Genomic DNA, 144,179 nt, shown 5'->3' with positions numbered 1-144,179 from the left:
ACTATAAATGCTTCCCGGCGATAAACCATACCGGTAGAAAATGCGAAGGCGCCGTTCCACAACGGCGCCTCTGTTACTCATACGAGAGTTTATTGCTGAGGAATTTGCTCTATGGTTCTGATATGCAGAATAGGAAATAAATGCTAATAATAACTTGGCCGGTGTGGTCAACGCACAAGGTTGGACAAAGGTACATTGTCCCACATATAAACACATTTCGAAGGTTATTAACATGTGCTTGTCGAAGAAAATAAGCTGCTTGGTGATATTATCGTCGAAAATATGTAGTGCGCGATCGAGCTTTGGTCAATTAAAAAAAACGAACATAGCGTAGACACATACACAAGGCAGTCAGTATCCGAATAAACAACATTTTGCCGCCGAAATACCAACCGGTGAAGAAGAGAAGGTTCACTGCTATAAATAACTGCACGTCACAAACCATGCAAGAAAAAAATACCTGAGCACCTCCACAGCGGCGCCCCTCTAAATAACAGAAAGGTACATGGCAGAGAGAATGCCGTACTACGCGGTTCCGACAACTAGAAACGAAACACAATGGTAATATTACCGCATCTTGTGTAGTTAAGCACATAGAAGCAGATGAATATGGTATTTATAACTATATTAAGTCATTTAAAAGGGCCACGACACAAAACACAAGGTTTTTTCATGAAAAAAATTGCCTCGTTAGAATCATACTGACAGAATTTTTACCCCAAACGTCGCTCAAATAAGTTGTAAAATTAGGCAAAAAGGTAATGGCCATGCGAGCCAGTAGATCATTTCCCGTAACAGAAACTCTGATACCACAGCAGCCAGCTCTGCAATTTGCGGAGGCCAGCAAAGCAAACGCAACTTAGTCAGAGCTTATAAGATTGCCGAACCAGCTGTTTGCGCGTAAATTTCTGGCACATTCTTTTTAAAGTAGTAACAATGGTGTGACCAAGAATGCAAGTTACAAAAGCACACGTAAACAGAGAAGTATTGATGCGTACTGCTGGAGGTACTGCGCGCACTATGCTTGGTTTTGCTGCACATCACTACGGGGGACACTGCCCGATTGGCACAAGCAACTGTGTTTTACGTGACCCTATTTGTCGAGGAAGCACTATGCTTCTAGAAACAATTATTTTCTCCCAGAACAAAAACAGGTCAGGTTTAAATACGGCCAAAAACAAACCGAACTCAGAAAATAGTTTGCCAATGTTGGGTGGCGCCATCTAGGTTCAGTAACGTTAAAAAAGCCTTCGCATTTGGCTGCAGAGCGGCCGGTCCCTGCGATGTCTATGCAGACCACGAAAACACACGATTTAGCGGGGAAATCACAATTTTAACCTAGATTGATTTTTTTCTCAGTGAATAAAGCATCGTTTGCATCCGGACAACCGCTGGGAGCACTACAGAACACGAAATCTTTCGAATCAAACAAACTTGCTTCTCATGGCTCCTTTAAAGGAGTACTGACACGAAATTTTGGTGTTACGTTTTAAGTGCGATGCACTTTATAAGCGACCCTGAATCCGCCGTCTGCATTGCTCCTCCTCCTCTCCCCTAGCAACGGCGCGAGGAGCGGAGAGGAGCGTATGTAGCAACGGCGCAGCGACGTCACACCCCACGTGACCCGCGCGCGCTCCGCCTCCCGCGCCGTGGCTGCGCGCGCCCGCGCCGGCTCCCGCACCGCTCCTCGCGCCGTGACGTCACACTCCCACGTGACCGCGCGCTGGCGCCTTTGCGTCTGCTCCCCCTCTCCTCGCGCCGTGACGTCACATGCTCTGCAGCTGGCGCGCCTCTCCCCCCGTTAGGTTTGCACTCACCCTCGGCGCGCGCCTCTCCCCTCGCCTGACAGCTCCCCCTTACCGGTACTGCGCCTCTCAAGGCGATGGCAGAATTACTACGCCATGTACTCTCGGCGCAAGAAATGCATTCGCACTTCCTCACGATTCCCTTCGGGGAGGTGGGGGCAATTTTTTTTTCGCTGCTATGCCTGCCTGCCAGCCTAATAATCATAGAATGACAGATAGGACGCTCTAGCGCAGCGTAAACATCCATTTACAGAGTTATTTATTTGTGTCAGTTTCGGTTTCGACAAAACGCACGCCGAGCGGCCGCCATGACAGGAGGTATCACGTGACGTCACCATTCTTGCCGTATCGCTGCCTCTCTGGAAGCTTGCGCGAGCTAGCGCACGCGCGCGCCCAGGCCGGCCGAGGTCTTCGCCGTCCCCACAGGCCCGGGAAGCATGACGTCAGTCAGAAAACCATGACGTGAACACACGTCCGAAGAGCGCGCGCAAACCACCGCCAGCGCGTCGGCTTCGACACGGGGTCCCCGACGTCGCCAATTTGGGGCAAGTATAGATGATGTAATGTCGGTCCGATCTGGGCTTTCTCGTGCGGGCGAAGATTGAAATGGGTTTTACATATGTTTCGCTGAAGGGAGGCTGTTGAAACTTGCTGGGAGATATCTTCTGATAAAAAGGAAGCGTTTAGCATAGTTATCTCAGCTTTGAAATTTCGTGTCAGTACTCCTTTAAACACATTTTTTAGATTACGACAGGGTGGTTGTCTATGCAAGCATGCTCGTTTTTTGGTATCGTAAAAATATGTGGCTTGCGAGTGTGCCTCTGTGTATTAAAAGAATGGCCGCCTATCCGGTCGTTTTACTGGAAAGGGCGAAATAAGATAGTCTCCTTGCGCCCGTGCCACGTGGATGCCTCTCTTCTCTTTTCCGCCACGACTCACGCCCTTCATGTTCCCATTGGTCGTCTTCAAGGATATTCTCTGTAGAGGTTTTCTGACGTGAATTCAATCTTGCCGCTTCGCACTCCTCGCGTCATCTACTGAACCTCTTCATAATGTTGAACTTTCTAACACGATCACAAAGGAAAGCAGCGAGTGCTTTAGTATTTCAATGTGAAAATCTATTTTTCAAGGCGTAATTTTATTTAAGGCAGCCGTATGCTTTCTTATCCACCAAAAAAAAAAAGCTAATGTCCAAGGTTGTACTGGTGCCTCACCTCAAATATGCCGAATGTTTTCTTTATTCTTATCAATTAGCACAAGTATGAGAGTGGCCCCAAATTTTTGTAGTGTAGCAATGATTTACCTATAGATATCTCGTTTTCGAAGTGACTAGCCGCAGTACAGATGATCTTCTTCTTGATTGTGGGGTTTAACGCACCGACGCAACGCAGGCGATGAGGCACGCCGTAGTTGAGGGCTCCGGAGTAATTTTGACCACCTCGGGATTTTTATCGAGCGTTCAAATCTCGTACACACGGCCGTTTTTGCTTTTCGCCTCCATCAGAAAAGCGGCCGGGAATCGAAAAGCGCGACCGCATGCTCAGCAGCGCAGCGCCTTAGCCACTGAGCCACCGCGGCGGGTCGCAGTATCGCTAAATCGAGAGACATAAAGACAGACGTCCCTAGCAACATTTCGCTTCTAGCGTCTTTGAAAACGGAAATTCACACGCTCACTCCTACACACCCAATTTTCTGTGAGCTCCACAATGGCATCCCTGTTACTCGTAAAAGAGTTTATTTCTGTACGTTACGTGTGCGCGCTTCCACTACGCTGAATCGACGCTCTATGTTGAATTTAAATGTCGTGTGTGGTCACAGAACGTAAAATAAATCCTTGTCCAAACCCTACCTAGTTGCAATATATACCGGCGATACGTTGCTTGTCGAAATAACCATGCCTAATGTTGATATCATTAGCTAAATACTACCTCCACCAGGCTTCCCACTATTTAAAAGGGAGAAACTAAAGCAAGCACACATACCTTTGGATCATCATTCAAATAAACAACGTACCACCGCCAAGATATCATCCTTAGAAAAGATGCCCAGTGCTTTTAATTCTATACTGCTATAGACAATCGAAGAACAAAACGCCCCGCCGTCGCTCCCGCACGGCGGCCGTGTAATTCATAGAACAGTTTATGGCTCAAAGTCAGCTATTGGGGGTGAGATTTTTGAGTGGCGCCCCCTGGCTCTGACGTCGGCTTAGGGACTACCGCCGCTGTCGTCTGCTACACTCCGCTTGTGAGAGGCAGCAGTGCCTGCGCTAGAAAAATCCCCCGCTTTGATGCTTTAGTGCATTGGAAAGCGTATTTCTAGCAATACACCTTATGCGAAATTGCTTGGTGATCTAGCGACACTGATGTAAACGAGACCGTAGGCCATATTGGTACGGGCGCCGATCGGGAAGTGTCGTATTGTTTACTGTGGAATAGTAGGTGACGGTAACGCGGTATGGCTCAAACTGGACGGCGTTTTCTGGCTCCAGACCGCAGATTGTGGACGAAGGACTTGTCTGCGCTGCCGACTGACTGTGTCTGAAGACTCATACTAATCGGGGTGCCGCGCCAAAGACCCATCCGAGCGGCAGCGGAGCAGGGCATGCCGCCTAGCCCCCGAGGCGCATTGCTCGCATTCATCGGTGCGGACAAACACGCGCGACTCGCAGTAAGTAAAACCTTGTTTGTTTTTACGTGACGCGAGTTAACCGGTATGAGCATTTGTATAGCACTTTGTTCACCGTTGTTTACCGTGCAAATGCGTACTGGCGACCCTGTGGCAGTAACCCTAAAGGAGGAAAGCGACAATCGCCAGACCGTACCGCTAGTGGGTGGATTCGGTATTTTCAAATGTTCTACATCGAATTTGCGGGATTATTTTTGGCGAAGATGTTTACGGAAAGGTTGCGGCCGTTTTCCGTGACGGTCGTCCGCCCGCGCGTTTGTCGCAAAGCAATCGCGCTTAGCGGCGAAGTCAACTACAAAAGCGCACATACGCCTTGAATTTTCTTTTTTGTGTGTTTTCATTATTTATTGCGCACGTTCTGCCACAAAAATCTATTTGTGTGTCTTTCGTCTCCTTTTTTGGCGGTGGGGTGGCTCTGTTTGTTTCTAAAGCGCATGTTTTTGATGTGCACGAATTGATAATACAGTAAAACCACGTTAGCTCGAACTCACTGAACTAGAAGATTTTTTATTTCGATGGGTCATCGATATAGCCCGAATGTTTACCTATTTATTTCAAAAGGTTCTGGAAGTGAGTTCCAGATAATCATATTATTGCTTGCTTAAGTTATGACGAACACGATTATGCGGGTACTGGTATCATTACCCACGGTGAGGTTTATAAATGTTGAACTTCCTTCTCTTGAAAGTGCATTAACAAAGCATGCAGAGATACTTGCACGCTCGAACTTGACGAACAATTTTGACATCATTCCTGTTTGAGGTGTAGATTATTGCCCTTGCAACAGTGTTAAGCAAGAGACAAAATCTGGTCATTTTGAGTCTGTTCCTTGCAACCGCTGTTTTCTGCTCGGTCCCTTTACCATAAACTGTAGCGGACTAGTCCTGTTCTTCCCTGAGTGCTATTTACTGTTACTCTCTCTGTTCTTGCAGGCTGGGCCTCATCCATGTGCTCAGCAGCTGCTTTCGCCCCCAGAAGAAAAGTGGCCGGCCCTATGTTGTGTGCCTCACGTTTGAGATGGACAGTGGGGCGATGTTGAGGCAGCGTGTGATTGCCCGGCGGGTTGCAGTGGAGCATGGAGTCACATCCTGACTGCTGTGCACCTACTCACCCTCTTGCAAGCCGAAGGTTTTAAGAGGTGCCACCGGAGCTTGCGTGCACTGAGCTGCCACAACAGTGGCGACGTCCGAGACAGCAGGGCATCAAGCCAGCGAGTGTCCAAGACATTGACAGGAGAAGCCCGTGAGAAAATGGCCCCTCCCTTCCCTTGCCAATGCGTCTGTTCGATGCACGTCGAGTACAGGTGCAATGCGAGCAGCAACAAAGTGCCATGCAGGCGGTTGGGAGAAAACTTGGTCGCCTTGGGAATGGGTTTTTTGCCCCAGTTGTGCTGGCCTCACCCCCCACAGTGGCAGAAACAAGGACTGGCATGTCACCTGAAGGGTCATCTATGAGCTACCAGCAAGCATTCATGCCACATTTCGCCGTGGTCATTTCGCGAGCACGCAGAGGCTGGGCAAAGTCGTGTTTACTAGACCGCGCCATGCAGGGGTGCGCGAATACTTCCCTTTGTTCCATTTATATCCACAGTTTGCTATACTGCACGCGCTATAAATCAGCGAAGTAGTTTAATTTACTGGGATTTTCACTGTGGATACAAAAAATGCAATAGCACCCAACTGATGCGTGGCGGCCTGATGCAACTCTAGCCGGTTTTTTTTTTAATAAAACTGATCCTGATTCATATCCTGATTTCTTTTCATCGCAACGACCATCTTTCCCCGACGGGACCATTCCTTAAAAGTGACACGTGTGAAATGCCACACTTCCAAATATTCCCAATCGTTCATACCTCGCACAATTGGGGATTGGAATGCCCTACCATCTCACATTGTAAATTTTACAGATACGACCAAATTACAAGAACTTTTACACCCTTACTTCATGTGCTAACTTTACTAAATTGTGCTTTTATAGGTTCTTGAGTTCTTTCAAGATTTTTTTGTTTGTTTTCCGTCTTTCTTGCAGTCTTTTTTTTCCCTCACACCCACTTGTATTTATTTGTGTGCCTATTAACGTGCTGCTTGTACTCTTTTTTTTTCGTTCTCAATGTATCCTGCCCCCTATGTAATACCCTCCTAGTGAGGGCCTTTAGGGGTATTTTTGAATAAATATAGAAAAAATAAATAAAAACTTGGAAATTGTCTCAGCTACCTACATCAATGGCCCCTATCATTACGTCGGAGGTATGCATGCAGCATGTGACAAACTAGAGGAGTGAGTGTGTATTTTAGTCGCAAAATATTCGACAGTAAATCCATCGTGGCTGAAATGACAATAGGCACCAAGTTAACTAGACGTAACAACAAACCTTTCAGCCCGGCAAATCGGGAACCAAGTGCAAAAGCACGAATGCTCCACCGTTAGATCATCATAAAACAGCGTACGCCACTTCTCCAACGACACGCGGCTAAATGCAACGTAAAAGAAAACCAACAACACATTCCCGTACCGTGCGCACCCGCCATAGAGGAAATTTTCAACCGCGCTGTGACGGCGTAGTGCGGCAAGAAAAGTTTGCTTACAGCCCTAGGTAAGGTAAAGGCTCGTGTAGGGGCTAAGCGGTATCATTTAACAATGAAATGAAGCGGCCGCAGAGCCACAGGAACGAGCAAAGAAACAGCCTAATTTCGGCAACGTGTGGTACTATTTTCCCGGTCGAGCGGCGCTGTCAGTCGCATGAATAGGTGGCGCACGCTCAGGCTTCATTTAGAATACAAAGGCTGGACCACAGAACTCCAACGCAGCTGTATTTTTCATCCGGACAGCAACTACGGAATCCCGCGCTTAGCGAACCAACGACAAATTTTCGCTCCCAGCGCACCGCGCCCACCGTGTCACAAGTTCGCGTCAGAAAGTTCGTTCAAAAGCGTGGAAATTCAAGTACATTTCCTCCATTTGGACCGGTATTTCCGCATTGCGTGCACTGCGGCACGAAGCAATGCTCCGGCATTGTAGCCCATCACCAAGAGCGGTCAATGCCCACCTTCTATGTTTTGCCAATTCGTTTCGGTTAAAAACGACCGTACCAAAATGACGGACCTAGTTACCGGAGTCGACGTGAGATGGCGGGGCGCATTTTCCATGGGGTCTATTAAGTAATTTTTGCCGGCTTCTGACACATCTGAATAATTTCAAGCTGTATCCCCCGCAAGTTTGCAACACACGAAGAGAGAGACAACAACTTTCTTCAGAGCATCGGTCAGAAGACGGTGTGTAACTCGTCCTTTCTAGCTTATTCGTGAAATTCAGCGCTCAGAGCTCCTCGATAAGTATTCAAAATGCGTAGGCTTCCCAACAGTATTTTTGAGATGCTCTTATGAAGAATCAACAGTCCACTGCTATGCGTACCAAACAGCGCGCCCCTACACGCGCATCGCACAGCAGGAAATAAGGCGGCTGGCTTCTATTTCTTTCGTTGTTGTTGACTTGTATAAGATGAATGTGTTTGTTTTTTTTTTGTGCCCAGCGCACTAATTTTTCTGAACCATCACAAACGTCTTGTTAGTAGGTTTGGGAATGTTTGGGACGCTCGCAAAGGTTTGGTGAATACTTTGTTCAGTCTATACGGCATACATTCCCTAATTCACAAATTGGCTTTAGTTATGGCTGCGTGCGAAAAGGTGAATATCCGCAGCGTGCATTGTTTATTCTTATGCAAATACAATGAGAAGACTTGTGCTACGCCGCCACGATCGCGCCTCAGACAGCGTTGTCCAGAGTAGCCGAAGGCGGCTTTTTTGTTCCGAATCTATCGTAACCATCGTTATCATATCGAATCGACTCTCTACCTCAGCAGTTAAGACATAGTTACGGTGTTGAAGGCTTGATATAGTCGCTAACGGATGCAATAAACAGTATACGTGCATATATAACAAAACATTTCAAGCCGCTCTTTATTGTTTTCCAACTTTTATTTCCAGGCGTAAAGAACAAGATTACTCTTACTCTCTTGTCCTAGACTGAAGACCCGGCCCACTAATCATCTCAATTTTACGGTTAAATAAAGTTTCCTCCTCCTCCTCCTATTGATTGCAGCTTTCCTGTAACGCATATCTGAATGTTGAGAAAATATGGCTGTGGAAAATGTAACCAAAAATCCCTCTAGCTCTGAACAAACATAATGTTTCTGTATTTTTACCGTAGACGTGGCTCGTTTTGCTCAATAAACCTCCATACTGGTTATAAGCCTGTATAAAACCAGCCCGCGCCTATTCACACAGTGGGTTTTTTGGAACTCTACCTACAGTTCTTGCGGACCATAGTGCATGTCAGCACACTTTCATGCCATGACAACGTAAACTGATTTGATACAATACTTTCGAGCGTCCGTCAAGGTTGCAAAAACTGATTTACCTTACATACGATTACCGGGACTCGAAATGTCTTCTGCCAAAGCCGACAGCCTCGAAGGCCTGTAATTTGTTTTGGTCTTGTAAATTCCCCGTTCTCGCCTACTAGCAGCCGGCTGTTCGCTTTATTCGAAATATTCCTTAACGGAATCCGACGCCTAGCTCCGACTTTTTGCGCTGCGCACAAGACCGGCTTCGCAAAGAATGGGGCGACGCCGGCAATGTTTCTTCCGCAGCGGTGTCGAAAACTATACGTTAAATCACGCCTTGAGCTAGTGTGGGTGCTTTTAGTCTATTCTTATGACAAAAAGTTAAGCACACACAAAATGTGGGTCGGACAAGCCTCAGACGTCAACCGAGCGCAAAGAAACAGCAGGGAGAGCGAGCTCGAGTGAAGCAGACGACAAATGCGAGAATCCCTAAACCGACGTCACGGAGGCGCGCTCCGCAGCACCGCCCGTGGTCGCGCTCACCGCCAATACGCCTCGAGCGCGGCCTGCAGGGGTGCCACTGAAATCCGCCTAGCGGCCTGTTTCGAAAGCAGCCGCGGGAATCTCCGTCCCGCTCCCCATTGTCGCCGCTGCTTTTGCAGCACGTTCCCGACTGAGATTTACCGTATGCGGGCGTGGGAAAACCACGTTTATGTGGAGCAGTCACTCTGTTCGCACAATGAAGTGTATTTACGACAGTGTAAATGTTTCTGACACGATCTTAGTGTGGTAAATTCGGTGTGTGTAAGCGCCAGGTGTGTCACAGACCAGCGTCGCGGAACCGGTGCATGCACGGAGCTGATGGTAGTTACAATGTCCTGAAATTTACTAGCAGTGTCTCCGTAACCCGCGTTTCCTCAGATGTTCATTCTACGGCAATACACACGATGTAAATCGGTTTTGTGCGCTTACATAATAAGCGGAGCACTCATACCTGATAACGCCAGCTACTCAGATATTGATCACCACCATTTACAAGCCAGTATGTGCTAATTTCGGGAATATTAAACGAAAGTACGGTGGATAATGCAGAATTGTACTCGGGTATCCGCACACGACAAAGAGTTGTCTTGTCGTGAGGTGAGCTCCCGCAAACATTCACCTGCTCCATATTTACTCTGCGAGCAGCGCGCAGACGGGATTGGAATATAATCCACGTCCGTGACTGAACGCTTCTTCGAAATATCGTCATAAGGCACAGGGAGCCTGCACAATAAAGCAGAAACTGAAATCAGAGGGCCTTGTCACATACGGCACTCTTCCAACGACACCTTTCATCGCCTGTGAACTGCGTACCCTTTACACTTCCAAAAATGCGTCCACCGGACGATTAGCTGTTCGTTGAAGTTCAAAAACAAACGGAAAGTGAACGCGAGCTTTGTGTGTGTGATTACTACAAAGTTCATTGCTTGATTTCGTTCCGCGTATGTACCCGGCATCCCCTATCTTCTCCCTACCCTTCCGCTTATGTCTCGCAAAATAGCGGTGCATTTCGCGTACATGGTTGAAGTTTCGACGAATGTCTTTAGCATGTCCGAAGCTGCACGGGGTTTTTTTCATTTCCGTTAAAGCTATTCTATTTCTTCCGGACTTTCACAGCATTTATTCTTCCGTGTTTCATTACCTACACTTGATAGGCGTGTGTGGGCACACAATTAACGACGCACAGCCTTCGAATATACTTAACATTTTCCAATGATTTATATTCTCATACAGGCATGAGTAATTGTCCGAGATTGGGTAATCACATACTCAAAAAAAAGTTTTGCGACGTATATTTTCGAAACGAAGCCGCATTCGTTGTCCACGCACAAAACCAAGCCAACCACGCACTGTGCCAGTGTCAGGTCTAAACGAGGCTACAGTAGAATTCATTTGTTCCTGGCGTATTTGGCGGTGACACGGGTGGTATACTGCTACAGTAACGACGCCCGGTAGAGCGGCGACGAAGCCCGCAGAACCACGTCCCCGGGTAGCACTTGCAGGTGATCGCGTACTCTACGAAGACGCAGCTGCTTTTTAAGTGACCAAAACGTACTCTTTGATTATACACGTCACCATAACAAGTTTTTTTAGAGCGCGGAAAGGCGAAAAGAAGCGAAACAGACCCAAAGCACAGCACGAGCCCCTATCAGCCACACAGCGCACATACCGTCAACGCCGCGGAGATGCGGCGGCAGGCGGCGCAGCGATCGCGAAGCTCGAGGCGGATACTTCTTTCATGCACAGAATCAGAAATTGAAGGTACGTTAACATTTCACGTGTAGACAAAACACATCTGCGCCAAATAAATTGACACAGTAGCCCAAGTTTTGCACAATTTTATATTTTCCCCGGTTGCTTGAAGAAGCAAACATGCTTCATGTTTATATTGTTACGTGGCCGCATCGTAAAACCATTAAACGCCCGAGAGTATCTCGGTCAATTTATATAAAGCGGAAACAAACTTCCATCCCTCAGAATCACCTTCCTGATCAACAACGTTCTGGCATCCAAATATTAACCTCAGAAAAATTCGAGGCTCACGGCTATAAATTCTTGCAAGCCATAGACCATACGAGAACCACACACCCGGCCCCCCTCCGCTACGGATCCCCTGTGGCTGATCAAGAATATTTTTGTAGCGCTTATCTATACTTTTACAATATGTAGTATCCAAACCTAATGTAAATTACTTATCATGTAAGGTCAAAATATATCGGTGGAGAAAAAATCGCTATTCCGCCGTTAATAGAGAGTTTAGCAGTTGGTCCGTTCCGTTCGTTACGTTGTTTCCGAGTAGCCGGGACCGGTCTGCGCCTGCGCGCGCGGAAGGGCGAGGAGGAAGGGCGAGGACGCGCGGACATGGCGAAGGCAGGCCGGCGGAACTAATCCCCCTACCGTGACGAATGCCCAAGTGCCCAGACGGGTCCGGGTCAACACGCTAGCAACGTACGCGACCGAACGGATGGACTGCTAAAACTCTCTAATGTTTCATATTTATGTAATGGTTACGTCACTTGTCAAGCTTATTAGCGTCGGGTTGATATTAGAATCAAAATGTCTGCCGGGCTAAGGTACCTCTGTAAATTTACAAGCGCAAAAATACAGCAAACACATGTAGTACAGGATAACTATAGGTATAGGTATAAACAACTACCCGCAACCTAGGTATCAACCAGTCAAATAAAAGCGGAGTACTGTTACAAATTTTTGGCCATCATAAACCATACGAGTAAAACGCACGGGCGCCGCTTCAGCACAGTGCCACTGTAGCTCATAAAAGAGTTTATGGCTTTGGGATAGAAATAGGCGGTATTCAATGAAAATTTTAGCGGGCCATTTCTCCGCCTGGCAACACTGACAACCGCCATGTCGGTAACCACCCTGCCAGCGCATGCGCTTTGCGCCCGCATCTAAAAGAAAAAAAAAATACCAGCGTAAATCGTCTGCTGCGTTCCAGCCCGATTATCGGTAGTGGCGTAAACAGATATAATATTATCTGTTTACGCCACCACTTAATATAACAGAATAAGTGGTGGCGCTCTATACCTACCCTCGAGCACTTAGAATCCACGGAGGATGAAACCGCGGCTGCGAACGGCGTGTATAGGCAGCATACGTCCGACGCTGCAGTTGGCTGCCGCCGCGGATGTCGACGCAAGTGCACCCGCACCGCACACACGACTTTAGGTCTGGTAAATGCCCCCTAATATGTACGTGGTTGAGTACAAAAACCGAATAATGTCTTTGGAGAAATGGTTCACGCGTACACCGATTTAGCGCCAGCTTTCTCGCGGGTTAAATGTTTCACACTCAGCAAAACAACTCACATCTGACGTTAGAGCGCGGCGGCTGGCAATCAGCTGATCTGCGGCGGCTACTTCACACACGTCTGACGATAGGTAGATCGTACTGTGCGGCACTCAACAGCACTTGGCGCCGAGGTATTACTTTGCGTTCAGTGGGCAACAATTTGCAAATGATGCAGGTCCTGCAGTCAAACGGACCAAAGCGCTCACGTTCAAACCTTTGTGCCACGACAGACCCGCAGTCTCTCGTAGGTGTTCCCGGAGGCTGTGGTTGAATTGCAGACAAGGTTGTCACACTCATGAACGGAATCATGACTTTTCGCGTAACCAACGCTATCACGGTACAACTGACTATCAAATCAATAGCACACGCCTTGCACGGAAACACGAGGTCACGTTGCTCCCCGCGGCACGAGGTCACGTCGCTCCCCGCGGCCTGCCTGGCCGCCATGAAGGCATGGAGGAGAAGAGGGGTGCCTAATCTGGGGGCCGTGCGCACAACGTCGCCTTGGCAACAGACGCTTGGCCACAAATATGGCGGCGCACTCGCATGGTTGCCTGCATGCATTCAACGCTATCGAATACCGGCTATACTCTTCCGATAGGCAGGATCAAAACACACTGATAAATTCGCGGGACACATGTGGAGAACATTCATCAACAGAAACAAAATCGGTATATGAACCTTAATTTGCGGCTCCTGTATGATTGTAACCAGCTGCTTGTCGAAGCAGACATACATCATGTTGACAATATTATCGAAGTATCTGTCACGCGAGAGTACAAATGTGAATTTTAAAAAGCGGTAATATTGGAAGCACCTATGTACCAAACATTCATATACGTATAAATACCGACCTGCCACGCATATATCAACAGGGTAAAAAGTATAGGACCGTTGCTGTAAGTTCTTACCTACCATAAACCATACCAGAAAAAAATGCCCGGTGCAAAGCCAGAGCGGCGCCCCTCGAACACATACAACTCTTTACTGCGGTGGGGTAGCTACACAATTCCGCTACAAAGTATCAAAGCTGGATGTTAAAATAACTAATCAAGTGTGGTTAAAGGAGCGGGATAGACAAGAAATTAAGTTACTGTCCTTTGGTTCAGCACGTGTATATAAATATAATATGGTGCTTGCCGAGAGCACCATAGTCCTTGCAGATATCCTCATCAAAATATCTTGCTCACCGGCCCCCCTTTTTCAGTTCCCAAAAGCGAAAATAAAGCAAGAACATATGCCTCGCAATGAACGGTGGGATAAATATTTTGTGACCAAGTTGTCAAGAAGAAAAAAGAGGAGGCTCAGCCACACGAGCTGAAGGATAGCCATAGACCATACGAGAAAAAAAGCCCTGGAACGCTCCACGAAGCGTTCCTCTATCTCATGCTAGAGTTTTGCTGGGGAAGAAATATACAGCTGCGATACGCCTAATAGAAACTCGATTGTAAGTTAACTTACAGGTGTGATCAAAAGCAGGGGTGGACAAGACATCGCTATCGTAACCAATCTTTCAGCATATTTCTATGATTAAGGTGGTGTACAAAATGTGGATCTTGTTGATTTCGTAACGGAAATTCTAGCTCCAGAGCCTGCCTCTTTCAACTTACGAAAGCCAAAATAACACAAGTATATATACCCTGCAACGAGCTTTTAAATAAACAACCGTCGGCTGCGCAGGTATGAAGAGGGAAAAATATGCAAATTGACCGTCTCAAATTTGGTGGTTATAAACAACACGCAAAGAAATCTACCATCGCAGCACCTATAAGGTGCCCATTATCTTTATAACAGTATTTTTTCTGGGTGTTAAATGTGCCCGTCGGTACGTATAGCAAAAAGAAATCGGGGCCAATGTATGCAATTCATTGAGGTAAAATATATTGAGCAGCAATATTTCCCACGACACGTATCTACATAACACCCGACACCCACCAAGAAACACATATTATTCAAAGCAAACATTGCTAGTTCGGCCGACAGAAACCTTAACCCTTATGCCCGAAATTTTGTTTCAAGGTGTCTGAAAAATTATTTCACAGCCAGGGTATACATTACTCACTTACAATGTGTGTTTTCTTGAATAGCTTACACTCTTTTCTTATGTTTCTTTTCTAACTGTGTACACTTCCACGGGCATATAATGAGCATTCTTTCTGTGGTTTTTTATTACGTTGCTTTTTGAAGAGATATGCGGCAATTCGTTTTAATTGTAAATTAGCGATGCTGCTTATGCCTTGTATTTTTAGATGCGACGCATCTCTTGCTATGGGGAATGTACCTCCTGCGTCGTCGGCGTCCGCACACCACCTGCGCATGTGCAACTCTCCCCCGTTCTTCTCTCCGACAGCTGGCGCAACACTCTCACTCCGTCTCATTATCGTAAACAACAACAGCTGCGCGCGCGCGCTTCGCTCCGCTCGCGTCGGCTCCGGCGCGCAAGTGCGCGCATGGGCGACTCTCCTCCGCTGTCTCCTCTCCTTCAGGCGCTGTGAATATAAAGAGTATGAGAACACCCGCATGTGATGGAATGCATCATACGCGTTCACAACACGTTTCAGCCGATTTAGAGAATCAACCCAATGGAAACGCCAATTCAACCCCCCGATGCGTCGCATCACATCAGGGTTTCCTCGCGGGAAGATGGGCGTAATTTTTCATACTTTCATACTTTTTACGGGCTTAGTACTTGCAAGCGGTTCTTTGAGTCTAAAAATATCTGTGCACAAGTGTTTGTACGTGTGTGCACATGTATATGTATAATTATATTAAAATAGATATTCATTTTTATTCTTGTTTTTATTAATGACTCTCAGCTCTTTAAATGCTGTTGTTTTAATCATTTGCATTTTGGTAACCTCATTTCTTACACTCTGTTTCTTGCTACAGTCGCACTTTTACCTATTTCTCAGATTATTGCAGCAATCGCTCTGCTGAATCGTATAAATAGACAGGTCTACTGTGACATAAATTAACTGAAATATTTTCTGCCATTACAGTGCTGCTGTAATAGTGTACAGGGTGCTGATTATGTCTCTCCGACCGTATGTACCTTATTCCCAGTATTCCTCCGCTTAGACGAGAAATAACGAATGTGCAACTACTTTTCAGATTTCAGCCCGTTTTTATGATAAAGACAGGGTTCCTGTCGTGGAAAAGGCGATTCGTGTTCATATTATAGTAGCGCGCGGGTGGGCCTCTGTCAACATAGAAAAGCCAAAAGTGGGAATACACGCCTCCCAAGGAGCAATAAAATAAAATACGTTGGCTGTCCATGTATCAAGTGGATGAAAACAGGATGCTCACTGCTATAAATTGTTGCCGGCCACGAACCATACAAGAAAACAATGCCCTGCGTGGCACTAATATGGCGCCATTTTAGGTCATAAAAGATCTTATTGCTGGCGGTTAGCTACGCGCTTCCAATACGTATAATGAAAACTCGATTGGGAATTAACTGAGGTGTGGTCAGAGCACATGGCTGGACAAGGTATCGGAAACTCATCACAAATTTCAGCACATTCGAGTAACTATGAAGGGGTTCTTGTCCGGCGAAATATGCTTCTTCTTCTCATAACCAAAAATTCTAGCGTGCGGTCGCGCCGCTGTATGATGAAAAAGCCACAAAAAACAAGCACATATACATCTCAATCAACAACGAAAAAACCGCGTTTGGGAACCAGCTATCAACAGGACCAACACAGGAGACTCTAGAAGAGAGTACATATACATCGAAACCAGTATACAAATAAACAAATATAGAGGCCCAAACTGGAGCTCCTCAGTGGCACCCATGTATTTACACGAACGTTTATTACTGCGGTTTAGCTATGCGCTTCCGAAATGTATAATCAAAACTTTGACCGTGTGGTCAAAGGCAAGGCTTCACATGAAATTGATATTGTAGTGCTAATTTTACCCCATTTGCATGACTTTCGCGGTATGCATGCAGTTTATTATTTATTTATTGACCTCAGCCGTGACGTGGCCTTCATATAGGAAATCATTATTTAAAATGATGATGACGCCAAGAATTCTGTACACTGCTTTGTTCATGGCTATTGGTGTCTGCAGACCGGAATGCAAAGTCATTATGGCGGTGCGAATACTCTTATTACGAAAACACAATCCTTTAATATTGTCACCTGTGAGAGGGCGTGGGAGGAAAATTTCCACTCGTTCACGGTGTCATTGGCGGGGAGATCAAACCTTATAAAAAGCCAGAACTCGGAAAGCCTTTTTGTGCTCCTAAAAACGCCCGGTACGGAGCGCACCCCGAAATCTAATTGATGGGATGTTGTTACGGCGTGCAAGGGGCCAGTGACTTGGCACGCGAAGTGGAAAGAAGGACTCTTGGACTCTCGTTCTGGCCATGGTTTTAACGCAAAACCAGCGTGGTAGATGTGACGAGGAATCCCTACTTGGCGCACATGGTGGCGCGGCGAGTCCCAGGCATGGTTGACTCGCTAGTTTGTCAACAGCGAGTTTTTAAAGCTGGTATTCAGGACCTTAATTCCTGTAAACATTTCCTACAACGGGCTGGTGTCCTGCTCTATTACCATTAATCAAAAGTGTCCAAAAAAAATTACGACTAGCTAGTTAACGATTTCTCACCGCATCCCAAATCCCGATTCGACAAAGGGTGAGGGAGGCCCTTGATAGCCAGGAGGTCAGCAGTGTCGACGAGGATACGTAGCAAAACTTGAAAAGAAACATTAGGGCTGCCCCGGACTGGGTCTGCTCCGTACTTCCTTTTGTTTGGCTTGTATTTGCGAAAAATGTATTCCCCTTCAGTAGACAACGGATATTTCTAAGTGAAGCAGTCTAAGTACTCGTCTTATATTACCATTTTTCGTTTCTTACGCCTTACGTTCATAGCGGCTGTCTCTACGTTACTGTTCATTTATTCTATGAGGGTAAAGATTTGTTATTACTGGAATTCATAAACGGACTAATTTCTTCAGACGGTAAAAACCCACTTGAGAAGCTGTGTATTTGTCTTAACAGGTACGAATTACAGACGTACGTTTTTTGGATATTTGCAAGTACAAACTTTCTGCGGGAAGAAAATACTTCATGGGCGTGCTGATAATAATGTATTACAGAAAGGTTGTGGCGTTTTTTCGTTACTGGAACCTCAGTGCGTACACAGCTGCCATGCTGAGAGGCAGTAAAATTCGCTCACCGGAAACCTCAAGTGTATGCCGCTTGTTTTCAGGACCCTGGTTCTGATGTTGATCAACTCAGTAGGCATCGGCGTGCTGGGTTTGAAGGTCGACATCCTTGTTTAAAGATGAAATGGGCGAATTTCAAGCTGTAAAAGCTCGTATATCACCGCTGTTGACTGGATTGGAGACAACGGCTTGTTCGCGATCCGGCCAAAAGCTGGTGATGTCGACGATCAACGCCTGTACACTGACGCTTGCTTTCTATAGCCGTGAAGAAACAATCCTCCACTCAATTCTCGCAGCTAACAATATCAATATTTGTTACGGCGTTAACAATAAACGACGTAGGCCACCCATACAGAATCCCAAAAGAAATCGACGTTGACTACTATAAATCCTGGCTGCGTATAAGCCGTACGTAAACAAAGGGAAATGAATAAAGGGCTCATTCAAGGCACCCACGCATACAAGCTGCAGAGGAGCGCCCATATCCCCATGCAGAGAAGAAATAAGATTTCCCTTGCAGTGGATCTAAATTGAATGTTAATATAATAGCATCTCTTGTCCCACCGCATGGGAAGGAGGTACTGACATCGTAGTCCAGAATTTTAGCGAAATTCTAGCACATGCAACATTTTTAAACTATAACATCCTTTTGGTTATTTTCCACATTGAAATATTTGTTGCGCCCGCGTAGTTCTTTGCAATTAGAAAATGGAATATAAAGCAAGATGTATACAATGGAATCACAATCCGTAAAAACAATGTTTCACTGACCAGGTATCACGCTGGAAAATATAGGACGCCCACCACTATAAATCCTTGCAGACGATAAACCATAATAGAACAAAGTGACCAGGCGCTGCTCTACACCGGCGCCTCTGTTACTCATACGAGAGTTTATTGCTGGGATTGGCTGTATTGTTCTACTAAGCAGTACAAAAAATATATGCTAAAATATATCAGCAGGTGGGGTTTCAGCACATGGTTTGACAGAAAATTGGTACCTTATCCCACACATAAACACATTTCGATGGTTATGAAGATGTGCTTGTCGAATCAAATGAGGTGCTCGATGATATTATCATCAAAAATATGTAGTTGCGATCGTGCTTTGGCCATTTAACAAAAGCTAGCATAGCGCAGACACATACACAAGGAAGTCAGCATGCGAATAAACAACATTTTGCCGCCGAGTTATCAACCGGTGAAGAAGAGAAGGCTAACTGGTATAAATAACTACACGTCACAAATGATGCGAGAACCGTATACCTGTGCATCTCCACAGTGCCGCCTCAGTAACTAACTGAAGGGTTTATGGCAGAAGGAATGCTGTACTGCACGGTTCCGACAACTATAAATGAAGCACAATGCTAATATTAACGCATCTTGTGTGGTTAAAGCACATAGGAGGAGATGAATATTGTATTGATACCTTTATATAGGCATTCAGAGGGCCATGGAGAGAAAACACAAGTTTGGTTCATTCAACAAATTGCCTCGTAGGAGTCATACTGACAGAATTTTTAACAGCAACTTCACTCAAATAAGATATATAATTAGGGAAAAGGGTAATGGCCATGCGATCCATTAACTTATTTCCCGAAACAGAACCTATGATGTCATATCAGCCAGCTCTGCAATTAGCGGGGGCCGGGAAAGCAAACGCAAATTAGGCAGAGCTTATAAGATTCCCGAACGAGCTGTTTGCGCGTAAATTTATGGGGCATTCTTTTAAAAGTAGTAAGAATGGTTGGACCAAGAGTGGAAGTTACAAAAGCACACGTAAACATAGAAGTACTGATGCGTACTGCTGTTGGTACTGCGCGCACTATGCTTGGTTTAGCTGCACAGCACTACGGGGCTTTCGGGTTTTCTCAGAAGACGCTGGCCGATTGGCTCAAGCAACCGTGTTTCACGTGACCATATTTGTCAAGAGAGCACTATGTTTCATGAAACGAATATTTTCTCCCGAAACAAAAACAGGCCAGGTTTAAATACAGCCAACAACAAACCAAAGGCACAAAATAGCTTGGCACTGTTGGGTGGCGCCATCTAGGTTCACTAACAGTAAAAAGGGTGTCGCATTTGGCGGCAGAGCGGCCGGTCCCTGTGATGGACCGGCCGCTCAGACGACGAAAACACATCATTTAGCGGGAAAATCAAAATTTTAACCTAAGTTTGATTATTTTCTCAGTGAATAAAGCATCATTTGCATCCGGACAACCACTCCGACCACTACACAACACGAAATCTTTTGAATAAAACAAACTTGTTGTTGGTCTTCCTGGCTCCTTTAGGCATATTTTTGTGATTACGACAGATTGCTTGTCTATGCAAGCATGCTCCTTTGTTGGTATCGTAAAAATATGTGGTGTGCGAGCGAGCCTCTGCATATTAAAATAATGGCCGCCTATTCGGTCGTTAGACTGGAAAGGGCGAAATACGATAGTCTTCTTGCGCCCGTACCACGTAGATGCCTCTCTTGTCTTTCCCCCCACGACTCACGCCCTTCATGTTCCCATTGGTCGTCTTCAAGGATATTCTCTGTAGAGGTTTTCTGGCGTGAATTCAATTTTGCCGCTTCGCACTCCTCGAGCCATCTACTGAACCTCTTCATAATATTCAACTTTCTAACACGATCACAAAGGAAAGCAGCGAGCGCTTCAGTATTTCAATGTGAAAATCTGTTTTTAAAGGCGTACTTTTTATTTAAGGCAGCCGTATGCTTTCTTATCCACCAAAAAAAAAAAGCTAATGTCCAAGGTTGTACTGGTGCCTCACCTCAAATATGCCGAATGTTTTCTTTATTCTTATCAATTAGCACAAGTATGAGAGTGGCCCCCAATTTTTGTAGTTCAGCAATGATTTACCTATATAGATATCTCGTTTTCGAAGTGACTAGCCGCAGTACAGATGATCTTCTTCTTGATTGTAGGGTTTAACGCACCGACGCAACGCAGGCGATGATGAGGCACGCCGTAGTTAAGGGCTCCGGAGTAATTTTGACCACCTCGGGATTTTTATCGAGCGTTGAAATCTCGTACACACGGCCGTTTTTGCTTTTCGCCTCCATCAGAAAAGCGGCCGGGAATCGAAAAGCGCGACCGCATGCTCAGCAGCGCAACGCCTTAGCCACTGAGCCACCGCGGCGGGCCGCAGTATCGCTGAATCGAGAGACATAAAGACAGACGGCCCTAGCAACATTTCGCTTCTAGCGTCTTTAAAAACGGAAGTTTACTACTATAAATTGACACGCTCACTCCTACAAACCCAATTTCCTGTGAGCTCCACAATGGCATCCCTGTTACTCGTAAAATAGTTTATTTCTGTACGTTACGTGTGCGCGCTTCCACTACGCTGAATCGACACTCTATGTTGAATTTAAATGTCGTGTGTGGTCACAGAACGTAAGATAAATCCTTGTCCAAACCCTACCTAGTTGCAATATAGGCCGGCGATACGTTGCTTGTCGAAATAACCATGCCTAATGTTGATATCATTAGCTAAATACTACCTCCAGCGGGCTTCCCACTAGTTAAAAGGGAGAAACTAAAGCAAGCACATATACCTTTGGATCATCATTCAAATAAACAACGTACCACCGCCAAGATATCATCCTCAGAAAAGATGCCCAGTGCTTTAAACTCTATACTGCTATAGACAATCGAAGAACAAAACGCCCGGCCGTCGCTCCCGCACGGCGGCCGTGTCATTCATAGAACAGTTTATGGCTCAAAGTCATCTATTGGCGGTGAGATGTTTGAGTGGCGCCCCTTGGCTCGGACGTCGGCTTAGGGACTCCCGCCGCTGTCGTCTGCTACACTCCGCTTGTGAGAGGCAGCAGTGCCTGCGCTAGAAATCCTCCGCTTTGATGCTTTAGTGCATTGGAAAGCGTATTTCTAGCAATAGACCTTATGCGAAATTGCTTGGTGATCTAGCAACACTGATGTAAACGAGACCGTCGGCCATATTGGTACGGGCGCCGATCGGGAAGTCTCGTATTGTTTACTGTGGAATAGTAGGTGACGGTAACGCGGTATGGCTCAAACTGGACGGCGTTTTCTGGCTCCCGACCGTGGATTGTGAACGAAGGACTTGTCTGCGCTGCCGACTGACTGTGTCTGAAGACTCATACTACTCGGGGTGCCGCGCCAAAGACTCATCCGAGCGGCAGCGGAGCAGGGCATGCCGCCTAGCCCCCGAGGCGCATTGCTCGCCTTCATCGGTGCGGACAAACACGCGTGACTCGCAGTACGTAAAACCTTGTTTTAGTTTTTACGTGACGCGAGTTAACCGGTATTAGCATTTGTATAGCACTTTGTTCACCGTTGTTTACCGTGCAAATGCGTACTGGCGACCCTGTGGCAGTAACCCTGAAGGAGGAAAGCGACAATCGCCAGACCGCACCGCTAGTGGGTGGATCAGGTATTTTCAAATGTTGTACATCGAATTTGCGGGATTATTTTTGGCGAAGATGTTTACGGAAAGGTTGCGGCCGTTTTCCGTGACGGTCGTCCGCCCGCGCATTTGTCGCAAAGCAATCGCGCTTTGCGGCGAAGTCAACTACAAAAGCGCACATACGCCTTGAATTTTCTTTTTTGTGTGTTTTCATTATTTATTGCGCACGTTCTGCCACAAAAATCTATTTGTGTGTCTTTATTCTCCTTTTTTGGCGGTGGGGTGGTTGTGTTTGTTTCTAAAGCGCATGTTTTTGAGGTGCACGAATTGATAATACGGTAAAACCACGTTAGCTGGAACTCACTGAACTAGAAGATTTTTTTTAATTCGATGGGTCATCGATATAGCCAGAATGTTTACCTATTTATCTCAAAAGGTTCTGGAAGTGAGTTCCAGATAATCATATTATTGCTTGCTTAAGTTATGACGAACACGATTATGCGGGTACTGGTATCATTACCCACGGTGAGGTTTATAAATGTTAAACTTCCTTCTCTTGAAAATGCATTAACAAAGCATGCAGAGATACTTGCATGCTCGAACTTGACGAACAATTTTGACATCATTGCAGTTTGAGGTGTAGATTATTGCCCTTGCAACAATGTTAAGCAAGACACAAAATCTGCAGAAGAACGGAAAGTTGGGCTAGTTGGTATGTGTTCATCGTGGTGGAATACAGAAGCGCTCAAAAAAACAAGGACGAAGGAAGAAGTAAGAAGCGCCGTGTTGTCTACTTCTTCCTTCGTCCTTGTTTTTTTGAGCGCTTCTGTATTCCACCACGATGAACACAAAATCTGGTCATTTTGAGTCTGTTCCTTGCAACCCGTGTTTTCTGCTCGGTTCCTTTACCATAAACTGTAGCGGACTAGTCCTGCTCTTCCCTGAGTGCTATTTACTGTTACTCTCTCTGTTCTTGCAGGCTGGGCCTCATCCATGTGCTCAGCAGCTGCTTTCGCCCCCAGAAGAAAAGTGGCCGGCCCTATGTTGTGTGCCTCACGTTTGAGATGGACAGTGGGGCGATGTTGAGGCAGCGTGCGATTGCCCGGCGGGTTGCAGTGCAGCATGGAGTCATATCCTGACTGCTGTGCACCTACTCGCCCTCTTGCAAGCCGAAGGTTTTAAGAGGTGCCACCGGAGCTTGCGTGCACTGAGCTGCCACAGCAGTGGCGACATCCGAGGCAGCAGGGCATCAAGCCAGCGAGTGTCCAAGACATTGACTGGAGAAGCCCGTGAGAAAATGGCCCCTCCCTTCCTTTGCCAATGCGTCTGTTCGATGCACGTCGAGTACAGGAGCAATGCGAGCAGCAACAAAGTGCCATGCAGGCGCTTGGGAGAAAACTTGGTCGCCTTGGGAATGGGTTTTTTGCCCCAGTTGTGCTGGCCTCGACCCCCACAGTGACAGAAACAAGGACTGGCATGTCACCTGAAGGGTCACCTATGAGCTACCAGCAAGCATTCATGCCACATTTCGCCGTGGTCATCTCGCGAGCACGCAGAGGCTGGGCAAAGTCGTGTTTACTAGACCGCGCCATGCAGGGGTGCGCGAATGCTTCCCTTTGTTCCATTTATATCCACAGTTTGCTATACTGCACGCGCTATAAATCAGCGAAGTAGTTTAATTTACTGGGATTTTCACTGTGGATACAAAAAATGCAAAAGCACCCAACTGATGCGTGGCGGCCTGATGCAACTCTGGCCGTTTTTTTTTTTTTGAATAAAACTGATCCTGATTCATATCCTGATTTCTTTTCATCGACACCGACCATCTTTCCCCCACGGCACCATGCCTTAAAAGTGACACGTGTGAAATGCCACACTTCCAAATATTCACAATCGTTCATACCTCGCACAATTGTGGATTGGAATGCCCTACCATCTCACATTGTAAATTTTACAGATACGACCAAATTACAAGAACATTTACACACTTACTTCATGTGTTAACTTTACTAAATTGTGCTTTTATAGGTTCTTGAGTTCTTTCAAGATTTTTTTGTTGTTTTCCGTCTTTCTTGCTTTTTTTTTCACTCACACCCACTTGCATTTATTTGTTTGCCTAATAACCTGCTGCTAGTACTCTTTTTTTTTCGTTCTCAATGTATCCTGCCCCCTATGTAATACCCTCCTAGTGAGGGCCGTTAGGGGTATTTTTGAATAAATAAATAAAAAATAAATAAAAACTTGAAAATTGTCTCAGCTACCCACATCAATGGCCACTATCATTACGTCGGAGGTATGTGTTGTGGCCGTCTGCCAGCGCCCCCTACCCTGTGTTAAGTGGACGTTCAGGGACAGCCCTAGGGGGTCGGTGCCCGCCCACCATGGAGCCGGCTGTCACATGTATCCTGTACCCTACTCTCATGTCTTAATTATTAAAGGTTATCACCTACCGAAACGTGAACATGGTGTCAGAAGTTGAGGACTAGTATCCGCACGCAAACTTCGCCAGGCCAGCCGCTGGAAACCCGGACTCATCAGAAGTTCGGCGTCTTCGTCAAGCGTCGTCGCTAGGCCTACGCCGCCCGCGCATCGAAACAATGGACGGGGCTTCCCCAGCTACTCGCCCAGTGCCGCCAACGCCGTCGCCGTACCAGATTTCACCGCCGGAGCCTTTCACGTTCCTACCGGAGCATTGGACGACATGGAAGAGGCGTTGGGAACGGTTCCGCACCGCATCGGGACTGAACGGCAAGCCGGAAGATGCGCAAGTAAACTCTCTCGTCTACTTAATGGGTCCAAAGGCTGAGGAAATTTTCCCCACTCTCCCCATCCCGGCCGACAAGCAAGAGTCCTACGCCGACGTGTTGGCTGCGTTCGAGGCGTTTTTCATCGTAAAAAGAAACGTCGTTTACGAGCGCGCTGTATTCAACAGACGCTCACAGCGTGAGGGAGAATCGGCGGCGGAATTCATAACTGCGCTGTACGCGCTAGTTGAAACCTGTGACTATGGGAACCTCAAAGAAGAGCTGCTCAGGGATCGGATCGTAGTCGGGGTCCGGGACAAGAAGCTGTCTACGAAACTCCAGATGGAAGGTGATCTCACGCTCGAGAGGGCAGTATTGTTGACCAAGCAAACAGAAACCGTCGGTCGGCAGCAAGAGAACCTGAAGCAGCCGGTCGACCCTTCATCTGCCGAAGCGGCCTACGTGGATAGCCTGAAAGTGAAGTCACACAAGGGAAGAAAACCCAAGCAGGGAGGTCCGCCAAAACAGGGGACTGAGCCAGCGCTGAAACAACCCTGCTACTGGTGTGGCAACGCAGTACAGCATCCCAGGCAACAGTGCCCTGCTTCGAAAGCCCAGTGTCACAAGTGCGGCAAGCAGGGTCATTTTGCATCGGTCTGCAAAGCCAAGCGACTACGACAGATCATCCAGCAACGTGAGAGCACGCAAACAAATGATGAACAGTTCTTTGCCGGAACAGTCAACGCTACAATGAAAAAGAAACCGTGGAAAGTTTCAGTTGCCGTCAACGGCCACAGTGTTGACTTTCGTCTGGATACAGGGGCAGACGTCACGGTTGTGCCAACAGGTCTGCTATCAAGGCTGGAAAAGCAGATCACTCTTCTCAAACCCGACAAGCTCATTCTTGGACCAGCAAAGCAGCGTCTAGACATCGTTGGAGTCCTGAATGCGACAGTCTCATACAAGGGAACGAGTGTCACAGCAGACCTGCACGTCACAAGGGGCCTGGACGAACCACTCCTTGGGCTAGACCTGATAGAGAGCTTTGGCATCTTGCAACGAGTAAACGGAGCCTGTTCTACGCAGTGTCTAGACCCAGTCAGCGAGTACCCAGAACTATTTCAGGGCTTGGGGAAAGCGCCTTGCGCGTACAAAATCAAGCTGAAGCCAGAGGCAGAGCCCGTGGCAGTTGCATCCCCAAGACGCGTAGCAGTTCCCCTGCTAAAGCCAGTTGAGTGCCAACTCCAGAAGATGGAAAAGGAAGGAGTCATCACCAGAGTGAGTGAGCCAACAGACTGGTGCTCGCCAATTGTGGTCGTGCCAAAGAAGAACGGTGAATTGCGCATATGTGTAGACTACACAGCGCTGAACAAGAGCATACAACGAGAGTATCACCCAATCCCTAGCGTAGAGCCGATTTTGGCTACCTTGGGACAAGCCAAGTACTTCTCTCGTCTCGATGCATACTCGGGGTTCTACCAAGTGGAACTGCATCCCGAATCAACGCTGCTCACAACATTCATCACTCCATTTGGTCGGTTCAAGTTCAACCGCCTTCCCTTTGGCATTTCTTCGGCTGCTGAACATTTTCAGAGAATGGTTCATCAGCTTTTAGAAGGCCAGGAGGGAGTGGCGTGCCTCATCGACGACATTCTCGTGTGGGGCAGGACGAAAACCGAGCATGACAGTCGTCTCCTTGAAGTCCTGGACAGACTAAAACAGAAGGGACTTACACTGAACCGTGACAAGTGTGTGTTCGCTCAGGAAACCGTCCAGTTCTTGGGCCATGTGATCAACAAAGATGGCGTGACTCCAGACTCAGACAAGATTGCGACCATCGTTAACATGCCTCCTCCAACAGACGTGACCGAACTAAAGAGATTCTTGGGCATGGTGAACTTTGTCGCACGGTTCATACCAAATCTAGCTGTCAAGGCAGCTCCTCTGAGAGACCTACTGCACAAGGACGTCCCATTCAGCTGGGACAGCGCTCAGCAACGTGCATTCGAAGATCTTAAAGCTTCTCTCACATCGCAACCACTGCTTGCTCTCTACCACCCTACAAAGGAGACGGTCTTGTCTGCAGACGCGTCCAGCTACGGGATGGGTGCTGTTCTTCTGCAGCGTCAGGAAGACAAGAGCCTGCGAGCCGTTGCCTACGCTTCAAAATCGTTGACAGAGGCAGAGAAGGGCTACTCCCAGATCGAAAAGGAGGCCCTCGCCATCACATGGGCATCGGACAAGTTCAAGGACTATCTTCTTGGTTTGAAGTTTCATATTGAAACTGATCACAAGCCTCTCATCCCTCTGTTCACTCGGAAGCCAGTGGATGACCTCACACCAAGACTGCAACGCCTGCGTCTTAGGATGATGCGATACGACTATACGATGCAGCACGTACCAGGCAAGGACCTGGTTGTTGCTGATGCATTATCCCGGCAGCCACTTGCAGCACATGGAAGCACAGACCTTGCTGACGAGGTTAGAGAGTTCGAGCAAGCCCTCATCTGTCATGTGCACGTCCCCGACGTGAGCTTACAGACTCTTGCAAAGGCACAAGGTGGAGACCTCGTTTCCAAAGCCATCGTGGACTACCTTCAAACAGCCTGGCCGAAGGTGAAGTCCCAAGTGCGGCAGGAGTGTTTGCCATACTGGCAGTTCAAGGATGAACTTACACTACATGACGGAATCATCATGAGAGGCCAGCGCTACTTCATACCTGCAGCCCTAAGAGCTTCTGTGCTCGGTTCTCTCCACGACGGGCATGAAGGCATCACGAAGTGCAAAAGGCGAGCCAAACTGTCCTGCTGGTGGCCAGGTATAGCGAGAGACATTGCTGACACCGTGGAGAAGTGTGTCAGCTGCATGGAGCAAAGACTAACTCCAGTCCAGCCGCTCATGACCACCCCCTTCCCAGACAGACCGTGGCAAAGGTTAGCCATGGACTTGTTCTATGCCAACGGGAAGTGGTACCTGCGTGTGACGGACTATTACTCGCGCTACATTGAGATAGCACTACTGGAAAACCAGAGACCCGAAACTGTCATCCAGAAGACAAAGTCTATCTTTGCAAGGCATGGCATTCCTGAGGAAGTGGTCACGGACAACGGGCCGCAGTTCCGTTCGGAGTTTCTGGCTTTTGCCAAAGACTGGGGCTTTCGACACATCACTTCAAGCCCTAAGTATGCACAAAGCAATGGCTGTGCTGAAGCTGCGGTCAAGATCGCCAAAAAGAAAATAACGAAGGCATCGGATCCGTACAGGGCTCTCTTGGCGTATCGAGCAACACCACTGGACAACGGGTACAGCCCGGCCGAGCTGTTGTTCAGCCGTCGGCTGCGAACGCACATCCCTTTGGCACCAGAACTGACGAAGCCTTCAGTTGCAGACGCAGCAGCCCTCAAGGCTTCAGAGCACAAAGCCAGAAGTCGTCAAGAGTTAAACTACAACAGAAGGCATGCTGCCAGAGAGCGACCGGAGTTTCAACCTGCCCAGAAGGTTTGGATCAAGGACCTGAAACGCACTGGAACAGTGCTTGCGAAGGCGGATGCGCCCCGCTCCTACATCATTGGCACGGACCAGGGCACCGTTCGCCGAAACGCTAAGTTCTTGGTTGTCGATCGTCGTGAGAGTGCCGAGGAAGATCAAGTCTCCGTTGACAGCTTGCCTCCCCCGCGTGACACACTCACCGACACAACCAGCAACGCGGCTCCCTTGGCACCACCATCTCCGCAAGCAGCTGGACCTGGGACAAGGTCGCGATCTGGGAGACTGATCCGTCCACCGCGCCGTTATGGCCATAGGTCGGCAAAACAGAAAGAACTCACTCAAACTCAATCACATTTTTTTTTATTTACGCTGTACTCAATCAAACTCAGACTCAAAAAGTTCGTCTGTTCACAAAATCACTCGTACTCACTCATCAAATAATCATTTGTAATAGTACTCACTTGTACTCAAACTCATTTGTCCTCACGAGTATTCGTACTCAATCTGTACTCATGAGTACTGAATCTGTACTCATGAGTACTCACTCTGTACTCATGAGTACTCAATGAGTACTACTGCTCATGAGTACTACTCATGAGTACTACTCATTCTGCACTCGCGAGTACTACTCATTCTGCACTCACGAGTACTACTCATTCTGCACTCATGAGCACTACTCATTCTGCACTCATGAGTACTCAATCAGTACTCATGAGTACTCAATTTGCATTACTCACGAATAATCAACTTATCTGCACTGTTAGCTAGGTCGTAGCTCGAATGAAAGACTAAGTAGAAAAAATAAATTGTTTAATTGATTAGAAAAACACAGGTTGCATATAAATCAGGACAGAGGAAGAAAACGTCTGACGCGGTGCACTGTCGTTGGGAGACTTACTGTGCGAAGGCAAGTACACTGTACATGTGAGAAAGCGAAACGGAACGTAAGCACTCGCGTTGCGCCTGGCGTCTCGTCTTGTTCTCAGGCCGGGTCGGGCTCAGGGGAGCTCGGGGCTTGTCGGTGCGGCCGTGGCCGTAAACTGCGTTTTTCTGCGTGTCTTCGGGTGGCAGCTTTTGTCGCCCTTTTTCGTTTCCGGGCGCATTGATACGTATCCTAATCGTGCTCTGAATCCGAAATGCGCCTGCACCCAGGCACAATGAAGCGTTCGCGTAGATTGACGTCCGTTCGTATCCAGATCACTGTCCGCTTGTTCACAGATGCTCAATGCTGGCGTTTGTTTTTGTTGTTCCAGATACTAGAAACTTCGTTAAGAGGGTGTTCGTCTCGTTGAGTTTCGGTGAATTTCAAATCTGCTTGATTTTATTGTGTGTGAGCCGTGGGATTCACTTCGTCAGACCTGAACTTGACAGTGTTTACGGCGTTGCATTGGTTGCGCCGCTTCCGTCGGCGATTGTGTTCGTGTAGCTCGTCGCGTGCTTGATGCATGTGGGGGCGTAGTCGTCTGGTTTGTCCGGTGGCGATCGCTGCGCTGTGTAGGGATGGCATAGTTTGGCACGTTGAGGACGTTGCTTGAATTGACGCGTGCGTTGCGTATGGTGCGGGAGCCGTTTGGCTTTTCGTTTAGTGTGCGGTAGCGGGGCGTTTTCGTAGGGTGGCATGGCTGATCGGTCAAAGTCGTTGCGGCTCCGTGCTCGCAGTCGCCGTGGTTGTTTCGGAAGGGAAACCGTTGTGGTGGGGAAGCGGGCGTAGTTCGTGCCGTCCGTTCGGTCCCACATTCCTCGGCGTCGCAAGCGTGACTTCATCGTCAGGGCATTCGATGCTTCGTCTGGATCAGGTTCATTCGTTGCCGTTCTTGCCGTGTCCGTGTCGTCGCTCAAGACCTCGTCTTTTGCCCGTTATTTCGAGAATGCTATAATCGCTATCTCTCCCATACAAGTAGGATCCGTTTATCGCGAGTCCGCTTGCTCGCGGTTGCGTCCTCTCTTACGAAATGGTGTTTGTCTTGTGAGTCTCGATCGCAGCGCGGGTGCCGGTGATCTTGTTAATTCTGGCTCGGACATGCCGCGTGCGCTGGCCGTGTCACATCCACACGCGCACTTTCTGAAACACAACACAACAAACAACACAACCCCAGCTCACAAACGTACTACATCCGAAAAACCACAAGCGCTTGCAAGCAGGACACCGACACCGCACAAATGCTAGTAGTGCACTTCATGTATATATACTCGCCAGCCGCGGGATGCCGATGCCGCGGTGAGTTGCGCCTCTCATTGCATGTTTACCAAACTACGCGTTATTATTTCCAAAATATAATACCGTGAAACACTGGAACGTAAGCAATTGCACATATCTTCATGTTTACTTTACTGTTGCAAGCTGTAACTAAACAAAACGGAAATCTGGAATGGGTTGCGCGCCGCGTTTCGGCTGCCTCCGGTGATTGACGCGTTTCTCCCGGAGGTACGCAAAGAGGGAGGGGCGCCGCTGGCGGTTGGCCGAGAGCGACCAAAACATCTGCGCCGGCCGTATTAGGTGGGCATAGCAGGCGATTTTAGATTATCGCCGTTGTTGGAGACACGTCCAGTAGTCTGTCGCGAAATATTTACTGGCATAATTCGTTCCTTTCAACCATGCATGGCACTTAGCTTGCGCAAATCAAAACACAGTGACGAGCGGTTGCGCGCGGTTGATGCCGCTGGCTGGCGCTTGTTCGGAACCGCTGAATAGTCATGTTGATCACCGTGAAGAGTGAAAGCGAGCGGGTCGTGAAGTACCAACCCGTGCGGCTGAGGGACGAACTGGTTGTTCCGAGGGAGAAACTGCGCGGTTCGAGGTACGAACAGTGAAAGTTGCTCCTTTTTGCTACTTTTTTTTTTCTGGGGCTGCACAAGTGTGAAGATACATGCAGAGAGAGAGAGGGAGAGAGAAAGATACGTGTGTGTGTGTGTGTGTGTGAGATAGAGAGAGTATGTGTGTCTGTGTGCGTACGTGCGTGCGTGCGTGCAGGCGCTCGGGCGCGCGTGTGTTTGTGTATGTGTGTGTGTGTGTGTTTAAAACCTGATTCAAACAAAGTAACGTAATTTGGTTAAAGTCAAGTAAATAGTTTGTCCCCAAATATTGTGAACCTGTCCTGGTATTTAGCAAAAACCAATATGAATTAATTGAAATCGGACTCCAGGACGAAGGAAAAAGATGTTTGCGTTAAATTCAACTTGAGACAAAGCGTGTCAAAACACTTTTAGTGGTCATCCTTCAGAAGCTCGTCAACAGACAAATGTCAACAAAAATGAGGTAGACTTTCTATATACAACCGTCAACAGACAAATGTCAACGTGAATTAAGTAGACTTTCTACATACAACAGTCAACAGACGGGTGTCAACATACATTCAGTAGACGTTTTACAGACGACTGTCAATAGAATGTAAGAGTATGTAGGATAGCAATAAAGTTGGTAGGATGTCAACAGAACGTCTACAGAATGTAAAAAAGCATTTTTGTAAGGGCATGGCTAAATTCTGTTAATTGCGTTGTGCAGGAAAAACCTGCCCGAAAGCAGTGTTGGCAGTTCGTAAAATATCTATTAGATTCCAGGTGTTTTATTATGGCGCTATATATTATATGCTCTAGGATTTTACTACAGGCACTTGTGAGGGATATGGGCCTATAGTTTTCAGGATTGCTTTTCGGGCCACTTTTGTGAATGGGCGCAACGTTAGCGATTTTTCAATCCTCAGGCAGGTCACCAAAAGTGATCGACTTGGAAAACAGCAACGAGAAAGTGGGCAATAGTCTCACGGCAGGCATTGGGTATGCCGTCAGTTCCGCCTGAAGAATTAACTTTAACATTCTGGAGTAGTTTGAGTACATCATTATAGGTCACAATGACGGGATCCATTTGTTCATTTATTTGTTCTGAGACACTCGGAGTGTTTTCACAATACGTTGGAGAGAAAACAGACTGAAAGTAATGATTGAAACAATTCGCCTTTTCATGGTCCTCAGAAACAGTTGTGGCGTTTACGTGAAGACAGGGTATTCCTGTATGTTCCTTGCCCAGGGATTTCAAAAATTTCCACATTTCTTTGGAATTTTTTTTAACTTAGTTCCCAAGCAGCAGAGATATTTGTCTTTAGCAATTTTGTTCCGGATTTTTATGTCTTTGCCGAGGAGCCTTACGGCATCCAATACGCTCTGGTCTTTCTTTTTTCTATACGTTTGCAAAAGACGGCGCTTTTTGTTGATAAGTAGACGTACGTCACGGGACACCCACGGCTTGTCGGCACGCCTTTTGCGGGATATTAGTTTGCTAGGAACACATTTTGCTATTAATTGCTGTAGTTTGTCCTTGAAAGCTTCCCATAGAGTGTTGCAGTTAGAGCATCGGCTCATTTCGTTAAACTTTGGTAAAAAGGATGCAAGTTCCCTGGATAAGGAGACAAAATCTCCTTTATTATAAAAGAAACCTTTACGTGGATTATAGTGCACAGTTTTGAATCTGATTGGTGGTAAACAGGCAAGGACGCAGTCATGATCACTAATTCCAGGGACGACTACAGTATTTCGGACAAGTGAGGGCCTATTTGCGAAGAGCAAATCTAAAACGGAAGCGCGTCTTTTCCTTTCCTGGTAGGTTCGGTTACAAATTGGAAAAGATCGTTTGCTTGTATCAACTCGTAGAAACCTGCAGACAGCGCACACGAGTCGGTGGGAATGCATTTTTGATCCAACCCCTGAACTTGCGGCATGTTAAAATCACCTCCAAGTATGTAATCGTGGTTCAATGTTGACAGAAAGTCTGATAAAGACCTGAAGGCTTCCGGATCAGCGCATGCTGGTGAACGATAATATGACCCGATAGTGATGACTCGTCCGCTGTTTAAGTGAACGTTACACCATACCGATTCTGCGCAACTCAACAATACGGTTAGTGAAGTAGATTGTAAGCTGGCATCGACAAGCAGAAAAACACCTCCCCCTTGGGTATTTCTGTCACTACGATATACGACAAAGCCATGCGGAAAAACTTCAGCGTCCCGGACCGAACTATGAAGCCAAGACTCTGTGCCAATGATAATGTGGGGCTTGGCTGTTGAAGTGAGCGTAGCAAATTCATCAACTTTGTTTTTTATGCTACGGCAGTTTACTACGAGGATAGCAAACTCTGGAATTTGTAATGCTGTCTGAACAGAGTTACGACCGCATGCACCATGTTGCGGAGACAACTGCGTCCCGCTTAGCTAACTTTTTGTTTCGACTATACTTGGTCGAGCCCAGAATCGTAGACGAATGTTTTTTGTTGATAACTAGCTTGTCATGCCTCGGTTTGTACGGTAAATGTAACGTACGGGCGTTTTGTAGAAGTTTCGAATATGCTAATCTTACATCAGTGGTAAGATCATTGCGCATTGCAAAATCAGTCTCTTTTAGCTTAGGCCCACAGGAAAGGATGCGCTCCTTATCTTTGTAGCTAGAAAACATCAAATAATCGGACGGTTCTTACTCTCGCAGAATTGCCCAATTCGATGCGCACGCTCAATACTGTCGGGACTGACGCATTCGCCTAATTGCGTTTGAAAGAAAGAGCGTCCTTTTTCTTCCGAATCAGCCCAGTTTTCATTTGCAGTATCAGTTATTTCATGTATGATTAAATTATTTCTGCGAGTTCTGTTATTGGCGACTTCTAGTTGTCCTTTTAGCTGGGCGATGTCTCGGGTTAGGGAACTAGCAAGATTGTTTTCCGATGATGCGCTAGGCGTAATTTGTTTCAACGAGTTAACGTCGCTCTCAACCACGGTTACCCTGGCCAGCAAACCTTCTATAGAGGTGTGCATTGCAACTTGTTGGTCTTTCACTTCTTTTAGTTCGCGAAAAAACTGTACTTGCCCTGATTCCAACCGCTTTAAAATTTCAAAAATGCCATCAATGCTGGCCTGAGAGGATTGGCTGTCATGAGGGCCGGAAGGGGTGTCACCGTTAGGGCCAGGGTTGCTTTCAACATCTCCCGACACCATTAACAGCATACGGGCAAGACACATAAGCATACGTTCAACACCAGAAAAACACCGTCTCTTGATAGAAGCGGCACACTCAAATACAGTATCAGGGCACGACACCGCCATAACCTATCTATTCGAGGTACGGTAACATGAAGCAGAGCGTAAGTAACCAACCTGTACAAAAAAGGGGTGTGAGCCCATGTTGATAGCGATGTCGTGCCCCGCGCGTCCAACGGAGTAGTGGCGGTTAAGTACTCGTGTCAGACGAAGGATGTCGCTCGCTGTACCAGGTTGCCAGGTAGAAAACGCCGTCGACGCCAAACCTGGCGATGTGCGACAGGTATCCGGGAAGGGATGAAAGGGCAGTACCGCTTCCTTGAAACCCGTAAACTCGATGCGGTGGCTTGCAGGAAATGGCGGTGGAAACTGGTTATCCGTAGCGCTGTACATCGGACGTGCGATTGCAGTCAGGCATTCCAGGACCTGTACAAAAAAGGGTTGTGAGCCCATGTCGATAGCGATGTCGTGCCCCCATCCCATCCAATCCAATTCTAATGCTCCTCGCGTTTGCACAGCACGGCCCTTCAAGCTCCACGCGAAACTGCTGAACAACGGCTAGTGTAGCTTAAGCTACTTTGCCTTTTGTATCATTACCCCTCTCTCACGCTGTTGCCCTCCTGTCTCGGTTCATTCATTGGAGGTTTGCGGAGTTCAATTTTCCCGCTTCCATACTACTGCTTTTGGGACTGTTTGGACTTCGTGCTGCAGCCACGAGCGCGAGGTACCAGCGAGAGCCTTGTCTGTATTTCGTGGTTCCAACTGGTTTTTCAAAGCGTATTTTTTTTTAAATTTGCTATCACAAAATCTATCAAGACATTTAGTTTATTAAAATAGCACTGCAAACACCAGTTATGCATTGACGTTCTCCAACAAATATGGAGCAACTGTTTAGAGTTAATGCATTGAAGACGTTCGGCCAATATAAAACTGTCATTCAAGAATTATTTTAAATAATGAACGGGATGCTGAATCTGGGGACTGTTACGAATGAGCCCGCCGCCGGGCTTTGTTTCAATACTCCTCGGCTGTGCGGCGAAGCCTCCACTACGTGCGCCTTTCAAGCAGGCCCCATTTGTCGGTGACTCACGCTTGCAGCAAGCTCCGACGTGTCTGGATCTCTGGCGCCTATCTATCGGCGTGATTCAAACCGACGTTGGCAGACGGGGCACGCTTCAACTTGCCTCAAAGACGCAGAAGCCACGCGTCCGCTGCGGAGACCTCCTCTCTCCCCTCTCTCGGACTCAGCGTGCGCCGCTAGTACCGACTGCTCACGAACTCTGGAAAGAGTATTGTGTGTGTCTGTGCCGTTCGCATCGTGTGCACAATCTAGAGGGAACGCTGTTTTGATCGTTGGCGCTTTGCGTATACATAAGACCCCTCCAAGCGCTGTACTTCATTCCTGTTTCAGCAGCGAATCAATGATGTCACTCTGCTCGAGTCCTGTACCGTAACCTCGCCCGTCGGGGCATTGGTCTTTGACTTCGGCTCATATATCGCTATGAAGTAAACAGTGACGTTTTGTCTACGGCTTCTGGACTTATTTACGGCTGCACCATTGGCTGGAGGTTCGCACGCTACCACACGTATGTTGGAGGCGACAGAGCTCGGCTCGGGTTGGCCTTCCAGGAACCAACAACTGGTGGCAGCGGTCGGAGGGCAACTTCGTAAACCCTGAGGCAGCGGTGCGAGATCCAACACCAAGGACGTCGAGGCGGCTTAGGACTTTGCAGAATTCACGGCGGTCAATAGTGAGGGCGGCACTTTTCTTCACTGAGTTTTACCAGGTTTCTGAGGATAGCTGGTAGGGGGTGCGTTTTTGTCGCGTGGGTTAGGAGAAGATATCGGTCTTTTTTTGGTCAACTTCGAGCGTACGTGCGAGAGGCTCCAGTTTAGCCGATACTCATGGCCGCAAAAGCTGCTTACGCTTTTGCTAGGTGAGGCATCCGACGTGATGGCCCGCTTGCCAAAGGAGGGGGTGGAGGACTACGAGAAAGTCAGTCACGCCTCCTGCGTAAGTACAAGCTGTCGGCAGAAAAGTTTCGCCAGAAATTCCGTGAAGCCGAGAAAGCTATGGTGAGTCGTACTCGGAGTTCGTGTATAAGCTGAGCGCTAACATGGAGGAGTGTCTCAAAGAGGCAAAGGCTTTGGGAGAGCATGACAAGGTAGTTGAGTGCTTTGGTCTCGAGCAGTTTTACCGCCGTCAACCAGAAAACCTGAGACTCTGGGTGCACGAAAGGCCAGGTGTAAATATTGTGGATCATTCAGCTCAGCCAGCCGATGAGTTCGTTACACGACGAGGTGCGCAGGGGCCTAAAGACGGCCAAAAAGAGTTCAGGCCAAGGCCTGATAAGTGAGGGCCGAGAGGCAGAGCTCCCCAGGAAGACGGTGGAGCTAGCAAAGTCGTTCACTCGGATAATGAAACTGGCCTCGAAAACAAAAAGGAGACAATATATCAGCAGAATAATTAGAAAGGCACGTAGTCTTGACGTTGCTATAAGAAGGGTGAATGCAAGATAACATTCACACTGGGGAGCGTAGATTGCAATAATGGACAGAACGAAGTGGTGCTTTGAAGTGCCGTATTGTAAGCAAAGGTGGGAAACGGCAAAGCACTGTCTATTTGGTGTTGTCGGGGTTAATATAAAAGGAAATCATGTCGGACAGTGTGCGGTCGAACCGCTCAGTAAGTCCATTATTCTGAGGGCGATAACTCAATGTCGTCTTGTGAGCAGTTTCCGTAGAGCGTAGCACTTCTGCAAGAACTGCTGATACGAACGTTCGGCCCCGGTCACTGAGGAGCACCCGAGGCGACATTTGGCGCAAGAATATAAGCTGTATAAAAATTTTGGTCTCCCTGTCTGTCTTCTGTCTGTCCCTCCATCCATCTGACTGCCTGTCTGTCTGTTCAGCCGCCAGGTCAAAGGGAAATAAGATGACGATGATGGTTGGATGTTAATGGCGCAATGCTAACTGGGGCAAAGAGCGCCAAGAGAAAAACAGTTTTATCTCCGTGGGCAGAAACGCTAAGGCACCAAGAGTACACTTGTACACCGCATGCTTCCCCCGCCCCAGGTTTCATGTTAGTGGAGATGGACCGGGAGTTTTTTTTATCCCAATTTAAGGCTGCTGCGAAAGTATGTAAAAAAAAGACATCCCCCTCGCGAGGGGCACGATCAAATGCACAGCATTTCCGAGGGGGTGCGCCGGCAAGTCGTATCTCTTGATCGCGGGACCCGTGTCGCCATCTTTTGGAAGCGCGGGACAACTTGTGGCGCTTTCGAAACAAACGAGAAATGAGTGAAGGATATAAGGCGCGTTCGGTGCATTGAAATCTGTGTCGGTTTCGTGGCTCGGTCGGTTGTGCGCCGGGCACCTTGCGTTCCGCCCGCGGCGTCATGGGTTCGAAACCGGGCGCCGGAAACTGTTATTTCTTCCTGGCTGCGGACTACGACAGGGCGCGCATGCGGACTACGACAAGGCGCGCATGCGGACTACGACAGCGCACGCCAACGCCGCGTGACATTGTGAGTTACTAAAATGCTATGCATTTAAAAGAGAGCAGACGCTGAGGAGCAGCGCAGAAAGAAAGCTTTTGAAGCGCGCAGACAGGCTGCGTGTTACAACTGAGGCGAGACGGGAAATTTCGCTGCTAGTTGCAAGACGGGAAAACTCGTCTTTCACGTGCTAGATAAGAGTTAGGACAGCAGGTAGTTTCTAGAGCCGTACGTACGTGAGCTAGTGGTCACCGGTAAACAGCGCCGAGTTCCTCGCGACTCCGCGGCGAAGGTAGACATTGTCCACCCTGCGTTAGTTGAACCGGATCAGCTGGCGGGACAGAGTGTTTGGGTGAAGGAGGCCGTAGCAGCATGAAACGTGCGCCTGCCGATTGCTATAGTCAGCATCGCACGTTCGTTTGGTGAACATGTCACGCAGGCGGCGGTATCCCCACAACTTCTTCCAGAATACAGGTACCTATTTTTGAACAGGTCGGGTTCGCGGTTACGCGAAAAGGGGTACAATTTCGAGAAACAGCCGTGGAAAGAATGAGCTGAGCTCGCTGCAAAGGGCTCAAGTAACGATAGTGTCACCACCTCTGAGAGGAATTGCGAGACTCAGACAGATAGCGAGGATGGGGCATTTCTGGAGGCTCACGACAGAGGGAAGCGTACATACACTTTTTGTAAAGACCCTACAGTGAGCAGAGAAATGTCTGCGTTGTGTTCGGAGTACTCAGGTTCACGGGAGGCCTTGAAAGCGGTTACCGACCTGAACGCGTGCAGTTCGCAGGCTAACGACGTTCCGCGGGAAAGCCCAAACCGTGACGTTAGCGAAAGGAGGCGACACGAGTCCTTTGAAACGAATGGTGTTTTCCGGACGCGTGTTCCGAACCGAGCAACGCTGAGGCAGAGCCGGCAGTCGAGACACTGAACGGTTTTCACGGCAAAGCTCAGCTTAACGACGACGCCGCCACTGAGCGAGTCGCTAGCGTTGCACCTCCAACTGAGATACTCGATGTCAAGCAACGGCCAGCCACGCTCGTAGCCATTCCGGTGTCGCCTGGGGTTGAGCCGTCTGTTGAGACCGGGCCGCCCATGCGTCGATTGGCCTTGACAGCCGGAAAGGAGAACGAAAACACCCTTCGGTGTTCACTTACCGACGGTGTCACAAAAAAGTGTGGGAACAGCTCCTATGAGGTCCTGCAGAGTGGCAGCGCCACGCGCAGGCTGTGCGCCGCGTCACAGCGGACCTCGGGGCGGCTTATAAAGAAACCGCATGCCTCGCTCGAAGGTGGAAATTAGAGCAGTTTTCTCAGCGCGCTCGAGATACGCCTCGGAAGAAGGCCGATGTCCCCTCGACCGGTAGCAGGCCCTTTGAGAGAGCGGGCGCACTTAAGGTGCGATTGCAAAAGGGGAAAGCTAAGGGCAACGACGAGAGCTCAAATCGCAGTTCTCAGCGCAAGAAGTAGCCTGTAGACGCCTGACTTTCTCAATTTCATTGTTTTTCCTGAAGCAGGTTTTGCCCTTTACGATTACGTTTCTTTTTGTGTGGGACATTTCCAATCACGCGAAATATCACCTTTCAAGTTAGTGTGCTTGGCTAAAGTACTGCTGGGCTAAGACATAACTAGTGTAGTTAAATTTTACCGTATTTTATCGCGACTAAAAGCCTGGTAGAGCTTCAGTGTGAATTTGTCTTCGCACTTGTCGGCGATGCGGTTGTGTCTTCCTTTGTTGTTCGGTTGCTTGCCTGACAAAGCCAGAGACGTTCTTGGGGAGTCCAGTGACCGGCCCGGTGAAGCTCCAACACGGCGTCGTACAGCCCAGGCCTGGAGTCGAGCATCTGGCGAGCACTTCTCTCCGAAAGCATCCCTCCGGACAACGGTTGAAGACCCTTATTTATCGGGACCCCGGACCGCCGGCGGAGAAGCTGTTACGAATGAGCCCACCGCTGGGCTTTGTTTCAATACTCCTCGGCTGTGCGGCGAATCATCCACTACGTGCGCCTTTCAAGCAGGCCCCCTTTGTCGGTGACTCACGCTTGCAGCAAGCACGTGCCTCGATCTGTGGCGCCTATTTATCGGCGCGATTCAAACCGACGTTGGCAGACGAAGCACGCTTCAACTTGCCCCAAGGACGCAGAAGCCCCGCGTCCGCAGCGGAGACCTCCCCTCTCTCGGACGCAGTGTGCGCCGCTACTACTGACTGCTCACGAACTCTGGAAATAGTGTTGGGTGTTTCTGTGCCGTTCGTATCGTGTGCATAATCCAGAGAGAACGCTGCTTTGACCGTTAGAGCTTTGGGTATAAATAAGACCCCTCCAAGCGCTGTAGTTCATTCCTGTTTGAGCAGCGAATCAATGCTGTCACTCTGCTCCAGTCTTGTACTGTAACCTCTTTCATCGGGGCATTGTTGTTTGGCTTCGGCTCATATCTCGCTATGAAGTAATCGGTTACGTTTTGCCTATGGCTTCGAGACTTCTTCACGGCTGCATCATTGGCTGGCCGTTCGCTTCAATCCACGCTACCACACGTATGTCGGAGGCGACGGAGCTCGGCTCGGGTGGGCCTTCCCGGACCCAACAGGACAGACAGACAGACAGAAAATGTTCGCGTTGGCGTAGCTGAAGATACACTATCGCCTTTTAAAAAACGGGCCTGATTAGGAACACGCATTGACACAATGACGAGACAAAACGCGCACCTCTTTGGCAACATATGGCCTGTTTGTTCCCCGGACGACAGGAGTTTTCCCGCAATGCTTGAAGCTTCTCTGCAATGCTCAAACTTTAAACGTCCCAGAAACCTCGTGGAACCAATATATGTATGCCGTATTTTACACATGCGGGTAGTTCTCCTTCCGAATATGGCGTGGAAAGTAATATTCTACGGAACATTTCGGGCTTTTTCTGTAAGCATTCAGGAAGAGCGCTGCCCGTGTGGTTACGCTATTTCCTTAGCCCTTAGTCGCCGATAGCGGCACTAGACTTGGTCCGAAAAGCTGGAGTTGTGGTTGTAGCCTCGCGGTTTTTTTGTTTGCATCTTACTGCGTGCTCAACAGGCATCTGCAACTCTCCCTGCCCACCTAATCTTTTCTCTGTAGTATGTGCTATACATATTTACCCGTACGTAATTTCCAGGGAGCACAGGAATGTTTCGTAAAACAGAAAGAAAAAAGTCGTTTATTTCTTTTAAAAAACACGTCTAAAAACCATGTTTACAAAGTTTTTTTTTCAGAAAACCACGTCTAAAAACCACGTTTACAAGGTTTGTCAATTAAGTGTTTACAAGTACTTTTTCGTTCCTTGTTCCTGAAAGACAGTGGAAAAAAAAGAAAAAGTGCAAGTTCATTTTAATAAAATCCTTAATTAATCATTGCAGCAAAGTTGGCATGCCATATTGCCACACTCAAGTGTATAATAATATTTTATAACGAAAACAAGAGTTCAATAGAACCATCTCCGCCACAAAAGCGCTGCCATGACTAATCCCAATCACTTTAAAACAGTCATTACTAACGCTCTTCGTTGAGCTCATTATTTCTAATTTATTCTTTTTTCTATAGGATTGATAAAATCCTAAAAGGAATTGTTCTTCCGGTATGTATTCACCACTTCTTTGATATGTATGCCCTATCGGTTTTGAAAGTGGTTTAACTAAAACAAAAACAGAATAATTCCTGTTCACATTTGCTGCTAACAGCGTCCTAGCGGTACAAAGGCTGCTTTTAAGTTTACAGGCCTTGTTAACAATATACACAGTACTTTCGTCTTCTCCAGAGGTTGCTGCTGATTTATCCATTTGAAATGCCATTCTGTAGTGATTTCTAGTGAGCATGTTTTGCAGAATATATTTATTCAGTGTTGTTTTCTGCGTTACTAAGTGTTTGTTTTCAATTTAGAGAAAAACACAGAAAACAAACCTGAGACACACGTAACAATTCACATTTTCAACTCGCATTAATTTTGAACTGTATTTAGCAAGCTTTAGTGAGAAACTGTGGTTGATTCCTCTGACATATGAATCGGAAAACACGAAAGTTAAATGTGCAGTGAAATCTGTAGCGAAATGAGCATGATTTTTGCAGGTCATCTGCTGTCTTGTGGGTGTACTTGGCGAGTGATGTCCTGCTGCCGGGTCGCTTCGGCAAAAATGTATTGCCGTCCTTTCCGTTGCGGATATGACGTCAATCAAATATTGTTGTATCACGGCATAAAACACTTCCGTGTTAAAATATAAAACCCAATAACGAGCAACCGTAAGTATAACGTACTTTTTAGTGCTAAAGTTTGCTTCCCCGCAAGGAGACCCTTTTCTCAGGTGTGCACCCTTTACAGGCACCCTGCTTCCTTGTACTGGCGTCATTTCCGTGTGTATCCTGGCACAAATTCTAATTGTGGACCAAGAAAACAATTATTCTAATTGTCTACTTGGTCCACAACACCTCCTAGTGTTGCGGATCAAGAAGACAATTAGAATAAACCTGGTGCGAGGAACAATCCAATTAGGGCTGTGAGCCAGGTAGACAGAAAGGTAAACTGAGAAATAGGAAGACGGAGAGCCAGGCTCAAATTGCCGTGCTGCCAGGGATTCCACTTGAAGCGTCGAGCGCTAATCCAAGAGCCGCACCGACAGTCATCGGCAGAGCGAGACGCACAAAACGCTGAAAGTTGGGATTCTGCAGGGCATCGACAGTGCTCCAGTGCCAATGAGGTGTTTTGCGTCGCTAGTAGAACCAGCGAATGCCTTGTGCGTTAGTCGCTCCACGCTATGCACGAGGTTTTCTAGAGCTGTCTTACACGCACCCGATCGGCAAAATGAAGCTGCTGAAGATGGGCGTCGCCAATGCGGGATTCCATGGCTCCCATTAAGCTGTGGTAATCGAATATCGTGTACTCCGGCAAATATTCTTGTACATCAGACTCGGGAGGGCGCCTGGTGTTTCCAACTAATTGTCTAATCAATCGATCGATCGATCGATCAATCAATCAATCAATCAATCAATCAATCAATCAATCAATCAATCAATCAATCAATTGATCGATCGATCTATCTATCGATCGATGAGCCCCTTAGCCACCGGTAAACATTACTAGAATGGTTGCGACCCTGTTGAAAGAAGCCACGAAAGGTGGCATCTGCCTAAAAGGCACGAGGTATCCGATTCGACAGTTGCATTAAGGCCGCGGAAGAGAAAGAAAAATGTCAGTTTTGGGAAACAATGATAAAACAGGCAGAAGTGGACACACATTTTAAAGGGACACTGAAGTGAATTTGTCAAGCTCCTGTTTTTGCTTGCACTGTGTAGACTGGCTCAAATTAGCACACTTTTCATCGTTTATCCGGTTGACAAATCGGTAATTATTTTACAAAGCGGGAAAGCAGAAAAACTACCATGCGCGGTTTGCGGCGGCCGCACCAAGTAAAGCTGTGACGTTGGGAGGAGCGGGCACCGTGATTGGACGACGCCCAAGGTGAGCAACCAAACAAGTTTCGGTTTCGGTTCTGTAAAACACAACCGGTGGCGTTGTTGGATGGGCATTCTCAAGAACTCAGTAATCATCGTACCGCGCTTCTGTCATGTTGTCAGCTGTAAAAATGCATAAAGATAAGCCTCCCAGGACGGCTTGGAATCGTAGCATTCACTAGCCGAGGCCTACGCAGTGCATGGACGCCCTCCGCGTACCCGCAGACGCCCAAATGTCATGCGCTTTTCCCCCATATTTGGAGCTTGCCTCACTCATGCCTGTACCGTAAAAAGCGTGTTCGCACCAGGCCAAGGGTCTGTTCATTCTGGCCTGTGCCAACTGCCCGCAAGCAGTCGGTGCTTATGGCAACAGCACGCCAACGAGAACTCGCTAGCGCGCCAGTGCCAGCCTGCGCGCGTTCTGTGAACTAGTTCGTGGAGCCATGAACGTTGCGGCCCAAAAAAAGGCGAACTCAATGTAGAAAACATCGGCAGAAAACGAAAAAATTACCTTCCAAAAAAAAAGCACGTACCCACGGGGACTCGAACTCGTGACTTGCAAAACACTTGCGCCAACATACCTAGCGCCCCAGACCACTCGGCCACGGGACGGGATATGCCGACCTTGGTAATATAAAGTATATATTGTACAACCAGCTTACACTTGTCTTTGGTTTTGGCATTTCAAGCAGCTTAGGTGACTATTTGTTGTATTGCGCTCGTGCAGTAAGCGTCCCCCGAAATTCCACAATAGCTCACGTCTAGCAATTGCATTTCGTAGACAGAGAAGCGTTCGCAGATGCGTAGTCGTGCTCCTGACCGCTGTGCTTGTTCGCCCAGCGCAAAAAAGTGCTTCCCGCAGCCTAGTTTTAAATTGTACAGTAAAACTAACAGTTGATTTTTTTCCGTAGTACCTATATTGACTTCGCTGACTCTTCTCCCGCCTTCAAGAGGCCTTATATTTTCCTACTGGCGTACCAGTCAGCGAAGCATCGCATGTGCGCTTGTGCAGCGCTTGTGTGAAGCGACCTTGACGTGGAGCTAGATACAGTGTACAAACTAACCAAGTAAAGAAAGGCCCATTCTTCCATTCACAAACGTGTCCTGGCTTCGTTTCAACTAAGCGAACGAATTGCGACGACCCGTCGGCGGCCGGCGGACGAAACGCTGGGCCGACTGACTCTGTCTGAAGGCCGGGGTGCCGTGCAGTAGCGCAGCCAATTGCGAGCTCGGCTCCTCGCGAGGTCACACGAAAACGCCGCAGAAAATGGGCGAGCGTAAAGAGAGGAGGACAGCATTTTCGAATTAATTTTTCTACTAAATAAAATCGCGTAAACGTGCCCAGAGTGGTCGTAACATGGCCTGGGGACTCCGGACTACAATTTGCGCAAGTAATCCCGCAATGTTTACATATCACTTCAGTGTCCCTTTAAAGGAAAGAACAAGTGAAGAATAGAATGCAAACAAAACTTAAAACAAACGAAGTTAGAAGAAACAAGAGAAAGCAAGATATAGACAGGAACGAAGGAAGAAGAGAGAGAGAGAGAGAACTGTTTAATGTGGGCTGGAGAGGTCGGCTCTGCTAGCGGCAGTGCTTGCTGCGCGAGATGGAGGTGATTACAATGCAGTGAAGAGAATGTGAAAGATCGCTAAAGCAGCAATAGAGAGAAAACAAATGTTAAATGAAAAATCGCACGCAATGAAATGCAAGGACAAAACCCAAAATAAAGTTAAGTGAAAGAAAAAAATAGAGCGAATGGAGCCTAGGAAGCGCAGAGCGCCTAACAAGAGAAAGGAGTCAAAGCGTACATGAAGACTCAAATGCGTACAGACGTAGCCATGCGCACAAGAGATGAATTACAATGTTTTGCCTAGTCCTGAATGTCGCAAAAAATGCAGAAAAATTTTTGTCCCTAAAGCTGAGCCATTGTTGTTGTTGAATCTCGCAAAAAACGCAGAAGAATTTTGGTCGCTAAAGATGAGTCGTTGTTGTTGCGGGCCACTCTCTGCGTAACACGACACAGCTTCCTTTCTCTCGAGAGGATGCTTGTGCCCTTATCTATCGAACTGGTTCGAGTGAGCAAATGTTGAAGTGGCAGCACCCTCACAGCGGATATCTATCCCCGGAATGGGATTGATCCTTTCTGTAAACTCCGTCTTCCACCCGAACTATCCAAAGCGCCTAAAGGTGTACTGCATCGTTTGCGTCTCAACGTGGCTTATACCCGAAGCTTCCAGTTCAAAATAGGGTAGGAGGATTCTCCACTGTGTCCCACCTGGGCTGTGCGCGCGACTACCGAAAACCTGTTGTGTATATGCCCGCGATTTCCCGCTGCGCGAGTAACAGCGGCGAGCTGCCTGTCTCGTGTTCGACGTGGAGCAAGCCTTCAGTTCTATAACTTCCTTGGACCCTGGGACAACAAGAAAGAAGACACAGATTGAAGAAGATATGAGAAAAGTGTCACGGAAAGAGCAAGGTTTCACGAAGTAATGGAAATGAAAAAAGAAAGAACTGTTTCACCGCTACAGCAGCGTGTTGGAGTACCGAAACAACGGCGACAACGTTGTACCATTCCGTGCTCGTACCAGATGCTGTATTGCACTTCCTTGGGACCTGGAGCTTGTGCCTGTCAAATTTTCCTACTGCGTATAGCCCCCACATATTTGGCCGTTTGGAGTAGACCCTAAATATGTATCCTCTCTACCGTTGGATGCCTTCAGATCTGTTCTTTTGGGATGAAAGCGATTAGTGGGACAGTACATCCTTCCAGGGCAGCACCGTCTCTATCTACCAGCATGTTTGCAATTGAGATATCGGTAGCTACAAAACTGTTGTTTTCAAAAATGCGTTATCGCCTGGTGTCTTTCATCCATTTCTCTTTACGTTTTGGGGTGACGACACTTGCATGGCCAACGGTACTGGTCTGCTGGTCTGTTCGTTGGAACAAGCGAACGAGCACAGTCGGCATTGGCTTGCGAGCGGACAACGGTACTCTTTCACATTTAAACAGCAGAGAGGCCGCTAAAAGTTCAAAAAATCCCAAGAAAAAAGAACCTACACAAGAATAGAAAATTGTAACAGCAATTGTTTTGTACATCTGTCTCAAGCGCGAATACTGTTAGTGAAAAGAAAGGCTTCTGCCGCCGACCTGTGAGCGGATTGCCGGCCGATCTTGGTCTTCTCCACATACTTTGATGAGTTGGAAATCTCTACCGGAAAGCAGACCAGCAGAACCTTCGGGGGCCTTCCGGGCGGCACCTCTCCCGGGATGAACAATGCGGCAAAATGCGCGGGAAGTTGCATCATGGTGAGGAAGTGTACCGCACGAGGTGCACCGAAGGGCAGCGACAAGGTGGACAGAAGCTAGGACACGGCCTGGCTGGCCGGACATGTAAGCGTCCTAAAATAAACCCACTCGTAAAATGGATTGAAAAATGAATGCACCGCAACCAACGTCGCGTTCTGGGCAATATAGAAAAACATTGGTTTATGTGTCCGCCAAAAGTTTATTGCAAACCCTCGCGTGGGAAGTACCATGCATGGCTGCGGTGGCTACGCCCGAAAGCAATGTAAACCCGAAAAACGGCGCTGCCGCCCATATAGATTGAGCTCATTACCTCCACTATAATTTCCTTGACGTGAAAAAACGTGACTGAGAGAAAACTTCTTGGTTGCTAACTAACTAGTATATCTTTCATTTGAGGAGCATAAATACCCCCAAAATGCATTGGCCGAAGATCCTTATCCACGAAATAGCAGTTCTGCCGAGTGCGCACCACCCTCTCCTTCGGTTATCCCAGTTCAAGTTATGTTCTGTTTACGAATAGCGTAACAAAAATGGCATGAAATGTGCGCACGCCAAAACTTTTCTTCCTAGTTTGTACATTAGGACAAACAAAGCTGCACCGGAGACGAGGACACTAAAGGCAACTAAACCCACAAAGTACAGGCTTGCAACTGGTTTTTATTTCAGTAAAGAAACACATGCGAGTGAAAGTACGACCTACGCATGAGCGAAAATACTAGGGCAAGACAAGAAGGAAAAACGCAAGGTGATGAGGGGAAAACTTTTTAAAATTTTTAGTAAGCTATTTTATTGGCAGCAGCTTGGCCACCCACTGCAAAGACTGAAGGCCATGCTTCCACGTCTGCGACGTTATCACGAGTTACAAAAATGTGCGCAGAAGGAAAATTGTCGAAGCCTACTTTCCACCGTCTGCCCGTACTGATATGCAAGATTGCATTTCTTGGCAAAACTTTTGGTGTGATTTTTAGTGTGTGTGTTTACTGCACCGGCCGTTGCTTTGTTTTGTTATGTCAAAAGCGATTGCACATGCCTGCTGTCACTTGCCTTGCTCCCCGTATGGCACTATGTTTTCCTTCATTTTTGCCCTACGTGTTTCGCGCATGCGTCGATGGCATCTTTGTTAGTATGTGTTTCTTTACTCAGTAAAGATAAGTGGCTAGTCGGCGCTTTGTGTGTCTAGTCACCTTTTTTTATCCGAAGGAAATGATGAGTAGCGCTCAAGAAACACACACGAGATGTTCTTAGACCACAACTAACAAGCCCAACATCAAGTTCTGCCTAAGCTTCTTTTGTCGTTGCCTTCCGAACAGTGTTCATTACCGTTTTCTTTTCGCAGACTGGGGTAAACAACGATTAGGCGCAAAGCTTCACAGGCTGTCGCCTGCGAAAGAGGTCATTTTGAGACATTTCACCTGATTAGTAGCGAACTACTTAATTCTTTACATAGGGATGATTTATTTAAAAAAATTCGTTCGCTTCCTTAGTCAGGCTGAGGTGGACATTGTATTTGTTAAGGGAGTCGTCGCGGTGGCTCAGTGGTTAAGGTGCTGTGCCTCCGAGCACAAACACGGGGCTTCTATTCCTGGCCGCAGCGGCCGCTTTTCTGATTAATGCAAAAAGCCAGTGCGCCCGTGTTTTCGAGATTTTGGCGCACGTGTAAAGATCCCCCGCCAATACGGCATGCTAAATCCCCTGTGTAGCGTCGCCGCATTAAACCTGATAATAAATTATTCTTAATGGGAAAAATGGCCGCCATCTCGCTTTTGGAAACCACTGCAGATGCTGTTGTGGGAGATCACGAAACGTTCTTGGTCGTCTCTGTAGGCACGTCATTTGCACTCGGCTTCTATGGCAGAAAATTCTGGGTCGTGCCTAGCCAACATTCGCCCTCAAATGACGTACCCCCCTTTTCGAGGGCAGCTGCAAACGTAAACTTTTCCAGGGCGCGGATCCCCATTGTTCACAGGTGCCTTTTCATCACTCAGTTGGTTTCGATGCATGTTTTGTGTTTTTTATTTACACAAATATTGAGCTCTATGCAGTATTCCTGCATAGCCTGACGCATGTGCTCGGCGTCTTGTTCGAGAATCCTGGGTCCTTACTGAGTTTTTTGTCCACGATACGAAATTTTTCCAACAACTAGAGGCTAACAGCTACGCTGGAATAATCATGGCTGACGCACATGCCATAAAAAAGGACTCTCCCTGCAATGCGGCCATTTTTAAATTGCGCTGCTGCAAGGACAGCCCTCACAGGTTGTGTCAGACTGCACGGCGATTAGAATACACGAGGTGTGGCTGGTGCAAAGACGTAAGACAAATTATTTGCATTACGGTACCATACGCAGCGACCTGTGCACTGCCTAAGGTGCAAACAAATATTTGCGTTGATTTCCTTCAGGGGACGCCATCTTTCGGCACGTTCATAGACACTGAGCTAGTCTCTCATCTTTCTTGGGCGTATGAATCTCCGTCAGCTGCTACTGTTCCAAATAAAGGGAGAAGATTTGGCAGTTCCTTTTGATTGCGCACTACATGCGGTTACCTCAACCAACCCATATGTGAAATCGTTTGACGGAATTGGTGCAATATTGAACAAAAAAAATCAAACTCAGTGCTAATGTGGCGGACTGTATGTAACGGATGTTTATATTATACTCACTGCGTACTGTCTGTAAATCGTGCAGTTGTCTGAAATTGAAGGGCGTATATAGTTGTCTCGGGGTGACGTACCGGCGACCAAATGTGTCGTTTTGTCAAAACTTGTCCCCACCAAATAACCACCCCTTGTACTCCGAATGAAGATAGTGAGCATGTCTCCTTTTGACACATTGCCGAGAGGGAATAAGGCCGTGACGTCCTTGGAAGGGTCGTTCGCGTCCTGATTCAGGGAAACTGTGAGCCTGAAAAGAGCATTTCCACACAAAATTAGGCTTCATACTGTTTCCAAGGCACCGATGCAAAGTTGCACGAACGATAGTTGCATCTGGTGACATGAATATTGTAGTACTTTTTCATTTACAGGTCATACAAAAGTTAGTGTGAATCGTTTAGGTGTTGTTGTATACACCGTGCTGCATTAAGTTGACTAGTGCCATCACAGCATTTTCTGGCCGTGGCCTCACCTTCACAGTAGTTCTACCTCTTGTTCATTATTTCTCCACTGAAGAGAACAAAGACTGCCACACTACTTTGAAATGTTTCAGACGGAAGCATCAAGCTAAGAGTGAATTTAAGACAGGAGTGGTGCTCTTCAAAACAAACGCGTGCACCAAATTAGAAATGCCATAAAAACACAGTGTTCCCCGGAGGGCTGTGTTCACATAACTAGAGCAGAATAAAGTAGCTTGAACTAAAGGTTAAAATTTTGCCATTTTGCGCAACTCTTAAACTTTTCTGACAGAAGAACTCGCTAATAAATGCGTCATGCCAGAATTCGCCTCGTTTTTTTTGCCGAGCATTTGAGAGCCAATCGCGCGTACCAACCTTTTTTTTTTCGAGACCGATGGAAAGATTATTACAGGTTTTCCTGAAAAATCGCTACAGGGCGCGAACCACTGTGCATTCAGCGCTACAGAATCACCCCATCACAGGATCAAGGAAAAATGGCCATCTGCTCTACCAAGAAATACAATATAAACAAAATAAAATGCAACATTCTGGACGGCGTCATTTCCGTAGAACGGCCTGGCCAGTTATACTCTGCGCTTAAAGGCAAAGTGGTTCAACTTGACGACAGACGCCTAGAAGTCAGAGTGCTAAGGAACGTAGTTAAACTACTCCTGCAACGTGGCATTTATTTGAAATTTAGTACCGGATTGCCGTTCGAAAAGCTACTGATACTTCGCAGGACGCTAAGAAATGTTATATAATGAATGAATGAATGAATGAATGAATTTATTGTAAACAAGGAAAGGAAAGACCACCAGCAGGCGTAGTTTGTCTCACCTAAGGGTGGACACCGGAACGCCTGCTGGTGTGGGGGGTGTGGGGAATGGGGAAAATAGTTGTACAGGGAAGGGAGGATAGAGAGAAGAAGAGGTTACATATATACAAATATACAAGTCTAACAGGACATATATGTACAATATATACAAGGTAAACACTTTTTTAAAACACGAAGACAAAAAAAACACAAGAAAAAAAAAACGAAGCACCCACACACACACCGTTTAGTTTATGTGGGGAGAAAGCGTAGAGCCGGGAGGAGTCCTGAGGCATCCAGGTACGACCCCAGGGCCTCATGGACGCCGTCCCGCTCTCTGGCACTGCCTGGCGGCCACAGAAATTCTTCGAGGGGCCGAGCCCCTCCCCCGAAGGCGGCCAACAGTTCGGTCCTCCCTGCCGCAAACTGGGGGCACTCCAGGACCAGATGTGGCAGGGTCTGGACAGCCGCCCGGCAGTGCTGGCACGACGGGTCATTGATGAGTGCCAGGCGGTGTTTGCGCTCGGCTGTCCACACGCACCCCACGCGTAGGCGCAGGACAGCCGAGCGTTGATGTCTCGGCATCCGTGTGGCCCGGACGGGTGGTGGGGCCTCTCCAGATGCCAACCTCGGGTCCGGATGCTGGGCCCGTACATGTCGCTGTATCAGCAGGCGGGCGTCATCCGCAGCTGCGTGGGCTGCCGTGGGCGTAGGGGGCAGCTCGTGGGCGTCGGCGGCCAGTTCGTCTGCCCTCTCATTGCCCTCCAGCCCAATGTGGCCTGGCACCCATTGCAGCCGCAGGCGAGTCCCCTGCTGGGCCAGCCGTGCCACCTTGTACCGCACGGCCCGCACCAGGAGGGAGCGCGGGTCGCCCCCCTGGATCCGGAGTAGGGCCACTCGAGAGTCACACAGCACGGCGCAGCGCTCGGGGGGCGGCTCCAGCTCCAGTAGGAGGTCCAGGCCAAGGCTTACACCCACCATTTCGGCCGTGGCGGATGATGCGGCGTAGTGCAGCCGCGCCTGCCTGGTGGCCTCCCCCAGCACTGCCGCCGCCGTGGCCGAACCCTGCTGCTGCCGCACGGAACCATCCGTGTACACCAGGGTGTGGTCCTCCAGGTCGCCCCACACGACGCCCCGAGCCAGCTGCAGCTGCCCGCAGTGCGTCGTCCGCCGCTTGCTATGCAGGCCCGGGATGTCCGTGTGCACTTCGGCCTCCAGTGCAGGGGGGCGGCTGGAGGGAGGGCCTGCTTCCACGGGAGCCACCACCTCCTCGTACAGGGCCAACATGCGCCCCATGCGCGAGTGGCGGTGTGTGCGCAGCCGCTGCAGCAGGGGGCTGCCTCCCTCAGCCCGCCGCAGCCGGTCAATGTGGCCCAGGGCGCGCTGGTCCGCCGTCATTTGGAGCGTCCATGCCCCCGCCTCAGCCAGCGTCTTCGCACACTGGGAGTCTCGAGGCAGGCCAAGGCAGGTGCGGACGCCCCTGCGGTGGTCACCCTCCAGCTGCTGCCAGCTGGGCTTGCGCAGGGTGACCAATGGTAGCCCGTACATGAGCAGACCCACAGCCGCAGCATTGTAGAGTCGCAGGGCCGTTCGCTGCGAGCAGCCGCGGTGCTTGGCAGCCATCTTGCGCACGGCCGTGGTGGCCATCTGTGCCTTGGCTCGAAGCTCCCTGGTGGCCTGCCGGAAGTTGACGCAGTGGTCCAGTGTGAGCCCAAGGTAGCGCACACTGGACTTCCAGCTGAGCTCCTCGCCATCGATGTGCAGGCACCTGGCCCTGCGACGGGACTGGGCATCCGGGTGGACCAGCATCGCCTCTGTCTTGCTTGCTGACAGCTGCAGGCCAACATTGGCCAGCTTGGCCCGCACCGCATCCAGAGCTGCCTGCAGCTGTAGCACTATGCTTCGGCAGCTCCCCTTGGGGCCCAGCACCCACAGGGCAACGTCGTCGGCATACACAGACATGTACACCCTGTGTGCCCCTCCTCTCGGCAGACAGTCTGGTAGAGCCGCCATGACCAGGTTGAATAGAAAGGGGCTGACGACTGAGCCCTGCGGGGTGCCCACGTTCACTGGCCGGGGCGCCGACAGGGCGCTGCCCACCTGCACCCGCGCCGTGCGGCCCGTCAAGAACGCCTCGACGAAACCCCGCAGCTTGCCCGCGATACCTGCCTCCTCCAGGGCCAGGGAGATGGCAGGGCGCTGCAGGTTGTCGAAGGCACCCTTGACGTCTAGCAGCACCAGGGCTGCCACCTGCCTGGTGGTCCGGGCATGCTCCAGTGCTGCCACCACGTCGGCAATGGAGTCCGTCGCAGCCCTATGCCTCCGGAAGCCTGTGAGCTGCTCCGGGATGAACTCCTCCTCCGACGTGATGACCTCCATCCTGCGCAGGGCCACCCGCTCCAGCAGCTTGCAGCCACAGGAGGTGAGGGCAACGGGGCGGTAGGCCGTAACTGCCCCAAAACCACGGCCTGGCTTGGGGAGGGGCCGCAGGATGGCCAACAGCCAATCGGGAGGCAGCCGCCCTGTCGCCCAGATGCGGTTGTAGGCAGCCAGAAGCCTCGCGAACCCCACCTCGTCCAGGTTGCGCAGCATCTGGTAGGTGAGGCCGTCAGCCCCTGGTGCTGACTTCCGCTTGCAGGAGCGCAGCGCCCTGCGGAGTTCGGCCTCCGTGATGGGGGCGTCATTGAGGGGATGTCGTCCCTCTGACTCCTCCGGCGCTGCAACCACCTGCCCAGCCGCTACCTGGTGTGGCGGCAGGAAGTGCTCCGCGAAGAGCTCGGCCAGCTCCTCGTAGCTGGCGTTCCTCCTGATGGCCAGGGCTGCCAGGGGGTTGCGGTTACCACGGGGCTTGAGGACCGACTGGAAAATGCCCCAGAGGCGGCGGCAGCGTGGGTCGGCCTCCGAGCTAACGCATAGCTCGGCCCAACGCTGCCTGCTGAGGCGGTTGGAGTGCCGTCGACAGGCCGCGTCCACACGGCGGTATGCCGTCCAGTCAGACCTGGCTCCGGTGCGCTGCGCCCTTCTCTCAGTCCGGTTCCGCTCCGCTCGCAGCTGCAGCAGCTTTAGGTCTGTCGTGGTGGCATCCTTGGCAATGGAGCAGCTCCGCGTGGCTCGCTTGGCGCAGCGAACCAGGCCCGCGAACAGCTCCTCTCCATCCCCCAAGTCCTCCTCAGCTTAGGCAGCGCCGGAAGTGGTCCCAGTGGGTGACGTGGTGCCGCGTGGGTCGCCTGTCCGGCTTGCCGGTTGGTGCGATGTGCAGCGGGTAGTGGTCTGAGCCCCAGGTGCTGGGCTCCCGCCTCCAGGTGGCCTCGACCCCGGCTGACACCAGGCTGAGGTCAATGACCGTGGCAGTGGTATTGCCTCGCCTAAAGGTGCACTCACCGGTGTTCAGCGCAGTCAGGTTGAGGCGCAGCATGGTGTCCCACAGGTGTTCTCCGCGTGTGTCAGTCCGGCCATCTCCCCACATAGTGTGATGTGCGTTGAAGTCACCACAGAGGAGATGCCGGGCTGCGCAGAGGGACACCAGCCGATCCAGGAGGCTCGAGTCCCAGTGTTGGTTGGGACGCACGTACACACTGCACACAGTCACGTCACCACCCGGCACGAGCCGAAGCGTCACTGCCACACACTCCTGTACAGTCGTTGTCACCGCCCTGGTGTCCAGCACCGTGTGCTGCACGTCGCTGCGCACAAACAGTGAAGCCCGCGAGGATCCTGGGGGGTGGGAGGGGTCGCCGCACACCACAGCCGAGCACTGCCTGCTGTCACACGCCGTTGGACTATGGTAACCCGTGTATCCCGGCAGCGTGAACCCCGAGCCATCACCCACACGCACATAGCTCTCCTGCAGAGCCACCGCATCGGGCGCGTGCTGCAGCAGGTACGCGCTCAGTTCCGCACGACGCGGGCGGAGCGCGTTTACATTCCACTGCAGCACAGTGGGCACCTAGGGCTGTTTGCGGCGGCTCCTAGCCGTGATGGGGCTCGGGGAGTGGTCGTCCCTGCACGGCCTGGACGCACAGGGGCCGGAGGGGATTGTCAGCAGGCAGAAGCTCTCCCACGCTTCGAAGGACAAGGTCCAAGTGTTCCCGCTGCTGCCGTAAACTCCACCGCCCTCGTCCCGGCCGTGCTGGGGGTGCCTGGCTGCTCTGCTGCTGCTGGGCTGGGGCGACTTGGCTGTCATGCGGCGGCGGCTGCCGTCCGGCGTTCTGGCTGCAGCTGCTGCTCCTCGGGTGCTGGTGCATCGATGTCGCCGACGCGACAAGGGGCGGCTTGAGCTGCGCGGCCGCCCGCACGGCCGCTCGAGCGTCCACGCGAGAGGTTGGCGCCTGCGCTCGTGCTAAGGCAGCACACACTCGGCGCTCTTCCTGCCAGCGCGGACAGGAGCGGTCGAGCACGGTGTGGGGGCCCCCGCAGTTAGAGCAGAAAGGCTGCGCTGCCCTGCATATTGCCATGGTGTGGGAGCCCCCGCATCGCCAGCACCTTCTGTCGCGGTTGCAGCTCGCTGTTGCGTGGTCAAGCCCGCCGCACCTGTCACATTGCAGCGGTCGCGGTCGACACGGCCTCACCGGCCGCCGGAGCCTGTGCAGCGCTACTTCCGCAGGGGGGATGGGTGCCGAGAAACGCAGATACACTGCAGGCCCCCTGCGAACGGCCGACTGCACCGGCACGGGCGTCTCAAGGCCGGACACGACTGCCTCGGCCGTGATCGTCGCGTCGTCGACCACGATGACGCCCGTGCTGCTCGACGACGGCTCACGGGGGCTCACTTCGATGCCACAGATGATAGTAGTGGCCAAGAGAGTCCCCATGGCTTCCTGGGTGGCCGCGTCCGCTGCAACGACGTTCCGCCGGCCGTTCACCCGAACATCCAGCACACCAGGCTGCACAGTGAGCTGCCCAGCGATAGCGTCGCGCGCCAGCTTCGCGAACGTAGCCCCGGACGCCTTCGGCCGAAAAAGGACAGTCCCGAGGGCTGTGGGGCGTGGGGGAAGCTTCGGCCCCTCGTTCCGAAGCCTTCGTGCCGCTCTCTTACGTTTAGAAGGCGACACTACCTCCTGCCAGTCGTCCTGGGCGGTGTGGTTACGGCTTCCGCCGCTGGCCGCCTCGGCAGGAGGCCACGCTGCGCTTGGGTCCTCGCGTGGGCAGCTCTTAGGGCTCGTAGCGCCACCTGAGGAGTCCTCACTCGCTCCGCCGGTTCCCGTCTGCCTGATTTCACCACTGACGGCAGCGGGAGGGTCTCGACGGGCGCTGGCCACCTTCTCGCTTCTCCCTTGTGGTGGCCGTCCCTTTCCCCGCGGCTGCCCCCGTGGCTCTCCCCGCAGAGCGTCGGCGTAATTGCAGGCGGCTCGCTTGCTTCCCGGAACGTCCCCAGGCCGCACGCCGATTGTCACCACCGGGCTGGGCTCCTCCGCCGCTGCAGCCGCGAGGAGGGACCGAATGGCCGCCGCTACTGCGGCATCCTCCTCCGTTCCATCCAACATGGCGCCGCTGGTCGCCCCGCCGTCTCGCCGACTGCCTCGCTCCTGCTCGAAGTGGACGGCGTCCAATTCGCCCATGACGACAGCGGCAAGTGCGATAGCCCGCTGACCGCGCTCGCCCTGTGCTGTCGGACGCCCGTCCAGATTCCGCAGGTGGTCGAGCTGCCGGCGAAGCATTTCCAGCGTCGCCCTCACAGCGGCGTAGGCTTGCTGCCGCTCGGCGTCCCCCGCCGCGCGCTCCACGTCCGTTGGGGGGCTCGGGGAGTTCCCAACATCCCGCGAGGACAACTCTGTGACGGCCGGGTCCGTCGTTAGGCTCAGGCTCACCTCGGTGTCGTCAGGAAAGCCCTCGATCTCGGCCAGCGTGGGCACCGCACTGGCCCGCCGTCGCTCGTCGTCAGGCTCCACGCTCGCCGGTGTGCCGGGGCCCCCGTCGCCGATCTCCGTGATGCCCACGCGCTCGGGAGAGCTGGAGCGCGAGTCGCCCCGGGCCATCTCTTTCGATACCACTGCTCGGGATGGGCAAGAAGCACTATTTGGCCTGGTTTCACCGTGTTATGCGGAAAATTCCCGGGAGCACATGTGAAACGCGGCCGCCATGCTTGGTCCCCTGGTGGCCCTTTCCCGCCGATAATTCACCGCCGATATCCCTTCTTGTGGTGTAGTTTTTATTGCGTGATCTTTGAGGAACCACCTTCTAGACCGGACGTTGCCGAGCAGGCAAGCAATTCCCGCCGCCATGATCAAATAGTTTGTGAAACCCTTCAAACCATATTGGGTGAGTGTTGTGGAAAGAGCTAGGTTAAGCCAAAAAGAAGCACAGAAACCAACACTTTTGGCCCATTTGTTCCTCTACCCTTTTCGCTTAGAATGAGAGAGCGAGCCTCGGATCTAAGCGCCTTGTTTTAGATGTATACAGATCATCCTTTTCAGACATTTTACCGCCTTGGCAAGTTCGCTCGGTGTCCTGTGACCTTTTTTTATGAAACTTGACAAAAATGGGGTACCACGAGCCGCAGTAGTGCAGCCCTTTCTGTCTTTGCAATTTAAATACCCATGTGCAGAATTTTACAGTGACGCTTTTAAAGCCTCCCCTATGGTGTCTTGCGCTGCTCATGGTCTGAATTTCTGTGCCGACAGTACCATGAACGTACACACAGCCGTTTTTTCAGCAGAATCATATAGAATTTTTCTCATTGTACAACACATTCTTGAAATTCAAATTCCCAATTGCACCATCTGTACAGATTCCTTTTAAGTGTTGTTCGGGCATTGCCATCCCACACGCCCGGGAAAAACTACACAGTTAATCTTGTTTTCAACACTATTATGCCTATGTACAAAAGCATGAACTGGTCCTGTTCAGGGTCCCAGGACACGCTGGGATCGCTAGCAACGAGTTGGCAGACGAGAGGTCCGCTGCTACTGCCCTCAGAAACACTGTAGACATTACAACGGTACCCTATACAGACCTCAAGCCACACATAAGACACATAAGAAAACGCTTACGTTGAGCATGGCAAGCACACTGAAATGAACAGACAACAAACTACATGCAATAAAGCCAAACTTGGGACGGTACACAGCTGACTAACACAACAGAAACAGGGAAGTCGTCTTGGCTAGGATAGGGATAGGGCTCACGCATCCAACTCACTGGTACCTGCTCACGGGATCTTCTAGACCCGAGTGCAGCAGGTGCGGAGAGGCCCTATCTGTAGTTCACGTAGTCATTCAATGCAAGGCACTCGACACCACGCTACGCAAACACTTCCCTGAACGGTACCGACAACACATCCCGCTACACCCATGACACTTCTTGCCCGACTACCCAATATGTTTTCTAACAAGCGTTTTCCTATTTTGATCTGACGTCAAGTTTTTACAGCTTCTTTCATATAATGCATTATCGTCCTGCCTCAATACACCAGCCATGTTCATACATTCGCTTCACTTTTGTTTTTAATGAGACAATGTAGTATTTAATTGCACATCTGTCATCATCAAACAACTTCGTCTTTGGCGCTCTTTGCTCTTGTCAGCCTTGCGTCATTAAACGCAAAGCAGCATCATCAGAAACCAACAGTTTGACCTTGGACCGCTCGAACAATTTCGAGGCAAAGTTCGCGTGAACGACCCACATTAGCAGAACTGAGGTTAGCTGATTGTGCAACGTTCGCATACTTCTTGGACAAGTCTGTGCTCGCACCCTTTTCTTCGCTCAGCCAACATCGCTTGCGGAGTTGCCAAAACCAAGAGCAACCTTCCTGAGCCAACCCGCTAACAACTGTTTCCTGTTCATTACCCCTTTGTGTACACGGTTTATCTCCGTTTTTGTATCTACATTGTTGGGAGCGGGACGCGCCAACGGCGTTGGACGCACGCATCCCTTTTGCCTGCACGTGAAGCCCATATGTATCGGTCACTTACGTTTTGTTTACTTGCAGTGTTGTAGCGCAATGAGCACAACAGCAGTTTTAAGCAAACGTCACTCTTCGCTCTCTTGTTTACCCCCAAAGACAGCCCATTGTGTATACATACACCGTCTTTCGAAATGTCTCCCTCTGTTTTTCGCTGCTTGCCGCAATTCTATTTAAGAAAAGTTATTTTCTCTATGGCAGCGATATCATGTAAATGTTACTGTGATGCAGGGAAGTCCTTTGCCGATACGTGAGCAGACATTTTTGTCAAAGCTCTTCTCGTGGCACCGACCATTTACTCATGATATTTCTGCGCTCGCTTTGGGAGTGCGCACGCAGGCGCGCACGCACGCGCGCACACGAGCACACGCGCAGACACGATCACACGCATATACACACACACGCACATACATACACACATGAACATACAGACATACATACATATCCATACATATACATTCATACGTGTACATACATGTGTATACATATGTATACACATACATATATATGTATATTTATATTGAGCGAATATATCTACTTAGGCCTAGCAGTGACCCCGGATCCCAACCATGAGGCAGAGATAATTAGAAGGATAAGAATGGGGTGGAATGAATTCGGCCGGCATTCTCAGAAGATGACTGGAAGCCTCCTACCATTGTCCCTAAAAAAGAAAGTGTATGACAGCTGCATCTTAGCGGTACTCACCTACGAGGCATCAACTAGGAAGCTCACTAAAAGAGTTCAACTTTAATTGACGGCGACTGAGCGAGCAATGGAACTGAAGATGATAGGTGATGAAGATGAAAGGGAGAAGAAGAGAGCGGAGTGGGTTGGGGAGCAAACGCGTGTTAAGGCCATATTAGTAGAAATTAAAAAGAAACGTCGGCAGGGAATGTAATGCCAAGGTATGATAACCGTTGGTCATTAATGGTAACAGAGTGGATCTCTAGACAAGGCAAGCGTGGAAAGGGGAGACAGAAGGTTAGATGGGCACATGAGATAAAGCAGTTTGCGGGGACAAATTAGTCGCCGTTAGCACAAAGCCAGGATAATTGGAGATCCATGGGAGAGGTCTTTGCCCTTAAGTGGTCGTGTATGTACATATATATATATATCTATATCTATATATATATATATATATATATATATATATATATATATATATATATATATATATATATATATATATATATATATATATATATATATATATATATATATATATATATATATATATATATATCTATATATATATATATATATATATATATATATATATATATATATATATATATATATATATAGTTAAGAGAAAAGTTTCCTGGCTATGAGGTTAGCTGCACGATATAGAAGTCAAACTGAAAAACATTACAACATTTGTTCTAACGTTTTCACAAGGGACCGCTCTTTTTCAAATATACCTCATTCTGTATCGCAGATGTGATGTTGTTCCGATAGGGCTGCGCATTTACGTTAAAGCCGCCACCACCGGCATGTCTCAAGAGCCTAAGGCTAGGTGGGCGCTATGCATACATGAAGCATCCAAGGAGCTTTTGAATATTGTAATTGACCACGATAACTCACAACTAGAGCACATCCTCAGTGAGGAACGAAAGCTGGTATCTTTGAAAAAGACCGCTCCCCGGTCGAAACATTAGAATAAATGTTGTTAAGTTTTTCAGTTTGACTTCTCTATCGTATATATATATATATATATATATATATATATATATATATATATATATTATGTGAGACCCAGTGACTACACTCCCAGTACTTTGGGTTATGTTACCGGCGCTTCTTCGTAATCACCCACTATCATCAGTGCTAGCCCCGATGGGCTCGGCATCATCATCACTTGTAAATAATCATCATCACCGCTTGATCTGCTTCCTTGGCCCGAGCGTTGAAATAAACGGCCACGCAAACCGTCGTCTCTCAAGTGGTGGAGCGTGCGTCTTGATCCCTCGTCCTCCATCTCTGAGAGCACCCCTGGAGCTCCGTTCGGGTCGTCGCTTGCTGCGAGACGCCATGCCTATGACAGCGGAACGTGCCACCGGAACCGGCAGCGGTACCGGCAGTGGAACCGGCAGCGGAACCGGTGGGGCGGGCTGAGCCGCCGTCCCACCGTACTTCGTCACCAGCCGCCAGCGGGATCCACCGATGTTCGCTGGCCTTCGTAATGAGGACGTTGACGAGTGGCTTGATACCTTCGAACGCGTCAGTGCCTTTAACAGGTCGGACGACCGCGCGAAGCTTGAAAACGTCTCGTGGTCCCTGGACGAAGTGGCCAAAACGTGGTTCCGGAACAATGTGCACCACATTCATGACTGGAACGATTTCACCACGCAGCTGCGCCAGATTTTTGGCTCTTCCTCGGCCTGCTCAGACATCGCGAAAAAGAAGCTGGAGGGTCGATTCCAACATCCTTGTGAGACGTACACGTCGTACATTGAAGATGTTGTGGCCCTGTGCCGAAAGGTCAACAAAGACATGACGGAGGCTGATCGCGTGCGCTACATCTTGAAAGGGATCGGCCAGTTCGCCTTTATGCCCTGGCCCTTCAGAATCCGACTACCGTTTCGGATGTGAGGACAACGTGCCAACGCCTGGACGACCTTCAGTCATTCCGTCTCCAGCAGGGTACCATGGCCCGGAACAGCGGCGATGAGGACCTCCGAGCTCTAATACGCGAACTGATCCGGGAAGAACTTGACGGCCGCACCTCTGTGCACGTCTCTTCTACCAGTCCCTACTCGTCTACACCTAACCTGCGAGAGATCATTAGAGAGGAGCTTGCCGCGTGTACTCACGGAAGACTTCCCGCAGATCTTACCCCTCCTCCAGTCACGCCATCCTATTCCGAAGTGGCTGGCAGGCCGCCTCTGTCCGTGGGAGGCGTCCCCGCCGAACCAGTTCCTGGCTATGTGGCAGCGGTCAACCCGGTCCCTGGGCCGCAGCCTTACTATCCAGCATGGCGACCGCAGTGCCCTCAGCCCTCTTTCAACCGGCCGGTGTGTTTCTACTGCGGAATTCGCGGGCACATTTCGCGGTTCTGTAGGAGGCGTTTAATTGATGAGCTACGTGGCTACGACACGTACGAACGTGACCGACCAAACCTTCGTTACGACTACCGCCAGAGGGGTTACCCATCTCCGCCACGGCGGTCCTCTCCTCCTGCCACTTCTGAGTCCCCAACCAATTCTCGTGCGTCGCGACGTCGTTCCCCATCACCATTTCGACGATCTGTGTCTCCGCTTCGCGCTGTCGTGCATGACCCCACCCACCTCTCGGAAAACTAAGTCATGCAGTTTTTGGAGGGGAAACTGCATCTATCGGTATATTAGCAACTCCTCCAGAACACCCATCGAACTTGTTGTTAGTATCAGTTGAAGGTAACGATATCGGAGCTTTGGTGGACACTGGAGCAAGTATTTCTATTATTCGAGCTGTCTTTTGTAAGAGACTACGAAAGGTAAAAACCCCATACAGTGGCCATTTATTACGTGCTGCGAACGACACGTCCATCCAACCTTTTGCCTTCTGCACGGTACGCGTTTCTATCGACGGGCTGTGTCATCACATTCAGTGTGCGGTGATCTCGGAGTGCCCCTATAAGCTTATTCTTGGTTGGGACTTTCTTTCGTCGACTTCCGCTGTTATTTGTTGCCGCACTCCTGCTATCAGCATCACAGACGTTCATCACTCAGCTGTCCCGGAAACAAGTACGCCTCGTCTGGCGCTACGTACCGATCACGTTGTGCCCGCCCGCCAAGAGCACATTCTTTCAGTTTCCGCTGACAAAATCGTTGACGGCGATGTGCTGGCCATTCCGTGCGGCCGCCTCCTTTCATGAGGTCTTGCAGTAGCCGCTTGTCTGGTACGATTTTCCCGAGGGCGCGCCTTTATCCCTGTGCGTAATACGACCTCCGAAGCGGTTCTGCTCCCGCAAGGCTGTGCGATTGCTTCTGTTTCTGGCGACGACGTGTCCATCCTTCCGTCTGGTACTCTTTCCACAGGCAGAGGGCCTTCCACGACCGTTTCCTCTACGTCGTCTCTTGCGGTCACCATCGGTCCGGACCTTACCCCATCACAGAAATCCTCAGTACTGGAACTTTTACACAAGCACCGTGCCTCGTTCGACACCCATTCAAAGTTCCTTCCTCGCAGCCCTGCAGCTACGCATCGCATCAAAACTGATGGATCAACTATTGTTTACCGCCGCCCGTACCGAGTCTCCCCATCAGAACGGCAAGTAATTGAGGAGAACGTGAACGACATGCTGCAGCGTAACGTTATTCGGCCCTTATCCAGTCCTTGGTCTTCCCCAGTCGTCCTGGTGGAGAAAAAGGATGGTTCTGTGCGTTTTTGTGTAGATTATCGGGCCCTCAACAAAATTTCCCAAAAGGATGTGTATCCTATGCCCCGGGTCGACGACGCCCTGGACTGCCTTCAAGGAGCCGAATACTTTTCGAGCCTTGACTTGCGTTCTGGTTACTGGCAGATACCGATGCACGAGCCCAACAAGGAAAAGACGGCGTTTGCTACTCCCGACGGCCTATATGAATTTAATGTCATGCCGTTCGGCTTGTGCAATGCCCCGGCAACATTTGAGCGGATGATGGACTCAGTGCTCAGAGGACTAAAATGGAAGACCTGTTTCTGCTATCTTGACGACGTGGTTGTCTTTTCCTCGACATTTGCTGAGCATCTCCAACGCTTGGACGAAGTGCTTACGTGCATCTCCAATGCTGGACTACAGCTCAACTCAAAAAAATGTCGTTTTGCGACCAAAAATATCAAGGTACTCGGCCATGTCGTTAGCAAGGACGGGATACGACCCGACCCCGACAAAATCGCTGCTGTTGTCGGATTTCCGCGTCCATGCCAACAAAAAGATCTGCGCAGTTTTCTCGGGTTGGCCTCGTATTTCCGTCGCTTTCTTCGGAACTTTGCCACCATTGCGGCCCCCCTCAACCAGCTCCTACAGTCCGGCGTAGCTTACGTTTGGTCGAATGAGTGCCAACAAGCCTTTGAGGCATTGAAAGCCGCCTTAACGTCTAGCCCGGTACTCTGCCACTTTGATGAAAGCAAGCCCGCTATCCTCCACACAGACGCAAGTGGCCACGGAATCGGCGCTGTTCTCTTTCAAAGTGATGCTCAGCTCCGGGAGAGGGTCGTTTCCTATGCTAGTCGTTCGTTGACACCCGCCGAGAAGAATTACTCCATTACAGAACAGGAATGCCTTGCCATCGTTTGGGCTGTTCAAAAATTCCGGCCTTACCTCCATGGCCGTCACTTTACAGTAGTTACAGATCACCATGCACTATGCTGGTTATCTTCCATGAAAAACTTGTCTGGGCGCCTTGGTCGCTGTGTTCTCCGCCTCCAACAATATGATTTTTCCGTGACGTATAAGACTGGAAAGAAGCATACGGACGTAGACACTCTGTCTCGTTGCCCATTGTCTTCTCCGTCTACTGCTCTCCAGGAAAGCCTCGACCACGATGTCCCTTTGGCACCCATCACTTTCCCTAGCTCTGCTGGACACGGTGACTTGCCCTCGCTACAGCGAGCAGACGCATACTGCCGCCCCATCATGGACTACCTCGACGGCCGTGTGCCGCCTCCGACCAGCCGTGCACGTCGTCAACTCGCCAAGTTTCAACTCCTCCATGGTGTCCTTTACCGCCAAAATTACCATCCCAATGGCAACAAATGGGTCCCTGTAGTACCTGGTCCACTTCGACGTCGTATCCTCGAAGAATATCACGATGCGGCAACCGCTGCGCACCTTGGCGTCGCAAAAACATACGAGCGAATACGTAGCCGCTACTTTTGGCCTGGCCTCTCTGCAGCTGTGGCCAAGTACGTCCGCTCGTGCCCCTCTTGCCAGCAATGCAAACGTTCGACTACTCCTCCGACCGGACTACTGCAGCCTCTTCCTTGTCCTTCGGCTCCCTTTGAGACCGTGGGCATCGACTTGTATGGACCGCTACCTGCGACCCAATCTGGGTACCGGTGGATAGTTACGGCTGTAGATCATTTGACTAGGTACGCCGAAACTGCGCCTATTCGCTCTGGCACTGCCGCAGAAGTGGCAGACTTCATCCTGCACAACATTATTTTGCGCCATGGAGCTCCACGCGTCCTTCTGAGCGACCGCGGCAGGGTTTTTCTCTCAACCGTTGTTGAAGAGCTTCTGCGTGCTTCGAACACGGCCCACAAAACAACGTCCAGCTACCATCCCTAGACGAATGGTCTCACTGAGCGATTTCATCGAACACTGCCGGACATGCTCTCCATGTATATTAGTCCTGATCATCGCAACTGGAACGTTATCCTACCCTTTGTAACCTTCGCTTACAACTCCGCAAAGCAAAAGACTACCGGCTATTCACCGTTCTTTCTCGTCTTTGGCCGCTCCCCATCGATTACTTTTGAATCCAGTTTTTTCTACGCTCCTGTCGCCTCTGATGCACCATCGCATGAGCAGTACGTTTCGCGGCTCGCCCACTGTCGAGACCTCGCGCGACGTCGAACAGAAATTCGGCAGCACGAACGGAAAACCCGCTACGACGTGAAACATCGCTCTGTGCGGTTCCGTCCCGGGGATGAAGTGTTGCTATGGACACCCGCTCGCGTCCCCGGACTGTGCGAGAAGTTCCTCCACCGTTTTCTTGGCCCATACCAAATCTTAGAAGAGATTTCTCCTGTCAATTATCGCATCACGCCGGTAACTCCGCCTACAGACCGCCGTCGCTGTGGCACTGAAATCGTTCATGTATCCCGCCTGAAGCCATTCAACCACCGTACCACCGACTGACTCGCGGCCAGGAGGCCGGTTCCGCTCGCGGAGGGGAAATTATGTGAGACCCAGTGACTACACTCCCAGTACTTTGGGTTATGTTACCGGCGCTTCTTCGTAATCACCCACTATCATCAGTGCTAGCCCCGATGGGCTCGGCATCATCATCACTTGTAAATATACATCATCACCGCTTGATCTGCTTCCTTGGCCCGAGCGTTGAAATAAACGGCCACGCAAACCGTCGTCTCTCTCTCTCTCTCTCTCTCTCTCTCTCTATATATATATATATATATATATATATATATATATAAATATATATATACATATATATATATATATATATATATATATATATATATATATACACATATATATATATATATATATATATATATATATATATATATATATATATATATATATATATATATATATATATATAGGGAGAAGTTGAACTTTTGAAGATGGTAGAGAACACAAGAAAAGAAAACTTTGAACAAGGTAAAAGCACGATTGTTGCCAACGTTTCAGCAAAGAGACTTGCTTTCGTCAGGGGAAAGCAAGCACGTTGGCAACAATCGTGCTTTCACCTTGTTCGAAGTTTTTCTTTATATATATATATATATATATATATATATATATATATATATATATATATATACTGAAACGAGAAGATAACGAACGAAAGTGTATTAACGTGTCCGCTTGGGGCAAGCCTTCGTCAGAATAAAACAAATGACAAGTAACTTGGCGTATAAAGCATCAGGAGCCAATCACAGCAAACATGGGGACAGGTTTTGTGTTGGGCAGGACGACAACAGTCGATGAACATTTGATTCGATATTAAGGCTTGCAGGATTTCCAAGTGACAGGTCACTTTCACTGGCAGAAACAGTGAGAGCTGTACAAAAACGGTAGATAAAGAGTAACGGTAAAAGGCTATGGGAAACAAAATTTCTACCGAACGGCGGAGTCAGCATAACATATGCAATGGAGAGCAAAAAAAAAAAGAAAAAGAAAACAGTAACGTCTGAACAGTCAACCGGTCGTAAGGAATGCGGTAGAGATAGTATCACTCGTGAGACTAATGCCGAAGCTAAGATAGATAAAAACTACTAAAAATGCTTATTTGGGGCACGCGCGCAGCCACATACACACGGACCAATGCAAACACAAATATATCTACGTTAAAAGCAGTACAAAGGTTACATAGAGGCGATCACTGCGACAAGAAAGCCAGCGCGCCAACTCTTTCATTTAACCCCGATTTCATAGATTTGAATTTGTGAATGGGATACGATTCCATCACTTCCCTTTCATGATGTGAGCGGAAACCGGATTCAAGGATTGTTGCTTTTATTTTGTTAAATTAATGACCTACTACGTTGATATGCTGGGGCAACGGCAGGTTCGGGAGGGTCTTTATATACGACTTGTGATTATTGAAACGAAGTCTAAAATACTTGCGGGTCTGTCCAATATACTGAAGCCGGCATTCGGTACTCTCGAACAGCTAAATCACGTTTTCGGTGTCTCAAGTAAAATTTCCTTTTATGTTTAGTGTGAAATTGGAAGCTGTACTGCTGACTGTGGCAGTTGTCGTCATTTGGGGACAAATTCGGCATCGCGGTTTTTGGCTCGGTTGGCAGCCAATTGAAGGTGGGCGAGTGGTTTTAGAGTAAGTGAGTCAATCGCGTAGGTTTGGTGATCGTCGATAGACTACGCGAGGCGAATCTTGAAAAATGCGTTGGAACCTCTGCCGTGGTATAAATATGTTATGATGCTACTTGAGAATTGATGTTACTTTAGGGGCTGACGATGAATAGCTGAGTACCAGATTAGAGGTTTGCTGAGTGCGAGGCTGTGTCGTCGGATGTAAAAGTGCGTTGCCATGAAGCATGTTTGCGTCTCTCAGTGCATCGTCAATAATCTGCGTGGGGTATTTTTGTCTAGTCAGGGCGGCACGGAGTACTGCGCAGTTTTAGTCAAAGTCGGATTCTTGCGAGCATATCCTTTCGAAATGAACCGCTTGGCTGTAAGGTACACTAGTTCAATTATATTTTACATGACAGCTTTCGAAGGGCAGGTACTGATGGTGGTCTGTAGGCTTTCTATAAAGATTTCTATTTAGTTTTTCATCCTTCAAGGACACTGTGACTTCAAGAAAGTTGATTGCTTCAGCCGAGTACTGGTGCGAAAACGAGATACGGGGGTGGCAGTTGTTAAAACCACAGATGAAGGAGAGACGTTCAAGTTCGCCATGTTGCCAAATTAGAAAAACGTCGTCTATAAAGCGTTTGTAATAGAAGGGCTTAAGAGCGCATTTATCCAGGTATGCTGTTTTGAGAGAACACATGAAAATATTAGCATAGCTTGGTCCCACCCTCGTTCCGATTGAAGTACTGTTCATGTGAATTTAGTGTGCATTATCAAATTCAAAGTTATTTAGTTTGAGAATCAATTTTAACAACGTTGCCAGTGTGTCGCCGGACTTGATTCGCAGGTTTCATAGGTTTCAACGACAGGTCGAACGCCATCGTTGATAGGTATATTAGTGTACAATGAGGCTACGTCCAAAGTCACGAGCAGCGATCTGGGCGTAATGTAGAGTTCCATGATATCGTTTAAAAATGGTTCGCCTTTAACAAACGAAGTGAACTTAGGTGGGACATTGTTTATGAGAGAGTCTCCATTAAGGGAGAGTTTTTCTGTCACTGTGCCACTTTCGGTTACGATGGGATGACCTGGATTATTTTTTTTGTGTATTTTTGGCAGTAGATAGAATCTAACTGCTACCGGACTGAGTGGAACCAGGGTTTTTATGTCGTCTGGTGCTACCTTTCAGACTGTGCCAAAGTTTGCAGGGTTTCTTTGATAGTGGCAATAAATTCTTCGGTGGGATGGGCACCGACATGCTTATAAAAAAATTGCCTGATAATTGTCTCAGGGCTTCGTTAATATAGTCAGTTTTATTCATGACAACTTTTGCGCCTCGTTTATCTGCTGGCTTAAGGATGATTTCAGGATGTGTCGCTAACTGCTTCAGCGCGTTGCATTCATTCCCTGAAAGATTCTTACGATTTGGGGCCTGCTTTTTGTAGGCGTCAAGTACGTCCCACGTAACGGCAGATATATACATGTCTATATACTTGTCACGTGGTGTCGGGGGAGTCCAGTGCTTATGAGGGGGTAAAGGGTCATGCATCTCATTTGGGCTGGGGTGATCATGGAAACAATCTCGAAGTCGTAAATTGCGGCAATAGTTATCCAGGTCTTTAAAAAGGGAAATTAAGAATTTTCAGGACTAGCGGTCCTGGTCGCAATCCTGGTCACTACTCAATGGTCGTGGTCACTACTCTCGTGGTCACATGGTCTTGGCCACGACCATGTGACTCTCTCTCTCTCTCTCTGACCACGACTCTCGTGACCACGTGGTCACAATGGTCGTGGTCACTACGTGGTCACAACACCAGCGGTCCTGGTCACTACTCAATGGTCGCAAGAGGCTCTTAGTTATTTGACGCCATCTGTGTGTAGACATCTGCGCCCCTGCGTGCAGACATCTCCGCGCAGACATCTGCTCACGCTGGCGTCCAAAAAACGTACTAGCGACTGCGCCTACGTTATTATTGGAGGAGCATGTATACCTGCAAGCTGAAGTATGCCCGGAATTCCAACTCTGCAAATCACCGCCTACTTGCTCTATGGCCCCATTGCAACCACTACCATCCCCCGCGAAACCCTTTGATCGCTTTGGCATCAATCTATATGGCATTTAACAGCCACCGATAACGGGTGGATAATTGTAGTAGAACACCTCACAACGTACGCCGAAACAGCTGCCTTGCAGGCATCCACAACCTGCCTTGCCGGCCTCCACAGCTCGTGACGTCGCCACCTTTTTTAGGTCACCTTGTCCTTCGTCACGGAGAGCCTCGAGAACTTCTGAGTGATCGAGGATGCGCTTTCCTATCGAACGTTGTGAAAGCTACTCGCCGAATGCCATGTTATTCATCGCACGGGCTCCTCGTACCATGCGCACAGCGGTTCAACCGACCCTGACAGATATGCTTTCAATGTACGTGTCGTCGGATCACTGCAATTGGGGCACGCTGTTGACAACTGCACGTCAACAGCGCCAGAAGCATGGCCGTGACGATTTCACAAGCCCTTTGACACTTGATCTCGGCTCGCATGTGTGGCTTCGGGTGCCCTGCCCGAAACCGGGTCGCTCCTAAAAACTCTCTTCAAAGCTAAATATCACGGCCCCTACACGGTTATCACCCGCACTACGCCTGTAAACGACATTGTGGAACCAGTCACCCCCTCCTCTGATCTTCGCAACCGAGGGCGTGAAACTGTCTACGTTCAACAACTGAAGCCCTACTACGACACCCTGGTGACGTCCTCACTTTAACTCACCAGGTTGGCTCCTTTTCCACCGGGGGCGACTGCAGCAAGGGTAATGAGCAGCTCCCATAACTTCGTCAGCCCATTGCGGCATGTGCCACATCAAGAAAGAGTGCCATGCGAGCGTGGTAACTTCATACACGAGGATATGCGTGCAGGCTGGGAGTAGCGGAAGAAGTTCTGCTGAGAGGGTGCTCGGCGCGTGAGTTCGGCCATCGTCTGTACGCTTGTACCTACGCTCCCCTCTTTTCTGTTCCTGCCAATAAGCCATATTCAGTCTGCTACCAGAAAGTCAACTCCATCTATTACATAACACACACACACACACACACACACACACACACACACACACACACACACACACACACACACACACACACACACACACACACACACACACACACACACACATATATGTATATATATATATATATATATATATATATATATTGTCACGAAGACAAGGACGATGCAGTTGTCTTGAATGAGAAACACGTTTACTGGAGCGAACTTGTGCTCCCCTAACAACTCAAAAGAACACAGAGGCGGCGAAGCAGCGGTCAACAAAGTGACTTGCACAGGCGAGTGTCGTCGAATCGAATGCCCCGACGTCCGCACTGCAGGCTTTTTATCTTTTGGCGCGCGTGGTTCTCGAAACGTCGATTGGCATCGAGAACATAGTAGATGCAAGAAAATTATTCTGGGCTGTTCACTTTAGATCGGAATGCTCTCCCTATCACAACAGATAGCACATGCGGCACGGAAAGAAAGAATGGAATACGCGCTTCCCTTGGCGCAGAGATAACACAGACCGGCGCAGCCGGGCGGTAAAAGCAAAACACAAATAAACAAACCCAATGTATGGTTCGCGGCATTACCCCCCCTCTAAGAGTGCATCGACCCGATGCTAACATAAGCGACAGTCCGAACAAATGAAAATAAAAGTTCGTCATCGTCCGTAGAAAGGTTTTAAGCGCACCACGTGGACGACTTCTGGCCGCGTGCGTTGTCGTGATGTGCCGGAGTCACCATCGGGGATCACTTCCTAGGTAAGTTGGCCAACACGTCGTAGAATCTGGTAGGGTCCGAAATACCGTCGTAGGAGAAATACCGTCATTTGAAGAAAACAAGTGGCAAGAGTTACGAAAGGTTCCACTAGATAGGCTCCACGTTCTCCTTGGAACGCACGTGGACTAGGGAAACGCGGTTCTATAAACGTTTAAGTAGGGCGCCTCGATTCACACGCGTCTTCGCCGTACGGCAGCGTTGGCATCGGGACACCCGGTTTGGAGCAGTGGAACGCGAGAAATTTTAAATGATTTAAGCAAACCTTTGGCGTCTTTACCTTGGGAGGAGCGCGACGCAACAGGAACAACATAAGAGGTGAGCGGGAAAGCGAAGGGAGGCATTTACTTGGCAAAAGTCGATAAACACTATCGTCTTTTGACGACATTTGCAACGAAAGGAGCAGATACGCGGCCAATTTTTTCTTCACTTAGACGACGGGTGACGCCCATGGGGTAAATGAATGTTCGATAATGTCCTTAACGAGCATTTTGTCAACTTCCTGTTGAATAACTCGGCGTTCGCTTACAGAGACACGGTATGGGCGTCGAGAGATAGGAGTTGCGTCGCCGGTGTTAATGCGGTGTCTCACTAAAGTGGTCTGGCCTAAGCGACGGTTGCCGGGATCGAAAATGTTACGATAACGGGTCAACAGGCGGCGAAGGTCTTCCGCTTGTGAAGACGTGAGATCTGCGGTGATCATCTGGTCAAAGGTTCTTCCGGAGAACCAGAAGGGTGTGTACCATGGGAAGATGACGGGGACGCGGACGCAGACAAACTTAAGATATCTGAGCGTTTCAAGGGCGGAGGTGTAGCAAGAGACGTTCGAATTGGGAGGATTTAGGGTATGCGGCCAAAATTGAGAACAGGGATGCAAATGTGGCCGTTTTCAACTGTCACGGCGGTATGAGCAAGGGTTAGGTCACGTGCGACCAAAATGTCCGTGATAGCGATGTGATATAATCCCCGTCTTCAACTGGAGGACAGGGTGGCAAAGGGATGAATGTGGCAGCTCGTGGCAATAACCTAACGAATTTCGTAGAGCGGAGGCGGCAGGGCGAGTCGTCAACCGTTGTAGCTGCTTGCGAAAGTTCAAGGCGCACGAAACATGAGGCACAGTCAGTGAGGGCAGCGTGTTCTCCCAAAAAGTCCAGGCCCAGTATGAGATCATGGGGACATTGCGGCAGCACATGGAACAAAACTGAAAGTGGACGATCGTCTATTGTTACGCGTGCAGTGCACAGGCCGAGTATAGTAGGGACTCTTTCATCAGCGACACGCACCAGGCCAGGTGGAGCTGGCGTCCTAACATTGTTAAGTACATTGCGAAGTCTTGCACTCATGGCAGATATATGCTCGCCTGTGTGAAGTATTGCTTTAACTGGAACGTCATCGACTTTTACATTGATAAGATTGGGCCGGGTAGGTTCAGTGGATAGAGGATTTGCGGGCGTCATCGTCATTGCAGCGCTACATCTCGGTGCTGTACCATTTAGTTTTCTGACGATGGGCGGCTGTAATAGGTAGCAGAAGGCGAGAGATGAGCTTGCCGTGAAGGCGACTGGCGGCAGTGAGGGGAAGGGGAGCGGCTACTTGGGGATGTGAACGCATCGGCAGGGAAGGTGTCTTGCGCCTGGTGGGACGGAAATCGATGAGAGGGAGTTCCAAAAGGCCGATAAGTCAGAAAACCAGTACGTAGAGGTGAGGACCAGTGGTTGCGGCATTATCGGGATACATGTCTGACGCCACGGCAGGGGAAGCAGATTGGTCGGTCGGCAGGTGTGGCCAATCTGCGGGATTGCGAGCACGAGCAGACGAATACTGACTCCTGGCAGGTTGGGCGGTGCAAGGATTGCAGTTGCCGGTATGATGAAAAGCGCATATAGAGCGGGTTCCCAAGTTGTCGATTTCTTTACGGACGACCGTCTGAATGAGTGCCACAGTAGCGGTAACAGGTCCAGCCGGATACGGTGGCAAAGTTGCAGGGGACATGAATTCGACCTCCCGGCGGATAAGTCGTGGTAATGCCGGAGACGGGGGCACTTCGGGATGTCATAGGGGCTGTTCCTCACACCTCGATGTTGCGGCAGTATGCGGTAGCCGGGCGAAGTGCTGACCGATCCGACGGCTTTTTGCCTCCTCGAAGCGTCGGCATTCAGTAATCATTGCATCAAGACTTGTGCAGTTCCTAAAGACAAGCAAATTGAAAGCATCGTCGGCAATACCCTTAAGAACGTGGCCCACTTTTTCTGACTCCGGCATGTTGCAATCAACCTTCTGGCATAGAGCCAGCACGTCCAGTACGTACGAAACGTAGGGTTCCGTCGCAGACTGGCCTCGGGAAGCAAGTTCGTTCTTTTCGCAATCTGGCTAGCCGTAGACTAGCCGAACAATTCCCTGAGCTACTCATTGAACTGGTCCCAGCATGTGATTGTTTCCCCGTTTTTCTGATACCTGACAAGTGCGGGCTTTTCCAAGTTACAATTCACATTGGCTAACATGATCGTCTGGTCCCACCTGTTGTGGAGACTGACGCGTCCATACATCTTCAGGCAGTCGTCAACGTCGACGTTATCGGTACCGGAGAATTTACCGGGGTCAGGCGGCTGGGACATGACGATAGTGTGGTGTCGCATCGGCGATGGCCCCGAAGGGCGAAGCAGGAGAGAAACGCTCGAGTCGAAGAGTCAAGCCAAAAGAGAGCATATATTCAGAGTGACGTCCCCTATATATCCGCGGCGTAGCCCCCTGGTGGTAGAACCACCGAAACGCTGAGATGCGAAAACCCCGGATACTACATACTTCATCCCTTCAAACTCCCCCATGGGAGGAAAGGCTGGATACAGGAAACAAAATAACTCAAAATAGCGACACAAACTCAATCAAAATGTCTCTGTTCTGTCTACCCTTCCTTCGGGGACGACTATCCGTTGCAGAGTTTGTCTCAACGAAACACTTTTTTTCATACTTCATTTGCAGCCTCCACGCACCCCTGCACTACACTTTCACCGCTAGCACGCAGCACTGTTTGTGGTGAACCCCCTGTCACCTTCGTCTCCCCATTTTCTTTTTCTTCTTTTTCTTGTCAGCGGACGTCCGTCGCTCCGCTGGGCTTATCTTGGGCTTATCCTTTTTGTCGTCCTTCTCGACGCCTCCCACAGGCTTGTCGGCTTCGTCGGCCTTCTCGGTGCCTCCTTTGACCTTCTCGGTGTCTTTCAAAATCGTGGGCTCCCCCTCTTCCTAGGCCTTCTCGGCCTCTCCCTCGGGCTTATCTGCTTCGTCAGCCTTTTCGGCTTCTTTCTCAGGCTTGTCACCTTCTTTCTTTTGAACCTCCTGAGCCTTACTTGTGCCCTCCTCAAGTTCAAGAAGTTCGCTCAAAATTTCTCTCGAAGATCTGTTCGTTGAGACTTTAGCAGCCACGTTTCTTCAGCGAATTTCGCTTCTTTCCTTCTCCTTTGTGCTAGTTCAAGGCGACGTTGAAAATTTTCTTTGGATAGAATTGAGATAGTTGATCCTCATTCTACCAGAAGGGAGTGTAAAGTGCCATTCACCTTGTCATCGGCGTAGAATCCTTGCCGTGGTGAATTTGCGTGTTGGCCCAGCTGGTTGACGACTATTCTCTTGTCGTCGTCGGGTGGAGTCTCGATGTTTCGCAACGGTGGCCTGGTGTGTCGTTTCCCACGAGGTGACAACGGATGCGTGGTTGCAGAACGCTGCGTACGGCAGGCATTCCGGGAGTGGCTGACTTTACCACACTGGAAACACGTTTTCCCTAGAGCGGGACACTGTTGAAAAGGGTGCCACATCCTACCACAGCGGCCGCACGTTGGAGAACGCCGAGCACTGGTCCGGTATAACCTAAGCCCCGGACGTGACGGTGCTGCTCATCTGTTTGTTGAGATTGTCGGGCGGAACTCGCGACGTGGAAATCGAAGCGGTCGAGTTTGTTGAGTCCCGTCGATCGCTTGAACTATTTCTTCTCTGGCTGCTCGATATCGTTGCAGCAGATCCTGGACTTCAGTTACGATTTGACTAACTTGCATGGCTTTGTCAAACATGAGTGCCGGGCCTTCTGTGAGCAGACGTTCCCTGGTGCAATCGGACGCAAGTCCCACGATGAGTTGATCCACGAGTGACGCGGCTTCGTCGGAACCGAAGTTGCATTGTCGACCCACGTATTGCACACGGCGCGCGAAGTCGATCGCTGATTCCGTTTCTGCTTGACATAAACTTCGGAACTGTATGCGGTTCTCCCGCTGTGATGTCGAAACGTGAAAGTGAGCCGCGAGGCCGTGAACAAGATACTTGTACTCGTCGGAATCACTTGCGCCCGCAGGCCTGGCTGACTCGATGATATGGGCGATGCGATCTGCTTCCGTCCCCAAAAAGGTCTTTAAGAGTGCTGCTTTGCGTTTTGGCGTGACTTCTTCGCAGCCTGCTACGAGAAGGTATGTTTCAAACGAGTGGTGCCACTCGCACCATGGGATGGCCGGCCTTCCCGTGTCCGGCAAAAATGGAGGGGGCTTTGCGGCCGTCTTGACACGATAATGAACGAAGTGGTGCCGCTTTACTTTGCTTTATGAAGTTTATATAATCCTGGTGCAAGAAATACTTGGTGCCAGTTGACGATATCTTGCAGTATTACCTGAAGGTTACATGTCGCTGGACGTATTTGCTGCGTGTCGCTCGATGCACGTCAATTTCGGCACTACGCTGCTGGCCGCCCTTTCCTCGCTGGTGCGGTCGTCCACGTAGGCCTAACTCTCTATCGCTCTCGGCTGACTGTTCCAGCCCTCACTACTTGACAATAAAATGTGCGGGCTGTTCGGCGGCTTACATGTTACTGCAGGAATGTCGAGCGCTTACATTTTGGACGGTTCTTGCGACGGGTGCGCTATTGTGGTGTCGCGTCCGTGACGGCCCCGAAGGGCGAAGCAGGAGACCAACGCTCGAGTCGAAGAGTCAAGCCAAAAAAGAGCGTTTATTCAGAGTGACGTCACATATATATCCGCGCCGTAGCCCCCTAGTGGTAGAACCACCGAAACGCTGAGATGCGAAAACCCCGGATACTACAGATAGGAGGAAGAGCCATTGTCGAATATGCTTGAGTGCCTTGGTGCAATGTTATCACAGAATATATGCGCCGACTGCGTAGCTCCGTGATGTTTGGTAGAGCCTGGAAACCCAACTGAACCCTTGGGTCCACGGAGAGACGATGCAGAGCTTGGCCGCCGGAGGGGAACGAGTCCGCACATTCCACCAAAAGATGTTACGAGGGTAAAAGAAGAGGGAATCCAATATATTCACCCTATTCTCAGTATTTACGGTAGATAACAACGCAGGTCGGCATCTGACAGGACCTTCATCTTCCTTTAAAAGCCCCAAAACTTCCCTCGTCTTCGTCGTCATCACTCAACACCGACAGGTAACAATATGACTAAGAGTGAGGGGCTGATTGATAAAATACCGAAAGGAAGGCCGGAAGCCTACAACGCCAGAAAAGGCACAGGGAAAAAGTTAGGTATTTTTTACTACGACTGGTGAAGTTAACCGTGTACATTTTTTATAAAAGAAAGCGAAGAAAACGAAAAACACGCGTTAAGAGGCTAACGAAACTGTTTAATCGTCAATGTTCGGGTAAGATGAATTTGCTGTTTTGCTACCAGTGTATACCCCCGTTACCTGCTTTTTCCGGCCACCTATTACAGCCCTTCTCGCAATAGTTTAAGCCGTTGAACCCTGCTTATAGGTTCGTATGCCACGGCCACTTCTGAGGGAGTTCTCTTGCAAGGTGTAACTCAAATGGTGTGTCCTACCCGAATCGAAAGAAAATATTAGCACCAGTTGGTTGGGCAGGGGTAAAGAGTTAAAGATCAAAACCTGTATGGCGCACCTGTTTTATATAGAAAATAAATGCCCTTTATGGAGCTTTCTTTTAAGAAAAAATGTATAGGTTTCGATCAGCCCTTTTCTTGCCACATTATTTATAACACCGATTGGCAGGACACAAAATACTTACGGTTTGGTTGCGTCGTCCACGCTTGCCTCAATTATCCAATGGGAGGATATCCCGAACGGGGGATTGATTAGCCAGTCCTTTCGCTCCTGAAAGAAAGCGAACCGTTTATTGAGCCATTCTGTGTTGCTTCAGTGCTAAAGTTATTAAGCTTATCTAGCGCACTACTTAAATTAGGCAGTTCACCAAAGCATACAGCCTTAGTGTGTGGGTAACGCTGAAAAGGAGAGAACAATTCCAGGTCTTTAAGGTGAACCTACAAGCGCCCTACTGATCTCATACTGGTTTTAATGTCATTTTGTGTTTTCTGCATCGTTGAGCTGTCGGGTTTCTTCGATTTGTTCGTCATTCCAAACTGAATTTTTTATGGCATATGCCACATGTCAACCTGGTTCAGCATTGCTAAAACCTTTTCTTGCCCACTTGTGAATGAACAGTCACAGCGAGCGTAAGCAAATCGATTGATTGATTGTAGGGTTTAACGCGCCGACGCAACGCAGGCGATGAGGCGCGCCGTAGTGGAGGGCTCCGGATTAATTTTGACCACCTTGGGGATCTTTAACGTGCGCCGAAATCTCGCACACACGGGCGTTTTTGCTTTTCGGCTCCATCAGAAAAGCCGTAAGCAAATCGAAGACGAGCATCATCATTGTCAACATCATTAACATCAGCAACTGCTACTACTACTGCTACCTTTTCTGTCCACTGGGGGACCATGGCTTCCCCCATAGACCTCTAACCACGCCTTTAATTCAATGCCTGAGTCCAGTGTTACGACGCTGCCATTCCACCGATGGCAGCCCGTTATTGCATACGGAAAGGCGTTCCTTCACAAACGGGGCTCCGTCGCCTTCTTTATGCGAGGTAGCGCGGTGAAGAGTGGCCAGGAGACGTTGCTGCCTCGGTACCACAAGAAGAAGCCGAAGCCAAGCTTATCTGGTTTACTGCATGGGAAGAGATGATCCAAAACAAGACACAAACAATGCCCTTATGGGTTATGCTATGGTACAGGACTCGAGCACAGTGACAGCATTAATTCGCTGCTCCCAAACGAACGCAGTACTCCGCTTGGGGCCTCGTATTTATGCACAAAGTGCTAGTAGTCAAATATGTTCTCGCCCGCTTTTTACGCACGGCGCGAACATAATACAGACCCTCACAACGCTGTTTCCAGAGTTCGTGAGGTGTCGGTATTAGCGGCGCACGCTGTGTCTGAGAAATGGGAGAGAGGATATCTCGATGCGGCGTCCGCGTCCTTTGGGGATGTCTCGACTCGCCGCGTGGGCCACCGCCTAAGTTTGAATCACGGTGACAGTGAGGCACCCTTGCGGCGGCCGTTATTCAGCATGTTGTCATTTGATGGCAGTCGCTGCAAGCTTGAGTCATCGACAGAGAGGCGCACGTGGAAGGCACACGTAGTGGTAGGCTCTGCCACAAAGCACGAGAGCGCTGCACAAACTTGCAGCAGAGCAACGCGCTGAATCGTGACAGCTTCTCCGCCGGGGGTCCGAGATCACAAAGGATAATGGTCTTCAACCGTTGTCCTGAAAGATGCTCTCGAACAGATGCTAGACTCCAGGCCTGGACTGTAAGACACCGGGCTGGGGCTTTACCGGTCCGGTCAGAGAACGAATAGTGGCCTCCCAGGAGCGTCCCTGGCTCGTGAGGCGAGCAAGAGAACAACACAAAAGGACACAAGCGCATCGCCAGAAAGTTCGAAGACAAATCCACAATGAAGGTCTATCACGCTCTTCGTTGCGAAACAATACGCAAATGACTAACTACAATAGTTACACTTTAGCACAGCAGTGCGTTAGCCAACCGCACTAACTTGAAAGATGACATTTCGCTTGATTGGAAATGTCCCACACAAAAAATTGGCCGCGTATCTGCTCCTTTCGTTGCAAATGTCGTCAAAAGACGATAGTGTTTATCGACTTTTGCCAAGTAAATGCCTCCCTTCGCTTTCCCGCTCACCTCTTATGTTGTTCCTGTTGCGTCGCGCTCCTCCCAAGGTAAAGACCCCAAAGGTTTGCTTAAATCATTTTAAATTTCCCGCGTTCCACTGCTCCAAACCGGGTGTCTCGATGCCAACGCTGCCGTACGGCGGAGACGCTTGTGAATCGAGGCGCCCTACTTGAACGTTTATAGAACCGCGTTTTCCTAGTCCACGTGCGTTCCAAGGAGAACGTGGAACCTATCTAGTGGAACCTTTCGTAACTCTTGCCACTTGATTTCTTGAAATGCCGCCAGAAGCTATATGGCGCGGGCGACAGCAGGAGACGGCTGAGTGATATTTTTGTCTTCAGTTGATGAAGTATTTAATCTCGCCAAAATCAAACTTGTACGATTTTTTATAAAGGAACGCTGCAAATATCACTTGTGTATTAATTTGTTGTCTTATATATGCGTAATGCCTTGTTGTTCTTCAACAATATTGACAAGTATGAACATTACACTGGACTTAGACGGGCACATTTAGCTGTGACTATATAAGACTATTGTGCAGGCATTGTTTCGCTTCGGCCGGGTGGCTGAATCGAGTCACAGACAGATAGACGGACAGACATACAGACATACAGACAGACCAAAATTTCTGCGTTTAAGTAGCCCAAGAAAGACTATCGTCTTTAAAAGAAACGTAATCTAATTGCCCAAAACCTGCTTCACGAAAAACAACGCAATTCATGAAGTCAGGCGTCTACAGGCCACTTCTTCCGCTAAGAATTACGATTTGATCTCTCATCATTACCCTGAGCTTTCCCCTTTCGAATCACACTTTATGTGCCCCAGTTCTCTGAAAGCGACTGCGACCGGTTCAGAGGACATCAGTCATTTTCAAAAGAGTATCTCGAGTGCGCGGAGAAAACTGCCCAAGTTTCCACCGCTCGAGCAAGGCGTGTGCTTTGTTCTCTTTAGCTCCGAGGTCCACGGAGACCTGCATAATGCGTGCGTTCGGCGCTGCCACACGGCAGGCGCACACTAGAATTCTTGCTGAACGTGTGCCTTAAAGTTTTGCCTCCGTGGTCGTGCTTTGCCATTATGGCGACAACGTCGGTGAGCGAACACCGAAGGGTGTTTTCCGCTCTGTATGCCGGCTGCCAAGGCTACACTAGGTCCCGTCGGCGCTGTCTCAGAAGTTGGCTCAGCCTCAAGAGACGCCGAAATCGCTACGAACTCCGTTGGTCGTAGCTCGATATCGAGTGTGAGTTTGTCGCAGAACGCTAACGACTCGCTCAGTGATGGCGTCGTCGTTACGCTTAGCTGCACCATGAAAACCGGTCACTGTCTCGACTGCTGTCTCTGCCACAGCGTCGCGCTTGTTCTGAATTCGCGTATTTAGAACCACCTTTCGTTTCTACGGGTGCGTGTTGCCTCCTTTCGCTAGCATCACCATTCACACTTTCATGGAAAATATCGTTAGCTCGCGAACTGCGCGTGCTCGGGGCGGTAGCCCTTTCGGAGGCTTCCCGTAAACCTGAGCCTCTGAACATGACGCTGACACTTCTTCGCTCTGTCTAGGGGCCTTACTTTCAGTGGACGTAGGCTGCCCTCTGTCGTGAGCCTCTGAAAATGCGCTATCTGCGCTATCTTTCTCGGTCTCTTCGTTCTTCCCAGAGATAGCGACACTGTCCTTACTTGAGTTCAGTTGATTATTTCCTCGGCAGTTCTTCGAAATTGCACAGCTTGTCGCAAAACAGCTGATCGGACCTGTTCAAAAATAGGTATCTGTATTCCGGAAGAAGTTGGGGGGATACCACCGCCTGCGCGACAAGTTCACCAAACGGACCTCCGATGCTAACTTTCACAATCGACAGGCGCACGTTCCGTGCTGCTACGGCCTGTTTCAGCCGAACACTCTGTCCCGTCAGGTGATCCGGTTCAACCTACGAAGGGTAGACCATATCTGCCCTCACCACGGAGTCGTGAAGAACTCGGCACGGCTTACCGTTGACCACAAGCTCAAGTACGTACGGCTCCAGAAACCGCCTGCTATCCTCGCTATCGTCTATTACGTGAAATGCGAGTTTGCCCCTTTGGCAATGCGCAGCGAAATGCCCTCTCTCGCCCCTATTGTCACACGCGGACTGTTTGCGCGCTTCAAGAGCTTTCTTTCGGCGCTGCACGTCTGCGTCTGTGTTCTTTTGTTTTTACCGGCCCGTCTTACTATCCGACACAAACGACTTTGCCAATTCCACCGTCTTCCTGAGAAGCTCTGCCTTTCGGCTCTGTCTTGTTAGGCCTCCTCCTTAACTCTTTTTGGCTGTCTTTCAGCCTCTGCGGACTTGGCGTGCGGCGAACGTGTCCGGAAGCTGAACTACACGATCAACAGTATTTATCCGTGGTCCATCTCGCACCCACAGTACAAGATTTTCCGGTAATCGGTGGTAAAATGGTTCGAAACCGAAGCACTAACTACTTTGTCATGCAGTCCGAAAGCTTATGCCTTTCTTTTTCAGCCACTCTTCCATGTTAGCCCTCAGCTTATTTCCGAAATCCGATTTTGGTTTGATTGATTGTAGGGTTTAACGCGGTGACGCAAGGCAGGCGATGAGGCGCGCCGTAGTAGAGGACACCGGATTAATTTTGACCTCCTGAAAACCTTTAACGTCCGCGGAAATCTTGAACACGCCGGAAGTTTTGCTTTTCGCCTCCATTCGAAAAGCAGTGTCCCGGCCGGGAATTGAAAGGGGTACAGACACAAACTTTTGAAGGTGAGATAACGTCGGAGATAGACTGGTGTGGACACATTCATCATCTGGAAAATATCAGCGGCAAATACAGCCTAGAACGTATTTAAAATTTATTTTCATTGTCTTTAATGTAGCAGGAGAGGCGATTTTGCACCATATGTATCTTGAACTTTCCAACACAACACCTGAGGGGAATAGGTTGCAGATTAGCTGCGGTTAGCGGTCTTTTCAGGTTTGAGCATCAAGTGGATATCTGCACGCCTCCCTGGAGGACGCATATTGACGGTTGTCCAATGTTCATTAATGAAATCTAGAAGGGTCTCTAACGCTGCGGTGTACAGGTTTTGAAGTAGCATGTTGTGAATCTTGTGTTCGGAAGGCGTAGTATTTTTTGTTAAACCTCGAATCCCATGGAAGCGACCATATTCCGACCTATTTAAAGATTCATGGACTACAAAGTCGCTTCAACCCCAATGTTATTCGGGTTACCAAATAGTCACAATTTTAGTCCGAGATGGAAGATTTTTGCGGGGACGATGAGCCTGGAGATGAGGGGTCTGCCATTGGAAGCACGCTAGATACTTGCAAAGGTTCCGTCCGGCTGTCTCCTAAAAACACAGAGCACGGCATAAAGCTGGAACGCCTTAGAGCTGTCCATCAGCGCTCCAAACGAAGATACAGACGTACGATGTTTCTTCAAGATTTAAGAGATGTGAGAAGGACGCAAAAGAAGATACGACGCCACATTATTGAAGCGCATTCACAGCATTGGGAGTCCTTTTGTGGATCACTCAACCCTCAGAAGGTTTTTTTTTAATATGGCGAACTGTGCTAGGGTTAACGACCCCCGCAAACAGCGCACCCGATTCAAGGCTCTGGCTCTTCACCAGAAACGCGGAGAGCTCGAAGTAGCAGAGGCCTTCTGTGTTCGTATCGCCAGTGAAACAGGCCGTGCTGGTTCATTACTTGCCACTGACATTCCCGCTTTGCGGGATTCTCGGATGAACGTCCCGATTTTAATGGAAGAGCTCGAGCCGGCATTGGCTCTCTGCGCCCAATCGTCATCGCCTCTACCGGGTGGAGTCACCCATGCTGCTGTCTGTCACCTTGGCAACTGCGACCGGCATGCCCTTTTGAAATATTTCAACGAACTATGGCGTGATGGCACAGTCCCTGAAAAATGGAGCTCTAGCCGCCTTGCTCCCCTACTGAAACCTGGAAAATCTCTGCTGGACCCGGTTGCATACCGACCCATAGCACTTGCCAGTTGCGTTGGAAAGCTTATGGAACGAGCTATCCTTGCACGCCTGGTGTGGTTCCTGAAGCACTACAACGTCTACCCTGAATACATGGCTCGTTTCCGTCGTGGCCGCTCTTCTATCGATTGCGTTATTGACCTGGTAACCTTTGTGCAGCAGCAGACACATCAAGCGCATATGCGCTGCACCCTTTCTGAACGTAAAAGGATCGTATGACAACGTGGATCACGATGACATTCTTAAAGCACTGCAGGCAGTGGGGCTTGGCGGCCGAGTCTACCAGTGGGTGCGAAGTTACCTCTCGGGGAGGTCATTCCTTGTAATGACTCAAGATGACCGAACGTCAGTACACTATACCCAACGGGGTGTCTCCAGGGAGGCGTTTTGAGCACCACCTTGTTCAATCTCACACTCATCGGCCTCGCAAGTTCCCTCCCAAAAACAGTTCATCTGTCTATTTACGCGGATGATATTTGTATCTGGGCAGATGGAGTAACTCGACGGGACGTGCTCGCGTGCCTGGAAAAGGCTGCACATTTGACCAACACCTATTTGTACAAGCAAGGGTTGGAAGTTTCTTCCAACAAATGCGCAGTGCTTGCGTTCTCACGGAAGCCTATGTATGCATACCCTTTGACAGTTAATGGCGAAAGGATCTCTAATGTGAAGTATCACAAGTTTCTCGGCGTGGTTGTCAACAGAAACCTTTCTTGGAGCCTACACGTTCGCTGTTTGAAGAAGAGGCTGTCTGCAGTGGCCCACATTCTCCAGTTCATCGGCGGCAAGACGTGAGGAGCGGCTATGAAGTCAATGTTTCAGCTGTACGATGCACTATTCTTGGGCTCCCTAGGTACAGCCTGCCTGTACGTTCAGGTACGTGCTGACCAATAGTCAACAACTGCAAGGCATACAAGCGCAGGTTCTCCGAACTTGCATTGGCCTACCACGGTGCGCGTCAACAGCTGCAACCACTGCTGTGGCTCGTGATCACCCCTTGCCCACTTACGTGACAATTGAAACACTCAGGGCGCACATTAGGCACCTAACCAGGCGGCCTGATCATCACCTTGCTAGTATGCCATCGAAAGGCTCCCGTGCGTCTTTCGCAATGGTTGTAGCTTCCAGCATCACCAGCATGCCGTCCAACTATACGCCTCTGATGAGGCCACCACTCCCACTTTGGTATACGACGCAGCCTCTAACATCCCTTCCTATCCCAGACTTAACAAAGAAGCAGAATTTTCCAACGCTGGCACTACATCAGCTAATTCTTGATTTATTTGCACGAGAGATACAGTGACCACACCCATATTTACACCGATGGCTCTGTAACAACATCTGGTTCTGCTGGAGCCGTTGTTATGCCACGAATGTCCATGTCCACAGAATTCAAAAAGCCCATCTCACCACTTCCACGGCTGCAGAACCTACCGCCATCCGCTGTGCACTTCACACCGTTGAACAAACTTCATGCCGAAGATAGGCGATCTTCTGCAATTCAGAGCCTGCGCTTCAATCGCTCCAGTCTGCCGTGTGCCGCGGATCTCATGAACATCTGCTGGCCGAGATAAGAGTTCTTTACGACCATGCCACGCAAGCGGGTCATGAAATTGCCTTTCAGTGGCTTCCCAATCATTGCGGCATTGTCGGAAACGGAAGTGCGGACGCTGCCGCCCGCTCGGCACACCAAAAAACGGAGACCATGTTCATTCCGTTATCCAGGACGGATGGAGCTAGGAATCTCCACAAACTTGCTCAGGACACCACGCTATCCGAATGGACTACCCAAGAGTTCATGAGCGCTTGTATTCATGCCCTGTACCCGCATCTTCAGCGCCACCTTCCAATAAGCCTCGCACGATCTGATGCAACCATTCTTTGTCGTCTCTGACTTGGAGTCGCATTCACAAATTTTTACTTCTATTTGATTGGAATGGCAGCCAGTGATGCGAGCAAAGTCTGTGACGCACCAGAGACCATACGGCATGTCCTACGCGAGTGTCCACGGTTTTCACCGGAAAGAAGCCTAGTCTCTTCGACTCTACTGAAACTAGACTCTCGGTGCCCGTTCTCTGAGGAGGCAACACTAGGCCTCTGGCCTTTTCTGTCATCTACGAACAAGGCGCAAAAGCGCTCCTGTGTGTTCTCAAAACGACGGAATCGCACAGAAGACTGTAGCGCAAAAGACTACCCTCTATGAGCTCACTGAACTTTGTATATAGTGTCTATACCGCTGGACACACCACTCTACGCTATGTCTGTACCTTTCCCTCTTCTTTTTCGCTTTCCCACTTTTTCCTCATTGTTCCCCCTTCCGCCGAACAGGATAGCATACTAGGCCGTAGCCTGGGTAACATTCCTGCCTTTCCTTCAGCTTTTCTTTGCCTCTCTCGAATCGCTGCTTCAATTTTCACTATAGTGAAGGAAGTGTCCATTTTATGTTTGAGAGCATTGATATATGGCTCAAGAGGGAACGCGATCGTGATAGCTCCATCGTGCCACGGTTTCTCGATTTACTCAGACACCTTCTTCCGCGCCGTCGTATTTGTAGATAATACGTTTTAGTTTATAGGCTGTTGCTGATTTGCTTTCCATGGTACCCCTTACGAATCGAAGGAGAGAAATGCTACGTGCATCGAGTGCGGAGTGTGCCTTGATACTTCGTTCAGAAATCAGGCCAATTTTTGTGATCTGAGTTTACAAGCGTATCCTGATGCTTCTGGCGCTAGTAGAGCGATTCTGAGCCGCACTTTGTGATCTTTGCAATCTCTTCCTCGTTTTTCTAACCCTCCTCAAGCTAAGATTAGAGTCAGCTAAGATCAGCTAAGAGTCAGCTAAGATCAGAGACGAAATAAAAGCGGAATTTCGGAAATTTAAGGACGAGCTGAACCAAATATTTAAGGAAACCCTCGAACGTGACTTGAAGCGTGACATACGAGATTTATGCCAGGAGCAAGAAGCTCTGAAAAAAAAGCATTGAATATGCCCACGAGGAAATTACGGACCTAAAAATGCGACTTAAGACTGAACAATCAATAACCAAGCAACGAACGCAAGAGAAGCAGGAACTGAAGGCAAAATGTGACGGCCTTGAAAGGAAAGCGTTCCACCTCGAGAGACGACTCACTCAGTCAGAGCAGTATTCGCGTTGCACAAATCTTGAGATACATGGTGTTCCCAAGAGTGAAAATGAATCCGTTTTCGACATCGTGTCCATGATAGAGACGGCAATTAGTGAGAGTATAGCTGCCTCTGACGTTGAGGTTTGTCACAGGGTGGCCACTCGCGATCCCTTAAAATCGACATCATTGTTCAATTGAAATCGCGGACAAAACGCCACTCGGTTCTAAAGAAGGAAAAGAAAACGAGGATCAACCGCAGGGACATTGGTCTCAACACCGTGGCCCCTGTGTACGTGAATGAACATTTATGTCCTGCTCTGAAAAGGCTTCTGGGAATGGCTGTGAAACAAGAAGACGAATGCCTCTGGAAATCGGTTTCGAGCTACAATGGGAAAATCTTTGTGACACAAACTGACAATTCCGACCCTCTACTGATATCCGATGAACGTGATCTTGCCAAAATGACCCCTAGCTTGCCTGCTACCACGCCAGTGAAACAAAACGCTGTCCCTGAATGATCCGCCAGTTAGCCTTGTCTGAATCCCTTCCGTCCCCGCCGCAGTCCCATAACTCCATTCTGCACGTGAACGCTCGTTCTGCAAACAACAAAAATGATAACTTAGAGTATTTCCTTAACCAGTTTTCTTTTCATTTAAATGTAATCATGCTCACCCAAACTTGGTATAGTAATGACGAAAGTATGCTCCAATTAGATGGCTATAAAATGTTTTTCATTAATACAACTGGCAGACGAGGAGGTGGTGTTGCTATCTACGTACACTCTTCCAGATATTACGACTTAGTTCCCTAGTTCTCAACAATCAGTGAGGACTATGAATTGTTTACCTTAAAATCTAATACAGAAATTATATGTGCAATATATCGTCCACCAAATGGGAACATACCATGTTTCCTACAGTTTATTGAGAAGTTCTTGGGTTATGTTAGTAAAAACGTTTTTTTATATATAATGTGGAGGTGATATGAACGTAAATATATTACATGACAGTGTATTGGGTGGTAGTTTACTGATGACGTTACAATCCGCTGGTTTCGTAAATTTGATTAATACCCCAACACGCGTCACCCAGGCCACTTCAAGTGGCCTGGATCTCTTAATAACCAATGCCGATACGCTTGTGTCCGATCGCTGGACGATTACATCAGATATAAGTTACCATTGTCCAATATGCATGTTCTATCATAGTAAAAATCAAACCAGAAATTTTCAACGTAAACCATTCCTTACACAACATATAACGGCCAGAACCCTTAAATCCTTTAAATTAGAAGTTGTCGCTTATAACTGGTCTCGCCTCATCGAAATAACAGATCCGAATCTTGCATATTCACGTTTTCTTGCAGCATTCCTTAAAATGTATGCAGCCCACTTTCCTTTTAAGGCTCTTTCCCGTAAAAACAAAATAAGGAAACCATAGATTACGGTGGAACATATAAAAAATAAAAACAAAATAATAAAAAAAATTAACTTTACGATCTCTTTCTTAAAACACAATCTGTAGATACCTTGACAGCTTTCAAAAAAGCACGAAACAAACTCAACAATCAGCTAAGACAAGCTAAGGCAGCATATCACCACCAGTTGTTTGAAGACATTTGTTGAAAACAACCAGAAGTTGCTTGGAAACTAATAAATGGCTCTCTAGGCCGCGGCAAAATAAACACACCAATCGAAAGCATAGTCCAGAATGGCCATAAACTATCTGGGAAAATTCTTGCAGATTACTTCAATAGGTACTTTACAAACATTGACGTACCAGATGGTGAAACTACTGCTCTTCAAATACCTATTAGTGGTCCTACTGGAAGCGTTTTTTTTTTTGGAGCCTACTGATGATTTGGAAGTATACAGAACTTAAAAAATAGTTGAGCATTGGATACAGACAACATTCAAGTTAAACCTGTTAAGTACGCCCCATTTCTAACTCATGCGGTGTTTCCAGATAAAATAAAGCGAGCAAGAATAACGGTAATTTTTAGGCATGGAGACAAAAATAATGCTAAAAATTACAGGCCCATATCTTTCATACCAGTCTTCTCCAAATTTCTAGAAAAAGTAATATTTTCGCGTATGTTTATATTATCTTGAAGCAAGAAGTCTCATTAGGGATGCACAATTCGGTTTTCGCAAAGGAAGGTCCACTGAAACAGCCTTGCAAACTATTAAAGCGCACATATTGTCAAATATAGAAAACAATAAGTTCACTTTAGCACTCTTTATTGATTTTAGTAAAGCCTTCGACTGTCTAAACCATAATATTTTAGCTGAAAAGTTATCGCAATCAGGAATTCGTGGGAAGCCCCTAACACTTATGAAATCGTATCTAGGAAACAGAGTGCAGTCAGTGTATATTTCTGGTGAACAGTCTATTTTTCTACCAATTTTAAATGGTGTTCGTCAAGGCTGCGTGCTAAGTCCCCTGCTTTTTATGTATATATAAATGATATTACGCACATTGACTTAAACGCAACATTTTTTATGGGAGTAGTCTAATGCTCAAATGTAACGCGGTTTTGGATAAATTATTTCATTGGTCAAGTTCAAATAGAATTAAGGTTAATCCGACGAAAACTAAATCAGTTTTATTCCGAGCTAAAAACAGAAGAGTTGAACTGGTACCCGCCGCGGTGGCTCAGTGGCTAAGGCGTTGCGCTGCTGAGCACGAGGTCGCGGGTTCGATTCCCGGCCGCGGCGGCCGCTTTTCTGATGGAGGCGAAAAGCAAAAATGCCCGTGTGTACGAGATTTCGGCGCACGTTAAAGATCCCCAGGTGGTCGAAATTAATCCGGAGCCCTCCACTACGGCGCGCCTCATCGCCTGCGTTGCGTCGGCGCGTTAAACCCTACAATCAATCAAATCAAGAGTTGAACTGAAATATACACTCAAATATGCCAAAGATGTAGAATTAGTAAATGATCACTAGATCCTCGGTGTAACGTTCCAATCCCAGCTTTGATGGACTAAACATGTAGATACCACCTGTACGAAACTCTCTTCTGTAGCCGGCGCGAGAGCCCGCACGCGACGATTCTTCCCAGAAAACGTTAAACTGAACATCTACAATGCTTTATTTGCCTCGTATATAAATTACTGCAGCTTAGTATGGACTACTACAACTAAGTAAAACATCAATAAACTACTTATCTGACAAAGGAAAGCAGTTCGCCATATTGCAAACCTTGATTATTCATGTTCCACTCGTACTTTCTTTCTGCGTTATAACGTAATCAAGGCAAATTACATGTACGACTTCCGAATTCTCCACTCCTTCTATTTTTCTTCGCTACCAATAAAAAACTTTCTCATACATTCGGCATCACTCCAGGCCCAAACTCACCCTATAAAATACCCGTAACAGAGACAACTGGTACCTGCGAAAATTGCGTGATAACTACAAGTTGCGATCACTATAGCACAACTTGCCATTAATTCTAAATAGATACGATTTTGCAGCTAATTTTTCTTTAGGACCGCTAAAAGTGTTTTTTACCACCATTGAGTAAACTGGAAACACCCATGTATTGATTGATAAACATCACTCTTTGCAGTGCAAATGGTTTTGCTGATACCCCATTTCTTCAGTTATTTCTCTTGTTTATACATTCCCCTCCCATTCCAATTTTCTTGATGCGTTTTTATAAATTTTATACATTTTTATACATTTTAATGTTTTATACTTCAGAGCGTTATGACGTTGCATATTTACATTTTGTTTGAATTTGTGAAATTGCATTTTTTTCAAAATTATGTACCGAAACTGTTACCTGCTGTGTATTAAATTGTGTGAAAATCATTGTGTATCCATATGTTTCATTTTGTTAGAGTTTGTATAAAAGCTCCCTGCGTCATACTGACACTGTTGTGTAAGGGTTCGTGGGCCAAGTCAAGCGGTTAAGTCTGCTTTTAGCCCATGAACCTCTCCAGGTGTATTTCTGGGAAATAAACCGATTGAATTATTGATTGATTGCCTAGCAAACGTGCAGTGGGTGGCCATTTACGGCGGTATGATCCCGGGTGAGCGGCAGTACTTTAGTTTGCTTTTTTGTGGGTTCGAATATTTCTTCTGTCCATTATTCAATGTCATGAATGGGGTTCGTTGGGGCAGTTGCTAGAAATTTCTGGCTATCGGTTACGTGGGGAATTTATTTTCCGTGCACTTGGGTTTTGTGATGCAGATGTTGCAGTTGAATTACATAATTATCACTGCAGAGTCTTTCTCCTAGGCATTTCGAGATATATTTACTGCCGTCTGTTAGCGCAGAGTCAGGGGACACTATTCCATATTCTCGTAGGAGTGTCGATTGCATTCCGCAAATCCTGAGTGTTATTCCGGATGGCGCCATGGATATTCTGCCCCTTTTTGTTATCGCGCTCATTCCCCAAGGTGGTATGATGGGTATTCAAATTCACAACAACACTCAAGGCCTGTCGTTTTGTGCTCCGCTTCACGGTTGTAAAGACGCGATCGATTTCTCCTAGCGTAGATGGCGGCTTGCTGTAAATGTTCGGAATAAAAAATTGCGCCCACCTCCCCGCGAGGGGAACCCTGTGTAAATGCGACGCGTCGTGGGGTTCACTTGGTGTTTCCGTTGGACTGATTCTGAAATCGCGTAAAACACGTGGAGAACGCGCATGATTATTATGTTTTATGATTATTATTATGTTTTATTGGCCAATCTTGGTCAATCTCTCTAAGTGGTATGCTTGGGGCTTCGCTGTCGCAACGACCTTTACTCCATCATTGTTGCTGTAAGTGGGAGCTTCTTTCCTTTTATTGCAAGTGTTAATCATTGCCCCATCATGCGTTGTATCAGTAGCATCTTGACGTAGTTCGAATGAGTCAAGGATATAAGGCACGTTCGTAGCATTTGATTCTGTCTCGGTTTTGGGGCGCAGTGGGAAGAGCACCACGTACCTCGCGTTCCGCCCACAGGGTCGTGGGATCGAAACCGGGAGGCGCTAACTATTATTTTTTTTATAGTGTAGGGGTAGGAGTGTGGACGGACAACAACGCCGTATGGAGGGACAAGGCCAGTGAATGAGATGCAGCCGCATCTAAAAGGCTGGTTTACATCTTGTGCGCAATTAGCTGATCATATGTATGGTTCATGGTCGCGGGGAGCGCGTGCGTCTGCGCTATTTGCCTTGCAGGAACAATTATTGCCGTCTTCCATTTGTTTCTGCAGACTACTTGTTGTATACCATCAGAGAAAAACACCGAGAATGAAGTTCCCTTTCCCCGCACACGGCGCGAAGACGCTGCCCTTGCTCGAGAGGGGCACGTTTTAGGTTCCTGGCCTCCTTAACGTTTCAGGACCGTCATTTTATCAGACAACTCTTTCCACCACCAAGCTTGACGTTAAGACCCCTGATTAAGAGCCCGCTGTCAGTCGTTGCTGTTGTGAAATCTTTTATTCAAAAAGGGAAGGTCGGAGGCCTTGTGGGGTATTTGGGAGTGGAGTATTCTTGGTTGACGGGGGCTCCTATGAGTTCGTGGTCGTCGGGAGGCGGCATCAGCATTGAATGTTCCATTCACTGGCGTAGGCCGCCGCTATGTAACTCGCGCTAGACCGCTCTCAGTGGCGAACCGTATGGTAAGGTTAATGGTGTGTTCAGCTAATGTGAGGGGATAGATATAATTTGAGGGATCTGGGTTTGGGGAAGTGAAATTCCGGTATTGCGAGAATTTGGGGCATATGCACACCAGCTGGTGCTAATCTGCCTTGATGGCCTGCTGACAGTATGGACATTTCGGGCTGATAAGGGTTAGTATCATTTGCGAACTGTTCCCGGTGAAATGATGCATCTGTATAGAATTTGCTAATAAATATTTCTTGGGGGGATCTGTTGGAAACGTGATCCCTCGGCGTAAGTTGCTTGAGTCGGAGTTTATTTTCGTGTTTGTACTGGTGTATGCGGATGGCGCGGGGTACGCTAGTACGTTGGGTCCTGTCCAAGCATTCAGGAAGGTCTGAAGGCTGAGCGACGGCGGGGTCAGCGGAGGAGAGAAAAGGGAAAGCCTTCTGCGCAGCTTCGTGGGCTGCCTGATTCACTGATGCCGCCGAATCATGGCCAGGAATCCAGTCTATGCGGACTTGAATGCCATACAGTTGTAGGGCCATTTTTTGTAGGGCCATTGTTTGGTGCATTGAAAATGGTCGTCGAAGTTCTGGATATACTTCGTAGCAATCGATTAATATTGTGATCTTTCTTGGTATGGGTTGATGGTGGTCGTACATTAGGTAGTTAATAGCACGGGTAATGGCGAGTAGTTGCGCTTCCGTGGTTGTGACAGTAATTTTGGAGTGCCGGGTTCCTAGGATTATTGGGTCATCTGGGAAGACCCACCCAGTTCCAACATTTGGTGGTGTCAGGCTTGCAACGGTATAAATGTCGATTTCGTTGGTTTGTTTTGTGGCGAATAGGCTCTGACAACGTTTTTGTCTAGAAACAGCCGTTGTGCGGGTGATGGGGTGGGTTGTTGTGAGTTCGGTCAGGAGAGGTCGTTGCCACGGAGGAATGGGTATCGGGAAATCAGGTAAGGGGAAGCGATCTTGCTTATCCTAGGCCTTTAGTATGGCACCTTGATGGGTAAGTTTCCGCTTGATGTTCTATTGATCGGTTTGCTCTTGAATAATTTTTTTCAATTGGTCGAAGTGCAGACGCAGATTGGAGGTTAGAGATTTGTGTATGGCGTGGTAAGCCAGTGATGGTACGAAGAGCGCGCCGTTGGGTACAATTCAAAGTGTATGATTGGGCTCCATATGTAAGAATACCGACTGCGACGGTGCAAGCAAGTGTCTGCACTGCTTTTTGCTTAGCTCCTTCATCCTTATTAGATACTCTTCGAATGGCATGTTGAGTTTAATTCCATTTCTGTTTTAGTTGGTTGAGCCGTATAGTCTGGCTACTTTTGTAACCGACGGGGATACCTAGTAGGCGAATGTGCTCGCGTTGGGCTGTGATCGGTGTGGTGCCAACCATGATGCAAGGCGGACTAAATTCAGGAGCTGGACTGCGGAAAAAACTGACAGAAACTCTGTTTTATTATGGGCTGAGGAAAGCCCGAGATCCGGTAGGGTAGATTCAATAATTGCTACTGCATTTTGCAGGGCCGTAATCATAGTTAGTTCATTGGGACAGTCCCTTGACTCGGTCCATATTGTGATATCGTCCGCATAAATAGTAAACCTCGCACTAGTTTCTCGTTGAAGGTTCCGGGCGATCCTAGTCATGGCTAGATTAAAGAGTGTGGGACTGAGGATCGAGCCTTGAGGAACTCCTCTGCCGAGGAAGAAGGTACGAGGGGTCCAACCTCGGAATTTTCCTTTAAGCTTGGTGGGGCGGGCTTCTAGGAAGTTTCTAACCCATGTCTGTGCTCGTTGGTTAGGAAAGGCCTTAGCAAGCTCATCGAGGATGACGCTCCGGCTAACAAAGTCAAAGGCCTTTCGGAGATCCAGTGCGAGTACATAGTCCGGGAGTCTCGAACAGCTTGAGTGATTAATGAAACGTGACAGCAGGCATAGGCTGTCGGTAGTGCCGAGATTCGGGCGGAAACCAGTTTGCTATGGGTGAAGATATGGTTTGACATACTCCAGGTAGTGCACTATTCGATTGTTGATGAGTCGTTCGATGAGTTTGCATAGGACAGGTGTGAGGGAGGTTCGCAAAATATGGGAAAAACGTTGGGAGAGGTCTGTTTTTTGTTAGGTTTCGGTATGGGAGAGATGAGGGATAGCTTGAGATGCGGAGGTACCTGCCCGGTTTCCCAGGAATCGTTGATTTGTTCGAAGAGTTCGTATCGTGCTGGTTCTGTAAGGTTGCGGTGGTGGGTCCATTGTATGCCGTCGTGTCCGAGGGCAGACTTCGGAATACCTTGACGAATAGCTGTCGAAAGTTCAGCGATGGTAAAGGGGCTTACAAGGTCGGAGCATGGTTCCGGGATTGGGGTTTCGGATAGTGGGGGTGGGAGAGTTAGTGATACGTGTGGAAAGAAGCTTTTTAGCAGTAACTCTTTGATGTCCACGGGATTGATGTTGCTCAGCACGATGGTGCTAATTATTGGTGTCTCACTGCTTTTTTAAAGGAGCCATGAAGAGAAAATGCAAGTTGGTTTTATTCGAAAGATTTCGTGTTTTATAGTGCCCCCAGCGCTTGTCCGGATACAAACGGTGCTTTATTCACTGAGAAATTAAACAATTTAGGTTAAAATTTTGATTTTCCCGCTCAATCGTGCGTTTTCGTGGTCCCAGTGACATCACGGGAACCGACCGCTCTGCAGCCTAGAGTACCTTCATTCACGCATCCGCCGTACAGGGTAGAGACACGTAACGCTGGCGCCGCCATGTTCGGTTGCTCGCTCGTCGCCGAAGCATGTCATTGTGTCAAAACCGCGCTAAAATTATCGCCGCAACACGGTTTACTGAAGAAGTTTGAATCATATTGTCTGTTTCGCGTTGCTAGGTCTCGTGGGAAACGAAAAGAATAACGCGTTGAGCCCGTTGGCCCAATTGCGGCGGCACGGGACCGTTCAAAGGTTGTCTCCACCCTGTAGCGGTGTTGGTTTGTTCCCGCGTTTCTTTACGTTCCGTAACCTAGATGGCGCCACCATACCGTGGCAAGCGTTTGGTTTGTTTTTGCCCGCATTTAAACCTGGCTTGTTTTTGTTCTGGGAGAAAATATTCGTTCCCTGAAACAGTGCTCGCTCGACAAATGGGGTCACGTAAGACACCGTTGCTTGCGTCAATCGGCCAGTGTCGTCTGAGACAACCCCAAGCCCCATAGTGCTGTGCAGCTAAACCAAAGCATGCTGTGCGCAGTACGAACAGCAGAACGCATCAGTACTTCTATGTTTACATGTGCTTTCGTAACTTCCACTGTTTGCCCCATCATTCCTATTGCTTTGTAAAGAATGTGCCCTAAATTTAAGCGCAAATCGCTCGTTCGTCTAGTTTGTGAGCTCTACCTAATTTGCGTCTGCTTCTGCCAGCCTCCGCCAATCGCAGAGCATAGCCCATGTGACATCACAGGTTCTGTTGCGGGAAATGAGCTGGTGGGTCGCATGACCATTCCCGTTTTTCCTAATTATGTAGCTTATTTGAGCGAAGTTTACGTTAAAAGTGGTGTCAGTATGATTCTAACGAGACAATCTTTTGAATGAACCAAACTTGTGTTTTCTCTTCATGGCTCCTTTAAACACGATAGTCTTCTTTGGGCTTCTTAAACCCAGACATTTTTGTCTGTCTGTCTGTCTGTCTGTCTGTCTGTCTGTCTGTCCGTATGTGACTCGATTCAGCCGCCCGGCCAAAGGGAAACGGAGTCTGCGCAATAGTCTCATATACCCACAGCCAAATCTAAGCGTCTAAGTCAAGTTTTTATGTTCGTGTTTGTCAACATTGCTGCACCAAAACAAGACATTACGCAAATATAAAGCCGAAAATTGATACACATGGGATATTTACAGTGTTGCTTTGTAAAAAAATTGCGAGGTGCTTGATTTTTGCGAAATGAAAAAATACCTTCACTGCAGAAAAACATTCACACCATCGCCTGCTGTTGCCCGCGCCACTATAGCTTCTTAGGAAATTTTAAGAAATCAAGCCGCAGCAGTTACGAAAGGTTTCACTAGATAGGTTCCATGTTCTGCTTGGAACGCACGTAGACTAAAGCTACGTGATTCTATGAACATTGTAATAGGTTGCCTCAATTCACGCGCGTCTCCGCCGTACGGCAACGCTGGCACCGATACACCCGGCTTGTGGAAGTGGTATACCGTAAACTCAAATCGACTTGAGAAAAACTTTAGCGCGTTTACTTTGGGAGGAGCGCGACACAAGAGGAACATAACAGGTGAGCGGGAAAGCGAAGGGAGGCATTTACTTGGCAAATTTTGAGAAAGACTATCGTCGTTTCTCGACATTTGCAACGAAAGGGGCAGATACGCGGCCAATTTTTTTGTCACCAAGGCTTCGGTAAAGTTTCCATAAAGAAACATAACCTGGTGTTTTCCCGAGGATGTAGCGCAGATTTGCCCAGTTGTCGCTTCATAGTTCTTTTTAGTATTGGTTAATGACATTGTACTGATATCTGATACGTCGGGTATGTTGTGCCTTTTTCCAGTAGAGCGGTAGGGCTGGATGAGGTACTCCATTTGCTTCCATAGGATGGCGAGGTGATTGTCAAAGGTAGGGGAATCATCATCGCATATAATAGTTTCCAATCCAACAGCAGAAGAGTTCCGTATAATTTCAGCCATTGCTGCAAGTGATATGTGGGGGCCGTATTGAAGCAGACGATCTCGAAAGGTAGCCCAATTAAAATGGATGCACTGTTTCTTGTTCCGCCCGTCCAGGATTCGTTTGCCGCGAAACGTGAAGTCCTTCTTTTTATGTCGATATCATCATTATTACTTCACATTTTGAACAAGGGCGTTATACGCGCAAATACTAGCAAATGTCACAGATAAAAAGAGAGGAACTGTTTATCGAACGGATATTATTTACATGGCGAAGTTTTACCTTTTTTTAAACAGCGGTCACAGGCCTTGCCAGGCAGGGTTTAGAAATAACAAAAATGTCAATGAAAGGGCAATAGAATAGTAAGATGAGATAAGCAATAATAAGCGAAAAACAGGTTTATGTGCTGACCATATGCTTACATTCGCGGCCGATATGCAGACTATTTACATATAAACTCACTCGCACACACACATAACAGGAGAAGAAGGAAAGAGTACGGTGGGTGGTGGGAGGATTTAAGCTTTGACAGTTCAGGGGCAGTGTTGAGGCCCCACAATTCGAGGTACGCCATCAGGAAACCTGAAGTCCTCTCGTTGCAGGATGAGAGGTCACCGAAGATGCAGAATGTCCTGTGCGGGGCTCGAGGGCAGCCCTAGCCACCGGTACCCAGACACGCGTTTGTGCCGGGCGCCAGAATGCGTAGGGCAGGCACAGAGGACATGCTCCAAGGTCTTGGGGTCCGGGCAGTGTGCACAGGTAGGTGAGGCCTTGCGACCCTGCTTGTGGAGGAATGCTGCTGTGTTTAAACAGCCGGTGCGACATCGGAGCAGAATTCACCGCTCCATTTGGGCTACCCCAGGAGTTGGAAGGAGCCTCGGGATCTCACTGGAGGCCAGTCGTCTGTAGGGGTGGCGTGTGGGCACTGTCGGGTCCGCTCCTTGGGGAGCGCTGATGCGACCGAAACACTGACGCCACTCCGATGTAGCCGTACCCAAAAAAGATCCGCACTTATTTGACAGTCGCATTTTGTGCAGTTCAGACAGTGACGTGACCTCGGCCCACGCACCCCGGCGCTCGACTACAACAGAGATAACAGTTAACACGACGGCCACCTCACGCCTGATGGCATTTCTAGCCAAATCAGAGCGCACCTGGGACATGACCACGCCCTTATTACGAGAGAACCAGATAATGACAAAGACAGAATGTAGTTTCAATAACTACATTCTATTCATAAAGACACGCACTTGTCAATACCACAAACACCTTTATTTTTTCTCGTAGAGGCCTTTGTATCCAAAATATAATAGAAAATAAAAGAACATCCGGTGTTTTCACCTGTGTCTTTCTTTGAAATAACCATTCTTCTGATTATGGAGGAGGTTAGTGTGCTTCATACATTCCGTTGCCTTCAAAAGCACGACAGAATAATGGAATGTTCTTTCGAGGTGTTCACGTACAATACCCCTGAATCCGCTACTGTAGCAGGGTTACGGTATGGTGCCTCGCCTTTTACCTCTGTTTACCTCCCTTTACTTCTATTCAGCCTCTTTCCCACCTTTTATATCTTTATACTCAAGGTATCGTGATCAAGCTTATCCTCTGAATAGTGCTTCCCTCCTGAATACTGCAAATGCACAATTACGACTCGAATATTTTGCGTCGTTCTCAATGTGCCAGCCATTTTGGTCCTGATGTTGCAACACGTCTCTTTTCCATGGTGCAAAAATTTCGGTTAGGCTTTTACAGGGATTCCTTTCTGCAGTCAAAATCCTTTCTTGGTACAGCAAAAGCTCTTCAAATCGAACTTCAATAACTCGACTTGATAGATAATTCGAATTATACAATTTGCTCCGGCGCAACCTCCATAGACGCCTATGTAATAAAAAGCCCCTTACTTCGAACGCGAGGGGCCTCTGCCACGGATTAATTGAACTTCGAGCCACCGTGCCAGCAGCTTGGGCCTGGGCACGGCCCCGCTGCCTACACGCGAGGCTGGGTCCCCTCCGAAAAGGAGAGAAAACAAATAAACGAGGTAAATAGGGTAAAAGTAATCTAACACCACCATAGCGGCTGTTTTAGAACAGTTTCTTTGTGGGATACGTAGATGTACACACGAGTTCAGGGTGCGGGGCTTGGTGACAGATGGCGTCATTTCTGCGGTTTTAAGTGTAGGACCTGTCGCTGCCAGTGAGCACGAGGTGGTGGCCGATGAAGCACCAGGGCGGACATTGCTCTAAAATAATGACACAATCGAATGCCACCAGCCACTTGAGTTTTTGAGTACGTGAAAAGGAGGCTTTGCGCTACATTCGCTCGTTAGAGAAGGAAGCTCTGGCTTTCGCCTTCAAGTATAAAAGGCAGGTGTCAATCGCGACCTTTTTCAAGCATTGAATTGCTGACATGCTCCATTGCTCCACAGCCGCATTGTGCATTTTTTGGGCTTCCGTCTCCTTAGTTTGCCCTTTCATTAGGTCGAACTAAGGTGGCCTCCACGTGGAGTTCCCATCGATTGATTGATTGATTTATTGATTGATTGATTGATTGATTGATTGATTGATTGATTGATTGATTGATTGATTGATTGATTGATTGATTGATTGATTGATTGATTGATTGATTGATTGATTGATTGCAGGGTTTAACGCGCCGACGCAACGCCGGCGATGAGGCGCGCCGTAGTGGAGGGCTCCGGATTACTTTTGAACACCCGGGGATCATTATGGTGCGCCTAAATCTTGTACACACGGGCGTTTTTGCCTTTCCCGTCTATCAGAAAAGCGGCCGCCACCGCCCGGAACTGAACCTGCGTCCTCGTGCTCAGCAGCACAACGCCTAATCCACTGAGCCACCGCGGCGGGTGAGTTCACATTAAAGAGCTTTTATAGTGTAACTTTTCTCGAATTTTGCCATATCCTGGGCTCCTAAAGTCTCCACCTTCCTCGAGTAAATGTTGACAACTGTGCCGATTAAATTTCACCTCTCTTTGTTGACGCATTTGCATTTCCTTGGTTGTCAATTCCGAGTTTCGCCTTAAGTGATGAAGAAGCAATTTTCTCACTGTAATATGCGTTCCTACCGTAGTTACCGCCGATTTTATGATAACCGAAGCTTCTACCATAACCAAACTTAATCTTCCCCTTTCAACTGCACCTTCATTACGTTTGCTTTTCATATTACACATTCTGTACGAAGAAACGTTTTCCACCTTCCTTCTCTCACTTTTGATAACTCCGACATTTTCCTTTCATCTCTACAAGAGGACACTTTTGTATTCCTGGGCGGTTGTCCCAGTTTCCTGGTTCTGGCAATGGTTACACAGTTTGTTTTCTTCGTAAGTTGGTACCCTGATTGGGCTCAGGGTTGGGTATTTATACGCTATATTTTCCTAATATCCTTGAAATAATATTTTAGATACGACGCTGAGAGCATCTCTTCTCGGCGCCCCTGTCCTTCCTGCGTGCGTCCATCGTCGTCGGCGTCCGCACTCTCCTCCGCTCACCGCCTCGCCTCTCCGATAGCGAACACTCTCTCGCAAAGGGCATTGGATTGGATTCGATTGGCTTGGCTTGGCTTGGATTGGATTGGATTTGGATTGGATTGGATTAAAGTGGATTGTGTTGGATTGTGTTGCGTCATAGCCGCGGCAGACGCACTGGCGCCGGCGCGTGCCCAGTGAGAGCGAACACTCTCTCTCAACATCTGCGGGTGTGCGGCCCAGCGCGCTCTCACTCCGCAGGTGGGCGGTGCTGCGCGCGGTGCTGCGCATGCGCAGTCCCTCTCTCTCCGCGGTCTCCTCTCCTTCGGGCGCGCTGCGCATATAACCGGTGTGCCGCTCTCCGGCGGCCTTTCGGTCCAGGGTTGCTCTCCGCTTGCGCTTGAACCCCCTTCAGCGTCGCATCACACCAGGGTTCCCGCGAGGGAAGGTGGGCGTAATTTTTTGTTCGGAAAAGCTTTTTTAAAGCACTGTAATCTGTGGGAGTCCTACGAAAATATTGTCCCTCATCACCGGTAAGGGGACTGCGGCCTCACCCGAAGTATGTAGACTAGAAGGGCGACGAAATCAAACTTTGGTGAAACTACGGGTTCAATGAACGGCCTTCCACGCTCGATATCCGGGACGCAGTGCTGATGGCTACTACCATCAGCCCAGAGCGGCCACATATACATATTCTCTTGTAGCAAGTGGTAGTTCTAGCTTAAAAAGGTTCCATGTCGCCTCTGAATACTACCATCACTTAGCTAGAACCACTGCAGACATAACGAATAGAACAAAACAATGACGACGTTTCATAGAGTACACGCAGTGGACATTGATGCATTTCCTTGTTTTAATTACGTCTTTGCAGATTTTTGTTCTTTCTTCGGGCTCCACATTCGGTTCCCTGTTTCTATTTCTTTTGGTGTAGGAAGGTGGTTCGGCCCTCCTCCTAATTAGCCCCTGAGCAGGCCGCTGCATAATAACAGGACGCTTGATGCCCAGCTTGCCCTCACCGCAACATCCTGCATACTACACAAGTTGGCACGTGAAGTGAAGTCGGTTACAGTTTTTCGTTTTCTCTTCATGGTGCGCTTCATCGTGCGTTACTTTTTTCGACATTTTGGAGGGCAATTTTCTTTCGTAATCTTTAGGTTATCCGTCCCGAAACGCAAGCAAGTCACCATAATAGTCATGAGGGCCTGTTATTTCGAAGTTTTGAACGGCACAGACGTGTTTTTTGTGTATTATTTTTTAAAGCGAAGCTGTTTACCTTTACCCCCAAAGGGTTCTGTTCCTCCGTTGGTGTAAAACAGAAAACTCCCACAAACTAATAAAATAAGTTATTGACACCACCAGGAATCGAACCAAAACCGAATAGAAAAAGGAGCGAGAGCCCGTTGTCTTATCTATTGAGCTGCGAGCCCAGTCGAGAAGGGGTTACAAACGGTGCACTCACCGAGCACATCTCCGTGTTTATCCCTGCGTTCTCGCTGAATGCCGCGTGATAGGGTCACGCGACCTCTCGCGCCGCTTTCACTCCGCCCATGGCACTTTTAGCGGTCGTGTGCGCGCCTTGTGCATGCGCTAGGAGTTATAAAAATTAAGGGACGCTCTCACCAACGCATTTCATCTCATTTGTCCTCCGTCTCCGTCGCCTTCGCCGCCTCTGTCGGCTGGTGCCGAGGAGAAGGAGAGGTGAGATCGTCTAACACCGGCTTCAAACTTCCGTCAGTTTTATAAAAAAGTTTAAACGATGTGCTTCACCAATTCAACTCAACCAACCACCATTCATGGATTATGCATTGATTTCACCTTAGCAAAGAATATCTCTTTTCTGTGTAAAGGCTGTGGTTAAATACCTTGTAGTTGTCTCTGGTTACACTCTTTATAGAAACACGCGTGTGTATTCAAGTGACATCGCCTGGGTAATCATTGCGGGTATCGTTTGCAGCTACGTTTTCCAACCACTTTCATAGGGTGGATTGTCTCGCATTTGTTTTCATTAGCATCTTCCCAGCAGTATCCCGTCCTGCTGGTTTAGCTTATTAAGCTCCGGTTCTGATCTTTTTAGATGCGAACGCATCTCATTCACTCGCCTTGTCCCTGCATCCATCCAGCGTTGTCGGCGTCCACCCCTCCCCCATTCTCCTCACCGCGCCAGCTGCGCTCTCCGACGCTCACCCCCTCTCCTCGCCAATAGCGAACACTCTCTCGCGAGGGGCATCGGATTGGATTCGATTGGATTGGCTTGGCTTGGATTGGATTGGATTGGATTGAATTGGATTAAAGTGGATTGTGTTGGATTGTGTTGCGTCACAGCCGCGGCAGACGCACTGGCGCCGGCGCGTCCCCTCACCGTTATGCGCGCTATAAAACACGGTGCCTGCGCCGCTCCGCTCCATCGTTCCAGCGCCGTTTCTCCGCTGTCCAACGCTGCAACGTGAACCCGCTATGCGTCGCATCTACACAGGGGTTCCCGCGAAGGGAGGTGGGAGTTTTTTTACCTGGTAAGAACCTCGTTATCATAGCCAAACATTGGTGCTTAGCCGGGCAGTATAGCTTTAACGTATACCTCCAACACGGCATTATGAGAAAGGGTCGACGCTACCCTTTGAATAAATCTGCAGATTTCTTTTCACAATTACCTTCTCCCTCTGCGGAAAACCTACTCCGAGGTTCTTACACACCCCATTACGTGTTCCACTAACCATTCTACTTGTCCTGATAACGTCTGATTTAGTTCCTGAGTGCTCATCTAATTGTCATGCTAATCTATCCTGCACCGTTTAAGTCCGGGTAAGCTAGCACAAAGCTCGGCTAAGCAAGCCGACCTGTAGTGTTTATTGGACCAGGTGTTATTGTCACAAGGCTTAAAAACGCGTTTCAGTAGATGAAAATTGCGTTTCAAAGGACAAAGTTCTGTTTCCTTTTTATAAAACCTTTCTTGTGGGAGTTTCGCTTTAATGTTTGAAACACAAGTGTGGTCATACGTTCTTGTATCGTCCTCCCCGCGGGGTTCTATTCGTGTTCCTGATTGCAGCAATTCTGCGGATATTCAGCTACAACTTTAACAACACTCATTTGGAAAGTCGGGTTTTATTGTAAAGTAATGTGAACGCCGTAAGCAGGAGGACTGTGGCAGATCCAGCTAAGACCACAGCGACATGAACACTGTATGTAAAATACGTACGAATTTCCTTGGAGTATCATCGGTGTCCGAACTAAAGTGAAGTGACAGAAGAAAATGAACACTTCCTTTCATTCGGAGCTCCCATTTGTTATCTGTTGGTCAGGGACAAAATAGAAAAACGGCATTGTAGTTTTCGAAGGCAAAGTAAGGACATGGGCTAAAAATTTGTGGAGGTTAACGCGCTGAAGCTGCAGCTGTGGGAAGAGGTGCGCTGAAGAAAAGGCTCCGGAATAATTTTGGCTAAAAGGAGAAATTTGTGCCGCCAAATATCGACAGAAGGGCGTTTTCGCTTTTCTGTTCAGGCTGAAAAGCGGCCACCGCATATATAAAGGGAGCCCCATTCTTCGGCTCAGCGCACAACGCCTTAAGCCCGTTCTACATGGGGCGAATTTCTCTTACGAATTCGCAGCTGCGGCACCGCTCGTGCACCAAAACGTTCTATTCTCGTTGTTGTGGCGAATTTCCAAATGTTTGGAAGAGTCGAACTTCTCTTGTGAACGCCGCTTATCATTTGGCAATATGTCGCAGCAGTGAAAATAGGAAAATAAATTGTTTTGCCGCACGGGCGGTGCCGAATTTCGCAGGCGAAACTTGCCCCATGTAGAACGGGCTTTAGCCGCTGAGCCAGCGGGGCGGGTTCCAAGGGTAAAAGGCGGGCGGTGATTTATGCTGACATAACAACTTCTCTTACAAAAGATGTGTTCTAAAAGTTATTGTGATTACAGACTAGCATGAGATAACACTTTTAAACGAACCATTTTTAGTGCCTAAGGACATTCCATCTGCTGAAAGGGAGATAAGAAGGCCCCCTTTGACGGGCGGATAATAAACATAGGAAAACCTTCATCTTCAACACTAGCACAGCAGAATACACCGAGGTAACACTTGGTGGTGAGAATAGAGTAGACCGTAAATCCATATGATGGCTCCTGGGATCTACCACAATCTATGTCTGACAGTATATCGGTCGCAGAGCAAGGCCTTACTTATGGGGCAGAAGATTTGTGGAATGTTTACCCCGAATCCGAGAGCTTTACATGAGCTATCCCTAGATTTGTGCCGAGGTTCAATAGTTCGAGGATTTTAGTGCTGCATAATTACGAACAATGGGAAAACTCTTCGGTTATACAGAACACCCTTCGATTGCGCTACAAAAACGTCCTACCCGTGGTCTGCCTTCTTCTGCAGTCTGTAGATGTAACAGCTTCTACACCAATGCACCAGGGTGCATTTCCTATTATTTAGTTAAATTGACAGGCGGCCTGTATCGCAAGGTCTGCAAATGGAGACCATACTAAAATTACTGCAATGGAGTTACTGCCAACGTTAATGTCAAAATTACTGAAAACGTTATTTTTCAATAGAGTACTTTAAATCGAAGAAGCCGTTTTAGGCTGAATGGGAATACATTGCCTCAGAATTCGTACACATGCAGGGCAGCTTGTTCTGTAAGTATTTGGCGGTTGGTATTTTATATCAGCCGGTCAGTCTTAACAGATTCGAGCAGCTTTACGGTTGCGGTGAATGTTTTCTCAGAAAAATGAATGGTTGGAGTGGGCTACTGCATTTCATAAAACGTGTTCATAGACTACGTACTTCTATTCATATTGCCGGCCTGTTTTAATGTAGAATCATAAGCCAACTGTGTTGACCAAAATGCGGCATTTTCTACATACAAAAGGGCCACGGATGGTACACGAAGTACCTCACACACGGCCGGCAGAATAGCTGGGCCTTGAAAGCACTAAATCCGGTTTAATGAATGCTCTGACAGTACGAAATTTATCAGGGGAGCTTCTATAAAGAAAGTGACAAATTAAGAATAAAAAATATTTGGTTAAAGCTTCACTGAGCGAGATTCGATTCAGGCTCCTGGGAAATGATATACAAACAAGGATTCGCTGGGCGAGCTGAGGTAGACCGTGATACCTGACAAAATTTGAACGTGGCGAAAGGGATCTTGCCTTCGATGTAGAAGCGTGCGTAAGACTCGTGTAATCAGAACAAAAAAAATTAGCAATGGTGATTACACAATGATCGATTACGCGAGTAGTAAAATACGGTACCGTATTTCTGGGGCTGAAACCACAACTGGCCAACCCGGAAAGTTATAATAACCGAAATAAAAGAAAACGTCGAAGAGAAGAAGAAGAAAGAAAAGAAGAAGAGGTGGAGGAGGAGGGCAGGAGGATAATAAAAAGAATATGATGATGATGATGATGATGATGATGATGCCGGAATTCTTGCGCAGTACTGAATACGGTCGTCTGCCGGCCCCCCGTCGTTACCGTTGATGAATTGAACGAATTTCTTCCCACGCAACACTTGTTCTACAAATGTTATGCTGCAGCCATGGAGTCACAGCCGTCTACATCAACAGGAGGTATGGAGCATGGCGGTGCGCAGCATACTGGGGCGGTATTCTCGAGTTTTGTCCCTTCTGCGTCCCTTTCAAAAGTGTCCCTTTTGGCGAGCCCTGATTGGCTAAAAGCAAACAACGGGAAGTGACGTAACGCAAGCGCGGCAAACCTACTGCCAACCTTGCTCCATGCTGCCAACGTCCACTACTTAACCGGAAGTACGTCACGATGAAAGGGACGCAAAAGGGACGTGTTCAAAAGCGACAGTTACGAGAATACCAGCCCTGGTTTGTTTATTCTACAACTGAACTCCACTGCGTTCGTGTTCACTACTACACAAAAGGTGCTTAGGGGTGCGCGAATTTTAGTGACTGCCAAATGGAGGGCTTTTTAAAGCCCCAGGTCCTGCTCAGGCGCCAATGAATATAAACACGTGATTTTAAAGGCGATCGACTGCGACGACTACACATTTTTATGCTTACTGGAGGCTTACCGGAGGCTAGTGAGAGGGTTCCGCGGTTAGTATGAAACTCTCGTCTTCCGTCCTATCCGGAAATTCAAATTTAGGTGAAGTTTTCTTCAGCGAACCCTGGTGGGACTACGCTACAACGCTCGCTCTCAACGCGGCAGGGTGCTCTGCTGTTGACCCCCTATTGACCCACCTTGAAGTCAGGGGACATTTAGAGGATATCCACTATTGATAACACCGAGTTGAGCAGTGGGTTCAGCACGTGTGAATTGCTGGATGAGTGGCTAGTAATATGTGGGCCATGCAAAACTCTTGATGCATGCCAACATCTAGAATATTGATATCAGTTTTTCAGCACAAAAAGGTGTGTTCAGACTTACTCAATCTGTCGGTTTCGTCTACATCCCCGAGTTCTTTGTCACCCACAAGCACCTGTGAAAACGTTTTGAAATAAAATTTCGTCAAAAAAACGTCATCCCAGGGTGGGAACGTACACCTAATGAAGGTAGATGAGAAAATCAATATCCCCCCTGTCCTTTGCGTAGTGGTTTCTGGTAGCTCAGCCTGTGTTATCACTTTATACTTGAGCTTAGAAACTATAAAATCTTTGAAATAACCGAATGAGTTAATACACTGCCGTTGTGTATGTCCCGATCATGCACACATATTATTGCGATGCTGTTGGGAATCATCACTAGGGCTGGGGTCTTACACACAACTATCCTAATTAAGTAAACATGGTAAATTGTGTTTTCTCGATTTCGTACCATATTTCTTGCCCGTTTGCATGGCAATTTTATATGGCTCTTGTAGGTCCCCCGACAAATTTCCGGTAATCTTTTGCGCGGTTTCACTGAGATTTTAGATTTGGAGTAAATTGGATGCTGTTGTGGGTTAGCCAATATTCCCGGAAAAGGTATATAGTTCCCGGCGAAGGTATATAAAATTGCCCTCTGCAGGCGAATATTACTCACACAAGTGCGCAAACAATAATGGAAAAGTTCGGTCTATAGAAGCAGCTATAAGGGGAAGGCACCCTTTAAAACTACCGTGGAGTTATAAGACGCAATGGCTTCTATCAACTCCACTCCAAACTACTGCTCCTAAAGGCTTATAACTACGTGAATGCACTCTTATCGTGGTGCAGGAGCTCTATATGACTAGATTTTTTCAAAATGTAGCGCTAAATAATTGAAAATGTCTGAAAAAATTTACGGCTCGAACATCACGACGTTTTTTCTGGAATTTTGTGGTCGCGCTTGGGTATGCTATCTGTGTGCCGTCAACCCCATTAGAAAAAAAACAGGTAGACTTGTGTTGGTCATGTAGTGGCTAGAACTGACAACAGGTAAACCACCAGGGTTACAGACCTCTTACCGGGAGACGTGTCTACAAGAAGGGGCAGGTCATAATCTCATCGAGGGAAGAAATAAAAAAAATTCGGAGGCAAACAATGGGCTTGGGAAGCTCAGGGTAGTAGTGGTTGGGGGTCCATCGGAGATGTGTCGTGCTACACTTGGTAGACATCCGAGGATCATGACGATAATTTAAACAAGGGCAGCTAAGTTCAAGATGTGCCAGTGCTATGGGGAAATCAAAATATTACAAACGGTAACCCATAAACTTAGAGCTATAGAGCCTTCAGAAGAAAGATGTATTGCTGGAAAGCTAACTTTGCGTAATTTTTCTACGGATGCCTGGTTAAAGCTCGCCAGTGCCTATAAACTATCCAAAGCTCTGTATCGGACGAATCTGTATTTGAGAAATATTCAAATTTTTACGTAATTCCTGCTGTGCGTTATACTGATGGTCAAATCAGCACATTGGGGCATCGCAGGTAGCAATGCTAGTACAATATTAAAATACCAGAGGCTCTAATTAGGCTACAATCGCGGAATTGTTAAAGATCGCTTGACTGCAATTCCGAAGTACAGGGCTGCTCAAGGCATTTTTATGGCAATACAGTTGAACCTCGTTATAACGAACACTGATATAGCGAATTACAGGATATAGCGAACAGAGTACGATATTTGATTGCTCACGCATATTTCAATGGCACTTATTCTTTTATAACGAAGCTTAAACACTGAGCCCCGCGCAATATCATATATAACAAAGAAATGTTTGGCCAGGACGCTGAGAAGCTGCTTGGAAAAGCCCTCCGCAATCCGAAACTGCAGACGTATAAAGGCCACTGGACACTGGACACTGTGGATAACTCCATCGAGATTAGTGCTTTGAGTGCCCACCAAATGACGATCACATCGTTCATCAAGTAAATAAAGACTCAGGCCTGTTTTGTCAAGTGAACCTTGTCTTGTAATTTTCCGTACTCGTGTTCCGGCTCATTCAGCTTGAAATGCAACTAGGAGAAAGGTAACGGTTACATTGTTTATACAGGGTTGTAAGCCTAAAAAATGTATTTTTATATCAGGCATTTTTGCGCGAGCCCGTTTGCCGATTAGTTGCGGCCGATTTTTACCTCTACTGTTATAACGAATATCGGATACAACGAAGTAATTTGCTGTCCCGATACTAATTCGTTACAACGAGGTTTCACCGTATAGGAAACGTGTTGTCGAAGTGTGGAGTCCAGCCAAATATTATTGTATTTATTACCCTCCTAAGAAACCAGGTATTCTCCCCATTGGTCACTTTTCAACTAATCCTGTACTAAATGGACTCGAAAACATTAACCAGCCCCACATCGGAAACTATCCAACGAAAAAGAACCAACCCTCTGCCTGCTTCCAACCAAAACTTTTGGTGACCGAACTCAGCTTCCTTCTATGTACCCCGACCGGTACGCTGTTGAATGCCACGGTCGCTGACTAGGCACACTGCCTAACGTCATCCCAGGGTACGCACAAAACACGAACCTTCCCCCTATCCTCTCTCCCCCCTTTCTCTGAGCTGTTGGAGAACCTGACGACCAGCGGTGAGCTGGGGGTGTAGCTTTTTTTGGCACCCAAAGCGAAGACCACCTTGTTTCCTTATCGATCCGGAAACTGAGGGAGCACTCTCAGAGACACCATATCAATAAATGTTTGCGCAACCACCACCACCACCACCACCACCAAGCATCCCAATTGAGCCGTAGGCAGCAAACCCCTTTAAAGTCTACTGCACTGCTACGCACAGAAGCATCGCTAGAGAAAATTTTTTCGGGGCACTACAGGAACCCTGATAGGAAAGTATGTAGGCCTATGCTACCTTTATTACATCGTTTTCTTGGGCTGTGACAAAGTGAAACCGATGGACAGTCGGCTTCTGTGCCGTGGACCTGTAGTCCTAGCAACTCACGTATGACATAGTTTTGGACTTCAATTCCTTGGTGCAATTTCTGAGGCCAAATACAAATAAGGTCTTCCTGTGAACAGAAACTGCAAACCTCTGTCTATACCCTGGCGCTAGTACTGCTCAAATTCTAAAGAATTTACCCTGGCTTTTCTCCCAACGGCATGTCTGCGCAAGGCACTCCCGCTCCTGCCATTGGTGAACGAAGCTAGCTGCAGCCAAACCGTTAGTAAGCGTTGCTGCAGCCCCAGAAGGTACACCTCATGCTTCGTTGTTTCGAGAGCTGCTCTGCAGCCTGAGCGGTGGGAAAAAGAGGCTAAATCCATCAATCAAGAGCATTATTAAACCAAGGATGACAGGGTGGCCTGCGTGGGAAATACGTAGAGGGGGCGGTGGGTGAGGCTATATAAGAGAGGTTGTTGTCCGTTAACGATTAAAGCAGGAAGAATCATTTAAACGAGCAGTCAATGGTGTTGATAACTTTTCAATTATAGACAGCGTAGACACCCAGCATTCAGAAACTTTGGCAATTTGCAAATTTGCAAATTTCTATCAAAGTGGCCCTATGGTATCTTTCTTTTCATTCCTTACTTTACTTACACAGTGTCGCAAGAGACAGCATAACATAGAAAATTTGCGTACCGACCTTGAGATGGTGCGATGATGAGCATATGCCGGCCCCATACTGGGAGCAGGAAAACCAGTTTGTATTGACACTTACCGTGAGGTAGTCTTGCTTTACTTTTTTTGTATTACGAATTGCCAAACTGTAGTATCCTGGGAGATTAAGCTCGATGGTTTCGTTCCCCCATTTAGTATTTGAATAAGCTCCCCTTCCACTGTATTCAAACTTCACCGTCGTTCCTTGTACAATTTCCCTTGCCATGTAGAAATATGTTTTTCCTTGATAATGGACGTCAAAGTGCGCTGCCTCGGAACTGAAATGAATGAAAATTATTGTCAGGACTAAGAGAAACGAAGGGGATTTTCAAACCGTATTTGCACGAAAGTACCTATGCCGCCACTGCACCCAAATAAATAACAAGGGCATGTTCTAGAAGAGTACAGCAGCTAATGGTATTCTGTAATAGCGTAGACGTCAATTGGATACAAGGACTCCTGGTGTCCCAGTTCATTCGTGTTAATGAGGGATTCAGGGAGAGCTAGAGAACGGCCGTTCCCGAAAGGAATGCCGAGTGACGGCCCTCCGGACTAGTGTTGTGTGAACAACCAAGTTTATCTATCTCTTGCAGGCGACAGTGAGTAGTTGGAAATGAAAGCGAGGCAAAAAGCTGGACGAGGATCATCCCCTGGTTGTTCATCCCAACTTCCATTCCTTCATAGAGCTTTCTTTCCTTTTGCAGTTTTAAGCCAGGTGGACCAGACCTGGACCCCAGTGGTCGCCTAGACTCCGCTTTCGACGTGCCAGAGCCGGCAAGCCTAATTGCTACCAGAAAAAATCTTAGGCAAGTTTAGTGGCGGCTATTTATTTTCTGGAGCCGCCTGTTTACATATGTTTGTACCTGCCTCGACGAAAAGTATTTCAGGCGTAACGAAGCAAGAAGTACTTATTTAGGACCGTTCCAAACTACCAGACTGGTAGCATAGCTGGTACATATCAAGCTTGTTTAGCACGAAGATATCCTTAGCCCACGTAGCTTGAATATATGCAGGAGAAGAATCGGCCTAATGCGGCGGTCGGGGGCGCATGACCGATTATGTCGCAGCAAAAACGAACTCGGACTACAAGGCATCGCAGCTTTAAAACAGAAGGAGAGGGTAGCTGCATGCGATAGACGAATTCATTCCGGGGCTGCCCTGCAAAATGCCGACCACCACGGGGGCGCCGTTTCTTACCAGCGACAGATGCAGCTTCCCTTTCCTAGGAAAAGCTGTTGTGACGTTACCCGGCCTCCCTAAGAAGCGACCTATCCTCTCTTCTATTGTTCTGACGCAGCGCTTCAGACATATTTGGGGCAAAATTTCGACACTTAACTGAAAGCGTAGTGTTTTGTTCTATTAAAAATACGTATTAGTTTGGTGACAGCAGATATAAATTAAAAGCTGTTATTAACGTTAAATTTAGCCGAAACCAAAGTATCAAACGATGGCGAAGCGATAGGACGCTGTCGGCTAAGCAACGCCACTAACTACGTTCCGGTAGTTTTGGCCGCTGATGTCCGCCCAAGTCCAAATGACCGGCATTTCATCGGCAATAAAAGGTGACAAACTGTCGCGTGCTTCCGCTGCCAGCATAAGGCCGCCTGAGGGAAGCAGTGCAGTTCACGTGTGCAAAATCTGCTGCTGACAGTTGCTCTCGGGTTTGGGTTCAAGGATCCCCCCACGTGTGTTGAGGATGCCAAGACAATGTATTAACACCTCTCTGTTTGACCAAATGAGAACAACCTTCGTTCGCTTATTTTCTTTGCTCCTCGCTAAGAACATACCGAGAGATCTCCTTTTTTCGTTTCGGGTCTTTTCGACGCCACGTTTCTCCATAATGCCGGGGTTTATTTTCCTGTTCGTTCACCAACCAAAGCAATGTGATTTTAGGCGTCAGCGCAATGAGCCGGAATGCGAACAGAAATACCCGCCAGCATGTACTCGTCACTCGCAGAAAATGCAGGACATGCGTGTCGAAGCCAGTACAGGTGTAGACTACCGGAAGTTCACCGGACGTTCATGGAGTGAGAGCGTGTGTTTTTGTCGCGTGGGTTATTCCTTCGCGCAAAGCAGTTCTGGAGCAGTGGGAAAGCAGTACTCTAGACCGGCCATGAATTTGAAGGCGTTGAAAAAACCGCAGTTGTTGGAGCTTGCAAAAGAGTTGCGCTTGGATTTTTCGGACCGCTGAGAAAGCCAGAGCTGCTACAGGCTATACTCGCTGTTAGGGCTGACGATGACGGGCTGTCTGAGTGCATTGAGATGACCAATGGCAGGGAGACCGCGAAACGTCAGGCTGCAGAGGCAGAGACTGAGCGCCAGTGTGAGGAACTCGAGAGGCAGAAACAGGAATGCGAGGAGAAAAAGTGAGAACAGGAGCTCGAGAGGCAGAAACAGGAACAATAGGAGTAAAAGAGGCGAGAGAGAGAGCATGAGCTCCTACTCGATCGAGAAAAGTGACAGCACGAGCTGGAAATGAAGCGTCTAGACATCGAGGAATCTCGATCTAGGCGTGAGAGTGACAGCAGCACGCCAAGCGGGCAGTCTGCAGCGACTGAGCGACCTAATGCGACCCTACAAGGTAGAAGACTTAGGTCTTTTTTTGGTCAGCTTCGAGCGTACGTGCGAGAGGGCCCAGTTTAGTCCAGTCTCATGGCCGCAACAGCTGCTTACGCTTTTGCCAGGTGAGGCATCCGACGTGATGGCCCGCTTGCCAAAGGAGGAGGCGGAGAACTACTAGAAAGTCAAGTCGAGCCTCCTGCGCAAGTACAGGCTGTCAGCAGAGGCGTTTCGCCAGAATTTCTGTGAAGCCGAGCAAGCTAAGGGCAAGTCGTACTCGGAGTTCGCCTATAATCTGAGGGCTAACATGGAAGATTGGCTCAAAGAGGCAAAGGCTTTCGGAGAACACGACCGGGTAGTTGAGTGCTTCGGTCTTGAGCAGTTTTACCGCCGACTACCAGAGAACCTGAGACTCTGGGTGCAAGATAGGCCGGGGAAAAATACTGCGGATCATGTAGCTCAGCTGACCGACGACTTTATCGCACGTTGAGGTGCGCAAGGGCCGGAAGACGGCGAAAAAGAGTTCAGGCAGAGGTGTGATAAGTCAGGGCCTAAAGGCAGAGCTCCACAGGAAGACGGTGGAGCAAGGGAAGTCGTTGTCATGGATAAGAAAACTGGCCGCCTAAACGAAAATAGAGCGGAAGACACTGAGGAGCAGCGCAGAAAGAAAGCTTTTGAAGCGCGCAGACAGGCTGTGTGCTACAACTGCGGCGAGACGGGACATTTCGCTGCGAGTTGCAAGAAGAGAAAACTTGTCTTTCACGTACTAGACCAGAGTGAGGAAAGCAGGCAGTTCCTAGAGCCGTAGTTACGTGAGCTAGTGGTCAACGGTAAACCGTGCCGAGTTCTTCGCGACTCCGCGGCGACGTTAGACATGATCCACCCTTCGTACGTTGAACCGAATCAAATGATGGGACAGTGTGTTTGGGTGATGCAGGCCGTAGCAGCACGAAACGTGCGCCTGCGATTGCTAAAGTGAGCATCGGAGGTCCGTTCGGTGAACTTGTCACACAGGCGACAGTATTCCCACAACTTCTTCCATAATACAGGTACCTATTCTTGAACAGGTAGGATCACCTGTTACGCGAAAGGGGCTACAATTTCGAGAAACTGCTGAGCAAAGAATGAGCTGAGCTCGCTGCGAAGGGCTCAAGTAGCGATAGTGTCGCCAGTGGCTCGCCACCTCTGAAAGGAAGGGCGAGACTCAGACAGATAGCGAGGATTTGGCATTTCCGAAGGCTCACGACAGAGGGCAGCGTAAGTACACTGTGTGTAGGGACCCTACAAGTGACCGGAGATGTGTCAGCGTCGTCGTTTTCGAAGTGCGCAGGTTCACGGGAGGCCTTAAAAACGGCTGCTGACCCGAACGCGCGCGGTTCGCAGGCTACCGACGTTCCGCGGGAAAGCCTAAACCGTGACGTTAGAGAAAGGAGGCAACACGAGTCCATTGAAACGAAGGGTGTTTCTTCAGACTCGATTTCCGAACCGAGCAATGCTGTGGCAGAGCCGACAGTCGAGACACTGAACGGTTTTCACGGGGAAGCTAAGCTTAACGACGACGCCGCCACTGAGCGAGTCGCGAGCGTTCCACCTCAAACTCGGATACTGGATGTCGAGCCACGGCCAGCCGAGGTAGTAGCGATTCCGGTGTCGCCTGAGGTTGAGCCGTCTGTTGAGACCGGGCCGCCTGTACCTAGACTGGCCTTGACAGCCGGAAAGGATAGCGATATCACCCTGCGGTGTTCGCTTGCCGACAGTGTCGCAAATAAGTGTGGCTAGAGCTCCTAGGCGGGCCTGCCGAGTTGCAGCGCCGCTCGCCCGCTTTGCGCCGGGTCTCAGCGGACCACGCAGCGGCCGAGAACGAAAGCGCACGCCGTGCTCGAGCGGTGGAAATTAGAGCAGTTTTCTCCACGCTCTCGAGATAGGTCTCGGAAGAAGGCCGATGTCCTTTCGACTGGTCGCACTAGCTTTCATACATAGTGCGGGCGCACCTAAGGTGCGACTCAAATTGGGGAAAGCTCAGGGCAATGACGAGGGCTCAAATCGCAGCTCTCTGCGCGAGACGTGGCCTGTAGACGTCTGACTTTCCGTCCCAGTGTAAACCAATGTCACGTAATGCGAACTGACCAACGATCATAGCAGCGGCACGGAGCAATAAGTGAAAAGATTGGCGATACTCTGCGCCCTTATCTATTGTCAATAGCCAAGCGCAAGCAAGAAGCCCGAAAAGACGACGATAAACAATTCATACCCTCGTTGATCACCAATTGCAGTGGTTTACAACAGATTTGCTGAACATCAACTTTCGCAGGGCGAAATGGCGACAAATTTTCTCGATTTCCCCGTGGCTGCCAGCCGTCCACTGTCACCCGCGCTCATCAAGCGTGCGCGGAAATGTGTAATCATTGCCACTTGGAAGTTACGATTTATGTGAGCAGATGCGAAATGTGTCTGGATATGGCATACGCGCAGCACCAACTGGTATGTGGAAAGGAAGAGGGTCGACGCACTCGAGCATCGCATGAACGCTCGGTTCGCGGCAGTAGAGCGCCGACTCGAGGCGTTACAAGAATTTCTCTATAGAAAGCTTGGCCGCGACGACAACGTGGCAGAAGATCGCACCCAAACCACTCAAGCAAAGACATCGCTATGGCCCGAGCACCAAAAACAAGCCCGGGCCTGAAGATCTGGCACTGGAACGCCAACTGGTTCCAGTGCAGAAAAGCAGTGCTACAACAACATCTGCAACGCCTCGAAAAGCCTCCGGACGTCATAATGATCCAGGAAACCCACACCGAAAGTGCACCGACCCTCCCAGGTTACCGAACACACGCAAGCCCCCCGAGCGCGAGGTACTGCGGTAAGGGAACTGCGCAAGGGGTATGCACCTTCATAAAGAAAGGACTTACTTTCATCAAGCACGAGAATTTCCTCGGACGCAGCACCATCGAACAATTTGCGACCGAGGTGATACTAGGCAAGAAGAAGAAGGAATCCTTCCTCCTCATCAACATTTACAGTAACCCAGCGCACAGGCACCAAACGATCAAGACTCTCCTGCACAAAGCACTACGCACAGCGCCACACGACACAATCGCAATATGTGGGGACTTCAACGCACCGCACAAAGAGCTCGGCTACAACCGCACCACGGTCAAAGGAAGGGTCCTACTGGAAGAGGCGGGCGACGCTGGCTTCACCCTCCACACAGATCCAGCGGACCCCACCCGAATAGGAACTTCTGTCACACGAGACACAAACCCGGATCTGGCTTTTGTCCGAACAGCGGCAACGGCCAGGAGGGGTGTCAACTGGAGGAACACGGGGTACAACTTGGGCAGCGACCACCTCATCGTCGAATTGGACCTGCCAGCCTCCGCCCCAGTTACCAAGGAACATCGACGCAAGCACAAGCTCACCGACTGAGCTCGTTTCAGATCGGAGTTTCTGGAGCTGCAGCGCGAGATCGAGGACATCGAGAAATGGTCGGCAGCCATAGTGCAGGCAACCTCGGACGCGACCACAGAAGTGGAAACGGACGAGAGCGTGTAGCAAGTCGACAGTCGCCTGGCCCATATGATAGAGGCCAGACAGTCCCTACAGCGGCGATGGAGACGACAGCGCCACAACCGCACACTACGCAAGAGAGTGGCGGAGCTCGGACGAGCTATTGAAAAACACAGCCGCGAGCTCTGCGCCCAGCAATGGCATGCCGCTTGTAGTGAGGCAGACGAACAACTCCACAAGGGACGGACCTGGACGCTACTCCGCCATCTCCTCGATGAAACGAAGACCAGAGGGTACCAACAACTCCGACAGGCACAAATCATGCACGCCACCACCACCAAAGAACTAGGGCAGGAGGAGACGTGCAAACGGGATAAACGCACGTTATCTACCGAGTACCCCAAGTGAAAGCCATGGCGATTACCAGGGAATGCAAAACCCAGCCCTCGATCGCGACGTCGAAGAATGGGAGGTACGGGCAGCGCTACAGAGCCTCAATTGCAAATCTGCGGCTGGCCCGGACCGAGTAACTAACAAGGCTCTGCGGAACCTCAGCGATGGGGCCGTCACGGCTCTCACAGGGCACTTCAACCGCTGTTGGCGCGCAGGGGCAATACCACGACAATGGAAGACAGCCAAAAACAATCCTCATCCCTAAGGCCGGTAAACCGTCCAGCATCGAGAACCTGCGCCCGATATCCCTCACGTCGTGTGTAGGCAAAGTCCTCGAATACGTGCTCAACAACAGATGGCAGCGTTACCTCGAAGGTGAAGGCCTCTACCCCGACACCATGTTGGGGTTCCGGGAACGGCTCAGCACCCAGGACGCCATGATCTTGTTACAACAAGATATACTCGACACATCCATCCTCACCCACGACAACAAAGCGGTGCTGGGCCTTGACCTGCACAGCGCCTTCGACAAGGTGCGCCACTCCGCCATACTGGCGCAGGTCTCGCGACTGGGCATGGGGGAAAGAACGTACAACTATATACGAGACTTCCTTTCGCAGAGAACATTATAAATCCAAGCAGGGGATCAACAGCTGCCGGTGAAAGAACTGGGCAGCGTGGGAACCCCCCAAGGTTGGGTGATATCGCCGCTGCTTTTCAACCTTGTGATGATCGGTGTGGCCGAGTGGCTCTCGGAGATCCCGCAGGTCCGATACACCATCTACGCAGACGACATTACCCTGTGGGTTCCCGGGGGCAGCGATGGCCACATTGAAACAACACTACAGACTGCAGTATATGTCATCGAAAACCACCTGGCGAAGACCGGCCTGCGATGCTCCCCGCAGAAATCTGAACTGCTCATCATCCCACCACCAGGCAGGTACCGCAAGAAGGCGGAGGAAGAGTCTACGAAAATCACGATACGCACGAGAGACGGAACTGTCATCCCCAAAGTGCAAAACCTTCGCGTCCTCGGCATGACCCTCGAAGCGAGCCGGAGCAACGGAACCACGGTCGACCGCATCACCACAAAATTGGAAATTGCCACCCGCCTTATCAAACGAATAACAACAAGGCATCACGGGATGAAGGAGGCCAGCCTCTTGCGACTGATACAATCTTTTGCCATGAGTCACGGGGCCTACGTAGGGGCCTTCCACCAGTGGAAGAAGCACGAGAGCGACAGAATCAACGCAGCAATACGAAAGACATACAAGGCCGCTCTGGGACTACTGAACAGCACCAGCACCGACCGGCTACTGGAGCTGGGTCTCCACAACACCCTGGAGGAAATTAGCAAGGCCCAAAGAATGGCCCACCTTGAGCGCCTTTCGACCACACGTACAGGCGAAAGAATCCTCGAGCGGCTGGGCCTCGGCCCAAAGAAGACGGAAACACACAAGGCAAGGGTTCTCCCTCTGGAAACGCTACAACGCCTCAAGATACTCCCATTGCCCCGCAACGTCCATCCCGACTACAACCCAGGACGCCGAGCGGCCAGGGCCCGAGCCCTCACCGAGACGCACGCAAACGACACGGGCGCCATCTACGTGGATGCAGCCAAATACCCCGACAGGCCAGACACCAATGCAACAGTGGCGGTGAGAGCCACCACCGGAGAAGTGTACAGTGCGTGTAGTGTTCGCGTACCGTCTGCTCAGCAGGCGGAAGAAGTGGCGATCGCACTCGCGCTAACGAACCCGCAATGTAATACTGAGCGACTCGCGCTCGGCCATCGCGAACTTCGCCAAGGACAAAGTGTGTACAAGTGCAGTTCGCGTAGTGCAGTGTGGTGCGGGGAACAGTGAATCGGTGCCGGCTACCCACATCCGTTGGTTTCCGGCGCACATGAACGCTAGCACCGACGGCAGCGGCCACCCTAACCGCAACGAGACAGCCGACGCCGCCGCACGCGCACTTACCAACAGCGCGGCGCCCCCCCGCATCTCTCAGGCGGAAAGGCAGCAGGGCTCAGACCAGGAACCCCTTGTGACTTACGCCGAAATACTACAGTGGTACCGCCTCGGCAGACAGCTTCGGCCGCCCCCACACCCCAAGCTCACCAGGGCTGAAGCAGTGCTGTATAGACAATTACAGACAAACTCTGTGATAACTCCGGTGCTGGCCAATATGTGTGTCCAGAAGTGTACGAAAGTGTGCTATGCAGTGTGTGCGCGAAAACGAACGCGACCGTGGTCCACCTACTGTGGGACTGTGAACGAAATCCAGTGGAGGCAACCGCCTCAACGCGTTGGCCGGACGATGTCACAAGTGCGATGGACTCGTCCGACCACTATGTTCAACTCCGAGCAGTCCAGCGGCTCGAGGCTGCTCTTCCAGGGCAGAAGCGTAGGGAGGCGCCGACGGGAGTCTGAGGGATCACACCCGACGACCCTCCGCGCGTCGACCTCGTATACGCCCGCAAGGCGTTGTCTCGGGGACGACTTAGGAAACATCAAGGAGGGGGCAGGCCCTGAGTGGCTCCCGCCCACCTCCCCCCGCAGGACAATTCAATAAAGTCTTTCTCTCTCTCTCTCTCTCGGGAAAGGAAGGCCGAAATAGTACGAGTACGGCCGAGACGCAAGAAAGGACGCGCATTTTCAGCGGTTGCCGCGCCCGCACTCTGTAGTTCGTTCAACGCCCAGTAGGATAAAGCATACTCGACAGATTTAGTCGCCAGCCGTGCTCGCAACTGACGCCATTACACCAAAGGGTCAAATTTTCACCGGAAGATAAAAATATATAATTTTTCGGTCATTCACGGGCCGAAGCTACGCTTGGGGTAGGAGGCGAGCCGTAGTGGAAGGCCCTAGAATACTTTTCACCGCCTGGGTTCTTTAACTCGGTAAGAAATCTCGACGCACACGCGTTTCAGTTCTCTGCTTCCATCAGGAAAGCGGCAGCCGAACCCCCATATTCGGAGATCGAACCCCCATCTTCGGAATTAGCACCGCAACACCTTGATCATTGAGATCACCCCGGCGTGTTTTCCACCGCAGCTGATGCTTGCACCAACATTCTGTTAGCTAACTACAACAGCGGGCAAATGATTATCGCCAGTGTTTCAGAAATAAAGGAAGGCATTGATTATGAGCAGAGACGAACGAAAATAAATATCAGCATATAAGGGCTCATCACATGAATTCTCAAACTGCTTTTCAATATCCCTGTGGTTCAGTCTCCACTGCAATTGATTTGGGCATACGACGCAGGCCGCCACACAGTCAAGTTTAAAATTGCCATAAAATAGGTACTGATGTCATCGCAGAGAACAGTCACGTAAGAGCGCTCGGCATGGCTCTGGAGTCAATCGGCAGATGAGAACTCGCTATGGTAAAAAAACAGTATAACCAGTTGCCCGCAGTATACAAGTCATAACCAAGAGAAGCTTAAAAAAAGAAAGAATAAACGGTAACGCTCTTTCAGCCCATGATCATAGGCCAAATATTGCACAGCTTAGGGTGCCACAAATCTACCCGTACCGAGGAACAACAGCGAAACAGGACAGAATAAGAGGGCAGCATATTGGGACAGCATAGAAGGCACTTCTGAACCTCGCAATTGTGACCGTGAGGCGAACTCGTAACCAGTGGGACACCAGGGTAACAAAACGGACAGCCAGAGACGTGACTAGGATGAGGGTAACGGCGTTAACTCGGTGGACGAAGGAAACAACATTCGGAGGCAGACAGGGAAAAGCGGTAAAGGTCAAAGGGAGAGGCCCTCGAGCCGTCCACTTAAATATGAAGTTTATGACGCGGACGATGAATAGGCATAGACAAAGGGTTTTCATAACGCTTTATAATAAATGAGAGAAACCACTCTGCTAGCGCCAAGAGAGCGGGTAGAAGAGCACAATCGAAACTGGCCACTGTGCGGATGACAGGCACCCCGTCTGAAAAGAAACGACTGCACGCCATGCAAGAGGTGTCACCGGTCCAGCGACTGCACGTAAAACCTATCTACTAGAAACATGGATCCAAACCTACACAATGACAAGCGATAGGGCAGGATCATATTCATTTCAGGGACGTTTCGAAATCATGAGGCCACAGTATGCACCGACTCTGGCAAGTACGAATCTACGATACAGGAATTGTTGTAGTTGACTACTTAGGCAATCTGTGTGACTGCATGGCTCTTTTATGCGCGGAAACAAAGACACAGAAGTTCAAGACACCCTCTTTGCACACCAATTAATGGATATTGAATAGAAACGTAAACATCTTTGCAGACTGTCAAGTAGCATTATGCTTCCGTAAGCAAATGCTTCGGTAAGACACATCCTTCCAGAATTCAGAAAGTTATTAGAGCAGACTGGACACCCGTACACAAGGGTCGGGAGGAGAAGGAGGCACCACCCGAAAGGCTCGCGAATTTACATACTCTCATTGCGACCAAGACTACCACACTCCCCTCCAAGAACATCTCTCATCCTTGCCTAGGCACACGATTTTTTCTCTTTATGCGAGCGGTATAAATGCCGAAGAATCGCAAACACTGTGCGGGAAACACCAACACAATTATCTGCAAATCCACGTGGGAGAACATTTTCGGTAGGAAGATTACACATTACCCTAAAACTCAATAGGGCACAGGTCCACCCTCCCCGCTCAACCTAGCTATTATGTCCAAGGGTATGCTCAATGGAAATTTTACCCGTACCGAACTAGAACACGACGTATTGTACTTTCTCGGGACATGCGAAACAGCTTCCACCAGCTCGTCACCCGAAGATCAGTGTGAGCTGATAAAAGGGCAAGAGAAGGAGCTGTTGCATCCGGCGTCCTAGTCCTCATGTTCTACCCTTAGCGCTCCCTACTGTCTGTTCACGCCTTTTCCTAAACCCCAACCATTTCTTCTTTAATAAAGAACTGATTAACACTATGCAGCCGCAACCTTTCATCCTCACATCTTAAGCAACAGAATCCCCAGTGGCCTTGCTCTCTTCTGGACCACGGCAACTAAAAACCCTCTAGTATTTTCTCTTTGCTGATGTCCAGTGCTCATGAATCTTAGATCGAAAATTTTCTGTCAGAGTCGAAGTAACGGTGTGGAGTCTTATAACCGAATTCTCGGACGTTGATGTAACCTTTTTTTACGGTTCCTCGTTGGCTAAAGCTTCCTTGGCCGTGATAGTCAAATCCTCCCCACTAGAGAAGTACTATTTATATTGCACTTACCTCGCTTGAGGTGCATAAAAAAATGCACGCACGGTGAGGCCTTCATACCAGGCCATCGGAAGAAAATTTGTATATTGACCCTGCCCTGGTTTCGGTAGAAGAATGCCGTACTGCAATGAAGAGTACAAAAAACAAAAATCAAAGCCAGAGACGAACGAAAATGAAAGTGCAACTTTTTTCCACTTGAACAATGTTTAATCACACGTTTAAGACGTTTACTCTGTCGGTAATGTTGCCGCAAATAGTTCATTAGGATTTATTTCTTAGGCTGTTGTAGTTGTTGTTCTTCTTGTTATTTTCCACATGCCAACCAGTGGGATCGGCAAGGATTGGAATCTTTGTGGGGGATGTGCACGTCTTAAAATTTTGATTTACAGAAAACATTCATAAAGAAAGCCCACTCTATCGTAAGAATTGTTAAAAGACAATATCACACTCCGCGCGAAGATAACACATTGGTGACGTTTGCACTAATCCACGCAAGGCTTGAACCAAAGCGAAGCTGGATGATTTCTTTCTATGTGAGCTCTGAAGGACACACTACGACGCATTGCAATAGGTTTAAATTTGTTTATTCACATGTTCTGTCGTCGCTTTACATTGTGGTATAGGTGTCGTCATCATATCCATCTTTATCGTCGTCGCAGTTGTGCATGACCGGTGGGCTCGGATTGCTTTGTCCGCAGGCTTTCACGTTTCTCGAAAAGTGGAACGCGTCTGCATACGCTAAAACCGGCAGCATCCGGCTTCGTGTACTGTCCGTCTAACGCGTGAGGAATCTTCTGCTCCCTCCTTGAGGCGCCGGCGCAAGTAAATTGCTTTCTTGGTATTGTGACGCTCGTCAATTGGTTAGTCACAACTTATATTAAGGTGGGTCCACGCAGAGCTTGGAGAAAATGAGACACACTGAGGCGGGCGGAAAACATTAACAATTAGTTTAATGGGGTGCCTCAGTGGTGCCGGCTTCCTCACCAGGTTGGGAGGACTCGTTCGGGTTGCAGGGGTGGTCACCGCGCAGGCTCAAAATGCCTGCGCGGTGGATCCACGGGCCGGAACGGGAGGCAGTACCAGACCGGTAGCTCGGCGGGCTCGAGGTGTGGACCGGGGCGGGAAACGCTGGCAGCATGCGGGATCTTGGGAGGGATGCGCTTTCGGATTGCTCCTACAACTGCGTGCGAATGGCAAGACGGTCGCCCCAAGTCTGTCTTGACCCTCTCCGTTCGCTCTTCTTTATCTCCTCCTCCTCCTACTTCCGAGCCGCGACGAGGGAAAGGGGGAGAAGGGCCGGCTTCTAGCGTCGGTGACGACGTGACTGGCCGTGAACCCGCCCAGCGCGCGTCGAGCAGGAGGGGAGCCTGGCTCGCACCGAGGCAAAACGGAACCATATGTCCTTAGCGAAGCGGCCGCGCGTTCCCACGGGAAAGCTTCCTGCGGTCAAAGTTCCTCCATCTGGTCCGGATTAGCCGGGGCACACACACGACCGTCACATGCGCCCACTCTAGGAGAAGAGTTTTGCCACTGCAAAAGTCTTGAATCACACCCGTGTAGGCATATACATAATGCGAACCGCAAAGTCCAGTCTTGGAGCACGGCACATTTTACAGGTTGGGCAATAAAGACACAGGGAAAGAGGTACCACTAAAGCACATAACAAGGCGTATTGTCGCCTCTAAAAACTTGACCCTAGCGATCTTCGCGAAAACTTCAAGTGTACAAGTACAAAAGAAATTAAACAAAAGGTACGGGTTGTGGAAGCTCGTAATTTTGGCCCAGAAGGATCAACCACCAACGCGTGATAGGGAGGGTACGGTGCAGCACCCCTGCTTCGCAAGGCACGATCGTGCGATAGATGAGGATGGCCGCCTCCCGTGGCTTGAAGGAACGATTGCATGGAATTCTGAAGAATTTCATCGATCACAGCTTCGGGTGGCATGTCCCCGAACGGGCTCGCCGTTGGGCAACTGCATTCAGGGGACAGGGGATCGTGGCCTGTCTCGGTCAGCCACCGTTACCGGCTGTTGCTCATTTCCGGTTTCGCACACAGCGATTTTGAGTTCGTTTACATTCACAATTTTCTCCTCTTTCGTTCGGATCTCACGGATTCTGCACGTGACGTCAAATAGCTTCTCGACCACGCGGAACGGGCCTTTCCATTTTGGCGCGTGTGTGTTTTGGTCAGTCCGGGTGTCCGGAATTTTACCTTCACGAAAACTTTGTCGCCTACTTCGAAACAGCTGGGTCGGCCTTTTAGATCAGAGCGCGCCTTTCTCTTTTGTGCTGTTTTGACGAGAGCCTCGCCCGCCAGCCGGTGTGATATGAAGAGGCGTCGAGCCAGTTCAGCACGGTAATCCTCCATGGTGTTGTAATGAATATTAGTTGCCTCACTGTCGACGCTCGGCGTCGTTGCATCGCGCCCGTGGAGGAGGAAAAAGGTGGTTTCGTTGGTGCCCTCATGAACCGCGGTGTTATAAGCAAACATCACGAAAGGAAGCCACTGATCCTGATCTCGTTGGTCGTGAGCGACAAAATGAGACAACATGCCCACCAACGTTTGGTTCAGCCTTTCTATGGTGCCGTTACATTTATGATGATACGCGGTCGTTTGTAGCTTCTTTATCCCTAAGAGATCGTAGACCTCTTTCATGACCCGGGAGACAAAGTTTGTACCCTGATCGGTCAGCAGCTGTTCAGGCACACCATGTCGCAGTACTACCTTTTCTACAAATGCTCTCGCTACTGTTTATGCTTTCTGGTCAACTAAAGGAACAGCTTCCGCGTAGCGGCTCAAATGGTCCACGAAGACCAATATGTACTTGCTCCCCGCTGAGGTAGTCGGCAGTGGACCCACTATGTCTATCGCCGTGCGCTGAAATGGGGTGCTAAGCCTCTCAAACACCTGTAAAGGATCACGCTTATGATTCTTGGGGGTTTTGTGAACGGCGCAGGAGAGGCATTTGCGACAGTACTCCACAACGTCTCGTCGCATCCCGGGCCAAAAATGCGCCCTGCTAATCTCCTGACGCGTCTTACGGACCCCTTGGTGACCCGCGTACGAAGCATCGTGGTGAAGTCGTAACAGCCCGCCTCTTATGGAGGCCGGTACCACCAGACGCCCTTTAGTATCGTCTGGTTTGTCTCTGAACCGGAGTAGTCCTCTGTCATACATATAGTACTGTGTATCACGACCGCCGGCCTGAAGTGATTTGAGCATGGGCTACAGCTGCGGGTCGTCGTCCTGTTCCCGCTTTATACGGGCCTCTTCAACTACCGGCGTGAAACCCTCGACTACCCGGACTGCTGCCCTACTCAACGTATCGGCGTTCTGATTCGCTGTCCCTGCCCTGTGAATGGCTTCGAAGTCGTACTCCTGCAGGAGTAGGTTCCATCTCGCTAGCCTCGAGTTCGGGTCACGTGCGCTCATCAGCCATTTTAAGGAATTGCAGTCAGTGACAATGCGGAAGTGCCGCCCGTACAGAAAACACCGGGAATGACGGACAGCCCATACTACGGCGAGGCATTCCGTTTCCGTGGCTCCATACTTCTGCTCCGCGTAGCTTAACTGGCGACTCGCGAATGCTATCGGATGTTACTTCCCCTCAAACTCCTGTGACAGCACCGCTACTGCAGCCACCTTCAATGAGTCTGTCGCGAGCGTGAATGGACTACTCAAAATCGGATAACCTTAACACTGAAGCCTCCATCAACTTCATTTTCATAGAAGAGAAGGCCGTCTGGTCTACTTCGCCCCGGTGGAACGGTTTCTTGGTGGTAAGTTGTGTCAACGGACGAGCCTGCGCTGCGAAGTTGGGAATGTGTCGGTGATAGTAGGACAAAAGACCCAGGAATTGCCGCACCTCGGTCTTTGTCTTGGGCTCGGGGAAGTCACGCACGCACTGTACTTTACCAGGGTATGGACGCACGCCTTTTGCCGATACAATATGTCCGAGGGTATTTCACTTCGGGCCTAAGGAACTGACATTTGGAAGGTTTGAGTTTAAGGCCCGCCGCCTGTATTCTCTGGAATACATTCCGCAGGTTGGTCAGGTGATCCTCAAATGAGCTGCTGTACACCATAATGTCATCGAGATACACATGACAGACCTTGCCGAACAGTCCTACCAAGATGACGTCGGCCGTGCGTTGCCATACGGCGGCGCTGTTAACTAACCCAATTGGCATACGTCGCGACTGGTAATGCACTGACGGCGTGTTGAAACCGGTCTTTTCCCTGTCATTCTCGTGCATTTCTATCTGCCAATAGCCGGAAGCCATATCCAGGACTGTGAAAAACTTGGCGGAGCCTAGCTCTGACAGCGTCCCAGAAATGTTCGCTAGCGGGCACGGGTCGACGCGAGTCACACGGTTTAAATCGCGGTAGTCAACGACAAAACGATATGACCCGTCCGGTTCTCGACCAGCAGCGCCGGCGCACACCATGGAGACATAGAGTGCTGAATGATCCCCAGGTCCAGAAAATCTTTAACCTGCTTGGCCATGTCGTCTCTCTTGGCATAAGGAATTCGGTATGCCCTACGATACACAGGCCCTGCGCCGTTAGTAGGAATCCGGTGCTTTATAACCTCGCAGTGACCGATGTCCGCGTTTCCCGTGGAAAAGGCAGAGCTAAACTCAGAGATCAGATCCTGAATGCGGGATTTCTCGGTTTCGCTGACGTGGAAAAGGTCAAACTTATTGCACAAGTCGGCCGCGCTGATGAGCCTGCAAACTGCCTGCTCCACCGGCTGTTCGGTCACGACGGAGGGAACGAGGACCCCGACCGCTTTGTTGCGAGGTAATCTGACATCTTGAAGCGTAGTGTTTACAATGCGCCCCGGCAACTGGCCGTCTTCGGAGCATCTAACTAAGGAGTAGGCTCCGGCAAGCCCAGATACATCTACTAGGCCAGTTTCTGCGACGCCCAAGCGCCCATACGCCGGTTCACACGCGACCTGGCCTGCCAGCACGCACTCGCTTAAGCGCGGTAGTATGCCTTCCTCTGCAAGGCGGATTGTGGTTCTCTCCGTCGTGAGCCAATCTCGGGGGTTTTCGGTCATGTCGACCTTACCAGCCCAATTTACAAGGGGTATTTCGACACCGTCTAAGCTTGGTGTCCCCTTGCTCTGCAACAGGTCTATTCCCTGCTCTGAGAGAATGTTTTGGGCGATAAGGCCGGCTACCGGCAACATGGCTTTTTCCGTGCAAACAAAAAACATTGCCGTGAAATGGCGATCTCTCAACGACACAGGCACTTCACAACACGCGACCGTTTCTAAGGTATCGCCCATGATGCCGACTAGGTTCGCTTTCTGTTCTACCTGCCTAAGTTTCTGCTTCCAGTCTGGCATAGCCTCATTGAGAGCGCTATGTGTTAAAAGGCTGACCTTGGAACCAGTGTCTATTAGGCATTTAAACAGAGCTCCATTCAAGCCGCATTCTACAATCGGGCTTGCCTCCCCACAAATGTTTATAACAGCAGTCTGAGCACCCCCTTCGTTTTCCGCCTCCACGCGTTTATCTGAGGAAGGGGGCCCTAATAGTTTCCCTGGTTCATCTCGGAAGCGTTTGTGTTTGGGTTCCCCCTTGCTCGGGTGCCGCTGTCACCGCGCCTGTTCTCTCTACAGTTCCTCGAAAAGTGGCCGTACTTCCCGCAGTTGTAACAGGCCCCCCGTCGCGGAGAACTCCCCCTCCGGCTGTCGCGGTCGTGCATTTGTTTGTTTTGAAGTTCGATGCCAGCCTCGAAAAGCTGATCAACCCTATCAAGGCGCGCACGCAGCTCGTCGGTCTGCCTGTCGCCTTCCCGCACGCTGCGTACGGGCGCATGACCGCTGTTCACCGCTGGTTCGTTCCTCTCCTCTCGTACGGCTTCGTCGACCGCCTCATCTAAGGTCTTGGGGTCTCGGGAGAGCGTGAACCTTTTAATCGGATCCCTTAGCCCGTTCAGGAATTGGGTTCGGAGTTATTCGTCGAGGAGCCCTCTGCGGATTTCGCGCTCCGATTCGGGCTCCACGTCACCACGTCCTCCCATAGCCGTGTTGCCCAACGTGCGGAGCCTCGCTGCGAACGATTGCACGTCCTCAGCGTCTTTTTAACTGGAGCACATAAATTTGCGCAAATTTTCGCACTCGGGCTCAGTGTCGAACCGATTTTGTGCCCGTTCCTTGAACTCAACGTAGGTTTTAGCCACGGCCGCGGCCTCATCTTGCCATGCAAAATCATATGCTGCACCGACCATTTTACAGCATGCAATGCCTACCAACTGCGAGTCAGACAACCCGCCGAGATGTCCCACTGCCTTCAGGACATGCAAAAAAAATTCCCTCGCACTTCCCCGAGGGGGAGAGTGTGTAAGTGCGAATGCCCGGTTGTTGATTGCGCGATTACGGTGGATATCGTGATCTTGGAGTGGAGAGTAGGCGCCCAACACCCGCAGTCACTCAGCGGAGAGAGGAGGAGGAGAGTAGCGCCCGCCGTTACGGCGAGGGCTACACGAAGCGCCCTCACGCGTCGGAATGCAGAGCGCCCGCTACGCGAGCGAGAGCTCTCCCGCCCGAAGTGGAGAGGAGGCTCCCAACACCCGCAGTGACTGAGCGAAGAGAGGAGGAGGAGAGTAGCGCCCGCCGTTACGGCGAGGGCTACACGAGCGCCCTCACGCATCGGAATGCGGAGCGCCCGCTACGCGAGCGAGAGCTCTCCCGCCCGAAGTGGAGAGGAGGCGCCCAACACCCGTAGTGACTGAGCGGAGAGAGGAGGAGGAGAGTAGCGCCCGCCGTTACGGCGAGGGCTACACGAGCGCCCTCACGCGTCGGAATGCGGAGCGCCCGCTACGCGAGCGAGAGCTCTCCCGCCCGAAGTGGAGAGGAGGCGCCCAACACCCGCAGTGACTGAGCGGAGAGAGGAGGAGGAGAGTAGTGCGCGCCCATCTCCCCCCGTTGCTAGGGAAGACGAGGAGGAAGACGAGGAGCGCGCGCACCCGCAGCTATTGCTATGCGGACGACGGCGGCGGACGATTCAGGCTCGCTTAAGAAGTGCATTCACACTTAAAAGTCAACGATGTTGACCCCGTGTCCATCTCCCGTGAAAGACGGAACCATGCCACCTAATGCCTTAACACTTACGCCTATCACGTTCGCTTGGGTCATAGTAGCCTTGGCCATGGTGTCTCGTTTCCTCCTAGCATAAGGGGGAAATCTCACGTTTTAGCTCTGCGATTTAGCTTACGTGGATCCCACCGCTGCCACCATGTGTGACGCTCGTCAATTGGTTAGTCACAACTTATATTAAGGTGGGTTCACGCAGAGCTTGGAGGAAATGAGACACACTGAGGCGGGTGAAAAAACATTAACAATTAGTTTAATGGGGTGCCTCAGTGGTGCCGGCTTCCTCACCAGGTTGGGAGGACTCGTTCGGGTTGCAGGGGTGGTCAATCGTCGACGGGACGCCGATGGGTCAAGTGGGTCTCGGGGCCAGGAGATGGAGGTAGTGTGGGGCCGGCGGCTCGAAAGGCCTGCGCGGTGGATCCACGGGCCGGAACGGCAGGCAGTACTGGACCGGTAGTTCGGCCGCAGTCAGGAAGGGGAGGCCGGGCAGGACCGGTAGCTCTGCGGGCTATAGGTGTGGACCGGGGCAGGAAATGCTGGCAGCGTGCGGGCTCTTGGGAGGGACGCGCTTTCGGATTGCTCCTACGGCTGCGTCCGAATGGCAAGACGGTCGCCCCAAGTCTGCCTTCACCCTCTCCGTTTGCTTCTCTTTGTCTCCTCCTCCTCCTACGTCCGAGCCGCGACGGGGGAAAGGGGGAGAAGGGCCGGCTTCCAGCGTCGGTGGACGACGCGGCTGGCCATGAACCCGCCCAACGCGCGTCGAGCAGGAGGGGAGCCTGGCTCGCCCCGAGGCAAAATGGAACCATATAACTTAACAACGTGACGGTTCGAGCTAGTTGGTACTCCATAGTGAAAAATTAAAGCGCAACAAATTTAGACAAAAGACGAATGACACAAGGACAAGCGCTTGTCCTTGTGTCATTCGTCTTTTGTATAAATTTTTTGCGCTTTAATTTTTCACTATGGAACCATATGTCCTTAGTGAAGCGGCCGCGTGTTCCCACGGGAAAATTTCCTGCGGTCAAATTTCCTCCATCTGGTCCGGATTAGCCAGGGCACACACACGACCGTCACAGTATTCTTTGCGGGTGCCATGCGCAAGCATGGACAACGCCGGGCGCCCCTTGTAAAGCAAGTGCTTACTTTTGGTGTAAACGACGGGAGTAACGATGACAGACATTTTACTTGACGCCTCGCACCGCACCCATTACGGCCGGCAACAACAGCTTCGCCGTGAAAAGAAGGCAACGAATTTTTTGTAGGCCGTAAATCAAATCGCGAAGAGCAGCTAATAGATTAAGAGCTTGGTCCAAAAAACGTAAGCTTGGACAGCTGCAACACGACGTTGGGAAAACCGTACGGTGCCAAAACAGCACGCTACAAAAGTACACGCGCCAAGAGGGTACGGCGAAAAAACGCACACGAGAAGAGAGCAAAGCGTCAAAACATACCGACGGCAAAAAAGTGAGCTTTTACGGAAGGAATGAATGGGCAAGTATTTGTATTTTAACATCCGCATAAAATGCTCTCTATGAGTTCCTCTTCATGTTTTGTTAGTTCTTCTCGAAAAACATGCTCTGATTTCGATACCTTCGGAGAACACTATGCCCGTTAATGCAACGCACATGAGCTATATAGGTTAGAATGTAAAAATGATAAGCTCCGTTTTATATATCCATATTACATCTGTCCTATTTCTCTGCACAAATATTCTGCCATACGCTTTCAAAATTCCACCATATCCCATGTTTGCTGATTGAATTTTATGCCCTAAATACACATTCCTTGTTTTATATTTTATTTCTTAATGTAGTATGCACCTCTGCTGTGACAATTTATTGCGGTTTTTAACGCGTGCCGTCCGTCATTAGGTCACTGAAGCTATGTAGCGCCTGTTGGCCGATTTTCCTTCAGTTTCAGGAGTGAACACTTTTCAATTGCAACTTTAAAAATACAGTCACAAAAACAAAGCAAAAACGCAAGGCGTGTCTGTTGCGACGAGATAATCACGCAGTGCCACTCCGTGCTGACGATAACTAATTTTCGCAGTGCTTCCAGACGTGAAGGAAAGAGTGAAATCATTTGTCGAAAGTTTTTCAGGGCCCCTTTGACACCACAAATGCCAAACAAAACAGGTGTGGATGCCGCCAACACTTTCCTGCACTACCATTTGCAATTTCATTATCGCGAAGTCATGTCAAAACGGGATATTTTGAGCCTGCTTATAGCGCTTATCTGGAGCAAATACTGACAGAGAAGGAACATGCAAATATAGAATAAACGATTGTGGCAAAGTTCACAGCTCAAGCGCTTTTTAAGACGCAACCCTTACTTCGCAAATATCATAAAATGCCAGTGCCCGGCTTGGTTTCGTTAGATTTCGTTGGAATCTTTCGCAGTGCGTTCAAGCGCGATCAAAAGACTCGTGCATGCGGATGATAGACACAGCCTACCGTACCCACTAAGCATCTTTCCACATATATTGAACAGCCTGTGGTAGTACAAGATACTATTAGTGCGACCGACTTGGAAGAGGACGGCCTTCAATTTACATGTACAACTGCACATGCATTTACAAAACTTACTACCAGTTGAAAGTTACTACCACCTTACTACCAAACTTACTACCACCAGTCCCGGCCGCACATAAAGCGCCGGGACTGGTGGCCGAATTTGTCTGAGCGACGCCCCACTGAGATTATGTTAAAAAGAGTCTTTCTCAGGCTTTCGCGGAGGTGGAGATGGTATAGTAGGAATCGGGTGGGCTCGCTCTGTTCCTTCAGCGCCGACTGGTGGAACGGGCCCGGACGGCCAGCCAGCTCCAAGGCATCTTGGAATAAGGATGCCTCTCACTGGGTGGAGGCCCTAAGAACATCCTCCTGCTCATTACCAAAATAAATGTTTGTCTCTGTCCCTCTTTGGGACGCTCTTGAATAGTCACAAAAATTGAGACGGGAAGTGTGGAAAGAACTTCGAACTCATTATTTATTTATCAGGAAGCAATTTACCGTTAGCCATCCAACAATAGCGGAAAAGCTAACTAAGGTAGATTCGTGCACGTGTTGGTGTATAATTTTTGACGTATAAAGACGGCACAAGTGAAGAGGGACACAAAAGGAACAGCCACTGGTCTCACAATTGTGTATTGAAACGAAACTCCTCTCGATGTATCCCTTTTTCTTCCGTAGCTTAACCCCAGGTATTGCCTCACCCTCTCGCATTCAAAAATACAATCTGAGCACAAACCAAGAAACGCTATTTCTTCATCTGTGATTACGACAGAGGGTTTACTTATGCACTTTTTACCATGTTCGTTTACAATAAGGCACTCGATCAGGTTTCGTAGGCAGAATACGTGAAATTTTTCAGTAAAGCATGACATTGTGCAGTCTTCAGGCTCCTTTAAAAAGTGTTTCACTTTGTGTCCGAGTAATGGGGAGTACGTGAGTTAAATGACAGCGTTTGGTTTATTAGGAACGCGTAAGCAGAACCTACACCTTATTACTGCCTATGGCATCTTGACCTTATATGTACTCGTAGTCCTTTAACAGTGCTCAGACCAAGAAATACATTAATAAACCTGGCGTATTTTGATTCCCAGGGCTTAGGTAATGTGCAAAAGTTAGTGAACTCCATTCAGCCAGTCACTCCTGTACAGACTGGTATTTATTTATTTATTTATTTATTTATTTATTTAAACATTTCTTTGTTTGTTTGTGAGTGCCCACCAACAGCACTAGGCCTTCCTTGGGTGGTGCACTGGAAGTACAGGGCGACACAGAACAAACGAGGAAGTAGTGATACTGGTTGCGAAGTGCAATGAGTAACGAAGTACAGGGTAGCGCCGCGCTCACACACACACATACGCAAATACACGCACACACACAACACACGCACACACCCGTACATAAACCCACAAGCGCACAAATTACACGAGTAAGAAATGAACACTGTGGTCGGGCATATTAGCAAGCACGAAAAGAGGGATCCCGAAAAACTACAGGCATCTGCAAACACTCATGTTCTAAACATTAGAATTTACGTATTATATAGGAGAATAGAAATTGCGCGAAATACATTTAGAGTACATTGAAATGTATCAACAAGGAAAGAACAATGCCGGGGAGGCAGGGAAGTTGTCCAGGGTACTGTTCGGTTGGCTACCCTACTGTATTGACAAAACATACGCCCGCAGGAACACACGCACACACATGCAAACAAAAACGAGAACTCGGAATCCCTTGTGTACCATACTGAGCGAGCACGAAGAGCTTCAGATTCTTGCATTTTTAAGTGCACGTTTGGAAGATTTTTTTTGCCTGCACAGGAGTCTAAGGATACGTGAAAATCATGATTATACACGCGTTGCACACGGCGTACAGGAGACAGTATCTCTGTCATTGGTACATCAAAGCACATGTGGGACGGAGTGCTCGCATTGGTGCCCTTACCCGAACAGAGCTCACTAGTTTCAGGCTGTCGAATTTAGAGTGGACACACTTGAACATAAAAAATAAATCGCTCTTCGTGCGCCTACATTGTTCTTCTTCTAGGTTAAGCTAATTGAGGACATCGTTGTAAGCGTATTTTAAATGCGGGGTGTAGCGGCGAGAGAAGATGAGCGTGAACCTTTCTTGCACCCTCTCTAAGCTCAATGATGACGACACGCTCATATATCTCCATACTGCCGATGCAACCTCTACCTTGGGGATGACAAGGAATTTATACAGGACTCGAAAACACGATCCACTTGAGAAGTCTTTTGTTGCTCGAGAGATCGCACCCAGAGTCCGAATTATGTGCGTGCTACGGGGTTAACAACAGGTGTGAACCGAAGTTTAGAAACCATCAAAAACCCCAAATCCCGTGTTATATTTGCTATTTTCATCGTCTAAGAGTCAAGATGGCACGGCAAGGTTACAGGAGAATTCTTGCGAGTGCATGTAATAGCACCGGCCTTTAGCGGATCTTGGTCTAGGTAGTTGTTTTGCACCAGAGGGAAATCGCATGTACGTCGCTCTGAAGCTGGGCGCAGTCTGCCTCTGATACTACTGCACGTGAAAGTTATATGTCGTCTGCAAACTGCAAGAGAGATGAATGTTTTACATTAAACTTTATATCGTTCACAAATAAGTTAAACAGTAAAGGGCCGAGGGTGGAACCCTGGGGAAACCCGGGTTGGTTCAAAGAACGCGGCAAAGTTCAGTCGCGCATTGCTATTCAGGTGTAAGCCAAACGTCACTTGTGGGTTGAAAGTAAGGAGAACAGAAGGCGCATATCTTAATAAAAATAAAGAAATAAACAACAAAGCGATCCAATTTTTAGAGAGAAAAAATTTCGGGCGAGGTTCGAACAAGCGACTTTCTTAATGTAGTTGAGAAATGTGTCACTCACCGGTGGCCCTATTTCAGCGCACAGAAACGGCGTATACAATTTAGCATATCAAGCTATAGCTCGTCTTCAAGATTTGTCGAGTGTGCTTAGTTTTGTCGAATTTGAGAACTTCTGGCAATGACAACTGCAGTTTCCAAACACCGACCTTGCAGAAGAACCAAATAAGTGCGCCAGCATTCCCTATTTAAATCTAAAAAATCAACCGCACATGCCCGATCTTGCCGACGCAAACCAAGGTAGCCACGACCGCAAGGACCCACGACTAAAATTTTGGATATGTCGGGTAACAAAAGGAGAAAGTCATTCATTCAGAATTAGGAGGGGAGGAAATTCACTAACGTTAGTATTGGGGCATCCTCGATTTACCAGTCCCGGACGGTCCGCGGGCAGTCCGAGGACTGTGTACGGCCTGAAGTACCATAAGAATAGATGGGAAAATCGACCACCGGATCGCGTCTTGGGCAGTCTGCGAACGGTCCAGGGCTTATAATCGAGGAGGCCCATTGGATAGTTCGCCCGCATTCAACTCAGTGCGCAAATACGAGTGTGGTGTAGAGAATTTGTAGGGTGTAGTAACGTGAAGTTAAGAAAGGGTTGAAAATGTAGAAAAGCTTTGACGCTGCGGCTGGAATGACCGCAAAGACCCCGATTTATCCAACGCTGAATCACGGCTATGGCGACTGGTTCAAACCCAAACTTTCCTTGGTGGCTGTTTCTCGCACCGTATTTATCCTTCCATCTACAGCTCCCCCAATGACTCTGTATGTGACCCGCCGCGGTGGCTCAGTGGCTAAGGCGTTGGGCTGCTGAGCATTAGGTCGTGGGCTCGATTCTCGGCTGCGGCGGCCGCTTTTCGGATGGAGGGGAAAAGCAAAAAACTCCCCCCACCTCCCCGAAGGTGATCGTGCGGAAATGCGAATGCATTGGGAGCACCGATGAGTGCGCTGCGGCAAGCAGTAACGGAGAGAGGCGTGCGCTCCACTGCATTTATATACATTTTCCGAGCGCAGCGAGCGGAGAGGAGAGGGAGACCCGCGCAACACGCCCGCCCCGCGCGCGAGCTCTCTCTCCCGCCGAGCTCCGCGATGCGAGCGCCCTCACACGCCCGAGCGCGCTCCTCCTCTCCCCTTGCCCTCCGCTACTCCCGCCCAAGCTACCACCTGCACCGGTTGCTAGGCGCGCCACAGCTGTTGCTAGGGGCGAGGAGGAGCGCGGAGAGATAGCACCTGCGGGCGCACGCCGACGAAGCACAACAACCCCCCCGCCGCGCCGAGACGACGACGACGACGACGAAGGCAGGACTACGAGGCGCGCGATCACGTGCGCTCGCGCTGGAGGAATGCAGGCGCACGCCGACGGAGCACGACAACCCCCGACTAAGAAATGCATTCGCATTTCAAACGCCCGTGTTTACAAGATTTCGGCGCACGTTAAAGATGTCCAGGTGGTCAAAATTAATCTGGAGCCCTACACTACGACGCGCCTCATCGCCTGCGTTGCGTCGGCGCGTTAAACCCTACAATCAATCGACTCTGTATGTGGAACTGTCGAAACGCTCGAACGTGTGCTTTGGAACTGCCCCGTAACCCCGATCCCATCTTATCAGAAGCTCGACACTGGACAGAAGCTGGACAACCTGACGGTCCACTGGTAGTCACGGCGAAGGGCGCTGCTGTCACCAGTACGCGGGTCACCCTGCCCCCCTAAGGTGCTTTTAAAGACTCAATTAAACGTTCCTCTCTTTTTCGATTAAGCCCCAGCGCGCGGATGAAATGTACGACACAATCCCTCGCAGCTCGACGGCGACAATCAGTTTTCTGGGTAATAACATCCACGGCAATAGCGGGCGCTTCAATTGAGTTGGTTACAGCTTCTGAACACAAGCAGTTGTTTCAGTTTGTCTCGAAGCAGCCGATTGCTGCTAGGTAAAAAAAATAATTGCTGTGAGGGAACGAAAGAGGGCTGAGGAATGCTAAAATCTGGCCCAGTACCTTGAGGCGGACTGGAAATCAGGAAAATTTACAGCTTACGATGACTGCAAACCAGGAAGCTGCCATTCGCCTTCTGGCGTTCGCTGACTGAACGCCGTATTTTTAGCATCGTTTTTGTTGTTCCATTTGGTTGACGCGCGCTGACGGGGGTTGGCGCCGCATGTTTCAGACGCTCGAAATCGGCGAGAGTATGCGGCATGAGGTTGGGATCGTCTACCAGGTTTCGTCGGAGGGCTATAGTGTAGCTACAACTATGTGTATCACAGGACCGCTGTCATTGCAACGTAAATTTCTGACACATAACTCAGGGGGTTCCTAAAAAGGCTGTTACAAGAAGTCGCATTTTAAAGTTGGGATAAAAAGCTGACAGAAGATGGAATCTATATTATAGTGGCATATGCCGGACTCGGATCACAGTAAAAAATGGTTTCGACTCTACAGGGCCAACGGAGAATGATATAACTGAAAGAGAACGATTGGGTGAAACATCATTTATTTCAGTCGTGAAAAATGTTTCGTACAAATCTATTGCAAGACCGCCATACCCAGGGAATCTCAAGCTATTTTCCTTATCTAAGTTGTAGTTAAGCGATAGTAGGCAGATAGCACTATAACGAATAGATTGTGCGAGAAAACCGCGCAACTGTTTCAGTGTTCGGCTTTTGTAGCATGCTGTTATGTCGTATGCCCTCTTGTAGATGTGTCTGTTGTTGCGTGCTCTTTTTTGACATTTCGCTCTTTTGACGCTGTGCTGTTTTGTAGCTTTCTCTATTTGTCGCTCTGCTCCTTTGTGGGGTGCTCTTTCTCGCGTGCTATTTTGACGCTGTGCTGTATTCTCGGGTACTTTTGTCGCGTAATCTTTTATGACGGTGCTGGCAGTAAGCACATCTCCGTGATGAATACCGAGCAATACGGTACCAAACGAAAGTAATACTGACAATTAAAGTAAAAATTCGAGTCAGTGAATGGCCTCGGCAATGTACGTTCTCTATAATAATGAAGGACGTGGCAGTCTGAGGGAAAATGCTTTATCGTTTCATCTTCATCGCAGAGAGCAAACCGACCGCAGGAGGTGAGACGAGCACCGTTCGTATAAAAGTTGACCCGTGGAAGTCTATACTGTAAGTTGCTTAGAGTAACCTCGCATAGGCGCGATTCCAGAAGCGTGAGCTCGACGTGTATGCCAAATCGGCATAATCTTCAAACGACGTGAGACCACCCTCGGGCAACCTCGCCAAATGTTGATGTGGATGTATCCTAGCTCCGGGCAGTATACATGGACATAGGCAGACGTCAGTCGGAAGGCCATCTAACGATGACAGCGCCAAAGAGTGTACAACTTTGTTCAGCCATCATCCCTTACGACCAGAGACACATTAGAGGGTGATATCACTAAAATAGGAAGGCACCAGTAAACCGACGGTGGAAAGATGTGCTGAAGTTTTGGGTGATATCAAAGCGGGTCAAACAGCTAAGTTATCTAAAACAATAACGAAGTTTATTATCTGAGTTCAGGAATTCCAGGAACTCAGCATAGAAAAGCGCAGTGAAGTAAAGTGAGCAAATCGAAAGCCACCACTCGAGGTGAGCACTGAAATCCCTAAATGTGAAAGCTCTCTGCAGGACAGAAAAACCACACCCTCGTGAGCTATCTCCACCCACATTCTTAGAGCGCGCTGTGCCACCGGAAGTCTACTCGACCTCTGCGGCTTTTATACCTTCTGTCTGAGCGCTCCTTTTAGGTTCGGAATCGCAAGACGTCTCTTGCTATCCGATTACGCTGCGACCCTCCCAGACAACTAAATTACTCACCGGACGCTGACTGTACCGGCTTTGTCAGTGTAACCCACGACCAAGTAAAGTTGGTCGTGGTGTAACCACCTTAAACGCCGGCATTCGTTCCCATTTAAGTGCGCATAGCTGTACACAGTTCTCCTATTTTCGTCCGAACGCGGCAAGCCTTAGGGCGATCCCTGCATAGCCGCGTCATTTGAATGCAGCGCCACTATCAAGGTTAGGCGCATCCTGGTGCAATCATCTTCCGCAGTGCGTGCCCTCGAGGGTGAGCCCTGCCACGCGCGCGCACCGAATATCACCACGCGCCTAGCCCATCGCGCTTCATCGCCGCTTATAGTTCTGGTTGGGATTGCACACCCGCGATACATGTAGGAGGTCCACATCCCAACATAGTCCACAACCACCATCCCTACATACACTACTACCAACCTTGGACAGGAATATGCTGCTGAGATCGGAGCGACTCTAAACCCCTTTGTTTAAGCCTAATATCACAGGGGAACCTCTCCCAAGCAACCGCAAAAGAATTTATATAAAACCAAGAAGCCCGAGAAAGCCTGCAGCACCAGGTAGAGGTACTATCGGCTCAACAACTAAACTGACCAAAAAGCATGCAGCCGCAGAGGCACAGACCCTCACCGCTGCACTGCTATCGCGCTCTGCACCTTCACTCCGAGGGTAGCCCGAGTGACGCCAAATTTCGCCTTCACTCCTGCGCGGATGCTGGCCACATTTGATGAATTTCTAGTGCAGCGTTCGCTCGCTCTGCTGCTGCACATTCGCAATGCAGGGTATGGGGCTTTGTTGTATATTGTTGTTGATGCCATAACAAAAAAATCTAGCTCCTCATCCTGCCTCTTTCAACTTACGAAAGCCAAGATAACACAAGTATATATACCCTGCAATAAAGTTTTAAGTAAACAACCGTCGTCTGCACAAGTATCAAGAGGGGAAAAAATGCATGTTGACAGCCTTACATTTGGTGGCTATAAACAACACGCAAAGAAAACAACCATCGTAGCTTCAATAAGGTGCCCATTCACCATATAAAAGTATTTTTTGCTGTGTGTTAAATGTGCGCGTCGGTAGGTATAGCAATAAGAAATCGGGGACAATGTACGCAATGCATTGAGGTGAAATTTATAAACCAGCATTATTTCCCCCGATACGTATCCACATAACACCAAACACCTACCAAGAAAGACATATTAATGAAAGCAAACATTGTTATTTCAGCCGAAAGAATCCTTAGCCAAAGTGCCCGAAACTATGTTTCAAGGAGTCGGAAAAATTATTTCACAGCCAGGGTACACAACATTACTCAGTTACAATGTATGGTTTCTCTAATATCTTACACTCTTTCCTTATGTTCGTTCTCTAATTGTGTACACTTTCACTGGCATATTAATGAGCATTCTTTCTGTGGTTTTTTTATTAGCTTGCTTTTTGAAGAGATATTCGGCGTCGCGTTTTATTTGTAAATTCAGGATGCTGCAGATGCCTCGTATTTTTTCATACTTGCATTCTTTTTACGGCGCTTAGTACTTGCGAGCGTTTCTTTCAGTCATGAAATATCTCTGTATAAGTCTTTGTACGTGTTAATGCAAATGTATATGTGCATTTATATGAAGATAGCTATTTATTTTTATTCTTCTTTTTATTAATGACTTTGAGGTCTTTTTAACATTTGTTTTTATCATTTGCGTTTTGGTAACCTCATGTCTTCTCTGTTTCTGGCTAGACTCACCCTTTTACCTATTCCTCTGGTGATTACAGCAATCGCTCTGCTGAATTGTATAAATATACAGGTCTACTGTGACATAGATTACCTGAAATATTTACTGACGTCACAGTGCTGCTGTAACAGTGTGCAGGGTGCTGATTACGTCTGTTCGACCGTGTGTAACATTATTCCCAGTATTAGTCAGCTAAGACGAGAAATAAGAACGCGCAAATAAATTTCAGATTTAAGGCCGTCTTTATGATAAAGACCTGGTTCCTGTCGTGGCAAAGTCGATTAGTGTTCATATTATAGTAGCGCGCGGGTGTGCCTTTGTCAATATAGAAAAGCCAAAAAAATTGAGAATATCCGCCTCGCAATAAGCAATAAAATAAACTACGTTGGGCTGTCCACGTATGAAGTGGATGAAAACAGGATGCTCACTGCTATAAATTGTTGCCGGCCATAAACCATACAAGCAAACAATGGCCTGCGCGGCACTACAATGGCGCCCCTTTAAGTAATAGAAGATCTTATTGATGGCCGTTAGCTACGCGCTTCCAATACGTATAATGGAAACTCGATTGTGAATTCACTCAGCAGGTGTGGTCAAAGCACATGGGTGGAAAAGGGTATCGAAAACCCATCCCAAATTTCCGCACATTCCAGTAACTATGAAGGGTTCTTGTCGTGCGAAATATGCTTCTTCTTCTCGTAATCGAAAATTCTACCGTGCGCAGGTGCCCATGTCTAATTTAAAAAAGTCACAAAAAAAGCACATATACTTCTCAATCAGCAACGAAAAAACAGCGTGCGGCCCCCAGGTATCAACAAGACCAACACAGGAGACTCGAGAAGCAATCAAATGTACATCGAAATTAGTATACAAATGAACAAAATTAGATGCCAAAGCTGGAGCTCCTCGGTGGTGCCCATGTATTTAACACAAATTTTATTACTGGAGTTTCGCTATGCGCTTCCGCAACGCATAATCAAAACTCGACATTGAATTACTCAGAAGGCGTGGTCAAAGGTATGGCTGGACATGAAATTCGTATTCTAGCTAATTTTACCCCATTTGCATGACTTTCGCACAATGCGTGCCATTTATTAATTATTTATTGACCTCAGCAGTAACGTGGCCTTCATCCAGGAAATCACTATTTAAAGTGATGATGACGCCAAGAATTCTGTACACTGCTTTGCTCATGGCGATTGGTGTCTGCAGACCGGAATGCAAAGTCATTATGGTGGTTCGAATACTTTTATTACGAAAACACAATCCTTTAATATTGTCACCTGTGAGAGGGCGTGGGAGGAAAATTTCCACTCGTTCAGTGTCATTGGCGGGGAGATCAAACCTTATAAAAAGCCAGAACTCGGAAAGCCTTTTTGTGCTCCTAAAAACGCCCGGTACGGAGCGCACCCCGAAATCTAATTGATGGGACGTTGTTACGGCGTGCAAGGGGCCAGTGACTTGGCACGCGAAGTGGAAAGAGGGACGCTTGGACTCTCGTTCTGGCCATGGTTTTAACGCAAAACCAGCGTAGTAGATGTGACGAGGAATCCCTACTTGGCGCAAATGGTGGCGCGGCGAGTCCCAGGCATGGTTGACTCGCTAGTTTGTCAACAGCGAGTTTTTAAAGCTGGTATTCAGGACCCTAATTCCTGTAAACATTTCCTACAATGGGCTGGTGTCCTGCTCTATTACCATTAATCCAAATTTTCCAAAAACAAGGATTACGAGTAGCTAGTAACGATTTCTAACTGCATCCCTACACCCCCCTTCGACAAATGGTGAGGGAGGCCATTGATAGTCAGGTCAACAGAGTCGACGAGGATACGTAGCAAAACTTTCAAAAGAAACATTACGGCTGCCCCGGACTGGGTCTGCTCCGTACTTCATTTTGTTCGGCTTGTATCTGCGAAATATGTATTCCCCTTCTGTAGGCAACAGATATTTCTAAGTGAAGAAGTTTATTACTCTTCCTTTATTACCACGTTTCGTTTCTTACGCCTTATGTTCATAGCGGCAGCCTCGACGTTACTGTTCATTTATTCTATGAGGGTAAAGATTTGTTATTACTGGAATTCATAAACGGACTAATTACTTTAGATGGTCAGAAACCCACTCTAAATGCTTTGGATTCGTCTTAACAGGTGCGAAATTCAGAAGTAAGTTTTTTGGATATTTGCAAGTGCAAACTTTCTGCGGGAAGAAAATACTTCAAGGGCGTGCTGATAATAATGTATTACAGAAAGGTTGTGGCGTTTTTTCGTGACTGGAACCTCAGTGCGTACACAGCTGCCATGCTGAGAGGCAGTAAAATTCGCTCACCGGAAACCTCAAGTGTATGCCGCTTGTTTTCAGGACCCTGGTTCTGATGTTGATCAACTCAGTAGGCATCGGCGTGCTGGGTTTGAAGGTCGACATCCTTGTTTAAAGATGAAATGGGCGAATTTCAAGCCGTAAAAGCTCGCTATATCACCGCTGTTGACTGGATTGGAGAGAACGGGTTGTTCGAGATCCGGCCAAAAGCTGGTGATGTCGACGATCAACGCCTGTACACTGACGCTTGCTTTCTATAGCCGTGAAGAAACAATCCTCCACTCAATTCTCGCATCTAACAATATCAATATTTGTTACGGCGTTAACAATAAACGACGTAGGCCACCCATACAGAATCCCAAAAGAAATCCACGTTGACTACTATAAATCTTGGCGGTGTATAAGCCGTACGTGAACAAAAGGAAATTAAGAAAGGGCTCATTCAAGGCCCCCACAGCAGCGCCCATATCCCCATTCAGAGAAGAAATAAGATTTCCCTTGCAGTGAATCGAAATTAAATGGTAACATAATTATCATCTCTGGTCCCACCCTATGGGAAGAAGATACGGATATCGTAGCCCAGAAGTTTAGCGAAATTCTAGCACATGCAAGATTTTTAAAATATACCATTGATTTGGTTATTCTCAACATTGAAATATCTGTCGCGCGCGCGTAGTTTGTTGGAATTACAAAATGGAATAAAAAGCAAATTACATTCAATGAAATCACAATCCGAAAAAACAATGTTTTACCGCCAAGGTTTCAAGCTGGAAAATATAGGACGCCCGCCACTATAAATGCTTGCCGGCGATAAACCATACCGGAAGAAAATGCGAAGGCGCCGTTTGTAAAGGCGCCTCTATTACTCATACGAGAGTTTATTGCTAAGATTGGCTCTATGGTTCTGATATGCAGAATAGGAAATAGATGATAATAATAACTTAGCAGGTGTGGTCAAAGCACAAGGTTGGATAAAAAATGGGTACCTTGTCCCTCATTAAAAACATTTCGAAGGTTATTAAGATGTGCTTGTCGAAGAAAATAAGCTGCTTGGTGATATTATCGTCGAAAATATGTAGTGCGCGATCGAGCTTTGGTCAATTTACAAAAACGAGCATAGCGTAGACACATACACAAGGCAGTCAGAATCCGAATAAACAACATTTTGCCGCCGAAATACCAACCGGTGAAGAAGAGAAGGCTCACTGCTATAAATAACTGCACGTCACAAACCATGCGAGAAAGAAATACCTGAGCACCTCCACAGCGGCGCCCCTCTAAATAACAGAAAGGTATATGGCAGAGAGAATGCTGTACTACGCAGTTCCGACAACTAGAAACGAAACACAATGGTAATATTACCACATCTTGTGTGGTTAAGCACATAGAAGGAGATTAATATGGTATTTATAACTATATTGAGTCATTTAAAAGGGCCACGACACAAAACACAAGAGTTTTTCATTTAAAAAATTGCCTCGTTAGAATCATACTGACAGAATTTTTACCCCAAACGTCGCTCAAATAAGTTGTAAAATTAGGCAAAAAGGTAATGGCCATGCGACCCAGTAGATCATTTCCCGAAACAGAAACTCTGATGCCACAGCAGCCAGCTCTGCAATTTGCGGAGGCCAGCAAAGCAAACGCAACTTAGTCAGAGCTTATAAGATTGCCGAACGAGCTGTTTGCGCGTAAATTTCTGGCACATTCTTTTTAAAGTAGTAAGAATGGTGTGACCAAGAGTGCAAGTTACAAAAGCACACGTAAACAGAGAAGTATTGATGCGTACTGCTGGAGGTACTGCGCGCACTATGATTGGTTTTGCTGCACAGCACTACGGGGGACACTGCCCGATTGGCACAAGCAACTGTGTTTTACGTGACCCTATTTGTCGAGGAAGCACTATGCTTCTAGAAACAATTATTTTCTCCCATAACAAAAACAGGTCAGGTTTAAATACGGCCAAAAACAAACCGAACTCAGAAAATAGCTTGCCACTGTTGGGTGGCGCCATCTAGGTTCAGTAACGTTAAAAAAGGCTTCGCATTTGGCTGCAGAGCGGCCGGTCCCTGCGATGTCTATGCAGACCACGAAAACACACGATTTAGCGGGGAAATCACAATTTTAACCTAGATTTATTTTTTTCTCAGTGAATAAAGCATCGTTTGCATCCGGACAACCGCTGGGAGCACTACAGAACACGAAATCTTTCGAATCAAACAAACTTGCTTTTCATGGCTCCTTTAAAGGAGTACTGACACGAAATTTTGGTGTTACGTTTTTTTCGCTGCTATGCCTGCCTACCAGCCTAATAATCATAGAATGACAGATAGGACGCTCTAGCGCAGCGTAAACATCCATTTACAGAGTTGTTTATTTGTGTAAGTTTCGGTTTCGACAAAACGCACGCCGAGCGGCCGCCATGACAGGAGGTATCACGTGACGC

The 144,179-nt window shown here is 48.8% G+C and overlaps 1 long non-coding RNA gene across 1 annotated transcript; it reads right to left on the bottom strand.

Moving 5' to 3' along the window:
* Positions 1 to 41,188: 41,188 nt before the first annotated feature.
* On the bottom strand, positions 41,189 to 141,954 carry LOC144157950 (uncharacterized). The gene is made up of 7 exons (XR_013319911.1): positions 141,743 to 141,954; positions 121,406 to 121,515; positions 106,124 to 109,978; positions 102,915 to 103,006; positions 76,913 to 76,998; positions 49,445 to 49,685; positions 41,189 to 41,319 (listed from the first exon to the last, which is right to left on the bottom strand). It is a non-coding gene; the product is annotated as an uncharacterized LOC144157950 (long non-coding RNA).
* Positions 141,955 to 144,179: the final 2,225 nt, after the last annotated feature.

The sequence above is a fragment of the Haemaphysalis longicornis genome, unplaced genomic scaffold (assembly GCF_048455015.1).
Source record: "Haemaphysalis longicornis isolate Haplotype H1 unplaced genomic scaffold, Haemaphysalis longicornis Haplotype H1 scaffold_10, whole genome shotgun sequence".
Classification (NCBI taxonomy): Eukaryota; Metazoa; Arthropoda; class Arachnida; order Ixodida; family Ixodidae; genus Haemaphysalis; species Haemaphysalis longicornis.
The sequence above is the reverse complement of the archived record's forward strand: the minus strand, read 5'-3'. Positions and strand labels throughout refer to the sequence as shown.